At 36.5% G+C, this 144,179-nt stretch overlaps 1 protein-coding gene across 1 annotated transcript; it reads left to right on the forward strand.

Annotated features, from left to right (window-relative positions):
- The first annotated feature begins 7,733 nt into the window (after positions 1-7,733).
- WRN (WRN RecQ like helicase) lies at positions 7,734-91,959 on the forward strand. Its single transcript, XM_069485238.1, has 34 exons — positions 7,734-7,829; positions 8,445-8,560; positions 12,219-12,364; positions 12,838-12,986; positions 13,749-13,898; positions 15,855-15,924; positions 22,139-22,253; positions 26,468-26,897; positions 28,113-28,181; positions 30,416-30,548; positions 30,585-30,593; positions 31,556-31,631; positions 33,041-33,108; positions 33,385-33,493; positions 34,380-34,448; positions 38,807-38,889; positions 42,657-42,763; positions 51,296-51,483; positions 53,771-53,945; positions 57,981-58,162; positions 62,597-62,698; positions 62,974-63,066; positions 65,126-65,258; positions 71,037-71,207; positions 71,285-71,388; positions 71,953-72,025; positions 72,766-72,842; positions 76,766-76,841; positions 77,064-77,176; positions 79,049-79,163; positions 82,902-83,012; positions 85,299-85,461; positions 88,238-88,452; positions 91,531-91,959. Exons 1-34 carry the CDS (start codon positions 7,734-7,736, stop codon positions 91,648-91,650), a joined length of 4,206 nt encoding a protein of 1,401 aa, XP_069341339.1. The 3' UTR covers positions 91,651-91,959.
- Positions 91,960-144,179: the final 52,220 nt, after the last annotated feature.

The following is a 144,179-nucleotide window of genomic DNA, read 5'->3' on the forward strand; positions in this document are numbered from 1 at the left end:
AATCGCCGCCTTGTGTCTCACTGGCTTGAATTAAGTCATATATTTTATTCTTAAGCCAAACCCAGAGGAATGCTTTGAGCTTAGGCCTGAGTTTCTGAATCATCACTGTGGCAAGAGGAATGGGATTACCTTTAGACCAGCGGGTCTACTCGGGGAGCTGAAAGTGGGGCAGATTCCTTAAAGTACATTGGCTTTGTGGGTAACTGACCATTATCTGAATGAAATTTACTGGTACTATAAAAAGGGTCTAGGGTGGAGTGGATGCCAGCTAGGCAACCGTCAATGTCCACTTAATAGTGAATCCTATAAAATTTCATCTCAGGCCATAAGAAGTAACAGTAATAAATATAAAAGGAAAAATGGACAGCCTAAGCAAGTTTTAAATTGACTTACTTGGAAACTTTCTCTGCAGTTTCCCAGCTTATAATGGTTGATTTCAGCTGACTGGCTATAGCCACTTACAGAACAGTGGAAATTCATTAAAAATAATGAATTATTTAGCTTGATAGTGAAATCCAGTTCTAAAGCACTTCGCTGTGCCATGGATTCAGTTCAGGTCAAGTCATGTTCCTGGTTGATGGGCAGTGCGGCTTCTCACTATGACACAGCACAGAGAGGCTTTTATCCTTTTCCCCTGTGGCTAGCTAAAATTAATGGCATTTTATTGTGTTTATTTGATTGGTTCCATTTACATTTTATTTCACTTGACTTTATTAATACAACATTGTACTTTATGTAATATTTGACAGGAAAGTTTGTTAGATACCTATAAAGAAATAGGTCTCTCAAAAATATCCCACAGCTTTTAAAAATTACATTGACTTACTGTAGTCAAACCAAATGTTAATAGGTAGTTGTATTTAGCTTTACTTGTTTGCTTGCTTGGGCTATTGGAGGGAAATTAAGATTAGTAGAAATCTAGTAATAGATTAATGAAGTCTTGAGAGCTTCTTTAATTAGTTAATGAAGGCTTTGTCACGGATTCTTTGGTTCCTCTGTTTTCTTCTGCCCCTTCTTATTCTTGTTGATTCATAGAATAGAAAGGACATCTCAAAAACCTTATAGGAGAATACCTTGTAAATTATATCTTCTACAATAAATTATAGATTGTATATATGTGTGTATATATTACTTTAATATTTATATAAAGTAGTTACTAGTATATTGGTACATGTAATTAACTCAGTGTGCAAGATCGCATTTTCAGAAAATATTTAATATAATAAATTAAAAGAAATCAAGGCCAGAACTTTTAAAGTTTATTTACTGAGCTGCTTCTCAGTAAAAATAACATTAAAAAATTTTTAAAAATTAGCCAGGTGGGGTGGTGCATTCCTGTATTCCCTGCTACTCAGGAGGCTGAGGCAGGAGGGTCACTGGAGCCCAGGAGTTGGAGGTTACAGTGAGCTATATGATCATGCCATTGCACTGCATCCTGGGCAACACAGAGTGAGGAATTGAAATTATAGTTTAAGTATTGTGACTATTCTTTTATGACATTATTAGCAAATTTTAGAATAATTATAAACATTCTTGCATTTTTATTAAATAATCAGTATTTATAACAGTGTATTTCATCAGATTAGCTTTTACATATCTTGAACAAAATAGAACTAAACCATTTTACATAGTAAGTAGAAATGTATCCACATTAAACAATATAACTGGCTAATAGAGTTAAGCATTGAATTTCTTACTAATACTTTTTTCCTGAACTTCAGATTAAGTTATTTATATGTGCCATTTAACTTAACAATTTTTAAAAATACTTTCCAAAAAGATTGAGATGCTTTGTTCAGTTTAGCCCTCAAGCAGTTAGGCAAGTCGGTTACCATTACAGTAGGAATTAATTAATTAATTAATTTCCTTACCTTAGAGGTTTTAGGAACAAAGAAATCACTGAGCTCATCCACTGAAACCCCACTTTCTCTTGAGATTGGCCTCATGAGACTGGTGTTAAGTCTGTCCATTCTCTAGAAAACGGCACTGTTTTAAGTGGAAACTGTGCTCTTGAAATGAATTTCTGTTCCATCAAAGTATGGTTTAAAAGTTAAAAAACTGGCCGGGCGCGGTGGCTCACGCCTGTAATCCTAGCACTCTGGGAGGCCGAGGCGGGTGGATCGTTCGAGGTCAGGAGTTCGAGACCAGCCTGAGCAAGAGCGAGACCCCGTCTCTACTAAAAATAGAAAGAAATTATATGGACAACTAAAATATATATATATATACAAAAAATTAGCCGGGCATGGTGGCGCATGCCTGTAGTCCCAGCTACTCGGGAGGCTGAGACAGTAGGATCGCTTAAGCCCAGGAGTTTGAGGTTGCTGTGAGCTAGGCTGATGCCACGGCACTCACTCTAGCCCGGGCAACAGAGTGAGACTCTATCTCAGAAAAAAAAAAAAAAGTTAAAAAACTATCCCATCTTAGCTAATTTGGGATGTAATTGCTCTTGATTTTTCTAAATTTGTTCTAATCTTACTGGTGTGATTTCTCTTGACGTGAACTAGAAGTGACTTCAGTAGACTTGTGCTAATATTTGATTGCTGTCAAATAGAATCACTTAAGATCAATTTCTTTGTAAACATAATTCATAATTTTGACAAATCTCTTAACATGTAATTGGGTAATGTTACCAACTCTATACAGTAAGTCTACTCATTTAGCTATCATGAAGACCATTTTGCAACTAATTTATCAAAAAGGCTTTATCAAGAAGTTGCATTCATTCATATTGGATATTTGATGAATGCATTATGGAGATAAGTAGGAGTTGGCAAACTGACCAGTATGCCATATTTGACTTGCTGCTTGTTTTTGTTCTATGAACTAAATGGTTTTTACATTTTTAATTGTTTGAAAAATCAAAAGAATAATATTTTATGAAATTTGTATAAATTCAGGGTTCAGTGTCTATAGATAAAGTTTTAGTGTAACATTGCCATGCTTATTTAAGTATTGTTTATGACTTTTGTGCTGTCATGGCAAACTTTAGTAGTTTTGACAGAGACCATCTAGCTCATGAAGCCTAGAAAAGTTACTGTCTGACCCTTATTCTATAGCATGAAAAAGTGTAGCCTTGATTATTCACTTAAAAAAACCATTTCCCCCTTTTATTGACATACTTTTGCCCCCTGATCATTAAAAGAAACACTTTTTATAGAAAAGTTGGAATGTAGAGAAAAGCATGAAGTATAATATTAAAGACCATCTGCAGTTATGAGATAACCAGTAATATTTTGGTATACATTGCCCTAGACCTTCATACACAACACATGCATATATACATACTTACACAAATACATGTGCATGTTTATTTGAAATTTTCTAACTTGATAAATTATAATAACATTGTTTTTAATGACTGCATAGTGTTCTATTTTATGGATGTACCATAATTTATTATTATGAGATGGATAAAAGTAGTTATCACATTGAGCTCAAGAAGTGTTGCACAGTTAATCCAGAAGACTCCCTGGATTGCCAAGGCTGCTTTTTTTCCTGCCTGTAATGGAACACTGTATTTGGGACCAGTGAGGCAAAGGAAATTGAAAAGTTGCCATTTTCAATTATTCTATTACAAGATACAGTGAAGATTTGTCAAATGAGTAGAGATAACACTAATCTGGAGGTTACTTAATCAAAAGGTGTTCATTTCAGATATGACTTCATGAACATTGGTAATGGTCCTCAGTGAGAAGACTATAGAATCCTTGAAGAAAAACACCTGGAAGATGTTATTTACTTGACAAAGAAGTTCCAGAACCAACTGAGGATGAAATATTCAAAGTGATAAATGAATGCTTTGAAACATATAAGATATTACGGAAACAGTAGAAGTTTGCTACTGGTAAAGACAGGAAGGTATAAAGGCTTTATATATATTTTTTATTTTGGAATATTATGGGGGAACAAACATTTTGGTTATATGTAATGCCTTTGCCTCCACCAAGCCAGGGCTAGAAGCGGGCCCTTTCCTGATACAGTGCGCTCTGTCTCCATTAGTTGTGAGCTTTATATTAAGGTCAGTGTAAAAATACATTCCAAGTAATATGTTATCTTATTCACAGAGAAGTGCTTGTATGTTCTGAATGCCTGTGGTTTTGAATGCCATATTAAATGATTAAATTAAATTAAAAATAAAAATGGTAAGCCTAATTAAATTCAAGCTCATACAGTACCTTCTTTTCAGCTTTAGGTGCAAAAATTTGATTAGTTATTTCATTACTGAAGTATGTTGAGACTCCAAAGAAAGATTTATAAGCTGAAAGGAAACTTGAATTATTCCATGTGAATGATTCTTTGCAGATTTTTGGAAGTATAGGTATCGGCTTCAAAAATGGCATCCTTAACTGACATTTTGAGCACTGAATTAACTCAGTCAAAAGTGCAGTGATCATGTGGAAAATATTTTTATATTAATGTGTACTGACATAGTTATGGATAAAAATTAAGCTTTGGAAAAGTGAAGTTGATATGGTTTTAGAAGTGATGTTTAACTGGTGTTATTTGAATCCTAAAGAAGAATTAATAGTAGAGCAAAGTCAGGTGTGAGACAAAGCTTTAGTATTATTTTGAAATACTTGATATAAAAAAATTCAATTGTATTCAAAGCTTACTTATATCATGAGAAGAAATTAAGATATTTCTTAGTTAATGAAAAGGAGAAGCTATGAGCTTTAAAGGGTTTTTGCACACTTGAAGTACAATTTAAAGAAATTGAATAGTTGGAATACTCGATAATGGTGAAAAAGTTTTCAGTCTATTGGAGCAAAAGCTCCTCTTTTGCCATTTGCTACCACTTGTGCTAACAAAGCTTCTTTTTGATGGTTGCTATATAGAATCTGAAGAAAATACTGTTAGAAAGTCTTGAGGAGGAATGGAGTATAGCATAACCTCATTTATACTTCACATTTTTAATGGGAAAAAGGGAATGAATGATAATTTCATCAAGACAAAAGAAATGAAAAAAGAAAAAGAGGAAACTGTGAACACAGTAAGATAAATGTTAATCAGAGTAAGGTGAAAGCCAAGCTTTCATACTGTGTGTGAATGAGATGAATTTCCCTACTGACAGACATGTTCATATTGGGTTATTCAGAATAAAAAAACAGAAAAATAAGCAACAACCAAACAACAACTACAGAAATCCCAGACAGTCTTTGAAATAGTGATAGAAGGTTGAAAAATTGTATATAGTGGTAGATAGATAGGCAAGAAGATTTCAGGGAAGTTGGAACCAAAGCATATCAAAGTAACATTATTTCAGAGGGGGATTTAAGATTCTTTAATCTTAAGTACAATATGAAGCATTATGAAATGATGAAAGACTTGATTTTAGAAAAAGAGTGACAAAGTTGTTCATAGTTAACAACATAGTAACTAAACATGTAAATAAAAAATTCTTTTATGCTGTCTGACTTTTATCCCTCCAAAAATAACCTTTATCTGATCAAGAATTAAAATTCTCATGTATGTTAAAGGATTTCTCTATTGTAAATCATTCCACAACTTTAATTTTCTGTGTGCTTTTCATCTGTCTGAAGATCTAAGTAAATTTGACAAAGATGTTAGGTTTGTAAACAAATTTACTTTCAAATTCTTTTCCTGGAAGCATCTGGATAGAATTTCGTGTGCAGAAGAAAGTACTTACATCTAAAAATTGCAAATGTTAGATATTTCAAATTAAAATGATGTTAGTGTTATAGGTAGCAGGGAAGAGTTATTGAAGTTTATTTCTGTTTTGGCAGTGTAAATGAATTACTTACAAAATTCCAAGATTCTATAGGTGTTTTTATAGAGTTTGTGTTATTTGTAGAAACTTCAGTTTTCTGGCATTTTGCCAATGATCTACCCTGGATATAGCTGAAACTTGTTTTCCAGCTTTACAAAAATATATTTTAAGATTAAGGACTGATTATATATAAACAATTTTGGAATAACTTTTGACTTCTTCTGTCAAGGGTTTTGAATTTGTAGCAAATATAAATTTATTCATAACCACTAACATTTATACAATGCTTTATAGTTAATAAAGCATATATATTTTATCTTACTACATATAATACATGTGGCAACCCCAAGAGTTGAGATGTCAGTTCTGATTCAGTGAATCATAGATCTTATCCAATGGGAAACTTTGATAATGATTCAAAGAATACAAGCAAGCACCAACTGCAGATGGAACATTCTTTTTTTGTAAGAGTCCCAAACTGTGCGAAACAGATTCCAAAAATGTACCTTTCTTCTGCATTAGGACATGTCATGGCTTTGGATTAACAGACTCATTTTAAGCAATGTGGGCAAAAACATTGCACAAGCGAAGTTGTTTTGGTTTTGCAACTCCTGTTTTATATTTTCTTAATTAGATGGCTTGACTAGCCCCGATTTTCTAGCCATAAATTAATAAATCTATAATCCAAGGCTTATTTATGATAAACAATCTAAATAGTTATATCTTGCTGACATACTAGGTATGGATTCCTTGGTATTTTTCTACTTGGAAATACCTTTAATAAGTTTTCAAGGCTACCATCTGGTTTGAAGTCTTCACCATGTTGCCTGGGAACCCAGTTGAAGTTCTTGTCCCTTCTCTAAGAGTGAAAGAGTGAGTTACAAGCCTGTTGTGAACTCTTTCTTTCCCAGTGCATAAGAGTGATGGAACTTGTTCTATATGGAAAATTTAAGTTTGACAAAGTAATCTTTTAAGTGTTTTGTTCCATAAATTATTAGTATTTTCAGTTTTTGGTTCATGCTTGGGAAAATGAACAGCTAAAATGGACACTTGCCAGATATTGTTTGATTTCTTCAAAATTTATTTGCTATATATGAAATATAATAGGCTATCCCTAAATCATAAGTACTAGTTGCTGTGATTATTTAACATTAACATCGTGTTTCATCATGAGAATCTTCCGGGACATATTCAGAACTGCTACTCCCTTATTACGAATTTGAAATAATAGAAACTAAGGTTGAGGCTTGAGGAATTTACTAAGAACTTAAAGCTGCTTCAACTTAATATGAGTCATATCAAAGTGTGGATCCCTTTTACCATTAAGAAAAAGAATATATTCTGTTTCTCTTATTCACTGTGTTTTCTTTAATCATACTTGAAGTTCGTTTACATTGAGGAGAGCACTCCAAGGTCATACACAGATTTAAAAAAAATCATCTAAGAAATTCATTCTTAGGGAAACTTGTTCACACGGGCCCAAAACATAATAAAAAGTCCTTAATACAGAACACCTGTTAACTGTCTTCAAAATTAAATCTTCAAGTAGATTTGTGAATAAGTCTTACAGTTTTGTTGAGTTTACTTAGGTCTTAGGACAGATGATATGAGAAAGATGTCAGAAAATGTGTCATAATTCATATACCCAAGGATTTTCATTGCTAATGAAATAAAGATTATTTTTCATAAGGATCAGTCATAGAATAATAGAATTTTGAAACTGCAAAAACCTTAAAACTCAATTGAAATGGCTGATTTGTTTTAAAGGGAAGAAATACTAAATGCATATTTACTGCATCTGTTACATTGTATCTGTTTCTTTTTCTTTCGTCCTTTGGGCTCTTATAACCTATACTTAGACTTAGATGTCATAACTTACTTTAAATATGTACATTTGGTTTTCAGTCATCTTGACAGGGCTACCTCAGAGTTTTCTTTCAAAGATTGTGTTGTATTTACTCATAAAGTCGTTGGGTTTGGATTTTGCATCTAGGGCATTTTAAAGATGCATGAAGAAACATTAGAATCAGCTCTACCGAGGCAGAAACTTCCTGAATGGATGTGTATGAAGGATGAAAGTTGTGCTGTAAAAGAAAGAAAGGTATGTTGTCCACTGATGATTCTTTCAGGTGGGAAATTTAATTTAAACTTGACTGTACAATTTTCACTTGTAAACTTCAGGATATTGTTTAGGTCAGAATTGCTGGTGGTGAATGAACCAGGATCTAGTCATTCAATGGGTAAATGGGAATAAATTTTAATTGAATTTATGAAATGAAAATTCTTACTATATATTTTTCCTTTTTGTATTCAATTTGTATGGTTGACCTTACTCATTTGTTCTAATTCAGATAATAATTTGGACAACATTAACTTTGTTGACTTTTTTGATTAAGCCAGATTTAAGATCTGCCCGCCAGTCTTCAGCATTTTAAGGCAACATTATTACATCTAGAATACTAATATAATTATTTGTTAGGAAAAAAACTCAGTAAAATAAATGCTTTATGAAAATAGGATTAGAAGTTTGAAAATGATCTAGGAAAAGTACTTTGACAATAGGATGGTTTTCTATTTGTTAAATTGTCTTTATGATTTTATTAGTCAATAAAGCATGAATTGACAAAACTTAAAACCATAAGTTGAATGCTTCAGTGAACGTTTATTATTTAATGTGAACTTATTTGCAACTATTTTGAATTTTATTTAACTCAAGGCATCTTCTGTTCAGAAGAGTGTTTTTGAAGATGACCTTCCCTTCTTAGAATTCACTGGATCCATTGTGTATAGTTACGAAGCCAGTGATTGCTCTTTCCTATCAGAAGACATTAGGTAAGAGATCTGAACTTCCTAATTTCATTTGAATTTGGACACTTGGAAGATAACTCTTATGGTGATATTTGTGGGTATACTGAGTTTTACAGTTGAGGTATGTTCAACAGATAATTATTTCTACATATAGAATTTCACTAAGTTCTTTTCTATTTTTTAAATAAAAAATAAAATCACTGAATTAAATTTATAATCTACCTCTTTATTCGTTCATAAGCTTTTCTTTTTAGATAATTTTTTGATTTTTAATACTTAAGATATTAAATATAGAACTACTGAACACATGTTTATTTTACCTATTTAGGAAAAAAAAAATGCAAGAATTATTTAACCCCTAAATGCACCTTTAGATTTCATTAAAATACTAACACAGTAATATTGAATAGTGGCTAAGATTAAGCCTGTTGTATTTAGTTAGCAACAATTGTAGCAAATGATCCTTAAAGAGAACGTTTGAAATGGCTGTTAGTACTTTTAAAGTTTGCCTTGTTAAATTAAAACCCTACAGTAATACAATCTAAGGCTCTTGAAGCATTTTACAAACAGAAGTAAGGAATTCATTCAGAGCTTCTTGAAGTTGTTACACCTGTCCTTTTTTTTTTTTCTTTTTAAACTGTTATAAATTGGGTTAAAAAAAACAGAGGTGGTAAGTTAAGCTATTTATTAATGGTCTTCTGGCAGTAGCTATAATCTAGAAATAGCATTTCGGTGTCCTCACTTCCGCTATAGTTATCTGGCCACTTTTGGGTACCATTATATTAAATTGGTCTCACAGAGAAGGTAAAATCTATTATTTATGATTATATATTACCTTTACCATCTTACCTTTGGCATTGCTATAAGTATGTCATATCTGAAGGCAATATGCATAAGTTATTTGAAGAATTGTAGTTTTGATGAATTGTATGTATTTTATAAAAGGCAGGCAGGGGTTTTTTTGTTGTTGTCGTTTTCCCCTTCCTCTGGCTGCTTTTAAGATTTTTGCTATTACAGATTTTTGACAGTTTGATTATGATGTGCCTTTGTGTTGTGTGGTTTATGTTTATCCCACTTAGGGATAAACCAGTGAACCCACTTAGGGTTCATTGAGTTTTTTGGATCTGTGGGATTATAGTTTTCATCAAATTTGAAAAATTTCTTAATATATTTGTTACTCCTTTTTCTTTGTGGGACTCTCAATCTATGTAAGTTACCTAACTGAGGTTCTTTCCTTTCAGTATGTTTTTCCTTTTGTCCTTTTTTCTCTCTGTGCTTTAGTTTGAATAGTTTCTTTTGCCACGTCTTCAAGTTCACTTTTATTTTTTCCTTCTGTAGTGTCTGATCTGCTGTTTATCTCATCCTGTGAATTTTTAATTTTAGATATTACATTTTTCATCTCTGTAAGTTCCATTTGGTTCTTTTTAAAAGAAGTATATTTTCCATTTGGGTTTCATCATATTCATGTTTTAGGTCCTTGAACATATTTAGTGTACTTATAATAGCTGTTTTAATATACTTGTCTGTTAATTCCATTATTCTAGGTTTTTTTTTCCCTATTGGATGCTTTTTCTTCTGGTATGGGTCACATTTTCCTGTTTCTTTTCATGGCTGTTAATTTTTTTGGATTAGGCATTGTGATTTTACCTTGTTGAATGTTAGATTTTGTTGTCTTCCTTCAAAGAAAGGAGATTTGTTTGTCAGACAGCTCAGTTACTTGAAGATCAACTTTACATTTTGGGGCTTGTTTTTAAGGTTTCTTAGGGCAAGTCTATAGTTGCCTTTACTCTAAGTTTAGCCGTATAATGAGGTGTGACCCTTCTGGAGTCCTTGCTGACTGTCCCGGGTGATCAACAAGGATCTATCTCTACCCTCACTTTTCAGAACTTTAATTCCTCTTGCCTCTGGGTAAGCCCTAAGAATTGTTCAGTTTATAGCTGTTTGCCCAGTCTCATAGTTTCAGTCTATGCATGTATACCTTGGTATTCTACAAAGACTGAAGGACAGCCCTGTGCAGATTTCTGGAGCCCTTTCCCTGCCCTAGTTCTCTCCTCTCCAGATCTCTGCCCCACAAGTTCCAGCTCTTCAGCTTCTGCAGGTACAAATTCCCTGCTGTCTGCAGTGTGTTGCAGGCAGAAAGCTGGGGCAACTGTAAGACTCACTTTTTCTTTCCCTTCCCTTGGAGATCATGGTCTTGTGCTGCCTGTTGTCTAGTGTCTGAAAACAGTTGTTTCACATATTGCGTCCAGTTTGCTACTTCTTTATGGTGGAAGGGTAAGTCTAGTCCCTGTTACTCCATCTTGTGAAGCAGAAGCTGAGTTTCTTTTATTTTTTAAATATGATTTCAGTTTTTTAAAAATTGGGAAATGGGCAAATATAAATAATAGCAGATAATATAACAAACACATATTCCTCCCACTTTGCTTTATTAAATCTTAATATTCATTTTCCTTGAATCTTTATTAAGGAATGAAATAATAAAATACAGCTGAAACCCCATGAATGTCCTTTCTGATTCTTCCCCTGTGCCCCTCTGAGATAACCTCTATCATGAATTTAGTGCTTAGCATTCCCTCACATGTTGTTTATAATATTACTTCATAATTGCATATCCTAAAATGTTATATTATTTTGCCCATTTAAAAATTAAAAAATGCTATCAAATGTATGTGTACTCTGCATATTATGTTTTTCAGAGTTTTTCTTGTTGATCTTGTTCCATTTTAACTTTTTTTTTTTTTGAGACAGGGTCTCACCTTCTCACCCAGGCTAGAGTACAATGACATGATCAGATTCCTAGACTCAAGCGATCCTCCTGGCTCAGCCTCCCGAGTAGCTAGCACTACAGGCGTGTGGCACCACGCCCAGCTAATTTTCTTTTCTTTTTATGTTTTGGAGAGACAGGGTCTTGCTATATTGCCCAGGCTGGTCTCAAACTCCCGGCCTCAAGTGATCCTCCCACCTTGGCCCTCTCAAAGTGCTAGGATTACAGGCATGATCTACTGTGCCTGGTCCATTTTAAATTTTACATGATAATCCACTGTTTCATTTTGCCGTGATTGGTCCATTCTCTTGTTGATGGAAATTTCATTTGTTTACAATTTTTTGCCGGTAGGAACAGTATTGCCATGAATATTCTTAAGCACTTCTGTCTCTTTGTACACATAGGACCATTTCATATACTTAAGAGAAAAAATTGGCAGGTCATAGTGTTTATGCATTTTCAACTAGATATTACCTTTGTTAAAGTTTTTTCCAAGAGGATTTTATCAATTTATATGTTCACCAGTAATGAGCATATCTATCCCACTGATAGAAATCCTTCTCAGAACTCGATACTGTGAAACTTTAATTTTTGCCAATGAGATAGATGGGGAATTGTGTAGATTTAATTTGCATTTCTCCGATTTCTGGTGAGAATTAAGTGTTTTCACATATTTATTTGGATTTATTGGCCATTTGGATTTCCTTTGGGAATTACCTGTTCCTGGTTTCCTTCATTTTTCTTTGGGATTATTTGTCTTTTCTTCTTTTTTAAGGAATTTAAAATATATTCATTATCAGTTGTATGTATCACAGATATCTTCTACCAGTCTGTGGTAGAAGATTTTTGAATGATGTCTTTTCATGCAGAAGTTCAAAATTTTAATGTATTTAATTTATACTGTGTTTCCTCTCTTAGCACAAGTCTATCTGATGGAGATGTGGTAGGATTTGACATGGAATGGCCACCAGTATACAATAAAGGCAAACATAGCAGAGTTGCACTAATTCAGTTGTGTGTGTCTGAGAGCAAATGTTACTTGTTTCACATTTCTGCTATGTCAGGTTGGTATCTCTTTGTTGCATTTTTATATGGCTGATACTTGTGTATGTCAACTGTATCCCTATAAAATTAAGCTCTTTCATTAGCTGGCACTCTTTATCTTATATTTATTTAAGTATTTAAGTTCTACCTGATTCACTCACTTGGTTTTACTTAATTTTCACAACATTCCTATGAGTATTGATATTTTTCTTGTTTTAGAGGAGAGAGAACTGAAGTTTAGGAGGGTTAAATGACCAGGAATATGCTGCTCATACTAGCAGAGGTGGCTTTCAAACTAGTTGTTTTTTTCTTATCATTTATCAATCAGGATTTTTCGTTCTAGGTAAGAAAGGAAATACTCAAGGTGAATGTGTTTCTGAATTTAAGCTTAACATAAAAACAAATTTAAACATAAACATGATATTTCTGACAAGTAGAAAGTAAATGCATCGTACTTTACAGAACTTATGGAAATAACAATAAAATGTTACAGTTTTCCCCCAGGGATTAAAAAATTTGCTTGAAAATGAAGCAATTAAAAAAGCAGGTGTCGGAATTGAGGGAGATCAGTGGAAACTTCTACGTGACTTTGACATCAAATTGAAGAGTTTTGTGGAGTTGACAGATGTTGCCAATAAAAAGGTAGGCATAATATATACATTATTTTCATAAAGAAGATGATTTTGTGTGTCACACAATGTGCCTTCTATCCGAATGTTAGATTTTTTTGAAAAAATAATTTTAGCTTTATGTTTTTGTAGCAATAACGAAGTTCCAAGTGAATGTTCTATAATGAAAGCGTCAGTTCTAATCCATTGTTTTGGCATACGGTTTCTTTAAGCAAGCGTTCTCCCTCCCTCCCCCCCAATTCTTGGTACTATTTCACTGCTTTCCAGTATTTGCAAATTTAAGTATTTTGTTTTAAATTTATCTTTTTAATCCATTTATACCAGTAAGTTTCTTCTCTTTTTTTTTTTTTTTTTTTTTTAAGGAGAGCGTGATGCAGCTCCTATGGTATAATGCTCTTAGTGAAACTTTGACCATTAATTCCATTCCCCAATTTCACAAATTTTATTAATGAAGTCATTAAATTAAATTCTTATATTTAGTCAAGTATTCATTTGGCTGGGAAGTAGAAAGCCTACTAACCTATTCAACATTTTTCCATGAATAATACTTTTAAAGTTCAACAATTTTAATACCTAAATTAGGGAAATTCCAGAATTAAATTCATATAATGTGGACGGCAGATGGCACCGGAAGTTTATTTAGACCTATCTCTAGGTCGTATTTTGACATAACATTTTCTAATTTTATTTGTGACATGGTCATTTGGTGGTATTTAGGAGTATCTGTAAGTAGGAAATAATAATTATTGCTGTGTTGATTTTTCTTTACTTCTAGCTGAAATGTAGAGAGACCTGGAGCCTCAATGGTCTGGTTAAACACCTCTTGGGTAAACAGCTTTTGAAAGATAAGTCTATCCGTTGTAGTGATTGGAGTAATTTTCACCTCACTGAAGACCAGAAACTGTATGCAGCCACTGATGCTTATGTATGTACTTAAAGCTCTTTAGATTGGGATGTATTTTTTAAAACTTACCATAAATTACTTTAGAAAAATTCTACTGTTGTAGTGGCACAAACTCAACTAAAATATTTTGTATCAGTTTGGCATTGAAAAATGCTTAGGAAGACATTTAGTGAAACTGCTAATTCTTGACATTAATTAGCAAGTACCAATCAACAGATTTTTCAGTGCTAGTTATTTTCATTGTCATGAAGCCAAAATAATGTCCAATTTGTATGTAAAAAAAAAATTGCTGAAAACATGAAAGGCTAATAAGCCCAGGCTGAGCAAGCACAAATAGTATTGATGATATATTTGATATATAAGCCATTTCAGGTACAAAATAGTTTCTATATTGAAACTGGCCTTATTTTTTATATTAATATTTATATTTAAAATGTGGAGAAAATTAAGAAAAATTGCCCCCAAATTTGGCTTACTGCTGCCATTGCATATATTTTCACATTTACATATTTGTACGTAGAGAAATCTGGATTTATTTTTATGTATAGCACTATTGTGTTTTTTAAAAAAGAAATACATTTTATTCCACAGTGCATTTCCTTTCCCTTAATGAATACTTTTGTTTGTTGATGACTGTCTGGTTTTCCTTTTCGCATCTATTTTTAGGAATGGAAACTCCTTTGATTTGCAATGAGGAAAAAACTCACTTTTGCTAGGGAAAGAAGATGATAATTTTCCTTTAAAAAAAAAAATCATAAAACTTGTTGAGAACTAGCATAAGTTCTTGTTGGGAAATGGGTTAGGAGACGTGAAAAGATTTTAGGAGTTTTGTAGGGTTTTGTCTTAAAGAAATTGGGGGACATGTTTATAGAATAGAAGTTATTTTTAATAAGGGGGGTATTAGAGGACATTATAAAATAATTCTTTTTTGTTGTTGATTATTGTCTTAAATTTTTTTGTAAGGTAGAAGTTTGGTTTGGGTCTTTGGTGGAGAAGTTGATTAAAATATTTTTCTAATAAATAATATATAATTGGAATTATTTTCGACTTTAAGGTTATTTTTACTTTACTCCTGACTACATGTGTCTATATTTAAAAAAAAAATATATAGACTCAATATTTTTATTTTATATATTTTATTTTTAATTTATATGTTCAGTTAGGTCTCTTTTTAACTTAAAACTCAACATATTTATCTTAAAAAAATTGTCTAACCATCTATTCTTGTAGACAAAATTAAGTAAGGTTCCCCTAAAAACCTCAAAAAATAAACTGTACACATAATTCTCTAACAAAAGACAACTATTTACTGTAACAATAAATACTAATACGAGACTTCACTCCTGGCCTCACAGTTCATTAAAATACTAAAAAAACCCCTAACTCCCCCATCACTTAAACTACCCTTTGTCTCCGTCTCAATCATTTCTCCGTCTATATTATTTCTTTCTTTATTTCCTATTATTTCCAAATCCTTTACAACAATCCTTGAGACCTGTTTTACTAGAAGAGTAACTAACTGCCGACAAGTTCTGTAGCATTTTTCCTCATGAAAATCAATGTGACTTGATTGTTTCTGTTGAAAGTGCTCAGAAGGAGGGCTGTTCATATAATGACTAACATTCTCAGCTGATTTAATGAAATAGAGGACAGTAGATATCGTAGTCAAAACAGATTGTATTCTGTTAGATTCCATTTACAAGGTATTTGATTTGGATACCTGCTTATAACATTGGGTGTTAAAAACAGTGAAAACTTAAACTTTTCTTTTAAGGCTTAAATGGTTTACTTTCCCCATTCTCACAGTTGGTGTGGTGAATAAATGAAGACATAGAGATCTTTGTGTAACGTAATAGGTTAAATTCAGTGTTTTGGATGCTTTGGGAACCATTCTCTCTGATTTTTTTATAGATGAGACATATAGTTTTATTTTGATTATCTTTAGTATGTTCTTTTTATGTTTCTGTTTGTTTATAGGCTGGTCTCATCATTTATCGAAAATTAGAAAAATTGGGTGATGCTGTGCAAATGTTTGCTATAAGTAAAGGTATGTTATGATCTAAAAATAAAAGAGAAAATGTGAATATGTTCTTTTATGAGGTTTATCTCCAAAAAGAAAATATTCACATATTTGCAAAGTGTTTAGTATTACAGCTTCTTGAATATCTGAGCAGTGTAGACATCAGGGTGAGATCCATCAGGGCCAAAGATTAGGGTTTCAGGCATGTTACTGTGGCAAAGCAGAACTTACTACTTTTACTTTGTAGCATTGCTGTTCATTAGACTTGTAGAGTTGAGGCTTTGTGGCTTTGATAGCATCAATGATGCAGTGAGCTTTCTCTCAGTCTGGAGATTATACATCTTTGCTATAAATATTTAAAATGCTTTATATATAGTGCTGTAAAATAAATAAGATGCTTTACAGTGTACTGGCTTAAATTTCTAAATTTTCTATGCAATTCTCTAAAACAGATAGTCACTTTATTCAACTTCAGTGTGTTTTTTAGATGTCTTGATAGGTCAGTGATAACCAGACAGAGCCACTTACTGGATTGGACGAGCACAAGCTTTTGTGTTACATAGACCAGTGGTGGAATCCCAGCTATGTGACCTGGTATATACCTGTTTCACCATGTTTCGGATGTGGATAATAGCATAATATCTGTTTCATAAAATAGTTTTGAGCACTAAAAGGGATAAAATATTCAAAGCACCTATATTCATATGTATAAAGTTGTTATTACTATTCAGTTACCTTTTGGAGATTTTAAATAACAGTATTTGTTAAGATTTTCATTAAATTAGATGATTTTGCTAAATACACTTTAAAATATAGCATGATGCCCTCATATAAAATTATGTAATACACTTTTAATTGTTGTTGAGAAGGGATTCACGCCATCTGTGGTAGACCCTCCTTTGTTACATGTTAGAGTAGAAGATTCCTCATATCCCTTTTCTCTCCCTGGAGAGCCGCTTCCACACCTGATCTTAGCCAAAAGGCTGAGACATGATGGAGAGCCGCTTTTTGATGAGTGGCTGCTGATTCTTTGTAGCCAAAGGTACTGTAGCTAGAAATTAGAGTCAGCTCTTCGAATCTGTGGGTTCTGCATCTGTGGATTCAATCAACCCTGGATCAAAAATATTCTGAAAAAAGAAATTCCACGGAGTTCCAAAAAGCAGAACTTGAATTTTGTGTCCTGTGTATTACATTGAATTCATGTGAATGAAGTGGTGTGTAGGCATTTTATTAGGTGTTATAAGTAATCCAGAGATGATTTAAAGTATACAGGAGGATGTGCACAGATTATGTGCAAAACACTATGCCATTTTATATAAGGTACTTGAGTATCTATGGATTTGGTATCTATAGGGGGTCTTGGGGTCATTCCCTCAAGGAGACAGAGCAGTGACTATATCTTAATTAACTGAGGTGGGTGATATGTTTTTTAAGCTTATTTGGAGAACAATATACGTGAACTTATTTAACTTCTTGTAGAACTAAAATTCAAAAGAAGGATTTCTGATTTTCTGATTTTATAGTTTGCAGAATTGCTTGTAGGTTACACTTACAATTTTTTCTGTGATGAAAATGCTTCCAAGGAATGTTTAAGATATTTTTCACTGAAGTAACATACATTAATCAGTCAGTATTGGAAGTTCTGATATCTGTGTGCCTGTTGTTGTAATCTTCATTCTTTGACCCTCACTTTTTTCCCTTTATCATATGTGAGTATGTTGTGACTTCTGAAGTGAGGTAAGTTGACTCAGATCCCAATGAAATGTAACTAAGATTACCATCTTTTTTTCCTTCCTCCCTCCTTTTCTGTTATTCAGCCACAGATATCAGCCTCATGGTTCTCTAATGTCCCTGGTGTATATGTGGATGTTTTTTTTCAAATGACCACAGTCCTCTTTTGGTTTGTATTATAAGGCTGTATTTTTAAATTTTTTATTAAAGGATAAAAAGTAGATTAGAACATAAGAAAATAAAAAGATATTTGCACATTGTTTCTCACTATTAAAATATTGATTTATTCCTAAATGGTAGCTAATAAACACTAAATGATGTAGTAGTTAAATATGCATTTATTCATTTATTAAATATTGTTGAGCACTTTATGATATGGAGATACTGTAGTGAACAAGACAGGCATGATCTGTTTTATGGACAGTTTTATGGAGGATATAGGTGAATAAAAAAAGCAATTTCAGAATACAGAGATGAATCTTATGTCATGAGAAAACAAGGTAGTTAGCACATAGGAGAGACATTCAATGCATATCATAGGTATGCGAGAGTATTTTCTGGAGAAAGTGCTGTTTAAGGTGAGATCTGGAATACTCGCAGGAGTTGGCTATCTGAAGAGTAGGGGAAAGTGTCACAGGCATAGGAAGCAGTAGGTGCGAAGTTTCAGAGGTAAGAGGTCATGGTATCTATAGGCAATTGGAAGGGAGTTTAGTCTAGTGAACCATTGACTATGACAGGGTGAGTGATGGAGAAGCAGAAAAAGGAAAGCAGATAAGCAGTGCTAAGGAGTTTACATTTTCTCCTAAGAGCACTTGAAGCTATTGAGGGTTTTAAACAGAGGAGTGAAGTGAATTATATTAAAAAAAAATACTAACTCAGATTATAGAGTAGAAAATGGATTGTAGGAGGGCAAGAGTCACAGTGGGAATACCTTTTGGGAGGCCATAACAATCCAAGGGAGAGGTAATGACAACCTGAGTTGGTTATTTGTAGTGAGGATGGAGAGAAGTGGATAGATTCAAAATGCATTTTATAGAGCAGTAGAATCAACAGAATTTGTGGTAGTGATGAGACATGTGTGTCAAGGATCCTTCCCGTGTAGTTGGCATGAGCAACGGGGACGAAAAACATTGACCAGTAAGAGCAAGATTTGGTGATGACTAAGTCGTACAGTTGATTTTAGGCATATTGAATGAGGGAAACCTGTAAGATAGCAAAGTGGGGTGGTCAGTAGACACCTAGATTATATAGGCTGTAACTCAGAGGACAGTCTGAGTTAAAGAATAGAGAGTTGGGACTTAGAGTCCTGAGTAACTCTTAATGTTTAATGTTTGTGTGGAGGAGGGGCCACCCAAAGAGTTGCCACAGGCACAGAAGGAAATTAGGAGGTGTGGTGTGCAGAAAGCCAAGTGAAGAACTTGTTTTAAGTAGGATGTTATCAACTGTTTTAAATTCTGCTGAGAGTTTGAGAAACTGAGGCCAGAATTAATCATTAGATTTGGCAGTGTGGGAATCATTTGTAACCTTTTACACAGTAGCTTTGGTGTTCTGGGTGACAAGAGTGTTTTGAGGAGTGAACATCATTTGGGGCATGTGCTGTTAAAACAGAAAGGGGTCCACAGGCATTGGTAACATGAAGGTACTATTACCATAGGAAGAGAATGATGCAGTTGGAAATCATACCAACGTGAATAGAGGAGTAAGTTAGATCTAAGATATGTGAAAACAGCCCTTTTTTTTTTTTTCCCCAAGAGATGGGGTCTCACTGTGTTGCCCAGGCTGGCATTAAACCCTTGACCTCAAGTAATCCTCCCAGGTAGCTGGGATTACAGGCGTGTGCTACTGCGCCTGGCTTGAAAACAACTTTTCCTTAGAAGCTTATTTCTATTGTTTTAGAAACAACTAAAGCATGTATAAACTTATTTTTTAGAAGCTTTGTTTGGAATGGGAGTATTTATTGATTCATACAACACATATTTGTTGAGTGCTTATTATGTGTCAGGCACTGGTACAGTTGTTGGGGAAATTCACGGAGCAAAACAGATCAAGCCCCTTTGTTGCATTTGACTGAAGTCAGGGAGGAAGCCATGTGGATATCTGAAGGAAGAGCACAGCAGGCTTAGAGGAAAGAAGGTGTAAAGCCTCTGAGGGCGATTGCTTGCCTTGTTTGCAGGACAGTGAGCATAACTGAAGCGAAACGAGTAAGGGTAAGAGTGGTAGGAAATGAGGCTAGAAAAAGTAGCTTGGGCCAGATCATTTAGGGCTTTGTAGGCTGTGACTCTGACTTCATGTCTTATTAATGAAAATAAATATGATGATGGGAAACCCTTAGAGGGTGTGGAGCAGAAGGAGGACATGATTAAAATTTTATTTTAAAAGGATTTTTCTGGCTGCTGTAGGAGTGCAAGTGTTTAGGCAGGGAGTTAGAAGGCTATTGTAATAGTCCAGGCAAGAAATGGTAATTGTTTGTGTTGTGGGGGAAGCTCGTACTGCAGGCTGAGACTTTGACTCAAAGATTAGGATAGGTTTGAAGCAAAAAGTTTGTTTTACTTTCCAAGAGAGAAAAGGGCACACCATGAAAGAAAGAAGTGTGGGTACTGAGGATAAGTGGCTTCGGCTTTTGTTGTTGTAGAATGATAACAGGAGGTGGTTGGTTTTTTTTTTTTCCCTTCTCTGTTAGACTGGCTTTAGTTTGGATTAGACTAGTAACAACAGAGGTGTTGGGAAGTGGTTGATTCTGTAGACATTTTGAAGGTACCTATTGTGAAGGATTGCTGATGTATTCTCTGTAAGGGGTGAGATAGAGACTGATGAAACAATTAGATATTTTGGTCGGATCAACTGATGAATGGAAGGGTCAGTCATAGTGGAAAGATTATGGGAAGAACAGGTTTGGATTTAAGTGTTGGACATACTAAGTTATAGATGATTATTGATATCCAAGAAGCTATCTTAGTTAGAAATGTGATTCTGGAGTTCAGGCGAAAGGTTGAGGTTGGAGATGTAACTTTGGGAATCACAAGCACACGGAGGGTAGTTAGGGTGGTGAAACTTGATGAGATAAAACAGGCAGTGAATGAAATAAAGAACAGAAGATGTTGACATCAGGCACACACCAGCGTTTAGAGATCAGGAAGATGAGAGGGCATCAAAGAGGACAGAGAAGGGGCACTAATGAGGGGGGAAGTATAGGAGGTATGGTGTTCAGAAACCATGGGAAGAAAAAGTTTGAGATGTGTCATGAATTTAAAATGAAATGAGTAATCATAGTTGTGTTTTATTTTCAACAACATTCAACTGTGTGTAGGGATCAAATAGGTAAAAAAGCTGGGTTTAGTTAGAGTAGGGGTTTTGCCAGGTAGGTACCACGAGGCAAGGAAGAGCAAAGGACTTGAGAATCTTTATATACCAAGGGATGATTACAGTGATGCGGGCAAGAAATGAATGTGAGGCATGGTGGGGTGTGGGAGTGGGGAGCAGAATGGGGAAGGAAAAGGTTGTAGAGTCAATGGATTTGGTTCCGAAAGTGTCAAAGAATTGTTGGGGAAAGCATGCTGAGAAGAAAGATAGGCATTCTGGGGTCCAGAGGGTGGAAGGCTTACAATTGAAGTTTGGAAGATGTGATTTTATTGACAGTTACAAGGTCAAATGTGTGACTATGGAATTGGGTGGCTAAGGTCAGTTGAGGTAAAGATTGTTGGAAATGGAGGGGTCAAGGAACTGTAAAGTCCACAGTTTTGGATGCAACATCTCTGTGGATGTTGAATTCACTAGGGATGATCACAGGAGTAGCAGTGGGGAGAAAGACAGTTAATGAACTGGACACTAAGATCTTCAGTGAACGAAAGGATGTGATTTTTGAGATCACAAGATTAACTGTAGTAATCAGGAATAGCAAGTTATATGTTCCTGTATCTTACGCTTCAGAGGAGCTGGACTTTTTGACAGATAAGAGAATGGTGATGACGAAATTCTAAGCGAGGGAAGCGTTTGGGAAATTAGGGCAGGTTTTGTGCTATTGATGGAGAATGATGTACCAGACAGAAAGAAGTTGAGAACTTAGAAGGTGATCACTGATTAGAAAAGCTGGCGTTTTGTTTTGGTGATGACTGCTAACGAGGGCAGTATGGAATGACTGTTGGATGAGGTTATGTTTACCAAACTGTATTACTAAGTGGCACCCCACGTGTGTTACATTGATTTCTGACCGTGAAACAGTGCAGATGGGTTCACATTCTCATTTCTACCTTCTGCCTAGATCAATAACCACTGGATTATAATATCTGTGAATGCCGATCATTTGGAATTTATTTTTAAGTTTAAATGGCAAATATTTGAAAGGGATGTAAAGTGACTGAGGTGATTTGGGGATTGTATAAGGAAGTGTTTTTGTTGCAATTCGTTTAAGGAAAGAAAATGAAAATCTGAGCCCTAATACTATTTAATGAAGTGGTTAAATGAATATCTCTGTTTTGTGGTTTGAAAATTAAAATTGATTTTTCTCCCCCAGTGGAGGAAATCCTACCTAGTGACATGAAGAAACAATTGAATTCAATCTCTGAGGAAGCGATGGATCTGGCTACACATCTTCCTGACACTTTCATGAAATTGGAACATCCACAGAGGTTAGATATTATCTGTTTTTATCAATTGCTTGTTCTTATTGCATTTTCCTATATATGAAGAATTACTATTCATTAAGGTAGACTCTTACAGATTTGCTTGAATACATGCACACAGACTGATGTCTGCATTTGAGAAATATCTTTCCAGTTGTTAAGTAGTGACTCCAAAAGTGTAAGGGGTTTAAGGCTCTTCAGTCTGCTTTGTAGGATGTTTTATTAAACAAAGAACTATAAATTGTGTTTATATTACACTTTTTGAAATCATATCTATATTTTTTGTCAAAGCAAAATAAAATAAGTACCCTTTACAGAAAATATTTTTCAGAGTTGTCATTTTCTGTTCCTGAGCATCTTGCATTTGATTATATTTATAGTTTGGTCACTTGAAATCTATAAATAAAAGCAACTTTTATACTTAGTAGCATCACTTTTTGGGTTATTATTTGAGAATTCTACCTAATTAGTAGACTATTAGAACAAAAGGCATTCAGATTTTAAAGATTACTTTATAGCTAAAGCATTAGGTAACTTAAGATATTTGGATCAAATATTCTATACAGATTAGTAGACCTTTGACCACAGGTGCTATGTAGCTAACTCTCTTGGGAACCAGACCTTGCTCTGGCCTTAATTGCTGAATGACTTCCTTGTTAAATCTCTAAAAGCAGGAATGCTCTTGAACAGTGAACAATTGCAATGTGGTAATATAATTTTGAGCCAAAAAATACTTTGTAGAAATGTGAAGCCCTTAGTTGGAATAGAAATAATTCTGACTCTGAAAAAGTGCAATGTTAATGTTTTTTTTTTTTTTTTCTGGATGAGATTTGTGATAGATTTTGAGGGAGAAATTTAAAAATGTGACATAGAAATTCAGCTCTTTCAGTGTCATTTTTCCCCCTAGAAATTTGTTTTAGTAGTTTTTATGTAACTTTGGGAATTTCAAAAGAAAGATATAACTTTCAAATGGGGAAGGATTCCAGTAAAGCCATTTCTTACTCATTTTTACATTTTTCTCTTCATGAAATTAGAAAAATCACCTTTTATGTGATTTTTTACGTGCATTTCAGATTTTTGCACTAGCAATTAAAGTATCTACCCGATGTAAGTTTTATATGCTTAATGGTTTGCTTCATAGTATTTGTCAAGGTCAAGTAAAATATAGAAATAACTTTCTAAATTTAAAACGTTTTATTTGGGAAGAAAGAATTGCAGTTTGGGGCATACACACAGAATAGGTGATCTTTGATATGTCCAAAGAATAAAGAGAAGGTGGGAGGTTTTATAAAAAGGAAAAATGTTATGTTTTGTTCTGAAAGAAAGGTTGCTGGCGCTGGTAAAGTTTTGGGGACTTGGCAAGCTCTGATTGGTGAGTGACTGCAGTGGGTAAGACTAGTCTTAAGAGTTGCAGCAGGTTGTTGCAGTAGCTATTAGATAAAACTGGTTTTGGGTTACTGCAGGCAGTTTCAGCAGCCAGGCTGGCAGAGAATGACATTCTTAGAGCACTGTTATGTGTGCTTTGTGCTTTTTCCCCCTGGCTCCTCGAGTCTGATTTAGTTGGATATGACAAGAATGACCCAACTCAATTTTCACATATCAAAGCTAAATAGGTTTTCTTAAAACTTGACAATGGGAAATACTGGGATCTTATAACATTTTAGTGTCAAAATGAGAGCTAGTTAAATCTCTTATGTTATTTGTAACAAGTCTACCGTAGTACCTAACTTATCTAGATTGTACCTCAGAATGAGGAGGGAACAAAAAAAGGCCTCTAAAGTGTCAACATATATTCTATAAGCATGTATTCAAGCTCACTTTCTGCATTTCCAGAATGAAATGAGGTGACATTCAGAGCATTTTTGCTTTTTGTTTATAGATATAGTTTGACAAGTGTGGATATCTAGGTAAAATGAAAAATGAGCCATGGGGGCTCACGCCTGTAATCCCAGTGCTTTGGGAGGCTGAGGCAGGAGGACTGCTTGAGTCTAGGAATTGGAGACCAGCCTGACCAACATAATAAGACCCTGTCTCTAAAAAAAATTATCTGGGTGTGGTGGGGTGCACCTTTAATCGGGAGGCTGAGGTGGGAGGATTGATTGAGCCCAGGAGTTTGAGGTTGCAGTGAACTGTAATCATGCCACTGTACTCCAGCCTGGGCAACAGAGCAAGACTTTGTGTCAAAAAAAAAAAAAAAAAGAAAAAAAAGAAAAAATGATGTGAACAAGGACTAGTATGTACATGATCCCAGCTGGCAATCTGTGAAAGAATGGACAAAACTATAAAAATTAGAACTAAGAACTCCTGAAGTAGGGCAGTTTAAGATTTGTTCCAGAAGGGAACAGCTTTATGCTTCAGTGGACTCTGAGGGTATTGGTATTGTGTAGTACTGCTTAGTCATTGATTTAAATTGAATATATGTCTTGTTGTATTGCTGTTATGTACTTGACATTCTGCTGGGTGCTGACTCTGTTTGCAGGCTACTAATATGCGTGATAAAAATCCTGAAAAAGCAGGAAAAGTACACTATGCCTTACTGAAGAAGGCAGGACAGCCTTTGGTATTTATTAGAGTAAATGTTAGTTGTCTTACATGAAACATGTCATCTTTGATGCTAGTGCTGGATAAATGAGCCCATACAGTCTTGTCACTTGGTCTGTGCCACTGCTGTTATGTTTGTATGTTACGGCATTCCGTGTGCATTTAACAGTTAAAATGGGTCATATGTCTGTTCCTACTATTTACATGTAGTTCTTACATTTGAATAGATGTATATAATGCTAAATGTTCTTTGTAAGATTTAAAGAATTTTAGAATGTTGAAATTAGTTTTTAGTTTTTGAATTTAATTTTGTTCTTGATTTTGTTTGTGTTATTGTAGACTTTGTCAACTAAAGCTTGAGCCCAACTTTTGAGTGCTGTTAATGATGCTGCTTTCATTGTGGAAATAACTCATGAAACAACTCAGTACTTTTGATAGTTTATTCCCATGAAAGATCAAATTTTTACTTGAGTCATTGATATAAAAATTTAAAAGGCATGTCAAATTTTATTAGGCATTGATTTTAATACGGAAATATTAGAATACCTGAACAAAAGCACTAATTAAATAGTAAAACATGGCTCTCTGCTTATCATACTCCCTTCACTCCTTTTAATCTGCTTTTGTGAAATACTTAAACATTGCTTTAATAAGCTCTACAACAAAAAGACAAGACAGTATCCCTCATTTTACCCCCTAGTAGTGGTCTTTCATTTCAAAGAACTGGGTTTCATTACAGCCATTTAAAGTTACTTAGTTAAAATGTTATATATTAGCAACTGCAATTAAGGGATTCAGTTCATATTTATTCATGTGCATCTTATCCATATTTTCTCACTTGTTGTATTTACCTACTGATGTCTTTTTTTTTCCATTCCAAAAAATATCTGTTCATTTTTGAGATTTTTAAAGATGTAAAACAGCATCATTTTCAACTTACAGCACGAACAATATTTACGTGTTGCAGTTGGGACTAGTAATTGATCATTGAATTGAAAAAGGTAAAATGGGTTCATAAAAATTTTCTTTTACCTTAAAATATTGACGTACGTTTGTTCCCAAACTTTTGATATATGTGAAGGCTTTTTCATTACATATAGGCCTGCTGTTTATAGTTCTGCAGAGTGTTTCTTGTTTAAACCACACTCATAATGTATCATCTACAATTTCTAATTTTAGTTTCTTTAAAATGGAGTGAAAAATTAAGATACTTTAAGCAATCTGAGTGCAGAGTCTGAATTTTTATGATTTTTCTTCTCAGCTTTTATAGTTCTTTTGACCATGATTTATCAAACAAGTTTTTAAAAAAAGTTTTCTAAGTCTTTCCATGTATTCAAATTAGAATTTAATAAAATAGTTTTTTTGTTCTCGTGGTCTTGTATCATCGATTTACTTTACATTCAGTGAATCACCAAAAAAAGTGTAGCTGGCATAAACAAGTTTAGGGCCAAACACTATTGGCTCTTAATAGGCACACAAATCAACTGTTGGATGCAGAGTGCCCAGCTATGCTAGAGTAGCCTCCCAGCTGTAATTATATATGGGCCTTTGGAAGTGAAGAGCAACTTTCATGCAATGGTCAGTTTAGAGAGCTTTTACTTATTAAAAAGTTTTAAAACTTATCCTTATAGTTAATGCAATTAAAGTTGAATTAACCTTGATTTTTTTTTTTTTTTTAGGGTTTCTAACCTATTAAAGGATATTTCAGAAAATCTGTATTCACTGAGGAAGATGATATTTGATTCTACTAACACTGAGGCTGAACTGAAGCCCAGCGATAATTTTAACTTATTATCATTGGAGGATTCAACTGCTGGTGGAGTACAACAGAAACAAACGAGAGAACATAAAATTTTTACTGACGTAAAAGATGAGACATTGGACACAACACTCAATAATTTAGTTCAACATGATGGACAAAATGTACTTGGAAATGAAGTGAAACAAAAAGAAGATGGATTTGAAGATGGCATAGAAGGCAATGAATTGAAAGATAATAAGGAAAGAATTTGTATAATGTCGTTAGATGTTACAGAATATGAACTTCAAATGTGGGAACAGCAGGCTCAGGAAGAGTCTGATCGTGGCGTTGCTTCCAAATCAGCTGAGGTACTAAATAAAGAGGAAACACTTTTTTGAGTTATTAGTAGGTTGGCTATCTTTTTTTCGGTAAAGGGGCAGATAGTAAGTATTTTAGGCTCTGGGGATATATGGTCTCTGTTGGAACTACCCAGTTCTGCCATTGTAGTGTGAATGCAGCCACAGACAAATGTAAACCAGTGTGCCTATCTGTATTTCAGTAAAACTTTATCTGCACAGAAGTGGGCCTTATTTGGCTTGCAAGCCATAGTTTGCAGCTCCTGACTTAGTACAGTATGCAGCACTGTATAGTGGAAAGACGTTATAGTGTCAGTAGGCATTTGTTATACTTTGCTATTTTATCATTTTTTATGCTTTTTTCATAATGGATATCTCTGTCTTTGTGGATTCCTTTCATATCTACGAGTGGTTACCCTTCCAAACATGATTTTTTTGGGGGTGGTTTTATTTCCTTATACAGAGTTACTTTACATGCTAGTGTGAGAGAGTTTCTAATAAACTGATGTTTTTGCTTGATACTAGTCTTTACTGTCATCTGGAGGGTCAGATTATTTTTTTCATAATTTTTTCTTTTCTTTTTCTTTTTTTTTTTTTTTTATTGAGACAGGGTCTTGCTCTGTTGCCCAGGCTGGAGTGCAGTGGTGTAGTCATAGTTCACTGTAGCCTCAAACTCCTGGGCTCAAGTGATCCTCCTGCCTCAGCCTCCTGACTAGCTAGGACTGAGGTGCGCACCACCACTCCTGGCTAATTTTTCCTTTTTTTTTTTTTAAATGTAGGGATGGGGTCTTGCTACGTTATCCAGGCTGGTCTCAAACTAAAATCAATCATAGTAGTTTTTTGTAATGTTTTTTTAAACCATTGGATATAAAAGAACTACTGTTCTTGGCTTTGTACAGAATTTTCCAGCAGTTTGACATTGTTTAACCAGAGTTGAACTTGTCACTTTCTACTGTCGTTTAGAGAGGGGATTTTATTTTAAGTCTGTTTATCTAACTTGTCTACCTTTCTAGCTATATTTCTGTCTTTCTCTTTGGTTGTTTCTTTGTTCATCCCTCCCTCCCTTTTTGCTATCTGCCTATCACATAAACATGTATTATATATTTATCTGTTAGAGAAGAGGAAGTTGTGTAAAGATACCTAGTGTATAGGAGCTTTATTTTGCAGAAAAGAAGATACAGACTCTAGCACTAGAAATTAATCTTTGAAATATATATTTTTTTAAAGCCTTTAGCTCCCAAGGATACATCTTATGTAATTGAAAGTGATGAAGATTTAGAAGTGGAGATGCTTAAGGTATGTTTAAAATCATAGAAAAGTTACTTCTGGTTCTTTCCAGAGGACATTTATTTAAGTAAAATATTACTTAATTCTAAACCAGGTCCCACAGTGGAATTGCAACTAGTTATGTAACATTAGATTTTATGTTAGATTTCATGTTTTCCAATTTGTATTTCTTTGCATCTTTATATAGTCTCTGAATAATGTTTCAGAAATAGTGTATTAATTTTTCAATGTATTTGTTTCTTCCTCTTTTTTTTTTTTTTTTTGACACTTGCTCTGTCTGTTGCCCTGGCTAGAGTTAGAGTACAGTGGCATCATCATAGCTCACGGCAACCTCAAACTCCTGGGTTCAAGCCATCCTCCTGCCTCAGTCCCCCGGGTAGCTGGGCCTATAGGCGTGCACCACCACACCCGGCTAAGTTTTCTATTTTTTTTTTGTGGAGACAGGGTCTTGCTCTTGCTCAGGCTGGTCTCGAACTCCTGATCTCAAGCGATCCTCCAGCCTCGCCCACTCAGAGTGCCAGAATTAAAGGTGTGAGTCACCGCACCTGGCCTTTCTTATAGAATCTTATGTCACTTTCTTTTAATCTTTTCCTGGTATATGGGTAGTGATTAAGCTCTCCAGTATTGAAGTTGGTTTTCTTTTCTTCCCATCTATGTATATCTTCTTTTATTTGGAAGTTCTGTTTTTAATTCAGTAATCTTCTTTACTTTCTTTAGCATTATTTACTATGGATATTTTATATCATATATAATTTTCTAATGGTTTAAATGGTTCAGGTTTACTCCAGTTTATTATCAAAGTTGAAAATAGCACTTTATATATTTTGTAATTCTTCACTCAACCTCTAGTTTCTTTGTCAGGTGTCGTGAATCAAAGATGTATAAGAAAGAAAAGCTAATTTAGCCAAACTAAATGAAAAACAAAGGAAAACACAGAAGTTTACCATCATGTATACTTTTTATTCCTCCTCTGTAGGTTGATGAGATTTTTTTCTTTTTATTAGATGAGATTAATTTTCTTATTCCTAATTTTGAGGCTGAGTAGTGGGTAGTGATTAAGAATGTAGATTCTGAATTCAGATATGGATTTGAATTCCACCATCTCTAGTTAATATTAATAGCTGTGTGACTTTTGGCAAGTTTCTTAGCATTTTTGATACTCAGTTAACAGTTATAATAATTTTTTAAGGTGTTGGTTGTGAAGAGCTTAGTGCAGAGCCTGGCATTTAGTAAGTGTTTATTAAATATTGCCTAACAATAATAGAACAAAAATACTAAATCGTATTTCTTTAATGACTAACCATTTCTCTGAGGAGTAATGTTCAGGTAATGCATTTATAGGATACTTATGGACTTCTACAAACATTATATTCATATTGAATCTCTTAGAGGCAACTTGGATGTCCATGTTAGAGAACCCTATTTTAAAAATGCTTTGTAAATGTGTTTGTGGACTTGAGTAAAAGATCAGAAACAGTCTCTATTTTTTGTCTTCCAGGCTTAAAATGAATACACTTTTTGAAAAAAACCTTTAAAGTCAAAATATTAAATGAAAGACTTATTAAAAAGAGAAAATAAAAACTGGTTTAATAAAGTCTTTTTGTCACTCCTTAGTAAAAAATTTTATAGATGAAACAATTTTGAAATAGCCTAACATTGTTGAAATAGACAATCTTTAGTTAGGGGAGAAGATCAAAATCTGTCAAACCAAAATTAGAACAAATAACTCTTCAAATTTGTAATATTCCTTTTCTAAAATTATTTGAATTTTTAGGTTTGTTTTGACAATTCCAGCACATTTACTGTTTGCTTATAGTTTAAGCCTTATCTTTACTAAAATAGACTGTGACTGACACATGAGGTAGAGAAACTGATTACAAAAATAACACTAAAATCCAAATTTACTACTTGGGGATTGAAAACATTGAAGTACAATAAAGAAAAACTCTTTTAAATTATCCCAAATCAAAATTTATCATAGCTTTCCCCAGGGGCAGTTCATTATTTGCTATTAATGAACCTTGTTTCTTCTGGAATTAGTCCATCTATGGCCCTGTGCCTTAGAAACCATTCATGAACACATATTCAAACTGGAGCACACACGTTCTTTTGTGGTATTGCTTACACATCTGCCAGCTTTGAACAAAATTGTAGGCTCTGTTAATAATACTCCTTTTGTGTTTGGTGAAAAAGATATGACACTGTCAGTGGTTTTGCTTTTAAAATTTCTTTTAAACTTTCAGTTTTCAGAGAACCTAAATAATGGCACAGTAGAGCCAACTCATTCTCAGTGCTTAGCAATGGAAAGAAATCTGGGTCTTCCAACTGAAGAAGAAGATAAAGATGAAAATGAAGCTATTGAAGAGGAAGAAGAAGGTGAAAATGAAAATGAAGCTATTGAAGAGGAAGAAGATGAGAAGGGTAAGTACCTTTTTGAAATGACCCACCTCTGATATCTACCACGTTTTGAATGTTTTTGGAGGTCAGGGACTTTGTGACATAATTAATTATTGGATCCTATAAACTTGCCATTAAATTCCTTTAGTGCTTTTGTTTCCACCAAACACGTTCTTTGTATTTATAAAAATAGAGTAAAAGTAGTGTTGTGTTGATACGTTTTTCACTTTGTTTTCTTGTATTAAATAGAGACATGATTTCTCCAAATCAGTTGCGTTTTCTACTTAAAATTATTAATGCTGAGAAGTATAATAATGAGCTTTTATTTGTTTAGTGATAAATTATCTTGATTCTTTGTTTTGCCCTTTCTTGGCCACTCATGTATCATTCAGCCTAAGAGTGGACAGTGAAAGTCAGTTGGGTAGAGCTAATGTAACTCCATTGTGCTGTGCAGTTAGGATTTTGATCAAAGATTTAGGTAACTAAAATTATCCAATTAAGTTAGATTTAGATAACTAAAGTAGATTTAGGTAACTAAATTTAGGTATAACTAGATTTAGTTTTAGGTAACTAAAATGAAGATTTTATTTTATCTGGGGACTTTTTTTGTGACACTAATATAATTTCTGATGATCATTAATCAAAAGTTGGTTATATTATAAAATTTGGACTTGGTATATTGCTTGCCATAGTTTGTTCTAAATGTTAAATTTTGGAAATATAGCTGATTCTAAAACATCAGTTTTTTACAGTGCTGCCAAAGTGTAAATCACAATAAAATTCTAATACTTAGTGTTAGCCAAAGTGTTTACCTGAAGTCATGACTGGTACCCAGAAACCCAAATTGGATTGGAATTAAAAGACAGAAAACAGTAACCTATGGTAGCTGTCACTATATTCTTTAAAAGAAGCCAATGAAATAAACCTTTTTCTTCCTTTAGTGTGTTTTTATTTGAACATAAATGCCCATTTTATTTTATTTTAAGACTGTTTGTTGCCAGAACCCAGTGCAGTGCAAGTTGCTTGCCTCAAGACCTACTTTGGCCATTCCAGTTTTAAACCGTAAGTATAATCTGAGTTAATTAAATCACACATTTAATATTTTCTTCACAAAGGAAAAAAAGCAAATAACCCATCCACTTAGCACAACAGTTATGTAGTTACACTTGCCACACTGTATTTTCTATAAGTGACTATAAAATTATTTTGAAGTAGTATTTATATAAAATTCATTTCTGTAAGTTTTTATAAGTGAGGAAAAATGGTTTTTCTTTAATTGAGTGGTTCTGTGGTTTAAAGACACTTAGAAATAAATTTTACTTTAATGCTGACTTGCTTTTCATTAAGTAAGTGTTTCTATACCTATTTTGTGCATCATATTGTCCAAAGCATGCCGATAGAACAGAACTTCATTGTATGACAATGTAACAACAATAATCTTATGTTATTTTAACATATTCAAGATATACTTACATTTAAGGGGCACATTTATAAGGATAAAAATGAGATGAATAAAAATGAGACGAGGAACAAATCAATTTTGAGTAAAATTAGTAAGCATGTAAAAGACTAGATTGTTTCTATTCTGAGAATTTAAAATATAATCCACTGAAGTATTTCCTTTCTTTTTTCTTTTAATCTTAAAATTCTAAAATTTATGTCCCACATACAGAAAAGTGCACAGAAGAATAGGTCCTTATCAGCACACCAGAAGATCACCTTTCCAGTTGTTTTTTCCCTTGACATTTTAAAGTTTTCTAAGATATAGTAAAGTTGAAAGAATTTTTTTTTTCTGTGAATGCCTGTATACCCACCACCTTGATTCACCTATTAACATTTTACTATACTTGCTTTATCACATATCCATCTCTCTATCTATCCATTAATCCATTGAAGTTTAAAAATGCATCTCGGGGTCAGTTGAGGACATTGTTACACTTCCCCCTAAGGACTTTAGCATTAAATTATTAACTAGACTTAAATCTTATTTATAGTTTTTTCTTTGATATAAAATTTGTGTAAAAGGAAAATAAAATCCTAAGTATATGTGCATGTACCTGTGTAACTACATTCTTATCAAGATGTAGAGCATTATTATCATCAGCTCCCAAAGTTCACTCATTTCCCTTTTCAGTCAATCCTTGTCTCTGGAGCATTTCTCTTAATTTATTTTAAAGCATTGATTTTTTTTGATATCTAGTACAAAGCTTGGAATTTATTTTATACTTTAGATATATGTAAGGAGATTTAATACATATACCAGATGGAAACTCCTAGTTGTTGGCATGAATGGAAGGTTGACCAATGGGATTCTTTGCTTTAAAGTTTCAGGGTTTGTACTTGTTTATATGTGAAGTTCAGAAATGTAAAGGAAATTCTATTAGTGGAAGTGAAAAAGTTAAATGGATTCTAACTTGTACCTGGGTTTCTTATTAATAAAACAAAGTAGCTTTTTGCTTTTTACTTTGAAGGGTTCAGTGGAAAGTGATTCATTCAGTATTGGAGGAAAGAAGAGATAATGTTGTTGTCATGGCAACAGGTAAGTTGTACTTAAGCAAATAACCTAATCCTTTAAAAAAATAAAACTTAAACTGTTTCAAATGCTTAATCTTTCGTTAAACTCTTAAAATACAAATACAAATCGTGTAAAATATAGAAGAGTGTAAACAGAGCCTATCAAATTTATGCATGAATTAGCTTTTAGGAAGATAGCATATTAGTAATGCCAATTCCACCATACAAATACATTGTAAGAAGAAAGTAAAGTATCAAGGGTTTATTTTTATTTCTCTGAGTTTATTATTTTTATTGCAAGGGTATGGGAAGAGTTTGTGCTTCCAGTATCCGCCTGTTTATGTTGGCAAGATTGGCCTTGTCATCTCTCCCCTTATTTCTTTGATGGAAGACCAAGTGCTCCAGCTTAGGTAAGTCATGTTACCATTGCCCTCTTTTTTTCTTCTGTGAATGAAACATGAGATCTATCATGTATGTTAAAATCTAGTTCACAATAACATTTCTGCAAGTGTTGCTTTGTCTCTATTAGTAATAAATGATACTTTAGTGGGAGACCCTATCTTCTTTCTTGAGTTCTCTGAAATTCAACACTACCAGGTGGGCCTGATAAAATTTTTTAAAAAAGCATTATTACTTTATGCTAGCTTACATTGAATATCTCAAAATTCTTTTCTCTTTCTATTACCCTTGCTCTTTAGCTTGGTATGAAGTATATACATGGAAGTATATTTTTTATCTATGAAAAACTTTTCAACTTCTTCAACCTGAACTTGCTATCTTTTTTTTGTTGTTAATACATAATATTCATACATATTTATTGGGTACATGTGGTATTTTGATTCATGCGTACAATGTGTAATAACCAAATCAGGGTTTGGGATATCCAACACCTCGAACATTTGTCATTTCTTTGTGTTGGGAGCATTTCAAATCTTCTCTTCTAGTTATTTTGAAATATATAATATATTGTGGTTAACTATAGTTATCCTACTGTGTTATCAAACGTTAGATTTTATTTATTCTATGTAACTGTGTGTTCGTACCCATTAACCAATCTCTCATCATTCCCCCAAATCCCCACTGCCCTGAGCTTGCAATCTTTTTGAAAAACACATCTTAAAAATCTGCCTCTGATAGGGTCCTTGAAGGAATTTATCAACTTATTTACAAAAAATGAGAAAATTGCAAAGAAGAGGAATACACATTATTATATTTCTTTATTGCTTCTTACTTAAGAATGAAGTTGATATTTGTAGTGTGTACATGGCTTCAGGGTATTTGTTTTTCTTGTCGCAGAATGTCCAACATTCCAGCTTGCTTCCTTGGATCAGCGCAGTCAGAAAACGTCCTAAAAGATATTAAATTGTGAGTAATTTATGATTTCTGATCATGTGCTCAGGTGTCTACAGTATGTAAGAGAATTTTGTGCACACAAAATTTTATTTAACGCATGAACAAAATGTCCATGATTTAAAAATGTACTTTCTTTTTATATTCTTTTACATTTGCAGAACTGTTAAATCTTTCAAACTTAAATCTATTATTCTCAGTTCTCAGGCTATATGATTAGCATTGTAGTCATGGAATTAAAAAAATTTTAGTTTTGGAAGAGCACTTTGAGAATATCTAGATTTGTCTCATTTTATAGATGAGAAAACTGAGGCCAAGAGATAAGTAATTTGCCCAAAGTCACTCAATGAATTTGTGGCTGAGCAGGGACTGGATTCTAGATCTGTTACCCTACCAATTCTGTCACGATGTCATTCCTAAGAAGAATATCATCTTGGATACACAAAAAATGTGTGTGTATATATTAATATATATGTACGTATATATACATGTTCTAATTCCAGAACATTTTCATCACTCCCAAAACAACTCCCATATCCATTAAACAATCACCCCTGTGTGTATTAATATATACAAGACATACATTTGTTTACTTAGTTTTGATAAATGCATATAAATATATAAACAAAATCTCTAATAAGGTGTAGAATATTACTGTCACTCTAGAAAGTTCCTTCATGTCCCTTCCCACTCTGTACTTCCATCCTCCATCCCGAGGCAAACCATTGTTCTGATTTTTTCCCAGGATTTCATATAAATGGAATCACACAATATGGGCTCTTTTGTGTAAGACTTCTTTTATTCAATATAATGTTTTTGAGCTTCCTCCATGTTGTAATATGTATCAGTAGTTTTAAAAAAATATCTGAGTTGTATTTTACTATTTGAATATAGCACAGTTTTTATATTCCCTTACTGACCAATACCTAGGCTATTTCCAGTTTTGGGCTATTATTAATAAAGCTGTGGTAAACATTCCTATAAAAGTCTTTTTGTAAACATATATTTTCTTTTTTTCCTAAACATTTTAATCACCTTTATTGAGGTGTAATTGACGTATAGTAAATTTTACATACTGGAAATGTGTAATTAGTAAGTTTTGACATATTTGTACCACCACGAAATTATCACCACAATCCTGATAATGAACGTATTCCTCATCCCCAAAGTTTACCCTTTTTTTTTTTTTTTTTTTAACCCCAGGTACAAGGTAACTGCTATTCTGCTTTCTATCACTAGATTAACTGGTGTTTTCTAAAATTATATGTAAAAAGAATCAGTCATATATTATGTGCTCTTTTTTTAAAATCTGGTTTAAGTAATGCAGCATAATTATTTTGAGATGCATCCATGTTGTTACACTTATTAATAGTTCATTCCTTTTACTGTTGAGTAGATTACATTATACGGATATGCTGCAAGTTGTTTATCCATTCACCTAATAGACATCTGGATTGTTTCCAGTTTGAGTTATTACAAATGAAGCTGCTACGAACATTTGTATGTAAGACTTTGTATGGACGTATGTTTTCTTATCATTGATGTGTACCTAGGTGTGGAAAGACTGGATCATGTGGTGGATATGTGTTTAGCTTTTTTCTAATTGAGGCAAAAAATCACAGAACATAACATTCACCATTTTAACCATTTCGAAAGTCTGGTGGCTTTTAGTATATTAGTAATGTTATATACCCATCATCACTATACTAACTCCAGAACATTATCATCACTCCTAAGAGAACTCCCTTACCCAGTAAACAGTCACTCCTTATTTTCGTCTTTTCTACCCCTTTCCAACCATTAATCTACTTTCTGTCTCTATGCTTTGCCTATTCTGGATATTTCTGTAAATGAACTTATACAGTAAGTGGCCTTCTGTGTCTGGCTTCTTTCACTTAGCATAATGTTATCAGCAGTTAATTTCTTTTTATCACTGAATAATATTCCATTGTATGGGCATACCACATTTTGTTTATCCATTCATCAGCAATGAGTATTTGGGTAGTTTCCACTTCTTGGCTGTTATGAATAATGGTGCCATGAACATTCGTGTACAAGTTTTGTTATAGACATGTTTTCTGTGCTCCTGTGTATATGCCTAGAAGTGGCATTGCTGAGTCATAGCATAATACGTATGTTTAACTTTTTAAGAAATTATCGAACATTTTGAGAATGGTTGTACCATTTTACATTTCCACCAGCAATGTATGGGAGATCCAGTTATTCCACATCCCTTTTATCACTTACGGCCAATCTTTAATTTGGCAATTTTAGGAGAATCTCATTGTGTTTTTAATTTGCTTTTCTCTAATGACTACTTATGTTGAGCTCCTTTTCATATGGTTTTTGGCCATCTGTATACCTTGTTTGAGGAAGTGTCTATTCAAATCTTTTGCCTGTTCTTTTTTTTCCTTAGTGAGTTTTTATAGACATTTCTGTATTCTGAATACAAATCCTTTATTTGATATATGCTTTGCAAACATTTCTCCTAGTTTATGACTGTTCATTCTCTTCATAGTTCTTTTGAAGAGCAGCTGTTTTCCATTTTGATAAAGTCCATTTTGTCAATTTGTTCTTTTATGGATTTTGCTTTTGATATTTAATCTAAGAAATCTTTGCATCACAAAGATTTTCTTTTGTGTTTTCTCCTAAAAGTTTCATAGTTTTAAGTTTTACATTTAGTTTTATTATCCATTTTTAGTAAATGTTATATATTGTATGAGGTATCATTTACAGTTTATATTTTTCACGTATGAATATCTGATTGTTCTAGCTTCATTTGGTGAAGACTATCCTTTTACATTAAATTGCCTTTGTACCTTTGTCAAAAATAAATTGACTGCATACATGTGGATCTGTTGCTACATTCTCAATTCTCTGTTCTGTGGATCTATTTATCTGTCTTGATTGGTGTCCTGATTAGTATAGCTTTATAATAAGCCTTCAGATCAGATAGTGCGATTGCTCTGGTTTTGTTCTTTCAAAATTGTTTTGGCTATTCTAGGTCCTTTGTGTTTTCATAAGTATTTCAGTAACACCATTTCAACTAAAATGCCCACTGGGATTTTGATTGGGTTTACCTTGAATCTAAATATCTGAAGAATTAGCTGTTTTGATAGTTATTGTCACTTGTTTTATGCCTAAGAAAATGGGGCACACTAAAGTTAAGTAACTTGCCTAAGATCATTTACCTTGTAAGAAGTAGAACTAAGTTTCAAACCTGGGCAGTTTAATATCAGAGTTTATTATTTATACTGTTTCCTATGTTAATTAAAATACTATATTAATTTCATGAGGGTAAAGACATATCTGTTTTGCTGCTGATTGACTCTTAGTGAAAGCACAATGCCTAACACAATACAAACTCAAATATTTGTTGGATGAATAGACTATTATAAAGTTTTTTTATATAGAAAATTAAATTTCATTTTATTTGACTTGATCTGGATCTTCGTTTGGTAGAACGGACAACAGACTCTAAATATTTTGCCCTAGATCTAGCCTTTCTTACAAGTATTGTCTTAATTAGGATTCTGTCTGCCCAGAATAGAAGTTAACACAAGCTGGCTTAAGTGAATTTGAATTTTTTATTAGGAGTAAAGTCATGGAACCCACTGAAAAGTTAGCCAGCCCTTAAGGAAGAGACTGGAAATGGGCGTGGAAAATACAATAGGGTTTTCCCTTTATCTGTAGTCTCCTTGTGTATTCCTCTTTTTTTTCTCTGAAGAGATAAGTGTTCTCTGTTTTTCTAGTGGCAAATTAGAAGATGGCTGGTCTGCAACTCCTTTTTTTTCTTTTTTACATTGTTACAGGTCCTGCTGCTTGTAGTGGCTGACCGATTATTTCTTGATCAGACCTCCAGATTCTAGAACAGAGATTAGGTGCCATGACTTTGACAGTGTCTATCCCTGGTCCAGTAAGTGTTAGGCAAGTGAGCAGAATATGTAGAATAAACATGAATGTTAAGGGTTTCATCGTGGGGGAGTGAGGATAGTGGGTTATAGTTCTCAGAGAAAGAGGCTGATAATACCATGAAAGGTTTATTCATAGGCTTGATCGTTTAACTCAAGCACTTGAGTTTGAAGGGGAATAGACTGCTGGCCTCTGATGTCACTTTAGTGCTAAATACTCCCTGACAAGCACTGTCACTTTCTATTTTGATGTATTAAAGAGAAATCAGATAACTAATATATGTGAATACTACATGGACACATATATATAGCATTCATTTAGTTTTTCATAAGTGACATAATGTATTATTTAAACATCAAGTATTTTGATTTTAAGTTGTAGTTCATTGAGATGACTGCTTTCTTTATTGTTGGTTTGTTTTCTTTCCTGTCTTTTTCTTTTTCTTTTGTTTGTTTTTACAGAGGCAAGTATCGGATTGTATATATGACTCCAGAATTCTGTTCAGGTAACTTGGGCCTACTCCAGCAACTTGAGGCTACTATCGGTAAGTGGTAAAGAGGGATCTTTTTAAATACTTATTGAACTGAGTTATTTTTTAAAGTTAAACCTATGGATGGAGACTGGATTTCACTGCTGTTAACATTTATTTGAAATATCTCCTTCAGGAAATGTCTGAGTCTCTAATTGCTGTTTCTCTTCTCTTTTCCCATAGTACCCTATAATTCCTTTTGCCATAGAAATTAGGCTCCTGTATTATAATTAGCTGTTTATATATCTGTTTCCTTCTGCTAGACTAGAAACTTTTCAAGGGAAAAATACCATTGTTATTTATTTATATTTTACTAATGTAGTGCTGGGCATATAATGAGGCACTTTAGATGTATTGCTGAATTAATGTTGAATCTAAGATTCTATGAGATTTGAATTTACCTTTTTCCCATATTCTAAATAAAATCAATGTGTAGTGGTTCTTTACCCTTGTTGTTTATGAGAATCACCTTTCAAACTTTAGAAAAATGTAAGTCTCCAGCCTTGAAAATTCTGGTTTAACAGGCCTGGGGTGGTGTCTGGCATTGATAGCCCATCCATATTTCAAACCTTCAGTTGAACTAACCAAACTTAGTTTCCTAAGATTGTATGATCTCTTTGTATAATTATGAATTAAAATAATTCCAGATAGGTTAAGGTTTCAAATTGTTACATCTCATTTAATGGTTATTTACTCATAACTCTAGGAAAGTATTTAATGATTTTTCTAACAATATAATGCATATAAGCTTGTGTCTTCTAGTATGTGGTAAATCTAACAAAAGAATGAGGGCAGAAATTAACATTTGAGTAAATACATTATCAAAGGGTGCATTTATCAGCTGTTTAATTCCCTTATTAGCATATTATATTTTTACCTTTAATGGACAATGAATTTGATATATTTCCTATTAGGTTGTATGAAGTTCTTATGAATATTTCCCTTTGGATTAAGCACAACTGCCCTATATATAAATTTCATGGTTTTATTCAAAAGCTAGGGTCTATGTCCATAGTAGTCTGGGTATGTTTTGTTTTATTTTAGTATTTTCTTTGTTTTTGTGATGGTGTTAAATGAATAATTAGTATAATAATTAGTAACAAAATACTTAATACTTTTGACAAGTAGTGACAACTTTCTATTTTTATTTTTGTAATGGATTAATTATGAACACTGCAATCATTATAGCAGATTACTTTGCTTATGATGGATGAAAATGTTCTCTTTGGTTGACTCTCAGTGTTGAATAAAAATGGATAAATTAAATAGAAATTATTTTTGAAATGTTTTCCTTTGGCTTTTGTTGCAGGAAATTGTATAAAATGCTTGCAAAAATGAATATACTGAGGATGTTATTTGTATAGTAGTCTGACATTTAGTTAATCAGATTTGTCATTTTTAGGTAAATGTTAAATTGTTTAAGTAGTCTGGATTTTTAACAGAAGCAGCAAACATAATTTTATATGGAAACTTTGCCAACCAAACTTGTAATTGTCTTTTAACTTTGGAAGTAAACTTGAATGACAAATATGCCAAAATGAAAAATGTATAGATGCTGAGAAGACACTTGGACTTGCACGTTTAAAGTGAATGTTGGCAAAAGCTTGCCTCAACTGATTCGAAGGGACAAAGTTCAGCTCCATTAAAAGCTAGTTTGTCAAACCTGTAACTAAGGGTTTTAAAATAAGGAAAAGTTTCAAAATAAAAGATTGTCATCTTTGTTTTAACCTATTTAATTTAAAATCTGGGTGATTTAGTTTTTAAAGCCAAAGTAAGTATAGTGGTAATATTGAACTTTTCCCAGCCATTTAGTAGTAGCCGGAGAATTTTGATGCCAAGCAACCTACTTTGCTCATATTTAGTAAGTTTCTTTTTTTGCTTTCTTTTCTCCTCTATGCTCTCTTAGGGCCATTATAGTTTGTAATCTCAATGAGTTGTAATTGTTTATTTGCATGTCTGTTTCTTCTTCTAGAATTATAAACTCCTCAAGGCCATGGATTATATTTTATTAATCTTTCTATTCCTAGAAAAGTGTTTGCATCATAATGGTCATTTAATAACCATAATAATAATGGTAGTATTTTTTTTATTGAGCTCTTTTTTTGTGCCAGGCCCTATGTTAGCATTTTATGTGGATGATCTAGTTTAATCTTTAGAATAACTAAAAATGTTAGGTACCATTATTTTCATATTATCCACGTTTTACTTGTGAGGAAACCGAGACTTGCAAAGCTTAAGTAACTTACTTAATGTAATACACATGGTAAGTGGTAGAGCTAGGTCCTGCATCCAGGCATTCTGACTGCAGAGCACAGGCTTTTAACCACCCTACTACTGTCAGAACATGATTAATACTCAGAGAAGTATCAAATAATCATCATGCCTACTAAAGGGAAAAATTATTCTTGTCTTAATTATTAATTTAGTAATTGAGGGCAAAAGTACTACTGTTATACTACCTTACAATATCTGAAGACATTTTAATGAGTGGTTATACTATAAAATCCTTTTCTGAAATGCATTAACTACACACTATTGATTCTGTTTCAATGTATGTGTATGGTGTGGGGGCAGAGTAGAGATGCTACTAGGGGAAGAAAGGACAAATTATATTTCTTCTTACCTACTTTGTCCATCATGAGACAGTTCTTCCCATACCGTTTTACATTAGAAAATGTGGATGTCATCCTGTCTTCTAATACTGGTATTTCAGAGGGACTCTCTGCAATATGATACGTATCAATCATGGATAGTAATGCACTTAATCTTAGTAGAAATGTGCTCTGTTTTATCTTTTTAAATAGCTAATCCATGAGATAAAATTGAAGGTATTACCAAAGAGAAATAGAACAGTTCTTGAAAGGATGGTCTTGCTAATAAACGATCTAACAGAGAAAAATAAACTAACTCACCGTCTTTAAGACTAATCACATGGGTCTTAACTCACTGTCTTTGAAAATTAAGCACCTGTGGAGTTGGTTTTACAGCGTTTGAAAAGAGCTCAGCAGACAGAAAGGAAGTATATTATATTCACCAGACCAGTTTGGCCAGACTACATTGATAAGCCAGTCTCCAGGAGAAGAAAAAAGGGAAAAACAAACACTCTGACATCTCACAGCTGTTGCCTGCTAATCACTCTACAGCAATAAATTTTTCTTCTTTTCGCCTTTTTAGGCATAAAAATCCTGAGCTCCTCCTGCTTGGGGCCAGCATTTCTCCTTTTTTCTTCTGGGTGCTGTGCCTTTTCCCTTTTCTCTTTCTCTCTTTTTCTTTCCCTTTTCTCTCTTTCTCAGAGAAAGTAAAATAAACTTTTACTTTTTTCTATCCTAACTTTATGTTGAGAATTCTTTTTCCACGCTCACCCTAAGCTCCCCATCCTAACAGTTCTTTTTTTAAAAGGCATTATTGTTGCAGGTGGTTCATGAGTGATAGTTTTGGGGAGAAAGTCATAGTAAGCAATTCATCTCTCCGAGGAATAATGACGAAAGCTGAAATCCAATAAATATGTTGTTTGGATTAATATATAAATACTTCCTTTTTAAAATTTTTGTGCCTTTTATTCATGTATCTCCCCTCTCCCTATTTCCAGTAATGATTTTGGTATTATCTGATATTATTTATGCTTTTATTTTTATATGAACCAAATGCATTGATTTGGATTATTTATTCTTCTTTTGGTAATATTGTATTCTAAATGAAGAAATTAATATTCTTTTAGGTGAGTTTATTCTTTCTTTTTGAACTTCATTTTTCCCATTTGTATGTTTTTTTCTCTTTTATAGGTATCACACTTATTGCTGTGGATGAGGCTCACTGTATTTCTGAATGGGGGCATGAATTTAGAACGTCATTCAGGAAATTGGGCTCCCTAAAGACAGTACTCCCACTGGTAAGCTTTGCCAAGTCTAATGTCTTTTTTTTTTTTTTTTTTTGAGACAGAGTCTCACTTTGTTGCCCAGGCTAGAGTGAGTGCCGTGGCGTCTGCCTAGCTCACAGCAACCTCAAACTCCTGCGCTCAAGGGATCCTCCTGTCTCAGCCTCCCGAGTAGCTGGGACTACAGGCATGCACCACCATGCCCGGCTAATTTTTTCTATATATATATTTCTAGCTGTCCATATAATTTCTTTCTATTTTTAGTAGAGATGGGGTCTCACTCTTGCTCAGGCTGGTCTCGAACTCCTGAGCTCAAACGATCCGCCCACCTCGGCCTCCCAGAGTGCTAGGATTACAGGCGTGAGCCACTGCGCCCTGCCAAGTCTAATGTCTTGAAATGACATTCTTACTAAGTGGATCGTTCAGGATTGGGGAGTGGCTAAAGAACTGAAGACTTCTCTGTGAAAGGGCAAATGGATGATATAAGCAGGGAAAAGATTTTTTTTTTTTTTTAAATTCTAAGGTTGGCATGTAATTTATTGAGGAATGCTACAGAACGAGGCTTGGCAAACCTTTTCCGAAAGGACCCAGTAATAAATATTTAAGGCTTCATAGGCCACATGTAGTCTCTTGTCACATATTTCTTTCTCTCTCTTTTTTTAACAATGCTTTAAAAATGTAAAGGGTTACATTCTTTGCTTTTGGGCCATAACAAAGTAGGCTTTGGGCCATATTGTCCTGTGGGCCATGGTTTCCAGATTGCTGCTTTAGAACCATGGTTAGATTCCCATGTCTTCTTGGTGATCTTTTATCCATATGACCTTTCACTCTAGGAAGCTGTGAAAGCATGGTCACCCCTTCTTGCATCATAATTAAAAACCTAAAAATTGGACCATTTTAAAGAGGGATTTATTAAGGCTTTTAGTATTAGAATTCTACTTTCTTCCTTAATTATAAAGAAGAGCAAATTTTTACGTGAATGTTCTACATAAATGGTGTATTTTACATGAATGTCTTGAAAACTTACAATATTAGCACTGTTTTATTTTTTATTTTGAAAATTACAGATTCATAGGAAGTTCTAAAAAAATGTACAGAGTGATCCTGTGTACCTTTCACCCAGTTTCCCAAATGGTAACATCTTGCATGACTATAGTACAGTAGCAAAGCCTAGATCCAGTTGCTTGTGGCACAAAGATCCAACTGTTGAGACAATGAGAATTGCCGAGGAAGAAAGGAATTTTTTAATACAACAAGGCAGAAGTCTTGTCCGTTGGGGGCAGGTTGTGGGAGATGATGAATCTTGTCAGGAAGTCTGTCCAGCTCCTTTGTCTTGTAGAAAATCCACCATTTCTGGGAAACAACTCAAAAGGTCAAAGAATAGTTCAGGGAAAGGATTATAAAAAAGCATATAGGGGTCATTGAAATTGGTTCATAGAGCCATTTATGGTATAAAAGATAAAAAAAAGGTACACCTGTATAAGATAGTTACCATGAATGGAGCTTGCAGGACTGGAAGTTGCTTTGGGTGAGTCAGTGAGTGGACGTGATGGTCAAGGACATTACTGTGTACTACTGTGGACTTAAACACTCTACACTTAGGTTACCCTAAATTTATAAGAAACATTTCATGTTCTTCAGTAAGAAATGGAAGATTAGTTAGCTTATTGTAACCTTTTTACTTTATAAATTTTTTAAAAAACTTGACTCTTGTAATAACACTTAGCTGAAAACACATTGTACGAAATATTTTCTTTCTTTATATCCTTATTCTGTAAGCCTTTTTCTAATATTTTTTACTTTTTAACCTTTTTTGTTATTAACAAAAACTAAGACAAAAAACACACATTAGGCCGGGTGCGGTGGCTCACGCCTGTAATCCTAGCACTCTGGGAGGCCGAGGTGGGCGGATCGTTTGAGCTCAGGAGTTCGAGACCAGCCTGAGCAAGAGCGAGACCCCATCTCTACTAAAAATAGAAAGAAATTATATGGACAGCTAAAAAAATATATATATATAGAAAAAATTAGCCGGGCATGGTGGTGCATGCCTGTAGTCCCAGCTACTCGGGAGGCTGAGACAGGAGGATCGCTTGAGCCTAGGAGTTTGAGGTTGCTGTGAGCTAGGCTGATGCCACGGCACTCACTCTAGCCTGGGCAACAGAGTGAGACTCTGTCTCAAAAAAAAAAAAAAAAACCACACATTACCCTAGGCCAACACAGGGTCAGGATCATCAATCACTGTCTTCCACCTCCACATCTTGTCCCTCTGGAAGGTCTTCCGGGGCAGTAACAGGCATGGAGCTGTCATGTCCTGTGATAGCAGTGCTTTCTTCTGGAATACCTCCTAAAGAACCTGCCTGAGGCTGTTTTATAGTTAACTGTTTTTTTTTGGTTTTTTTTTTTTTTTTTTTTTTTTGAGACAAGGTCTGGCTTTGTTGCCCAGGCAGCAGTGCAGTGGCATCATCATAGCTCACTGCAACCTCAAACTGCTGGCTCAAGCAGTCCTCCTGCTTCAGCCTCCCAAGTAGCTGGGACTACAGGTGTACCACCATACCCAGATAACTTTTTAATTTTTTTATAGAGACAAGGTCTCACTATTGCCCAGGCTGGACTTGAACCCCTGGCCTCAAGCGATCCTCCTGCCTCATCCTCCCAAAGTACTAGGGTTTACAGGTGTGAGCAGCCATGCCTAGCTAATTTTTTTTTTTTTTTAGAAGTAGAAGAAGTATGCTGTAAAATAATGATAAAAAGTATAGTGTAGTAAATACATTAGTAACATAGTCATTTATTGTCATTGTCAGTTATTATGTACTGTCTATCATTATATATGCTGTGCTTTTATATGGCTGGCAGCTGGCAGCACAGTAGGTTTGTTTACAGCAGTATTGCCACAAATCTGTGAGTAATGCATTGTGCTATGATGTTATGAAGGCTATGACATCACTAGGCGATAGGCATTTTTCAGCCCTATTAGAATCTTACGGGACCACTGTGTATATGCGGTCTGTTGTTGACTGAAATGTTAAGTGATGTATGTTGGTATTTCAAAAGTTTTCTCCTTTTTTATTGCCGCTCGGTATTCCATGGTATAGAGGTACCACAGTTTGTTTAATCATTCACCAGTTGAACTTTTGGGTTGTTTTCCAGTTTTTGGCTATTATGAATAAAGAAAGATGCTCTGAACATTTGAGTACTATAATTTGAAGATCCTTCAATAGGTGAATGGTTAAACAACCTGTAAATGTAAGTTTTCATTTCTCTGGGATAAATGCCCAGGATTGTAGTTGCTGGGCCCTATGGTAGTGCGTGGTTAGTTTTGTAAGGAACTGCCAAGTTGTTTTCCAGAGTGGCTATAGCGTTTTACGTTCCCACCAGCAATGTGTGAGTGATCTAGTTTCTTCTCGTCCTTGCCACCATTTGTTGTCGCCACTATTATTTTATACATTTTGATAGGTGTGAAGTGATATCTCATGTTTATAATTTGCATTTCTCTAATGGCCCAGGATGTTGAACGGCTTTTCGTGTGTTAATTTGCCTTCTTGATGAAATGCCTGATTTAAATGGAGTATGTGTTTTTTTTTTTTTTTTCTGTCTAGTTTTTAAGAGTTTTAAAAAACTATATTATAGATATGAGATCTTGGTCAGATATGTGGTTTGCAAATATTTCCTTCCAGTTTGTAGCTTGTCTTTTCATCTTTTCCACAGTGTCTTTCACAGAGTAAATATTTTAAATTTCGATGAAATTCACTTTATCAGTTTTTTCTTTTATGGATTGTGTTCTTTGCTTAGCTCTAGAATCTGATTGTTTTCCCTGGTGGTTTTTTCCCTAAAGTTTTTATAATTTTGTGTTTTGCATTTAGGTCTGTGATCCATTTTTGAGTTAAATTTTATATAAGGTGTGAGGTTTAGGTCACGGTTCATTGGTTTCTTTGCAGGTGTTTGGTTGCTCCAGACTATTTGTTGAAAAGGCTGTCCTTCCTCTATTAAATTGGTTTTGCCCCTTTGTTGAAAATTGTTTGAGTATATTCATGTGGGTCTGTTTCTGGGTTCTCTAGCATGATGAGTTAATTTTGAATGAATCAACAAAGTCGGCTTATGTTTAAGTTTTCCTGGTAGTAACGAGGCGATGTATACTCAGAAAAAGTATTAGAATTGTTATTTTTTTGGTAGATTGTCTACTTCAATTTCCTTGTTCATTAATCTTGTTATAGATAGCAAACTGAGAGGGATCTTAAAAATATTTTCTTTTTGTTAGCTTTTCTCATAAAGATTTGGTTGGATCAGGTATTAAAATAAAACATACCAACAAGATACTTGAATATGCCAGTTAGCAAATAATATAGAAAAATTAATAGTGTTAGTACATGTAATAGGGATTTCTATGGTGAAAGTCACTCGGTACAGTACCCCTGGAGGACTGATTTCCATTAATTTAGAATGGTTTAAAGTAAGCTTTTGGAAACTAGGAAGATTGCTTTCTGTAATCCTTTCCTAGGCCTTTGATTCTATTAATAGAAGGATTTTGTAAAGGAATTTGAAGTGTTTTATACCGTTCTTAAACTTTTTAGTTTGAATAAAATCTTTTAATATGTCTGACCATGGAGTCATGAATCATTTTCAGTTCTTGGTATGATTAATAAAGCATATTCCTTCTGTTGAGCCTCCAGGGCAGGATGTTTGTCAAGCAAGGCTGAGAAAACCTTTTTCCCTTGGTATTTTCAAGAATCTTCTTTATTAGCTAAGTGGTGACAAATGCCACCTGGTGGTTGCAGGACTGTCATTATTCTCACTGTTCTTGGTGCTTTTTTCCTCCTCCTAATTCCAGTTACACTATGACGACTGGTGTCAACCTGGAATGTTTCACACCATGTTATTTCAGTAACTTCAAAAATAGCAAAGAGATCACTAAACCGTTTAGAATAAAGATTCCTGTTTGGAGGGAATCAGACAAAGTGAGTCTTGAGAAAGAACGGCCAGGCAGAAAACTCTATATCATTCTTAAAATTCTATAAAATTCAAATTAGAGGAACTATGAAGTCCGTAAGACATGCTGGTTATTTCCATTACTTTTTCCCCAGTACTATTACAAAGATCCGGTCATAGTAGGCATTCTGTGACCGTTTGGGATGAGTGAATGAATGAAGTATGTGATGTTATGGAGTACAGAGTTAGAATTAGCAACATGACCTAAATTTAAAAGCAGATGGAATCGTTAGAATTCTCTCAATCTGTGGGTGCTATACCCTTCAAGTATATGACTAAGATCTTCCTAAATTTATACTCATAAGATTAAGTTACATTTGGTGGTTTATTTTAATAAAACTTGGTTACCTGTTACCGAAGAAATCAAGACTTGTCAACTTAAATAGATTTTGTGAGTTAAGAACTTGATATAACTAGGTAGCAGTATAATTTATCATCCAAACCAGTTTGCTTCTGAAAATGAAAGGATTTAAGCTGTTAATAATTATACCATGACTATAAGTGTAATCTGGAAGTGTCCCAGCAAAGGAGGATGTGTGGTTACTCTTCTCGTAATCTGCCTGTGTGTTATTTTTAAGCTTCACCCTAGTTTATAAATTTTAAATGTCATAAAGTACCACATACTTCTAAGAGAAAAGGTTCTGTTCATTGCTTAAGTGAAAATTTATTGTTCCTTTAATTTTAATATATTCTGTTACTTTATTCTGTTTTCTAGGTGTAGAAGCAACATTTTTAACTGTCACTTTCTAGAATGTTGAGGGAAAAGAGTGATTTTATTTATTTATTTATTTATTTTTGAGACAGTGTCTTGCTTTGTTGCCCCAGCTAGAGTGCAGCGGAGTCATCATAGCTCAGTGCAGCCTCAAACTCCTGGGCTCAAGCGATCCTCTCGAGTAGCTGGACTACAGGCATGTGCCACCATGCTTGGCTAATTTTTTCTTATTTTGGTAGAGATGGGGTCTCATTCTTGCTCAGGCTGGTTTCGAACTACAAAGCTCAAGTGATCCTCCCGGTTCCGCCTGCCAGAATGCTAGAATTACAGGCATGAGCCCCTCCCTGAGCCAGGCCAAGAGTGATTTTATAGAGGTTTTTGCTATTAGCAGGTTATAGGATAGGCAGTAGCTAGTAGCAAAATGGGAGTTTTTAAGCTGGAATGGTCTCCTTAACAGATCACGTAGCCCTCTCCATCTCATTTTTTGAGGGAAAAAACTGAGCTCTTGCCAAAGTCAGTGGCAAACCTGGGAGTAGTACCCATGTCTCTGGAGTTCTTGTGTAGAATTCTTTTCAGCTGTTGCAATAACAATACTCGTAATCGTTGAGAGTTTTTGAGTATTTACTATATGCCATACATTACGTTCAGCACTTTACGTGTTTTATCTTATTTCATTTTAACAACTTTATGAGATTGGTTTTGTTATTGTAGTCATTTTATAGATGAGGAAACCAAAGCTTAGAGAGTTGAAGAGCTCAGAATCTCACATCTAGTAAGTGGCAAAGGCAGGATTCGAGCTCAGGCAATCTGATTCCAAGCCAGATTTGTTTTACCACTGTGGTGCTCTTTTGCCTGATTTTTCTATTAACTTCTTGAAGATGTATCATGTTTCTTGCTGATTTCCTTATTTTCATAAATGTATTGCCTGTCCACTCATAATTATATTGCTTAAAACAAACCCAACCCTCTTTTCTTGTGGCCTGAAATCCAGAAAACTTCTGTTTTTATCTCCATATGCACTTAAATAAGAATTTTATTATTAATAGTGCATTTATAAAGTGTTTGATTAAAACACTTAGATTGGTGAAAATGCTTTTTTGTGAGGGTGAGAATGTACATGTCCTATGAACATTTGATTTTTCAACTTCACTTATTCTCAGCCTTATATTTGTTAATCCTTGTATATTAACACATATATCTATGTTAGAGCTTCATTAGAGAAACTAATCTTATAAATTGGCTTGTCTAAGTCATTAGGCAGGTACTCTAAATTCAGAGAACTGTCTGTAAGCCAAAAATCAATGAAATTTACCTTTTAAAATGATGTCACAAAATTTAAGGATGAAGAATGCAAAAATGAGGCCAATTATCTGGTCAATTTGGTTTTAAATTTTTTATTTGAAAAAATTACTGTCGAAGTTGATTGGTTTTACACAAGTTTTGAGATAATTTTTAATTCAGTAAAGCTGTATTGATTATAAGAGTAGATAACAAGTTTTGATAAATTGTATCTTGTTTTGAGTCAAACTCAATAATTGCTTCTTTCAAATTGGCAAATTGCACATAAATTTTTATTTACATATAAGGTAATTGCTTAAGCTGTTTTGTGAGGTAGATGGATATCAGAAGAACTGTTTTATGAAGATACTGTTTCCAGTATCTATAACAGACCAAAACAGTATTATTATTATTATTTTTTTTTTTGAGACAAATTCTCACTCTGTTGTCTGGTTTAGAGTACAGTGGAATCATCATAGCTCACTGCCACCTCAAACTCCTGGGCTCAAGCAATCCTCTTGCCTCAATCTCCTGAGCAGCTGGAAATATAGGCATGCAATACCATGACTAGCTAATTTTTCCATTTTTTTGTATTTGGGTCTTGCGCTTGCTCAGCCTGGTCTCAAACTCCTGGGCTCAAGCAATCCTCCTACCTCAGCCTCCCAAAGTGCTAGGATTACAGATGTGAGCCACTATGTCCTTCCCAAAAAGAGTATTTTTACGAAAGTTTTATTCTTGGTGATAGAACAGCTAATGATTTAGGAACAACTTTAAGACAGTCTGTTTTTTCTGATTATGAAATAATAGCATAATTGAGTTTAACTTCCTATTATAATAGGAACAAAGATATTATGAACGGTATGTTGTTATCCTACCTTACAATTTGGAAAGATGACATATTTATGTTTTTCCTGATACCTGCTGTGGCTCCTGCTTTGTCTGTTAATCCAGTCAAGATGTCTTTATTAGACTGAAAATAGTATATGACTTGGTTGCTTAAGAAATCAATAACACATGTTTAACTTAATAAAACTGGAGAGAGGTTATCTAGGTCATTGGGAACTTTGCTTCTAGATTTGCAAAGCCATAAACCAGTATATTTAATATAGGGGACAAAAAAAGACTCATTGCTTTATATAGTTAGATTTTCAGTGACTTGAAGGGTTTATAATATATGAATTATAGATTAATCAAAAATAAGGCGTAATATGTTACCTGCTTATATCAGCACTATTACAGATGTAATAAATGTTAAAAATAAGAAATGGAGTAGATAGCTAATAAGTAGGCTTAATTTAATAAGACAAGGTAAATTGCATTTGGGAACCCAGTGGATTCAGTATTTTATTTAAGTGATTTCTGATTTTTAGAAAGTAAATATTTGTATTCAGAAGGTGGAGAAATTTATAAGTAGGAGGTTTTTTTTTTTTCTTTTCTAAAAAAGAATAATTTTAAAGTTGCATTTTTGACACTGTACCTCTTGTATTGTCTTGACAGTCTCTTTGTAAGAAAGCAGTAGAAATGTTGGGAATTAATGAGCTTTCTTTTTAAAAAATCCATTTTACTTCATTCAGGTTCCAGTTGTTGCACTCACTGCGACTGCAAGTTCTCCAATCCAGAAAGACATTGCACGTTGCTTACATCTGAGGGATGCTCAGTTTACCTGTACTGGTTTTGATCGACCAAACCTGTATTTAGAAGTTGCAAAAAAAACGGGGAATATCCTTCAGGATCTGAAACAATTTCTTGTCAAAAAGACGAGGTAAGGATTTAATGGTGATGCATTTTGGTAATTTCCTTCTTTTTTTAAAATTTTATTTCCTATTCTAATGCATGTTTAACATGTTTCAAATTCTACCTAGCTTTGGTTCAAGTCAAATCTAGTGTTGTTATGATTAATTCAGTGACTGAGGACAAAGTCTATTTTTGAAAGCAGAAACTGTTCTAATATTTTAATATTCCAAAACAACTTCTGCAGGTGGTATTTTATGCCTTATTTTTAATTTATAATTCACAAATTATAACTCTTGTTGCTTGAACAGGACATATACTCTTAATAATTGACAAATAAACATAATATAAGAAAGCTCTTGTTTTTTATTTAATTCGTTTGAGACTGGGTCTTGCTCTGTTGCCTGGGCTAGAGTGCAGTGGCATCATCATAGCTCACTGCAACCTCAAACTCCTGGGCTCAAGCAATCCTCCTGCCTCAGCCTCCCAAGTAGTGCCACCATGCCTCGCTAATTTTTTTTATTTTTTGTATAGATGGGACTCTTGCTACGTTGCTCAGGCTGGTCTCAAACTCCTGGCCTCAAGTGAATCCCACCTTAGCCTCCTGAAGTGCTAGGATACACGTGTGAGCCAACACGCGTGGCCTAACTCTTGCTTTTTAGTAAACATGTAGAAACTTAACTTTATGATAAGACAGAATAAGACCAGTGTAACAAATTTTTTGCATACTCCTATGTAAATAATCACTTACCTTTCTTACACAAATTAAGACTAATTGTTAATCTAGTTTATTGCCTTCCCAAAAGTATTTGTATCAGTAATTTATAAATTTTTATCGAAGCTTCAACTGATGCATGCAACAATACCGATGCATATAAATTGGAAAGTAATTCAGTCTTTGAGTCCCATTTCTCAGTTAAAATCACTGTTGATATTTTGGCAGTTAGCTGTATAGACTTCTTTTCTCTGACTCTACTACTGTGTAGACGCACACTCCCAGTTTTTTGTTGTTGTTAAGTTTATGCAGAAATAGCTTCATAGTATATTCATTTCTTCTGCCATTTTCTTTTTTCATTTAAGATAGCTTGGCTATCTTTCCATATATTGTACCTTCTTAAATTAGGACCCTATTTGTATAAGATATCCAGGTTTTGGTGAGCAGTTTTTTTTTCTTTGAAAACATGTTTTTAAAATAAGATTTGTGTATAGTAGAAAACAATATATATATTTTTTTCCTCACTCCATTAAGTTGTTTACTGTAAATTTTTGATATTGAAACCCATTTGGTTATAATTAGAAGTTGCTTTCAGTATGTTATTCAGTAAGACTCTTGGAGTGAAATTATTGCCTTTTTTCCCCTGCTTAGGTTTTCAGTGGCTTTTGCTATAATCCTTCTTAAAGATTTTATAAACTTTTTTTAATATTTAATTTGTTACATGTTTGCTTAATATTTCATAGTATGAGTACACATAATGATGAACATTTAGATTTTTTTTTTTTACTATTATAGTTTTGCTGTGTACATGTATCTTTTGGCAGATATTCAAGTATCTTTGTAAATTAGAATCCTAACATGAATTACAGGGCATATGCATTTAAAATAAAAAAAAAACTTTTCATAAATCTAAACTAGTACAGTCTTTTTACATTGATTGTCAGCATAAATGAATGCATTTATGTAAATCTGGAACATTTTGAGCCACTAAATAAATGTTCTATGGAAATAGAACATGGAAATTGTTACACTTTTAATAAGTTTCTACAACAGACATTCTAATAGATATTTTCTGTAACATTCAATCTCAAGATTACTAGTAAATATTTCTTTGTTCTATAAAAGCAATTTTTCAATATTACATGAAAGCTCTTTTAATAAACATACAGAAACTCAGCTTTATGATAAGAGAATAAAAACAATGTAACATGTTATGCATATTCCTGTGTAAGTATTTATTTACCTCTCATGTAAATTAATACTAGTTAATTTAGAGCATTGCATTCCTTAAAGTGTTTTTATCACTAGTTTATAAGTTTTTATCAAGGTTTCAGCTAAAACAAATAAACTTGTTTATGGTTTTAACTTTAATTTGAACCAAAACCGAGTCAAAACTAAGTTTCTGGGGCTTACCACAATTCATTTCTACATTTGATTCTCCATACTGTTTTAAATTTTCATGCATTTAAATATATCATTGTTTTTGATATGCTTTCTCCTTTTAGCCTTTTATTTAGAAAGTAGAAAGGAAAAATTACATACGATAAAACCCAAACTGGTCTGAAATACATATGTTTATTCTTTTGTTCTTTTTTTTCTTTAGTTCTAAATGGGAATTTGAAGGTCCAACTATCATCTATTGTACTTCCAGAAAAATGACAGAAAAAGTTACAGCTGAACTTAGCAAACTGAATTTATCCTGTGGAACATACCATGCAGGCATGAGTGTCGTCCAAAGGAAAGGGACTCATCATAAGTTCATGAGAGATGAAATTCAGGTGTGAGGATCAATCATCCTTATTTTCTATTCCTCATAGTGGAAATGGATATTTCTCAAATGATAATTTATCTGGTTTTTATTGAATACTTTCTTTGCACTGAGCATAAAACAGTCGCTCTGATAAAGAGAATCAACGTGTAGTGTGGGACATAGGTATATGGATAAACTATCTCAGACTATTATAAATAGCAGCTGTACCTAGTGCTTAGGTGCACAGAGGCAGCACTAGCTCTGTCAAGGTAGGTTGTGTAAGTGGGGAGGCGGGGGAGGGTGGTCCATCCAGGAAGATGTAATTAGAATAGAGTTTGAATATGTGAACAGAAGTTTGTCAAGTGTGCCAGACCAGTAGGCAATGAGGGAAAAGGAATTGGTTATAGAATTCCAGAAAGAAGGACTAGAATGTGCAAAGACACTTTGATATGAGACGGCATACTGGGTCTAAGAAATTGTGACTGGTTTGGACTGGCTGGAGCGAAAGAGTTGTAGGAATGGCACAAAGCAATGATCTAGAGAGAGGGAGGAACTAGTAGAGACTTATAGGAGAAATGTTGAATGGGTTGGTTGGCCAGGTTATGGATGGCTTTGAAACTTGCAAAGAGGCAGCCTGAGCTTAATGTATGTCACATACCTCTAGTTTTTCCAGACTACTTTAACCATAGAATTTTAAATTTAGTTGAAATTTTATCTAATAGGTAAAACAGATTAAAGTAGAATAATTTTGGTTGAAGCTGATGGGTGAGAAAAGAGGGTCCAAAAGCCTCCAAATCTCTAGGACAGCCCTTACGGGTGTCTTACAATCCTTAGAGTGCCAGAGAATAGAGTTTGGAAATTATCATGATGTACTACTCTAATTTTTTGAAAAGATAATAGTATTACAGAAACATTAGACTGGCAGCACTAAGTAGGATTGATTAGAAGGAGAGAAACTGCAGAAGGTAAGAGTATGGATGAAGTCATTGTGAACTGCTACAGCTGAGATTCCCGTAATAATTGGGCTGGTTCAGTGGGTGTCATGGAGAATATTTGGGAGAATTTAAATTTAAGACACTTGAGTAGGTTTAAATCAACAACTTTACACTATCAGTATCGTATCTATACTCTGTTGCTATAAGCCTATGGAATAGCCCTCCTCTCGAGATGAACTTAACTTCAGTTCTGGCATTTTCTGTCCATCTGTTTCCTCTCTGTCCAGCCCTCCCTATCATATGTAGTTGTTACCCACCACGGGCCAACATTGTTTAAACCACTTAAGTCTGGTTCATATATACTGTCTATGAAGTTCACTGTACATAGTCATGCTGTACTGCATATCTGCCCGAAAGCATCTCGTCTTTATTTCTCCTCTTTGCAAAGTTAGAAACAGCTATCACTACTGTTCAGAAATTTTATCCAAATTCTTGAATGTTTACATTTTATTCTCTTATCTCAGTGGCTTGAAAATTGGCAGGTAAAATTTATTTACTGCTACTACAGAACCTTGACAATTAATCTTCAAGCTATGAACTTACCAATGGTTTCTTCTGTCTTGATGTATTAGTAATTATTCATTTAGACTAAAACATCTCCCAAAGACATGAGAAAGTACAAACTTTATCCGTGTTATGTTGTCATGGGAGACTTTGTTGGGTGCATCTGGGTTTCCTGCTAATAAAAAGCTTCATGAAAACATTAATGTTTTGAAATAATGGCTTAAAAAAAAACCTCACAGTGATTATTAGTTACACCTAATTTTTAGAGAAGTACATATATTATATGTATGTGCTACTGTATTTTCCTTTTCTATGGCAGAATGTTCCAAACTTTTGTCCACATTATGAAAATTAGTAAATTAATATTGATTGTTTGACCCTAGGCTGATATCAGCTGTTGTTTTATCTGACACCTGGCCCAACATACTCCTTTGTCTTGTAAATAATTCAAAAGCTTCACATTTGCATTGATAGTTCTCAAACACTTTCTCAAGATGAGGAAAATAGGTTTTATCTTCTATATATAGTCTGGTGCTCTTGGAATTGATTACTTGCCATTGAGTATTTATTGAGTTCCTACTGAATGAATAAACGTACAGAATTCTAGGTATTCACTTTGCTGTCTTTTTATGTTGATTCATACCTTAGTGTGGGCCTAAAAGTAGAGGTAACCTCCCTAGCTCTTTATATCTTGGATTCAGTGAAACTTAGACTCTTAGTATTTTCTTTTATAATTTCAGAAAAAAATATGCTTTCTTATTTTTATAACCAAATGTAATCACATTTGGATATAGATTTGCATTTTTAGTCTGTGACTATTCAGTCTTTCTTGTAATCTTAACTTTTAGTTTTGTATCCTGTTGTATTTCACTTGCCCTTTGAGATTGCCATGAATTCCTTTCCTTTCAAGAATGAGGTGTGAGTAAATTATTTGATAAACTATTTTTATACCTACTAGTTTATAAGGATACTTTGAAAATAATGTCTGTAACATAGGTTAATCTCATCTAAAACTAATACCATATGATGACAAAATTATTTTTGTGTTGCTTATTCACTCTTAAATATGGCAAAATTGCCTAGTCTTACTCACCCAAAGCTTTTGCTTAGTATTATATGTATTCCTATGTTAATTTTTTTCTCACCTTTCTCATATTTCCTTTTACTTGTTCAGCATTTTCCTTCTTCCTGTACTCTCTTCCGTCTTTCATTTTCTTTCCTTTGGTACTCTTGGTCTATCTTAGCACTTACCTTTTTTTTTTTAATGGCACTTTAATTCTTATCAGTTATACTTGCAAATAGTTCTGTGCTTACAGTGAAAAGCGTCAGCTCCTCATGCCTTCCCACTTCTATTTCCCACACCCAGCTCTTTTAGCTGATTCTTTTGGTGTTTATCATTATATCTTGCCATAATTTGCTTATAACTGCTACTACTTATTTATTTTTTTGTAGTAGGCATTATCTGTTGACTTCCCATTATAAAAGATGAAGTTGAGCTTCTTTTTACATCCTTTACTGCCCCTTTTCTCACCCTGTCCATACTTTTCTTTTTTTTTTTTAAATAGAGACAAGATCTTTGTGGCCTACACTGGAGTGCAGTGGCATGATAATAGCTCATTGTAACCTCAAATTCCTGGGCTCAAGCAGTCCTCCTGCCTCAGCCTCCCAGGTAGCTGGGACTACAGGCGTGTACCAAGATGTCTGGCTAAATTTTTTTTTTTTTTTTTTTTTTTTTAGAAACAGGGTCTTGCTATGTTGTCCAGGCTAGTCTTCAACTCCTGGCCTCAAGCAATCCTCCTGCCTTGGCCTTCCAAAGTGCTGACATGAGCTACCATGCCCGGCCTGTCCAGGCATTTCTAATTACCTTTACTGCCAGTAGGTTTACTACCATAATTTTCATTAGGTCAGTGTATAGGATTTATACAATTATTACTCTGTAAATACTTCTCATCTCTAAGCCATGTTGTATATTATGGTTGTTTTTCTTGCCTTTTTAATTTTTATTCATATTTTTTGTTTAGTTTTCTGTGTATTTATCACTAATTCTTCTCTAAAATGTCCCATAGGCATGTAAATCTTATCTCGGTATATTCGTACATGTTAGGCATTCTGTCAGCTTTATCCTTTTAAAGATGCAGGGATAATGTGTCATGTTTCGTTCTACCATCTTTAACGAGAATCTTCTGTTTTAGAATAATGTTAGAAAATATTAAGATACTCTGCAATGAGGTAAGGACATTGGAAACTTCATAATACTACAAAATTTTTATTTATATAGTAAATATCTTAAAAGCCTCTTTTATGTCCTGTAATCACAGGTGTTCAGAAAAACCACTTCATTTACAACTTTTTATGGAGAGTGAACAGAAGTCCCATTTTACCAATCCTTAATGTGTAAATTGAGCAGATAATCTTTTAATCTATAAATGATTGGTTGAAATTATATTAAATTCAGTTTTATGCCAGAGACTTTTGTTAATAAACAAATTATTTAACCGAAAGATATAAATGTAAGGTTTTAGTTCTGTTAAATATGTTTGTCAAACTGTGTTATTTATTCTCAGTGTGTCATAGCTACCATAGCTTTCGGCATGGGCATTAATAAAGCTGACATTCGCAAAGTCATTCACTATGGTGCTCCTAAGGAAATGGAAACATATTACCAGGAGATTGGTAGAGCTGGTCGTGATGGACTTCAAAGTTCTTGTCATGTTCTCTGGGCTTCAGTAGACATGAATTTACATAGGTAAGAACATTTATTGCTTTTACCCTCGCAGATTTGTTTCTTCCTTTCCACATAATCTTTCAGAGTATTTGAGGCAACGTCCAAGATTTCAAGTAATTTGTGAGTACATTTAAAGCCAAAATGATCCCCCCCAAACCAGAGGACATTTAAGAAGAATAATTGCAGTAGGTGTTGCCACATGGAGGAGATGACCTGATTGGAGCCATACCTTGTGTAATGTGAGGAATTAACTACATTGGGATTATACTTGGGCATGTGACATAGATCCTGTGGAATCCCCTCCTGCTATTGTGTGTCAGTGAACAGTGTTTTCCCCCTTCTCGGATCTTCTCAAGTTGTGATATGTCATTAGCCATAGTTATTTCAGATACCATTTATTTTGTTATTGGTTCTTTCTTCCATGGTACAATAGTGATTATTCCAAAAGACTTCTACCAATCCCTATTTGACTGTCTTTACTATTTCTTTCCTTGGTTAGTTCCATGAGAGCAAGCCCACTCTCCTCAGTTGTGTGTGAATAATCATGTTGCGCTGTACTGATAAAACTGCCCTGAAAAAATATTAAGATTTCAGTATTTAAATATAGGAAAACCATTCTGTTTAATTCCTAAATCAGTATTTTGTTGGCACTTAAGTTCTGTGAGATTGGTATTGGAAAAGAAATCTTCATCTTGCAAAAATTTTAAGGGGCAGCGTTCACCAACTTACGCTGTTATCCATAGGGGGGAAAAAAAAAAAAGTCAGGAGAAAAACCTATACATGGTAACCAATGGGGCCGCCAAGATGAAGTATTTTCAAACTACACCTCCACCTAGCTGAATAAACTGAGATCTTAAATGGACATATTAGCCCATTTTTTTAAAATGATGAGAGTACTTACCCAGTACAGTTTTTGTTTTTATTCCTCATTCAACAATGTTTTTTTTTTTTTTTTTTGAGTGCCCACTGTGTTCTAAGAATTATGGTATGTGTTGGAGATACAATGGTAAATAAAGTAGACATGGTACCTGCTTTCATAGAACTCACAGTATAATGAGAATAGTAGATCTTAATCAGAGAATCATACAACTGTGGATACTTAGGGTTATTTTACTATTCTCTTTTTGTGTTTGAAAATGTCAGTCAAAACATTTTTAAGAAAAGGATCATGCAATAAATTTAACACATTAACTGCCACGTGAGTTGTATTTAACTCTTTTGGGACTACAAAAATAAAGTACAATATTCCACAGAATAAAAACAGTACCATTAATGGAAATCAGTTGGAGCCAGTGAAAGATTTATTGAATTGAGATGATTTTACAAATTATTCTCTTAATAAAAAGATGACAGTAACTACTGAGTTTGACTGTTTAAGATAATTTGCAAATGCTTCACCTTGGGAGCTGTGAGAACTATTTTTCAATTTGCATATAATTCACGCACAGAAAACAATAAAAAATAACAAATTTTTCCCCAAATTAGAAAAGATGGCTTTGTTTTCAAAGTTTTTATTCTATTTTTACAAGAAAACACTGTGGCCCCAAGGAACATTTTTTTTTCCTAGTATGGCATTCAAATGTGTTAAAATTACAACTGTGTTAAGTGTTATGAAGGAAAGTTGGGTTGAGCGGTAAAAATATATAATGGTGTGTGGTGTTTACAAAGTTGCAAAGCTCAGGTAAGGCTTCCTTGAGGAAGTGATAGGTAAACTGACATGTGAAGGAACAGGGATTAATTAGGTAGAAATGTTTGCTGTAAATGTTAAGCTCTTTCTTCTAAAAGTAGTCAATAGCTTTTGCTTTTTAACATAGAAGACGACAAAACCATCCTCTTTTAATACAAAACATTTCTTGTTTTCTTTTTGATACTAATGTCTGCTAAGGTTTTTGTGAAGTAGTTTAAAATAATCGGGATAGAACACAGCTGTGCATGCTACTATTAAATTTGGAATATATCAAATAAGTTGATTTCTACCATTTCTGATTTCGTGTATACGTTAAAGGTGCTGAAGACATTAACAGTCTGAGTTTTATATTGTAGCCTTGGAAGTTCATCAGTAATATAGTTCCTGTTTACCTGGTTCTTAAAAGATATTTTCAATGGCCATCTCATTAAAATTTAATAGGAAATAATAGTGATTAGTTATCAAATAGTGGTACTAGAAAACCCATACTTGAATCTTCAGTACAGACAGGTTACTCTTTGAATCAATCCTGTGGAAAATAAGACTATAGGGTTAATCAGGATAAAAAAGAATTGACCAAGAATTGAGGATAGATCTGTCTTCTAGGAAAAAAAAGTCTAAGAATAAATGAAGTTGCTGGTTCTCAACTGAAAAGGTCAATGTTATTCACAAAAATTTTAGAGTCTATCGGTATACCAGAATTCTATGATAGAAAGAAGAAACTTGTCCAGTCATCCTGTAATTTTATATTTCTTATTGCAAAGGCTATGCCACAGGCAAAGTCCCAATGTCCGTATTTGCAAATTATCTTAAGCAGTCAAACTCAGTAGTTACTGTCACCTTTTTATTAAGAGAGTAATTTGTAAAATCATCTCAATTCAATAAATCTTTCACTGGCTCCAACTGATTTCCATTAATGGTATTGTTTTTATTCTGTGGAATATTGCACTTTATTTTTGTAGTCCCAAAAGAAGGCTAAATATTTATTTGATTTGCTGTTACAGACTTGTAGTTTTATTTTGTCAAATTTATTACTGACAGTGTTGAGATTAGTTAAATGTAGGTCTCATCTGAACCAAAGGTAAGGGAGTATCTAGTTCTGAGAATGTAAGCTTTTGTTTTCTTTGTTCTTTCTGAGGAGGAGGTGAGCTAAACAAACAAACAAAATAAAGCCAAAAAGGAACTAATGTTATCCCTTAAGGTAGGAAGAATGAGATTACAGTGGTTCTCCCTTATCTACGGTTTCAGTTACCTACGGTCAACAGCGGTCCAAAAATATTACGTGGAAAATACTAGAAATAAACAATTTGTAAGTTTCAAGTTGCCAGTGGTTCTGAGTAGCACGATGAAATCTCACGCTGTCCTGTCTGTCAGCCCTGGGATGTGAATCATCCCTTTATCCCGGGCATCCACACTGCATGGGCCTGTTTGTCAGTCGCTTAATAGCCATCTTGGTTATCAGATCGACTATTGCAGATTGCGATGTTCAAGTAGCCCTTATTTTACTTAATAATGGCCTCAAAGCACAGTACTGTAGCTAATTTATAAATTAAAATTTATCATAGGCATGTACATATGGGGAAAACGTATTATATATGTGTGTATATATATAGGGTTGGTACTATCTATGGTTTCAGGCATCCACTGGGGATCTTGGAATGTGTCCCTTGTGGATAAGGGGAGACCACTGTATATGGTTAACCTGGGAACTAGAGGCAACAGTTGGAAGAGGCTTTGGGGAAAATTACATGGAAGGGCATGGTGGTTGGTGGTGTCAAATGAGAAGAATGTTTTTGAATAACAGATCTTTTGTATGTTCAGACTTTCCAGAAGTCATTGAGAATTATACAGAGGTATTTTAATTTTAATCAGTCAGAAGGTTGAATAGTCAAAATATTAATGAGTGAAGTCCATCTTGATGTGAATTAGTATTATCACTTAGGTCTTACAGGTAAATCATTGCTTTGTTTTAAAATATCTGAAACCTATTTAACCTAGACTTTTATTTATTCTTGGAAAGATTTGGAAAGCTATTTGGGAGATTGCCATCATCTGATATTTGATATTCATAGAGTTTCTTTATAGAAGACTGAAATTAATAGAGTCAGGATGAGTCATAGCAGCACTGACTTTAAAAAAAGAAACATCTCTTTAATGTTACTTAACAATTTTAAATAAATTCAGTATTATGGCAAAAACAATCAGTTAAAATAGAAAAAAGAACCTAATCTTGATACGTGTTCCATAATACCATACTCCATAATACCAAGAGACAGTTTTAGAGGGCTGAGAAGTCCTGAAAACCTAATATTTGGATCATATTTGGGTCATGAGCCTCTTTCAGTATTTCTTACGTTAATGCTTTTAGTTTCTTATAGAAAATAAAGAATAACCTTTTTACTGGGAAAGTGTAAAAATTGACATATTGTAGAAGGCTTGGTACAAGCCAAAAAGTTTTTGACATATAAATCAAAATGAAAACTTTAGGGTTTATAATAATTTTTCAAAGGCAGCTGAAGAATTGGTACTTGTACATAGGTAGAATTTTTTTCAAAAGCAATTTTCATTCAAAAAATCAGAAAAATGCTGGCCTCGTGTGTGTGGGGCATTAGCTGGGAAGGAATACGAGAGAACTTTCTGGGGTGAAAAAAACTATATAGAGGTGTGAGTTTTCTAGTTTATGAAAACTAAACAGTAATTAAGTAAATAAAAAGTAACAAAATTGCTAATATAGTTTAACATATTTCTGTTACATTTTTAATTGACAGGCACCGCCTTACTGAGCTACGTGATGAAAAGTTTCGATTATACAAATTAAGGATGATGGAAAAGATGGAGAAATATCTTCTTTCCAGTAGTTGTAGGCGACAGTATGTATCATTTATTTTATATCATTTAATAACATTTATGGATGCTTCTCTTTTAAGAAAAATGTTTTGCTAAATAATTTGAGGTATTTTGAAATATTTTGTTGATGTGTGCTGAATTTTTTAAGGCAACCTTTTTTGTGCCTGAGTAAACTGAAGTGAAATAATGAGGTCCCAAGTGAATCAATTAATGATGATTTTACCTCATTATTTTCAGGAATGAATTTAACATATATGTTTTTGTTCTTTTATTTAATTTAAAATTTTCTCTTGGGTAGAATCATCTTGTCTCATTTTGAGGACAAACAACTACGAAAAGCCTCCTTGGAAATTATAGGAACTGAAAAGTGCTGTGATAATTGCAGGTCCAGGTAAAGATTTCTTCTTATAGATGAACATTCCAAAAGTCTTTGCTTCTCTCTCCCTTTTCAAATCATGTTTAGTTGAATTTTTGTTGAATGATACATATTTTAATTTTTTAAACCAAAAATTTATGTATTTAAATAAAAATGAATTTATTTGTCAGCCTACTTAAAGAATTCTCATTTGTCTTAATGATAATTTCTAATCTGCTGGAAGGATGACTTAGGAATTTAACTTCCAAATGTATTTAAATGGGCTAGGAGCAGTTGTTCATGCCAGTAATCCCAGCACTTTGGGAGGCCAAGGCAGGAGGATCACTTGGGGCTAGGAGTTGAATAGCCTAGGCAACATAGTGAGACCCCATCTATAAAAAAATTTCTTTTAAAAATTAGCCAAGCCTGGTGGTGTGCGCCTGTAGCCCTACATACTCAGGAGACTGAGGCAGGAGAATTGCTTGAGCCCAGGGTATTGGAGGCTTCAGTGAACTTTGATCACACCCCTGCACTCCAGCTTGGGTGACAGAGCAAGGCCCTGTCTCAAAAAAAAAAAAAAAAAGTACATAAATGAAAGGTTTATAATCTTTGTGTCATATTTTACAGCCATTAGAGTTTAACAATTTATTGCGTGGGAGATTTGGGTTTTGTTTTTTCATTTTCAACAAGATGTTTATTTAAACAAGATGCCTAGCTTAAAGGGAAACCTATCTAGGAGTTATTTAGAGTAATTTATACCTACTTAAAGACAGATTGTGCTATATGTAACAGTTACATACAAAAAATGTTATAAAATTATTCTTGGTTCAATAATAATAAATGAAAAATATTAAAATTCTCCAATTGAGTAAGGGATACAAGGATTTTTATGTTCTTTTTTGGTAGAACGGTGATTGCGAAATAACTCTCTGGAATATAAAGAGCTGAATGAGCATGCCACTAGGGAAAAGAGGGAGTCTTCTCACGGAACCAGTACTTTTTGTACTTTTCCCCATCCCAGCTCCATTTCTTTTTTTTTTTTTTTTTTTTTTGAGATGGAGTCTTCGCTCTGCCCAGGCTAGAGTGAGTGCCCCCAGCTCCATTTCATGTCAATGAAAACATAACTGTAGGCCATTTAGTTAAAAAAAAAAAATAATATGCTTCTGCTCATACACTGGTTACTTTATGTACAATAAAGGAACAGGAAGGAGAAAATGAAAGAATGGAGAAAACCATACTCTGTAGTTGACATATGGTGGAACCAAGTTGGTGTTTTTCTAATTGAGAATGTATTCTTGGTCTGTAAGCAGAGAGTTCTGGAGTAAAGCAGCAGGTCCCCTTGTTAGCAGACACCTCCTGTCTGCTGCTGCAACACATCAATTGTATCTTCATCCTCCACTTGCAAATGTGCAAGTGTGTCTGTTTCATTCATTGGCTGCCCATCAAGTCGGAATCTGATCAGCCTTATTGACAAGCCCTGTCCTTCAGCGTAGGCTTTCATTGGTTTAAGTAGTGGTGCATGCGTGCCTTTTAATCTTAAACGACACCCCAGAACCATCGTGGCCTAGCACCTTCAAAGTAATGTCATTCTCAGTCTTGACGCCTTCCACGGGCTTTTCCTTGGCCACGGTTAGCTCAGGAGTGTCTTCAGCTGCTGCTTCACAAGAGAAGCCAGATCTGCCCTGAATGAGCACACAAGCAGCACCAGGAGCAGCAGCAGAAGGAGGTAGCAACCAGGATTCGTTTGTTTTTTTAAGTTAAAAACCTTTTCTTTGCAACAACCCTTGTTTTCCAACAAAAGCTAACATAGAAGTTCAATATTTTACATAATCAATCAAATGGAACTGTTCTGCTTGTAAATACTGCAACACTGCTTGCTTGAACTCCTTCTCTACAGTTATAGCTGTTATAGTTTATTTTTCATGTTTTCAATACACCCGCACTCTTTGGCTGCAATGAACTTTATTTGTAACTTTTGAAGCAGTTGGCACATGTGAGATATTTTTTTCTTGGCTAATTGTTACATGAAATCTTTTTATTTTTAAAGGTATATGCCTTGGCTAAGATTTCCTAATTTATTATTATTTTTATTTAGACTTGGTCATTGCTATTCTTCAGAAGATACATTCCAAGACTTCGGTCCGCAAGCATTTCAGCTGCTATCTGCTGTGGCCATCTTGGGAGGAAAGTTTGGAATTGGAGTTCCAATTTTATTTCTCCGAGGATCTGTAAGTATATCAGTGAATTCCCTTTGTAGTTCTTCTTTTACGCCTATTAAACTTTTCTTCAGAAATTTTCTGTATTACAATTGTAGCTTTGACTTTAGATGAGTTTATTAGAAATTCAGAGAGTCATATTAAGTTTCAGTTAAACACTACATTCATTACTGGATAAAACCTGTGTGTATCACATCTTCAGATGTTTTCATGTTCAGCTCTGCATGGCAGTCTAGCACTGTATTAGTTTATCACATTGCAGTTGGTGAATCTCTAGGCTGGTCTTTCCTAGGATAATTAAGTAAAGTTAATTTTCGTAGTGTCAAGAGACAGGCAGAATAAAATTCTATCTTTTGGTGCCCAGAAAACTGCTAAAGTCTTTGAGCGAAACTTTAGTTTCAGGGATTGTTTTGTAAGTATCTAATTTCAATAATGGTATTTGGCACAAAGGTTTGTGGTTTTTTTGGATTTTTTTTTTTTTTTTTTTTAAATCTTTCCTTCTGTTCCTATCAGAAGTATTTAAAATTCTAAGAAAGTATTTTGGTTTTTTTTTTGTTTTTGCTTTTTGGTGTGTATTTTTGCTTTCCCAATGAATACATAGTCAATTCAATTCAACTACTGGTTTTTTTTTTTGTTTGTTTGTTTGGTTTTTTTTGGTGCGATTAGTATGCCAGCATTCTGCTACACTGCAGGTACAAATATGAGTAAGACATGACGCTTACAGTCCAAGAACTTGTTCTGTAGTCCTTTTGTTTACGTGATTTTATTCCTGATTTAGAAGTCTGTGAAACAAAAGTATTATAGATTGATACTGGTTGAATAAATCAAGAATGAGAGATAGCATACTTTGCAAATACACGTACTGATTAAAAATATACTTTAAAATAGAGATTAAAATTGTAGAATTTAAAAAAATCATTTAGGTAAGCATTTATTTGTTAAATACTTGGAATGCTTCACATGAATATTTATATTGTGAGTTTTTATTTTGTTTAGAAAGGAACATATTAAATTAGTTGTGAAATATTTTCAATGAAATATGTTGAAATCCTCTGTTGACTTTTCATGTACTGATGTTTTAGATTCTAAATGGAGTTTAAATTTTGTTTGTAAATCACAAGTTTGATCAGTTATAGTAGAAGTGTTGCCTAAGGAACTACTTTAGCTGCTAGGAGTAATACTGTATTTTTTATAAAAAGGAATTTCAGTTGCAAGGGACAGCTTAAATATAATTGAGATCTGTGGAAACTTCTTCTATCTCTGTCACCTTCAAAACCTGTGTTTCCCAGTTGAATGTATAATTTATCAAAATTATCCTTGTTTTAATTTGGAATAATCCAGCCGTATCCAGTATCAACAAATAAGTATAAGTGGGTTCCTAGACAAACTCGAACTGGTCACAAGAGGGATCAGATTTCACCTATTAAAAAACCAAGTCAGACCACTTACACCAGCAGTCTCTTCTGGGAGTCCTCAAATTAAGAAGTTTATCATTTGTGAAATTTTATACCACCCTTGCTAGGTAAAAGTGTAAAACTTTTTAAAAAGTACCACTTAACGAAGATTTGTAGACACTAACTGCAGCAAAAACAAGGCAAGTTTTTTTCTCCCTCAATTCAGTGATCTTGGTACCTACTGGGATATCGTTTTTAAAGTTATCATTGTAATTCCTTTGAGAATTTAGTAATTGTTCCCCTTAACGAATTTAGGAAAAACTAATTCTTTGTATGTAATTTTGATCTGTAAAGTAAGTGTCTTAAACTGGGAACTATTGGAATTTGTTTAAAAAGATAATATATGTAAATATATAACAGATATAATTTCAGCAGCACATGATTCTCTTACACAAGATTTTTCTAAATAGTATGAACAATTATGCAGCCTATCCACGAGTTTGTGAATGGAGCTTAAAATTTTATTTTTACAGCACAAGTTTGATTAGAAATGAAATAGTGAAAGTATTGCCTAAGGAACTTTCTTTTAGCTGTTTGAACAGCTCTCCATATAAAAATCTTTAAATACCGTGTGTGAATATGTGATAAAATGTGCAGTGACCACAATTTTATAGATTAGAAAAGAGAAACACAGTCATTAATTTGTGTAACCAGGAGATTAAGTGAGACCTGTTTCCTGATCACATTATCAAAGTGGTGAACTTTATCATGGCTCTAGAATTAGGTAACACTTTTGATAAAATATGATTTGACAATAGGCAGCCATTGGACTATTGGTAGTTTTAATCATGCTTTATAATTTTGAAATTAACAGGAGACAGTTATCCGTTTAGTTTTCTGGACAGGCTATTTTATCTGATTGAAATATATTCCCCGTGATAATTCTTGTTACTTTATCATTGGTTTTATTTTACACATAGAATTATGGATCACAATGTCTTTCTGAAGTGGCAGTTGTGAGCTTCTTTGGTCTGTAGGAACTGGGATAGAGGCCAAAAAAAAGAAAAAAAAAAAGTTAAAATATTTAACAAAAGCTATGGGCTTGTTTTGTACTTTTAGCACTCAGGAATTTAAAACTCCTTGGGTTGGAGTTTATAACTGTTAATATTTTTGTTCCACTAGTTAAACATGTATTTTTGTGGAAGGTACTATATTGTATTTTGTGGGGGATTCAGAGCTAAATTAGATGAAACTTATCATCCAGTGTGCAAGGTGTGAGCTGGGAAGAGATAAGGGACATATGAATAGATATGAAGTATTACTGAAGTTCTGAAGAGACAGTGCTTAGGGAAATTAGAGAAGTCTCTGTGAAGGTACCACCAGAGCTTCCTACTTTATGAGGGGATATGGTAAATTTTGGTGAGATGTTGTGTATTTGGATTTTTATTCAGAGGTAGAATGAGGGAAGATGGATGGAGAAGACTGTGGCATTCGCAACAGAAAGAATTACCACAAAAAGCAATTGTGATTTTTAAAGGAGTTAATTCGGAGAAGCAGCAAGGTGTTTTTTTTTTTCTTTCCCCTCTATCACTGTGGTCCCCATCCCTGGACCAGTACTGGTGGCCTGTTAGGAATGGGGCGGTACAGCAGGATGTGAGCAGCAGGTGAGCAAGCGAAGCTTCATCTATATTTACAGCCGCTCCCCATTGCTGGCATCACTGCCTGAGGTCTGCGTCCTCTCAGATCAGCAGTAGCATTAGTTGTAGGAAACAAGCTTAGGGCTCCTACTGATTCTGAGTAAGGGTGAGTTGTGTAATTATTTCCTTATATATTACAATGTAATAATAATAGAAGTAAAGTACATAATACATGTAACATGGTCAAATCATTCCTAAACCATCCTCCTCCCACTCCCTGACCCTGGTCCGAGGAAAAATTATCTTCCATGAAACCAGTCCCTGGTGCCAAAAAGATTGGGTACCACTGCTCTATTGGATACTGGGGCAAAGATTTTGCTTTTATCAGAAACTCTTACCTTGCATTGTGTACTGTGACCAGTCAAGTTCTCTTTATTCCAACACTTGTCCATCGATTAGTAGATTTCCACATTCCATGATATGTCAGTTTTGGTGACCCTTATATTTCCCACCTGATTTTTAAAGGAAAAGAACAGTGTGAAATTGTAGAACTATAGCCTCTTAGAGCTAAAACTGGCTAAGACTATTTAACTCTAACACCTTATTTTACTGTAGTGGAAACTGAGTTAAAATGGAAGTTAAATGACCTGCTCGAGGTCCTCATGGTTACTTTGTGCCGGAATCGGATGAGCAAAAGGTTTTCCTGCCTACTAGTCTAGTGCCTTTTCTTTGTATTGTGCTGTTACACTTTTAAATTCATATTTTTAAATTGAATTATCTAGAGATACTAGAATGAAGATTTGCCATTGGTAAGGGATGTGTGTATAAAACTGTGCCCTCCTTAAAAATCAATGCCCATTTGGAGTCTGGTCACTCTAAAAAAAAAAAAAAAAAAAAAAAAAAATCAATGCCCGAATCCCTACACTGTGTTCTCTGTACGTGTTATATACATATCATCACGTTTCCGAAGTGCTGAACTTTGTCATGGCTTTTTCATCCTAGTTTTACTCTGTCAGTGGATAACCTGGACAATTACATTAACTAGAACACTTAAGCAATTAATGAAGGATGCCTTGCCAAGAGTGAGAAATCATTTAACATTTCTTGTTGAAAATTTTTACTGTATCCTGTTTCAATTCTGGGTTTTGAAAACATGTTACTTGGTTCAGTTTGGATTTCTAGTTGAAAAGGGAATAAGATACCTTTAAAACAAAGATACTTTGTATCAAAGAGCAAAGATACTTCATTCTCTGTCTTGTTTCCATGGCAATCACCATGCATTGTGAATTTATTCACACAATACACAGTACTCACAATGGTTATTGCTCATGAGGGGTAGGGACAGGTACTCCCTACTGATGAGAAGAAATCTCATTGTTGCACACTAATAAATATGCTCATTCACTTCAGGTTTTTTCTGCTTAGGAAAGGAAAAGCTGGAAGAGTAATTTTTAGTGTCTGGTTAGTAAGTCCCTCTTCTGCAATCAAAAAGCTATCTGTCAACTTGGGCAGCTGCCTCTACAGCACCTGACCCCAAACAGCACTGTGTTGGAAGTTGCAACCATCAGGAAGATTTTACTTCTGCTTGCTCTGAGAACCAACCTCTACCTGCTATAACCTGTATCAAAAACACGGATGCCTTTCCATACTTAGTAGTTGTGTGCTGGGTTCTTTGCTGACGCTATCTTGTGAAAATTAAACACCTTAACGATCGTGTATGCCTGCAACAATAGCAGGAATAGCAGCCTTTGCCTCACTTTCTGCTTATACATGTCATGTAAATAGAGCTCTGATTAGCAGAACTTAAATCACGTCCAGAACCCTAGCTGAAGGGGAGTTTGAAAAAGTGTTTATAACTTCCTAGATTTTGCAGTAGAAGAAATCACAGTGGATGGAGGTTAGAATGACCCTTGAATTACAATCTGCCATTTTTACCATGAATACATTAGACAGGCGTGACTTTCTATACAGTCCTATGCTCATGTACTACTATACATATTTAAATGTGTAGGATGAATGAAAGAGGCAGTAAGAGGACGAAGTGAATGGAAAAATATGTTATAGAGAGTGAAGGCAGGGAGAGTCCCCTCCATTAGAGGACAAGAGAACTGCAGCTTCCCTAACATTTCTAGAACTTGATGGCTACGAATAGTCTCCCATTGGAATTCTCTCTTTACTTAGGAGAAAATGCCTCAAAACCATCAACTGTTTAGCGTGCACCTGCTTTTCCTGGTATGTCTCAGTGAAGCAGCTAAATCAAAAATGATGAAGTAAACTTCTCAGTGCTTCTCATGAACAAAAGCACAATAAAAACAACCATGCAGTGGAAGCCGTGAGTTGTTGCAGTGTACTCGTGGATTAGTAGCTTTTGGGTGACATTGCTGTTGGTCACACTGGTTCTAGTCTTGAGCTGGGGATTAGGATCAGTGTTTTCAAAGAATAATGTGTGTATGCTAAACAGAGGTCTAAAAAGTAAAGGTTAAGTATTCTAAACACATATCCAAACCTATACATTGAAAAAATGCATCTGAATTATATGTGAAATTTCTTGGTATTATTTAAAACACAAAAGGAACACTGTTTGGGATATATGTTTGTTTATGAGTTGAGTGTTCACAACATGCACGATAGGTATAAAAACTCTGTAGGTTTTTAAAGTTGAAATTTAGTGTTAAGTCCAAAGGGTCCATACATGGGTTTGTGTTTTACTTAACCTGTTTTTAAACGTTTTAAGATACTGATTTTATTTCTAATTTCAGAATTCTCAGCGTCTTCCAGATCAATATCGCACTCACAGTTTCTTTGGCATTGGCAAGGATAAGATGGAGAGTTGGTGGAAGGCTCTTTCCTGTCAGCTTATAACTGAGGGATTCTTGCAAAAAATTCCTGGGCATAACAAATATGTGGAGATTTGCACCGTTACTGGAAAGGTAAACAATCTAGAAGCCTGCCTGTTTGACTTAATTTTTCTCACTGTGCATTAAAAGATTCTTCTTGCTTTTGACAGGGTGAAAATTGGCTTGCTAAAGCCAGGACAGAATCTCCTCCCAGACTTATCCTTCAAGCTAATGGATATGAAGAATGGTGTCCAACGAAGTCTCTTCTGCCGAGGTTCATTTTTCAATTTTTCTCTTTTATGTTCTGGGTTTTTTGTTGCTGTTTAAATGATTCACATTATACCAACTTATAGGCACTACAGAGGTAAAATGAGTTACTTGTTTGTTTTTCCGTGCTTATTTTAGTCAGTTTGGAGGCAGGGGTCTGTGTGAGAAAGATAAATCATAGAACACTCCCCTGGTTGTTGGGAAGCACTGACCGTAGTATTTAGAAAGCTTCATTCCCATAGATTAAAGCAGCAGCATTGAGATGAATGCTGAGGAATCCATATAGTCTATTTCCTTCTTATGTGTAGAAGGTGGGAAGGGAATATGTAATTGTTGCCTACTTTTTAGTACCTTTACATGCTCTCTATCTTTTTTGAGTTTTCTCTTTCAAACTTCTTAAATCTCCTAGAGCATTTTCTGGGAAAAATAAAATATCGGTTTTAAAAATCACCAGTTCTGAAAGTGTAATAATATAATCTTACGTACCTTTCTGGGAGTGGGAGTGTGATGATTCGTGAATTAGATAATTGCATTCTAACATTTGAGATAATTTAATTTTACTGTTTTTCAGCTCTAAAGCTGTGTATTCAGGCCGTGCACCGCATTCCTCTAATCAAGGACCAATTGAATTAACTGCAGAAAAGGTGGTTTGTTTTAAAGAGATGGTTCTTATTTATTTCATTCTTTATTGATGCAACTCCTGTTTTAAAATTTTATATTTTAATTTTCCATTTAAAGTGAAAATGGCATATATAACAAAACAAAAATTTGGAAAGAGAAGTGGAATGAGCAGACTAAAATACGTGGTATATGATTTTGGGGGCTAATAGAAGTATTAGAAGTATTTGAGAAAGTAACTCATTTTGATTCTTTTAAGCCTTGTAATCATTTGGCTTAGAGTTTGTTTACGTATTATAATACTTACAGTTGATAGAAAAATAACGCTGATTCTGAGTTCTCATTAAAGCTGTATGCACACACTTTCTTGCTTTGTTTTGGAGCTTAGATAACTAACCCACAGGCAGACTTCAGCTAATTAGAACACTGGGATAATGGACAAATGTGATGAATTAAGTTTTCTGGTGAACTCTTTCTGCTTTAGTAAAGTATGCAGGATGTATTAAATAATTGAATTGTTTTTGTAACTTTGGCTCTTACATTCTTTTGATCATTTATTTTCTATAATTTTAGAGGAATGGGACATTAAGTTTTATTTCTACGTGCCTTTAGAACTCTAGAAGTTGATAATTCATGAGCTTATTTTCGGGTGATTTATTTGATGACCTGATTAGTCAAAGGAAAAATTGTCACTGTGAGATTTTGCATCTTTATTTTCCTCACATTTAAAACTTCTTTTTCTAATGGACCTTTATGTGTTTAAAAGCAGTCTAACATGGAGAAGATGTATTCTTATGAAGCATTCCAGAAGATTTCTTCTGGAAGTACCATTCCTAAAAAAAGGTACAGAGTTCTGTATTTCTATGTTCTATATGTTATGAGCACTTTTTTCTTTTTTTCCTACAGAGAAAGGACTGTCAGATGTTGGGATATTTCATTAGCATAAGGAAGTTAAAGCATAAGCCTTCAGTATAATTATTAAAGCAACCTATTATTAATGTTAATTTAATAGCTAATGATTCTTGGATATTACTGTTGCCAGGCACTGTGTTAAATGCTAAGAACTTTATATGTAATAGCTTATTTAATTCTTACAATGTATGCGTTAGCTGTTAATATTTACCCCCCTTTTATAGTTGAAGGTACCAAGGGATAAGAAGTTAACTAACTTATTCAACAGCATACAGCTAGTGGCAGAGCTGGCTTTCAAATCTGTGTTTGTCTACTTCTAGCATCTACAGACTATTTAATTGTATTTGTATAAAATATATACAGGCATACTTTGTTTTATTGTGCTTTGCTTTATTATACCTTGCATATATTGCATTTTTTACTAATTGAAGGTTTGTGGCAACCCTGCATCAAGCAAGTTTGTTGGCACCATTTTTCTAGCAGTGTGTGTTGTGTCACGTCTTGGTTTTCACAGTATTTCAGACTTTTTCATTGCTATTATATCTGTTATGGTGATCTGTGATTGGTGAACTTTGATGTTACTGTCGTCATTGTTTTCGAGCTTCATGAACCGTGCCCACATAAGACGGCAAATACAATCGATGTCGTGTGTGTTCCGACTGCCCCACCAACCGGCCTTTCCCCCGTCTCTCTCCCTCTCCTTGGGCCTCCCTGTTTGCTGAGACACAGGAATGTTGAAATTAGGCCAATTAATAACATTGGCCTCTAAGTGTTCAAGTGAAAGGAAGAGTCACATGTCTCTCACTTAAATCAAAAGCTAGAAAAATTATGCTTAGTGAGTGAGGCATGTCAAAAGCTGAGACAGGCCGAGAGCTAGGCGTCTTGCACGAAAGAGTTAGCCATGTTGCGAATGCAAAGGAAAAATTCTTGAAGCAATGAAAAGTACTACTTCAGTGAACACATGAATGATGAGAGCAAAAAAGCCTTAGTGCTAACATGGAGAGAGTTTTAGTAGTCTAGACAGAAGATCAAAGCAGCCACAATATTCCCTTAAGCCAAAGACTAATTTAGAGTAAGGCCCTAACTCTTTTCAATTCTATGAAGGCTGAGAGAGGTGAGGAAGCTGCAAAAGGAAAGTTTGAAGCTAGCAGAGGTTCATGAGCTTTAAAGAAAAAAGCTGCTCTGTAACATAAAAGTGCAAGGTGAAGCAGCAAGTGCTGATGGAGAAGCTGCAACAAGTTATTGAGAAGATTTAGCTAAGATAATTGATGAAGGTGGCTACACTAAACAACAGATTTCAATGTAGATGGAACAGCCTTCTATTGGAAGAATATGTCATTTAGGAGTTTCATAGCTGGAGAAGAAAAGTCAATGCCTGGCTTCAAAGCTTCAGAGATGGCCTGACTCTCTTATTATGGGCTAATGCAGCTGGTGATGTTAAGTTGAAGCCAATGCTCATTTAACATTCCAGAAATCCTAGAGCCGTTAAGAAGTCGATGCCTGTGCACTATCAGTGGAACAACGGAGCTTGGATGACGGCACATCTGCTAATAACATGGTTTACTGAGTATTTTAAGCCCACTATTGATAGCTACTGCTTAGAAAAGGATTCCTTTCAAAATTCTATTGCTCATTGACAATGCACCTGGTCACCAAGAGCTGTAATGGAGACATACAAGGAGACGAATGTTGCTTTCAGGCCTGCTAACACAACATCTGTTGTGTAGCTCATAGATCAAGGAGTTATTTTGACTTTCAGGTCTTATTTAAAAAATACATTTTATAAGGCTGTAGCTGCCACAGATAGTGATTCCTCTGATAAATCTTGACAAAGTCAATTGAAAAACTTCTGGGAAGGATTTACCATTCTAGATACCATTAAGAATATTCATGATTCGTGGGAGGAGGTCAGAATATCAACAGGAGTTTGGACGAAGTTGATTCTGGTTAAAATCAAGAGTTTAGTGATAGACATACTGAGTTTGGGATACCTGTGGAGTGGTCCAGAAAGTAATTTAAATATATAGGCTTAGTGTACAGAAGTGAACAGTCTGCTTCTGTATCAGTATTATATAAAAATTCACTTTAATTTTCATTAAAATAATACCTGTACTTGGTTTAAGACATCAGTTGGTACCGAAAGGCTTATGACAAAGCATACCAGTCCACATGCTTCCCAAACTCACTTTTGTTCTTTCCTATAGCAGCAGTCACGTCAAATGTTCCAGCTGATTTCTCTGGCATTTGCCTCCATATTTCTAAGTGACCTGCTTAGACTACTGTTTGTTGACTTATTAGTATTAGAAATTTTCTGTCAACTTCCTGTCATGGTAGATTTCTCCTCACTCATTCCTCTACTGATGTAATTATGTTAAAAGTTTGGTCATTCTAATAATTTTTTACATTATATAATTGTTTTACACTGTTATAACTACACGAATATTATATACATACTACTAAGCAAAATTCTGTTACGGCCACTCCTACCTTTTTTTCTTTTTTTTTTTTGGTATTCATAATTGTCTTTGCTTGGTTTTTAGTATTCCTTTTACTAATTTTTCTTTTCTCCCATTTCAGTCTCTCAGTTTAATCTCTTGGAGAGTTCCTTAACTTTTTATCCCCTCCTGTCTAGTGAAATTTTAATTTTAGTTACGAATTTTTCATTTCTAACTCTTGTTCTCTTCTTATTTCTTTAATAATGTATAACAGTCTTGTTTTGTGGATACAGTATCTTCATTTATATCTCTGATAATGCTCATTATAGATATTTTAAACTTTTGTGCACTTGTAATATTCATAGACAACACATTTTTTATTAAATGTTTTCTGCATATATTTCTGCCTCAGGGATATGTTACCCAAACTTTTTCCAGTATATATGATAAAATTTCTTTGTCAAATAATTTAAAATACCATTTTTCTAGTAATACACTAGTATAAAGAATTCTGTAAATACTAAGATAAAGGCTAACATATAATTTAAAGCAAGTTTATGATTTTCTGATATTCTTTGAGCAGGAGTTCTCTTTCCTGAGTTTCACGTCTACTTATTTTAGTGATAGGATTTGACGATTATGGAAATGAAATTTTACTTTACACTGTAGTTTCTAAATTCTTCCTACAGAGAAATTTATAAACATGTGTTGAATACCAAACATGTTTTCCCTTCTACCTTCAAGAAACAGGAAATCACTTAAATTTGACATCTTTTATAGAGGGTATTTTATACAAGGTCATTTTTATAAATTTTCCTATTTATAATTAATCAACAAGAAATGCCTTCTGTAGAAATTGGTTTTCTATCTAGTTTGGTGCCCAGTACCTTTTGTACCATGTTGTTCGCTAATGGGTGTTTTCTCTCCTTGTTACAAATCAAAACCAAAATGACGTTGTTATTTTTGTTTGATTTTGAAGAAAATTCTGAATAACTTGATTAATCCTTTGCCAGTGTTCTCCATTAACTGAAAATCAGTTACGTTACAAGAATAAAAGATTGTATCCCAGTAGGTTAAAAAATCTATTAAAACCAGTAGGTTAAAAAAATGTTATTGTTGGAATGGATAAGGAGTACTTTCTTGCAAAGCATTTGGTTGAGGAAGAGAGTGGGACAAATGCTGTTTTTAAACACACCAATTTTGTGAACTCAAATTGCAATTTTTACTTTACCATTATAATGAATGTATTTGGTCCAAAATGTTTAAAATCTACGCTGTCGTCATTAAATAAATTACCTTACCGATACTGTGAAGAATAAACATTAGTACTGACTTGGAAAGAGATTCTGCGAAACGAAATAGAAAGTAAACTGGGAGAAAGAAATGCTCTTATTATTTATTTTCTTTTAAATATTTTAGCATCATGGTGCAGTCACCAGAAAAATCTTACACTTCTTCAGCGCCTGTTATTTCAGCTCAAGAGCAGGAGACTCAGGTAAGGCTGCAGTAAAAAGGCAATTATTTTATGAGCAGTGAGTGACGATTCTGTGCATGCTTAAAACTCTGTGGCCAGTATTTTAAAAATTGTGCTTTTGCTAAGAGTCTGAGGTAGAGTTCAATTTATATTCATCTTAAGGGAAAATGTGATATGTGAAGCTCTAAAAATAAAGGTTTGGATCTAAGTACGTTTTGAGTTGTTTCTTTGTTTTTTGTTCAGACTGTGTTATATGGCAAATTGGTAGACACTAGGCAGAAACAAGGCGATAAAATGGATGTTCCTCCAGCTATTCTGGCAACAAACAAGATGCTGGTGGATATGGCCAAAATGAGGTAAGCTGTCTTTTGTGTATGTTCCAATTTATTTTCTTCTAGCATAGGACCATGGCTTTAACTGTCATGTCTGTGAGGTGACTTCCAAATCTCTCATGCTGCTGTGCTTATCTGTTTGCTGAGTGTTAGCCCCGTGTCTCTACATGTATGAAAACGCGCTATATTTTCAGCAATCAGATTCAGTGTGTGTGTGTGTGTGTGGGTATGTGTGTGTATCTAACCATTATCTACCTACCCTCCATACATGTGGTTCATCCAAGTGCCTAAACTCCTCTTTTTGAATTCTCTATTTCTGTTGGTTGTCTCATCACGTTCCTAATCAGAGGTTCCTAATGTTAAAAGCTTCTCATTATTTTCACTTCTCTGACATACGTTCCCTTTTTCCTCTCATTTAAATAGTTTTCAGATCTTTTGGTTTAAATGTTGTTTGTGTATCTGTCTTATGCCTTCCCCCTCCTTTTTACTGATACCGTGTTAGTTCAGACCATCTTCCCTTGGCCTGTTGCAAAAGCCTTTTAACTGCTCACTCATTCTCTCTCTCTCTTTCTTCTGCTATATGAGGATCAAATTAGTCTTCCTATGTCATATACTTCTGCTTAAATTGTTTCTCACAGTCTTAACTTCTTTAGCTTAGAATCCAAGGCCCTCCATTTATGGACTTAAACCCACTTTTCCATGTGTGTCACAGAATTTGGAATAGTTTTGTTTACCATTGTTGAAGGCCATTTTCACCTTCCAGGTAATTTTGTATTTTGCTTCTTGTTTCCGTGATTCCTCAAAACCCCTCTTAAGAAATCCTTCAAGATCTAGCTTTATTACTGTTTCCTCCATGAAGTCTTCTGTGGTCTTAAATTCCTTTCTCTTGAATTTACAAAGGACTTTTAGATGATTTCTAAAGGACGCTTCTATGGCGCTTATCACACAGTGCTGTATTTTATTTTTTTGTAATTAGTGGTAAACATGTATATCCTAGATTTTAAACTCTCAGAATAAAGGTATTAGTGCCTCATCACTTTGTGTTTCCCACAGCACCTAGCACAATTCCTAATGAACACTAGGTGGTCATTCAATATTTAGAAGAAATTATTTCCACAGAATAGTAGTTTGGTAATTGTATTCTTTCCTGTAAAAAATTTTTTCTGGTAGTTCTATGCTTCTTTTTAAAAAATTGTTTCTGTCACTAAATTTTACCCAATGTTATTTTAGTGCCGACTATTCCAGTGATATTACAGAGTGTTTACATCATACAGGTTATTTTGTTAAAAATATTCTGTGGTTATACTTTAATATTCAGAGAACATATTTAAGCAAAAAGTAATCATTAGATTGGCAGACTTTTAGAAAGAAGACATCATACAGCCTCTTGGATATTGGACACAATCAGAAATAACAGTAAGAAATATTGAGCTAAAAGACTGAAGTATAGTTAGAAGGTTTACTGTTTTAGGTAACTACTTTGTAGGAGAAAATAATGAGAGTTTCTTCTGAGAGTTTCGTAGCCTCTTAGTTGTCCCTCATTACAGCCTCATAGTTTTCATTTCTATAAAAATAATAAAATCAGTAATAGAGTGGAACAATTGATGTTAGCTTGTTTCTTTATAATAATGGCCTGTTTACCAGTTAATACTGTGTCTTTCTGGTGAAGGAGGCAGTAGTGTTTTTATTAATAAATTGTTAAAACAGCAAGTCTTTAAATGGTGGAAAGCAAAGAACGAAATTATAAAACTTGATTACTTATATATTGGTTTTGGTTGTTGGAAAAAATAAACATTTACTGAGATTGAGTTTCAGTATGAAGCTGAACATCAGCTCTGTTGCTGGAGTGATACTGTTTCAGTGGTTTCTTGACCTTTTTTGTTTTTTTAAACACAGGCCAACTACGGTTGAAAATCTAAAAAAGATCGATGGTGTTTCTGAAGGTAAAGCTACTATGTTGACCCCTCTGTTGGAAGTCATCAAACATTTCTGCCAAGCAAATCGTGTTCAGGTAAAATACTGTGATTTGCAGGAACTCTTAGATAAGAGTTAGCATTTTTCTACCATTTCAAAAGCACCTTTCAAAAGCAACATTTTCTCCCTTTATTTGCATTTCCATATTGGACATTTAGAAAATGAATTAAGATGGTTTCTGCAGTAAATCTGTTGTGAAAACATGTCAGTGACCTACTTTTAAAGATGATATGAAAGGAGTTGTCCCAGCTGCTCATGTCTTTCTATGTCATTGGGAAGTTTTGTTTTTAAATTCGAATGAGGGCCAGGTGTGGTGTCTCACGCCTATAATCCTAGCACTTTGGGAGACCAAGATGGCAGGATTGCTTGAGGCCAGGAGTTTGAGACCAGCCTGGGCAACATAGTGAGATTCCTTCTTTAAAAAAATTTTTTTTTTTAAAATTAGCCAGGCATGGAGGTGTGCACCTGTAGTCCCAGCTACTCAGGAAGCTGAGGCAGGAGGATCGCTTGAGCCCAGGAGTTGGAGGCTACAGTGAGCTATGATTGTGCCACTACACTCTAGCCAAGGCAACAGAGTGAGATTCTGTCCCCCCCCCCCCCCAAAAAAAAAAATTGCATATTGTATTTTAGGTTGATAAATTCCAACTTTTACTTTGAAATGTGGTAGTTAGAAATTAAAGCTGCAACGTTATCCTTGCTATCAGTTGGTAAGGAGCTCAGCTACTTTGTTTCTAATTTTTTGGCGTATTCTCTAATTAGCTTCCCCTTCTAGTAATGCTGTCTTTTGATATTAAATAGATTTCATGTTATTCTCTTCATTCTTAATGGCGTTTCCTAATGGCATTTCCTTCATATCCTTTTATTACTTCTTGCCCCACCATAAATGACCATTTGCATAAGGATTGTTTGGGTTTTTCTTTAAACTCTACGTGCAGACTATGCTGTATACTCCAGCACAGAGGGCGAGGCAGGGTGTGGTAGTGGGAAGACTACTGGACTCAGAGTCAGGGAATCAGGATCTTAGCTCTTCTCTATATAGTTTGCCTGAACATCTTTAACTTCTTTGGGTCTCCATTTCTTTACCTACACAATGGAATTGATACTTCTTCGTCTGCATCAAGGAAATAAGGATGACATTAGAAAGATAAAAGACGTGAGACACCTATAAAAAGCTGGAAGAATTAAATGCATTCTAGACAGTATTATGGGATTGCTTTTTACTTCTAAGAATCTCCTGGTAAGGTTTGGGCAGGCACAGTTGGATTCTGCTTTAGAAAAATCCTTCTTTAAGTAGAAAACCCTTCTGCTTTTTGTATAACATATAGCATTTCTCTCTTTTGCTATAGCATATCTTTGGCAACTTAAAATTTTCTTTTTCATACTCTTACACAAGACATTGTGTGAAAATTCCTTATATTCCATATGGATATTTGAAAATGAAATTATAATGTCTGAATGATTTGATAAATAATACCATACCTACCATCAGTAATTGAGTAAGTTTCCTCTCTTTATATACTTGATGGTAGTGTCTTCTTTCGTAAATTAGTGGTATTATTTAACAGTGAATGAATTATCCCTCCCAACTTCCCTTCAGGAGAGGAAACTGAAGGGGAGGACAAAAGATAAGTGCTCCAAAGGGTAGGGATGAAACCTTTGGGAACATTCCTGGTAGAGAATATAACTGATTTCTCTGATGAAGAATTATTCCTGTGTTATTCTGTAAATTGAAACCATTTATGAAAGAAATTAACAAACAGTAATTTATTAAGCCCCAGGTTTACTATTTATCAGTTTCATTAGCTTTTAACATATTTTTTAAAATTTTGAAGTAAAATTTAAATACCATCATAAATATTGGGAAATCCATACAGATTTTAGGATTTTTGGGACAAAAAGATGATGTCATCTATAGATGTCCAACTAAAGGGATTAGGAATATCCAAACTACTCAACAGAGTAATTCAAAGTAATCTGAAGATGACAGGGCCAGAATGTGAGGGTAGTGAGCAAAAATCTAACCAAATTATATTCTATGTGATGAAAGACTACCTGTACCCCATAAATATGTATAGATATTAACGTATCAAAAAAATTTAGGGATAGGCATGGGGGAGTTGGTGAATGTGTGAAGGTATTGATGAAACAAGACTGGCTGTGAAAGACAATTGTTGAAACCAGGTGGTACATGCGTGGCAGCTCATGTTACCATTCTCTTGACTTTTGAATATGTTTGATATTTCCCACAATAAAACTTTAAAAAATAAAAACAAAAAAAGACTTGAACAGAGAATAGTTAGTTATGGAAACATATGAATAAGAAAGGCATAAGGACAAAAGTAGGCAAAGCTTACTTAAGCACCATTCAGATGAGAAGACGTTTTGGCTACTTAGATTTAAATATTGTACTTTAATTGCCAAGGAGAATGCCTCAACCTACTTTTATAATTAAGAGATGAGTTAAGACACTATCAGAAGTTCCCTCGTTATATTCCAAGCTTGGTAGGACAGAACGCACTGCTTGGGCCAAGTGAAACTTTCCAGTTGTAACTGTATGCCTCAGTATAAATTACTGTATTTGCTTTCCAATATATATACTTATATTTATACAACACACACACATATACACGAGGGCTGTCCGGCCACTGTTCATGTAGCGAGAATGATTACTTGGCTGATACTTTCTGGACAGTCTTCTATATGGTTATGATTTGTTTCCTTATGATATGTTAGCAGAATTTGTGGTTATAGTACCTAAATTTGAGTATAGATTCAATTTATTCATTCATTCAATATTCACTTCTAGGGGATTAGGATACTAATTTAGAGTGGTTCTTATTATATTATAGTTCCTTTTTTTTTTTTTTCCCCCCTGAGAGACAGAGTTTGTCTCTGTCTGTCATTCAGGCTAGTGGCCCAATTAGAGCTCATCGTAACCTCAAATTCCTAGGCTCAAGTGATCTTCCAGCTTTGGCCTCCCAAGTAGCTGGGATGACAGCTGTAAGCCACAATGCCTGGCTAATTAAAGAAAATTATTTTTAGATACTGGGTCTTGCTATGTTGCCCAGGCTGGCCTCAAACTCCTGGCCATTGCTCCTGCTGTGGCCTCTCAAAGTGCTAGGGTTATAGGTATTCAAGCTATCGTGCCCAGCCTGTAGTTCCTTTTTTATTTCTTCTAATTAGCTAAAAAGAAGACTAGAAAATGTTTATTACAAATATTTTAATAAAAGTTTATGTTCTCTAGCATTATTCTTTTTAAATTAATATATTAAGAAATCCGGCTGGGCGTGGTGTCTCACACCTGTAATCCTAGCACTCTCGGAAGCCGAGGTGGGTGGATCGTTCGAGGTCAGGAGTTTGAGACCAGCCTGAGCAAGAGTGAGACCCCGTCTCTACTAAAAATAGAAAGAAATGATCTGGCCAACTAAAAATATATATAGAAAAAATTAGCTGGGCATAGTGGTGCATGCCTGTAGTCCCAGCTACCCGGGAGGCTGAGGCAGGAGGATCGCTTAAGCCCAGGAGTTTGAGGTTGCTGTGAGCAAGGCTGATGCCACGGCACTCACTGTAGTCCGGGCAACAGAGCGAGACTCTGTCTCAAAAAAAAAAAAAAAAAAAATTAAAATCCAACTTCTTTTTGAGCTCCTATAAAAAGGGAATTCTTTGTTACTGAGATTTTATGTATATTATCTTTTTCCCTAGTGGCTAAGGATCATATTTATACGCTATTATATTGATATTGTTGATCATTTGTGCTATATTTAAAATTCTATAGACAGATCTCTTTTCAAGTACCAAACCTCAAGAAGAACAGAAGAAAAAATATTCATTTGCACATTCTCTGAGGATCACTTATTCTTTATTCCAAGAAAAGAAGATGTCTGTGGTAAGTGTTACTTTCAAGTTACAGAGAATTTTTTTTTTTAGTTTATTTCTGCTTGTGTTTTACCAGCTTTTTAATATTAAAGCTGTAACTTGGGATCAATTTCTTCTAACCCTACAGTACATCTCATTTTATCTTTAAAACAGAATGTTGTTTCTTTTTTCTGTTAAGCCTACGTCTGTCAATTAAGTAATAGCAGTAAATATAGTTTGACCATGCTTATCTTATAGAGGCTGTGGCAGGGATACTATAAACACATTTATAGCTCAGGGATATTGCAGCAGCCATATTTTAAAACTTGATTTTTAAAAAACAGGACTAATAGTTAAAGAATTTAGTATGTTTCTTAACAGCACATAATCTTGAAGATACATTAAGTTGAAAAAAGATGCAAAACAGTCTTGAAAAACAAACACAAATATATATGTATGTGTGTATGCATGCTTATATATTCTCATCTTTATGCATATGTATAAAAAATATATACGGTTATCCTAAACACTGGGAGTAAGTTTTTAAGTAACTTGCTTTTCATCCTGTATCCTGTAGTACTATTTTTTTAACTGTGCCTGATACTCTGAATTACTATAAAAAAATGACCATATTTACGGCCGTTGAGGTTTTTCTGTATACAAAATAAAGAGTATATCTTAGTGGAATAGGGGCAGAATGAGCCATCCAGCTAAAGTTAACTAATTTGAATTCCCGTCCTCTGCGTTATTAAATTGATTTGTAACAGGTTTATGATCCCATACCGGCTTTTTCTGTTCTCCGTGCCTCCATCTACTATGCTACATTATACATTCTTTATTCAGATGAAGTTCAAAATAAATAAGAATAGAAAGGCCATAGCTTATCTTATTCACTGAATGTTCTAATTAGGTCATCAGATTTCTTAAAGTTCCTTTACAAAGGCCATTACCCAAGAAATCAGATAATTCCATAATACTATTTTTGAAAGGAAACATGATAAATAGCAATTTTAAGTTCAATTTCATATGTAAACAGTAACTTACATGTACATGTTAAATATGCCTGTATGTACATAATTTTACCATGCACATATGATCATTGAATACAGTTACTAAGAAAATTTGGTATTGGCTCCAAATTTTCTGAATAAAGTACATGCTAATACTCTAATGCTGTAATATGAGGTTTCATATGTTATATTGCATATTCATGCTTGAAGATGTGAAAAATGGTATATCTTCATTTGTGTCTTTTGGTATTATTTGGTTGTATTTTACTGTTAATATGATGGTGTAATTATCTGTACCTCCTGGGAGTCTGAGAGGATCTTGCCAGTTAACCATAAAATTAAACATGCCTAAGGACTAATTAATCAGGAGCAATAATCCAGTTAGTTAGAGGTAATTTGATGCCTGGTATCAAATAACCCTGACATTATGCACACATGGTGCACACTTTCTAGTAGAAAAGAGTAGACAGTTAATGAAAGTAATTTAAAACCTATCCTTGAAGGATGAAAATAAGGCCTTAAATACTATTCTGTGAAAGACTCAACATTCACACAAATACGGTCTAAATTCAGACTTTCAAAATGTAGTGGGAGAGAGAGTATCATGCAATAAGTTAAAACTGAGTTAAAAGAATGTTTTACCTAATACGTAAAATATATTTGGAGCCACATTTGTTTAAAAAGCTGTATAAATATGTAGCACTATCCTAAATTTAAACAATTCGTGTTAAGTTCAGTAGTGGGAAAATGGTGACAGCTCTTGTGAAATTGCAGTTATGAGCAGAGCCCATCTAAAAAACCTATTAAAATCTTGAAGAACCTTGTATAGAATGCTTCTGGAGTCTCCTGTTATCACTAAGCATTTTAGGATTTCCCTTCTTGGAAATTCATCTAAGCAAAGCACATGTCTTGTTCCAAATATATAGAATATTGGACTACAGTTTACTAGGTTTTCAAAAAGTTGTGACAGCTATTAGACTTGTATAGAATGACTTTTCTCTGCCACTAATTACTTTTTAATGTGAATAATTAGAGAAGGGTGAGGATTGAATTCTTAGCTAAAGCTGGGTGACTTTGTTTTATTCAGTGCAGTACGAGTAAGTATAAAAAGTAGATCCTTTGGAAGTTTATAATGTGTGGGTAAGTTTTAAAGAAATCATTAAAATGAAAAAAAATAAGTGAAGGTTTAGTTCATTGTTTATTTCTCAGTGAACATTGATGACCTACACATTTTGGATACGTGTTTCCTATGAAGTACAGTGGAAACTTTTAAAAACTGATTGGTTCTTTTGCTGTTCTTTCTCTAGAAAGACATAGCTGAGTTCAGGATTCTGCCTCTCGAAACAGTTGGCATGCATTTATCCCAAGCGGTGAAAGCTGGCTACCCCCTAGATTTGGAGAGAGCAGGACTGACTCCAGAGGTTCAGAAGATTATTGCTGATGTTATCCGAAACCCTCCCATCAACTCAGGTGATAAGCGCGGCCCTCCTCTGCAGCTTTAATGACTAGAGTCTTTGAACCCAGATAAAGTAAACAAGCATACGTTAATATTTTTCACTTCAAATTAATATTTTTCACTTCAACAGCGTTGACCCTTTATGCTATTATGCAAACTTTACTTTGGTAATGCTTTCTTATTGTTTGAGAAAAAAACAATCTTTCTTCCCATTAGCATTCAGAGGAAGCGATACCGAGAAGTTCTTTTTTTCCTTTACAACTTCCCCACCCATTCCAAAACACTGCACTTTAATTCTTTTCTAATTTTTACCCCATCGCTTGCCAAAAAAAAAAAAAAAAAAAAAAAAAAAAATCACGTTTTTTCCTCCACATTTATTCCCAGTGGCTTGCTGACTCTGGGTTTTCCCCTAAACCTTTCTGAGTCCTTGTCATTGGTTTCCCTTGAATAGCCTCTCTAATCAGCACAGTCAGTGGTATCAGTCACTATGACATGGAAGAGACAAAGCATGTGCTATAGGGTCCTTGCGGAAGGATTTTCTCTTGTCACTTTGCTGCAGAACCTCCTCAGCTGTGCTCATGCACATCAAGCCCCTTCGCTTGCCTTGCATAATTTAAGTTATGACCAGTTTTTTACAGAAGTAAAGATGAAGTACATTAGAGGATTTTCCCCCCAAATGTATAAATGCTAACTTGGTATCTTATAACTCAGTAAGTCTGATATATTTCTGTAGGCTGTTAGGATAGGGCAGGGGCCATTCAAAAAGCCTTATGTCCAAAGCTGCCGTGCAAATAATTATTTTTTGTTACCTCAAATTTTTTCCCACTTCGGAACTACTATATAATTTCCCCCAAGAATTGGGAAATAAGGGAATTAAGATCACTTTCTGAAAGCATAATCAATATTGTACGTAATTGATCAGAGCAAAAATAATCAAGTCACCTTAGAAGGCAGCATTGTTTCTAGGTTTCAGCAAGACTTGTCTGTAGGTCCAAAGGGTGAATGCCGCTGCTACTTCCGGTGATCTGCAGTGGAAGCCCAGGGCAGAGAGACACGGAGGCAGGTTTGGGTAGGGCTCATCTAAGTTCCAGGGAGGAGTGGTGGCCAGTGAGACTTCACGTATGTTAAGGGCCTGTTCATACGTTGTGTCAAGATCATTCTTATTAGAGAAGGACTCCCAACAACTAATTCTGCTTCTGTATCACTTCCTAGCTCTCTGGATATAATTTGGTTTCAATGTAGATCTGTATGTAGGGAAAGCATGCAGCAGTCATGCTAATCTGTGTCTTTATCTATGGGATACTTGGGAATTCGTAATTGTAAGTTAATAAACTGGCATTTTGTGAACTTGGTTACTGTGGATCTGCTAAGGTTAAATGAGGTTTCTAAATTTGAAAACCCGAGGGCCAAATCTTGGACTGTGGGATAAAACATCCAAGGTAATATAGTGAGTCATCTTGTTAGAAAACTAGCCAGCTCTCCTGGTCACATTCCAGTCTTCCTATTAATAACTCCAGAACTTAAGCCAGAGGGAGGAAAATAGTAATTACTTGGTAGGATTCAAATTAGGATTATATAAACTTCTGTTTCTCTAATGCAAAATTAGTGTTTCAGGGAAGCCAAAGACTCACATGCTTTCTTGATATTAATACTCGAATTCTTTTTTCCTTCATAAATGTATTATGTCTCAGAACTTAAATTTATGTCTTTATGGGATATTGAATAGGAGGCAACATTCTCTGAAAGTTTGTGCAGGTTTTTTTTTTTTCTGTTGATCATTATTTTTGCTGTCATTTGAGTGCCTTTTTTAATAGGTGCAGGTGATGGTAGCCTAGTCAGTAAGAGCAAAGGCTCTGGCAACAGAAAGATCCGTGTTCAGGTCTTGGTTCTACCATTGCTTTGCTCTGTGATCTTCGGCAATACCCAATTTCCCTAAGCCTCATCTCCAAAATCGGGAGAGAGAATATTGCCTCTCTTCTAGAATTCTGAGAAATACAGTTATGCATTCATCAAAACGATGGGGATACCTTCTGAGAAATGTGGTATTAGGCAGTTTCATCATTGTGTGAACGTCAAGCATTGCAGCTGAACGTGCGGTTGGAAGGAAGTGCTGAAACGTAAATAATGGTCTATCTGTAGGAGATTGCTATGTAATTTGTAGAAGATGTGAAGAGATAGAGTGACACAGTCTGAATTGGTTCTGTGGAGTTACAAAAAATTCAAATTTTTTCATTCTGAAAATAAGACATTTTTCCCAGAAACTTCATCTAGTTAATATGCATTATAAATAGTTGATGTCTTTTATTATGTAATAATAACTGAAAGGGTTCTTTTTATTAGTATCTTATTTAGCAAGTATGATTAGCTTCTATTTTAAGAGTAAGTTATTTTTACACTTGGTCTTAGCTGAAAGGCTGAGAAGCAATAAAAATAAATTATTTAAGAAAAAATTAATTTGTAGTTGATATTTGGAATTTAAAGCATGGTTTCCTTTAGAAACAATTCTGTGAATGGTTGTTTTGATTCTCAAGGCAGCCCACAAAAGACAGTTTGAAATATCCTAATACTATCCTGACTTTGGGTGTTGGAGGCCAGGGCTTCAGATAACAGGGGAGTGGAATTTTAACTCCATTTCCATTCTGTAGGGCTACGGGCATTTAAAAGGGAAAATTTTTCTTTGACAGTCTTCTTCCTTGCTTTCTGTGAAATATTTCACTATTATCCAGCTTATACATTTTCTAAAATTTTCTCCATAATTTATTTTAAAATCAAGTTTTTCATCTTTTACAGATATGAATAAAATAGAAATAATTAGAACATTAGTTCCTGAAAACATTGACACGTACCTTATCCACATGGCAATTGAGATCCTTAAAAATGATCGTGACAGCAGACTGTTATGCCAACCTTCGTGTGACTCCAACAAAAAGAGATGCTTCCCCAACTCTGAAGAGAGCTGTTCAAGGTCTAAGAGAAGCAAGGAAGAAGTAGGCATCAATACAAAGGTGTTAATTATGTGTGGAATTTTCATACAGTGTCATTTTGTTCAATTTGCATATCCTCATAGAATGCTATTTTTTTTTTTTAACTGTTACTAAGCTATTACTTTAACTACACATTAGCATTTTTGCTTTTTCCTTACTGAAATAACATCAGATGCCAACAAAAGAATTTGGTGTGGAATAGTAAGAATTTTCTTAAGCCCTGTTTTGTTTTGGGTTTTTTTTTGTTTTTTGTTTCTTTTTTGGCGTAGAGCTTGTTTGTTTTTTATTTATGACTAAGAAAATAGTGCATGATATAACTATTATCCATTCCATAAAAATTTTAAAGGTTCATGGAAAACATCTTGAAAATTTTTCATGGAAAGACGAAAGTCACAGCAATTCTGTAAGACTGACTTCCCGGAATGAGCCATTGCACCATCCAGAGGTGGAAGATTTACTTACAGATTCTCATTTACAGGTAACATTGATTTAAGGAAATAGTTTTCATGACAAATATATCAGAATTGATAACTAAATGTTTAGATTTATCTTGGTTATAGATGAAATTAAGTGTGAATGTAACATATATTTCTCTATTTGCTTATATATATGTGCATGTATAATCAAATGAGTTCGTGTTTTCTATTTGCAACTTAATGATCATAGCTTGATGATAGAATTTGGAGTATCAGAAAGATATGAAGAGCCCCTTAAAGTTTTGTTATGATTATTGGGAATTTTAATCTTCTACTGGTAAAGGAAATAGATTCTAAAAGGCATTGTTTCTATCAAGTGACTTAGACCTCATAATTAAGGTCTCCTTAGATACTTACTGTTTAGACTCAAAAGACACTCTCAAGGCTGGGCACGGTGGCTCACGCCTGTAATCCTAGCACTTTGGGAGGCTGAGGCGGGAGGATCGCTTGAGGTCAGCGCTTTGAGACCAGCCTGAGCAAGAGCGAGAGACCTAGTTTCTACAACAAATAGAAAAAATAGTTGGATATGGTGGCACACTCCTATAATCCCACCTGCTTGGGAGGCTGAGGCAGGAAGATTGGTTAAGCCCAGGAGTTTGAGGCTATGGTGAGCTACGGTGATACCACTGCACTCTACCCAGGGTGATAGAGGAAGACTCTGTCTCAAAAAAAAAAAAAAAAAAAAAAAGACACTCAAGGTTTAAGTAAGCATTTTCCCCCTTTTTTCAATAAAATAATTATCATTATGGGATAATGTTGATTATATTTTATAGAATTATAGATAAAAGACTTTAAATGATATTAGCTACCAATTAATGAGTATCAAGAATAAGTCAGGTTGTGTTATGATATTTTGCATATATCCTTATTTGAATTCCAGATAATTCAGTCATGTTATATACCATTAATCCCGTTTTCTGTGTGAAGACATTGAAGCTTACATAACATGCATAAGGTCATACATTTAGCGAGTGGCTCAATTAGAATTCAAACCTAGTTCTGCCTGGTTTCAAAGTCTGTGCTCACTCCATGCTATGAGGCTACAAAGAGACTTAGGGTTTTCCTTACTGCTTTATTATTACTGCTCAGATCTCTTACTCTGTCTTACCCTTTGGCCTTGTTACAAACCTAACTTGGTTCTTCGCTCTACATGTACTCGGGGGTTCAGACTCCATTTGCAAGGAACTATAGTTGTCAAAGGCCCCAGGGGATTTTGATAGTAAGATCTTTGGGGAGGAATAAATATTTCTGGGCCTGTTTTATCACTACCAAAATGCCTTTTCTCTATGCTACCTTGTACCCCTAAGATTTATTATTTCTAAGTCAAACATTATGGTATCTCACAGTGCACATAAATCTCATTCGTTCTCCGGGTTTACTCTTTCCTGCTTAGAAATGGGTATCCAAAAACAAAGTTGGTATCTTAGCCAATTTTTTCTTCAGTTTTTGCTGACATGTGAACAGCCCTTTTTTGTACACTGGATTTCTTTACTTAAGCTGGAATGACTAACAGTTTTTACCTTTTTTAAATATAAATTTTCACAGTCTTCTGTGAAAGACCTTTTGCATTTTTCCTACCCTTTACTGCTTCAAGGCTTTTAAACATAGCCAACATAATAAAACATAGCAAACAGCTGATGAACAATATATTAATATAGTCTTCATTCCTGAAGTAGAATAAATTATAGTTTTGGCTTTCAGGCTAACAGACACATTGTGACTTAGATGAGGCCGTCTTCTCATACAGTCTTTCAAATACTTCTGATATCCAAATCAACTGCCGGATTCCCAGGTGTACTCATGGTTTCTCTGTCATGCTATTAGGAGGATTTGGTATTCAAACTGAGATAACACAGATGTGTGCCATTTTAGGCTTATGGAACACTTAACTGCTTAAAATTGTTCTGTTTTTTTCATGTTCAGATGGTATAGTACACTAACTACTGCCTTTGTGTTAATTTTTTTTTTCCCCCAGGGACTTTTAACCTGTGATTTACAGGCCTTTTGGTACATGAGCTGTTAAAATTGTGTGCAGAGTGTTGTGCCTATGTATGTTTGTCTTTTTTCTGGGAAGTGAACCTGTAGTGAACAGATTCTCAAATGAGTCTATAAAAACTTTTTATTTTTTTGTTTTTTTTCGTTTATTCAGTTTTTGAGTGTCTGCTGTCTCAGCCACTCTACAGGGTGATGATGATTGGACCTCTCTTCTTGCCTACCATTGTAGATGTTATAAGTTATATTCTTTTTCACATGCCCGGTATAACTCTGTGTATACACACCGAGGCAGATACTTTGCTCAGAACAATAAATTTACCATTTTGGTCAACCCAAAGCGAACACATCATATGGATGTAGATGTGAAATAATGTCAAATTTTTTTACTTACTGTGAATGAGTGTCTAAGAATAAATGATAGGATGGCAAGTAATTGCCTGAAGAAATGATATAGTGATTTTGTTTCTCTTACATTTATTTGCTTTTTGACCCAGAAATAAAATTGTCACTGTTTTGTTTGGTGGGGGAGGAAAGGCTGGGTGTGTATTTAGGAACCTGTGTTTCTGCTTTGCAACTGATACATATTCTCAATAGTGCAAATATTTCTTTTTCTTTCTGTTTCCTATAGAATTCATCTGAAACCTTAAAGAGAAAATTACCTGAGTGGTTTTCCAAAGGAAATGAGACCTTAGCTGATACCAGCAAGAAAACAAAGGACAAAACAAAAAGGAAAGGTCTTTTTAGTTAACTTGGCAATTACGAAACCAATTCTGTGTGTCTTGCTGTATTATAAGAGGAGAACTGTATTTCTTTTCTGACCAGTGAGGAGTAATATTTCAGCTTAAAAATTGTTCTAATCACAACGTAAACCTCACCTATGCACTGGCATCTTAAGTCAGCCTTCTGCAGTTCATGTTAAGTATTTCTGTCTTGAGGGAGCCTGAGTGAGTGTATCATAGAACAGAGTAATAGATTTGCCTTAAGATTCCTTTAAGAAACTGTTACTGTCCTGTTTTCTACTCTACTGTATTACAATAGTATATTTGAAAAATGTAATGTGCTGGAATTTGATATAGGTAACAGGAGTATTATGTGGTAATTGTGTGATATAAAAATATTTATATATTGCCAAAATTTTATCTTGCAGATGTAAGAAGGCATAGTTCTTTTACAAATTACCTTTACTAGTTTTGGAAGTTCTTACGTGCATTGTTAAATGGTATAAGTTGACCAGACCCGTGAAAATGAAACATTTTGTGTTCCCTGGAAGTAGGGAAAAAGAGTATAAAAAGGATATGAGTTGTACTAGGCAGCTAATGCACTTTGTATTTTATACATGATTTCTATTATTTTTCAAATAATAAAACAATGTCATTCATACTGAACATTATAAAGATATATTTTAAACTTTCATTGACTGAATTAATTGCCTGACTGCCTTTACTTTTTGAGGACATCAGAATTGGATTCCAATCTTTCATCGGGCACATATGACTTAAAGCCCATACTCTGACAAAGAGTTGGGTAGACTGTTGTTTATATAACTTTAAGCAGTTCACCTACATTCCGAAGCTTTTGATTCACTTTTTTGTAAATAAAAAAACTTGTTAATAAAGAAGAAATATTTGTTGTGGAAGAACTAGAAAATCTAGAGAAGTGAAAAAAGGAAAGTAAAAATCACTCATAGTTCCACTGGTGGAACAGTCAACCCTTTCTGTGTATCCTACCAGACCTTTTTATATCCACTTGTTTTTTTGGTTTATTACATGAATAATACATAAATTAGTTTTCACTGTAAAACATTCCAACTATAAATAGAAAACTCTCCCATATTCTCATTTTTCTGCATCCCATTACCAGAAGGCAGCTCCTGTGAAATGTGATATATAGTCTAGTTTTTTCTGCATTTACATGCCTTTGCATATGTATCTACGGTACCATGTAAGTATTCTGTGTGATGAAGTCCCAAGTATGCAGAAAGCACTTTTTGCTCCATGCCAAAGTATGATGGTTGTCTCCAGGAAAAGCACTTGTTTGATTGTTAGACTTGGGAATTGAATTAGTTGTTTTTTTTTTTTTTTTCGCCAAATACCATTTTTACTAAAAAGAATGACTGACAGAAAACTATGGTTGGTTATTTGGTCTTGAGTGTTTGACAGACATTTTCTCAAAATTGATTAAAGTCAACCACTTGCTTCAAGGAAAACTGATGGTATTTGTTGCCAGTGATAAAATTTGAGATTTCTGGCAAAATTTTTAGTTTTGGAAAACTTGTGTCCCTCACTGGAAGCTTGACGGCTTCCCTTAACAAAGACTTTTGTTTGTTTGTTTTTTGAGACAGAGTCTTGTTCTGTTGCCTAAGCTAGAGTACAGTGGCATCATCACAGCTCACAGCAACCTCAAACTCCTGGGCTCAAGGGATTGTCCTGCCTCAGCCTCCCAAGTAGCTGGGACTACAGGCGTGTGCCACTGGGCCTGGCTTTTTTTCCCCCCCCTCTATTTTTAATAGATAGAGAGTCTTGCTCTTGTTCAGGGTGATCTTGAACTCCTGACCTGCAGTGATCCTCCTGCCTGGGCCTCCCAGAGTGCTAGGATTACAAGCATGAGCCACCTCGGCCAGCTGCTTAACAAAGACCTTTTCTGATGAGATGGATGGTAATTAACAAATATGATTTTTTGATTTTATAGAAAGATTTTTGTCTGCATTCAGGAGATCTGCATGACTAACACATGCTGCTACAAAATCATGAATGGGTAAAAGATCTGTTCAATGTGCAAGATGGACCAATGGATTTTAATGTAGTGGAACATGAGGACGTTCAATGATGGTTTCAGATTACACACTGCAACTAATCTTTAAGAAACTACCACTTGTCCAGTTTCGGTATCATTTCAAAGAAGAATGTTCACCATTATCTGAAAAGGCTGTTAAAATGCTCCTCCTTTTTCCAGCTACATGCCTGTATGAAGTCAGATTTTTTTCATATACTTTAGCCAGAACAGCATATCAAACCAGATGGTATGTAGGACCAAATCTGAGAATCCAGCCACTTCTGTTAAGCCAGACAATGAGGAGATCTGCAAAATGTAAAACAATGCCACTTTCCTCACTGTTTTTTTAAAAAAAGAAATAAAGTATATTTTTAAAGATAGTTATTTTTATGGTTATGAAAATAATGAATCTACTATTGCTGTTTTTAAACAACTTAATAAATATTTTAAAACATTTCTTCAATTTAAATTTCTTCCCCCCTCCCCCCTCCCCCCTCCCCCCTTTTTTTTCATTTAAGAGACAAGATCTTGCCTGGCACAGTCATAGCTCACTGCAGCCTCAGAGTTCTAGGCTCAGGTGATCCTCCTGCTTCAGCCTCCCGAGTAGCTGGGACTACAGTTTTGCGCCACTATTTTTTTTTTTTTTTTTAAAGAGATGGGGTCTTTCTGTGTTGTCCAGGGTGGTCTTGATCTCCTGCCCTTTAGCAATCCTCCTGCCTCACCTTCCCAAAGTGCTGGAATTACAGGTGTCAGCCACTGTGCCTGCCCTCAGTTTTAATTGCTAAAATGGGAAATAGTGATAGTTATACCCCACATTAGCAAAAGTTCTTTGGGGTCCTTAGTGATTCTTAGGAGTACATAAGGGTCCCGAGACCTAAGAGAGGTTGAGAACTGCTGATGTACTATTTTATTGTCTAGAGGTACCATGAATTATTTATCTGACATAGTGTTGGACTTTAAAGTTGCTTCCAGTTTTTCTGCTATTTTACACAGCACTGCTTTCAACTTTTTTTTTTTTAAGAGACAAGGTCTTGCTATGTTGCCCAGGTTGGAGTGCAGTGGCTGTTGACAGGCACAGTTATAGCACACTACAGCCTCAAACTCCTGGGCTTAAGTGATCCTCCTGCCTCAGCCTTTCAAGTAGCTGGAACTACAAGTGCATGCCCCGTGCCTGGCTGTTTTAAACATTGTTGAATGAAATATGGCGTAGTCTCATGCCAAATACATAGCGAGAGAAGGAGAGAGAGAATTACTTTCATTGCTGTTTATCTTATCTGTAGTCTTATCATCTGTAGTGGACTTTATGCCTTCCCAACATAAATTCTTTCTTTCTGCATTTCCTGTGGCTCTTGATTTTTGTTGGGGTTGGTGGCAGGGAGAGTAATTCCAACCTGGATAAAGGATTTGCACCTATGACCTCATCTAAGCTAGTCCCTGGCAACAGTGTTTGGATCTGGGATAGGCTTGTGACATGCTGAGCTGCTAGGTACTGCCTTTCCTGCAATCTGCCCTACCTCGGAATATTTCAGATACATGGGGCATTAACTTGCCTTTACTTATGTTAAACTTGGGTGAATGAGGATTTTTTTTGTTTGTTTTTAGCTTCCATTTTGTGTTTCGTGTCACAACAGTACAGTGATGTGATCAGTAGAAAGACCCTCAGCAGACACAGAAGACGTGAAGCTCTTTTGGTTACACGAAGTACTAACTAAAGCAGCATGCTCCCTCAGTCTGCAGTTCTGCCAGGAGTTCTTGTATCTTCAATTTTACCCCCTCATTCCCTTCTACCCGAGAGTGTTTTGGAGGCTCTATGTACCTACCTGACCACCAGGTGCAAGTAGCTGATAAAAAACAACCTTGGCACATTGCAGAGTGTTTACTACAAGGTACTGTTTTTATGCTGTCGTCTCCAAAAAGTATTAATTACTTTCTCTTCTGTGTTACTTGTTTTTAACCATAGAACTGTGACCACAGAGTCAAATAAAGCCCTGACACTTACTTAGAATTCAAAAAAGCTGTAGCCCTACCAGATAGTTACGATAAGAAAAGAATATAGGATTCTTCTATTTGAATAGGTTGCACAGAATTAACTAAGAGCATGAAGGGATCCCATGGAATGAACTTCACCGTAGTTTTAGAGCAAAGTAGATGTTTCACTGTCTTAGGGAAGAGATGCAAAACCACAAGAACAGGAAGGTTAGCTACAGTCTTAATGGGGCTGCAGACTTCAGCAACCTCGGCTGTCAGAGAAGGTATCCACAAGACTTCGCTTGTGAAGGCAATCCAGAAATCATTTGGAGTAACAGGCTTGTTTCCTTACTGGGTAAATGTGTTTAAATCTTGGGAAACTGTAGAAAACGTAGAGTACAGAACAAATTAAACCTTTGGTAGTAATATTTTAGGATTAAGAAGCACATTTGACATTTAAGCATTTGTAATGCTTGAGATAATTTATCTTATTCAAGTAACAGGTTACTCTTGTGACTCCAGTATAAAATGTATCATTAAACAGTAGTATATGCTTATGATTTTTAAGTGGATATCCTATAACCTTTGAAACATTATTGTAATATTTAAATATGAATCATCTTTAACTTTGTTATTGCTTAGAAGTATTATCAAGAAATTTCACTTGGAAGAGAAAGAAAAGATCTAATATTAAGGTTATTAATACTGTTTACTAATTATTACTATTAACTGTTACTATTAACTAATAGTAATGTATTAAACCCAGAGCTTTAATTCTCAGAGACATTAGTAAAATGTCAGTCTCACATCTCGCTTCATTTTCTAAGTCAATTTTAAAAAATTGAGATGTACTTATTTATGATAAACATTTGTGTTTATAGTATGCAAGACAGCATACTGGTTGCATAAAAGATGGAATATATAGAAAAAAATGCAACATGGATCTATGCTTAAGAGGGAAAGATTCACTCTGAAGAATCAATTAAATTTCACAAGAATATTTTCCTACAGGAAACAAAACATTTAGTTCACGTAATTAGTAAGATAGAAGAAAACATTGACAGGCAAAAAAGATCCTATGAAGGAACCATAATATCCCCTATCATGACTAATAATTTATTAAAAATTTGCTATGTGTTAGCTAACCTTCTACCCTGAAGACATAGAATACAATAGTCTCTTCCTTATCCCTGGGGGATACATTCCTGGACTCCCATTGGATGCGTGAAACTCAGGGTAGCATCAAACCCTGTATATATGTTTTTTTCTACACATACATACCTGTGATACAGTTTAATTTATAAATGACTCTGCTGAACAAAGGGATGAGTCACATCCCGGGCAGAATGGAGAGGGATGGCCTGAGATTTCATCACGATACTTGGAACAGCACACAATTTATAACTTAGGAATTATTTCTGGAATTTTCTATTTAATATTTTCAGCCTGGCAGGTAACTGAAACCATGGAAAATGAAACCATGGATAAAGGGAGTTGGAGGAATAGTGTAATGCATGTGTCTGTGTGTGTAAACAGAATATAAAAATGAGAAGAGAGACCTCAATATGTGGATATGTAAGCAGGTGAGATGAGGGGTCACGTGGTACTTTCCGTATTTTCTTGAATTTTGATTAAACTTAAAATTGATAGCCAAAGGTACTAGATGTCTCAAATTCTAAAGTGAGAATGTTTCTGTCTATTCGTACAATAGTGCCTTTTTAGCAGAGCTGCCTCTCCCACCTCGCCCACATCCTCCACCTGTGAGAGAGAGAGCGGTGTGGGTGTGAGAGAGAATTAGAGGACAACGAACCTTTCATCCTCTCTTTGCCATGAGAGAGGAGCCTTTACGTGCTGCCTCCCATCCTTATTCCTAGAGACTGAAGGTGTTGGAACCGTTCACTGGGTTGATGAGTGGGATTGTCTCTGAAAGCTTCTGACCTGTGGCAGGGCCCCTGATGTCTTGGGCTGAGAGGGTGGGTGCCAAGGGGACAGCCTGCCATCCACCACGTGTCCCAGCAAGGATGCCTGGCCTCCCTAGGGGTTGACGGTACCTCTTGGAAGGAGCTGGGTTTAAAGGTCATCCTTATGGAACTCTTGGGAGGGGCTTCCTGATGGGCGAGGGCACCTCAGTAACAATACCGTACTTGGCGGGAGGTTGGGAGGGTAGTTACCCCTCGGACCCTCTCAGGAACCATTAATGCATCCCCAAAGAGAGCTGGCATTTGGCAGACACCCAATTAGAGAAGCATTGGCAACCAGGAGAAGGACTGGCAGCCCAGCATGGTCAGCTGTGCCATCTTGTTTTTTCTCTCTTCCTATCCCGACTCCAAAGGGCAAAGGCATGGAAGAGGGAGGAGGTGTAAAACTGCAACCCTCGGTCCAGCATGACCTGGGTTGGGAGGGACGGGAGTGAGAGGGACAAATTCAGATACAAGACTGAAACTCAAATGGGACTGTTCTAACATCCTGAAGTGATGGAAAATTCTGGAATTGGACTGAGATGTAAAGGGAGCCACTACCCAAGGAGAAAGGGGGAGTTGACACTTAGTAGCTGTTACAAAAAGTTACAGTTTCTGTGAGTGCTTCAGCACACCACCTGTTACTGTTCCTATGTTTGTAGGAGCATAAAGAAGTTGTACCCTGAGACCCTCCTAACTACTGACATTTGCCATTTCAGGGGAGTGAAGTTGGATGGGTGGAAGGACCAGATATTTAAATTTTATAATGTCTGAATCTTTTAAATCAAATCAGTATATATTGCTTTTAAAAAATACAGTAGGCAGGGCATCTGGCATGAGGGCAGAGGTTCAGCCTCCCTCCACCTCTCTCGAGCCGACTCCTGCCAACTGGACTGGCAGGCGGGCAGTGCCTCGGAGCACTGGCTGGAGGGCTCCTACCTGGGGCCAAGCTGGCACCGCGCCGCCCTCCCCGGGGCAAGTATATGAACGTGGAGGATTCTAAGGAGAGTCCTGGACCTCAAGGCAAAGGTTGGTCTAGGTTTGATCTAGGTTGATCTTCCTGGCCCCCCAAAGAAAGGAGAGAAACTAGATAGGTAGACCGAATTCTTTCCAACCCCAGGGAGGGGGTGGGGGGGGGGCGGGGAGAGCTCTGTGACACCAGGGGGCCACATACTGGAACTGACATGGATCTAACTACCCACCTTCTGCTAGACCCCCTGAGATTTCTCTTTCCTCCTAACCATTTTTCAAAAATAACAGTCGAATGCTACATTTCTGTGGTTGGTACCATTTCACAAGCCACAAATTGGACAATTCAGAAGTGTTGCTTTTACTTTCCATAGCTCAGAAATGTGGGTTTTAAACTTCGGTCCCTCCTGATAGCACGGGGATTTGAGGGTAGGCTTGGTCACTTCAAGGTTCCCCTGTGTCCTTTTCCTGTGAGTAAAACCTGAAGCTCTTACAGATGCCTAAACAGCCCTGTGGGGCCTGCCCTTGTACCTCTGACTTTTCCACTGTCTGGCTCCATCTCTCTGTCCCTCTCTCTGCTCCAGCCATACTGGACCCTGTACTGTTCCCGGCAGGTGTCGGGCACGCTCTGGCTTTAGGATGTTTGTCCTGCTTGTTTTTTCACCTGCGATGCTTTTCCTCAGATAACCATGGGCAGACTCCTTCATCTGCTCCAGTCTGTTCAATGAACTATACGCTGAGTAACTTATTTACGCTCTCAGTACCCTGTCCCATTCTCTGTTCCAATTCTCTCCAGTACATCCTACCTTCCAACATACCACAACATTTACTTATGTATTTATGTGTATGTATGATCTCCCTCTGCTAGTAAACAGACTCCGTGACAGCAGGAATTTTTGTCAGTTTCGTTCACTCCTATATCCCTAGCACCTAGGAGAAAAGTCTGGCACACAGCAGGAAGTCAGTAAATAGTTGCTGAGTAAATAAACACATGAATGAATGAATGGGGCCATCTAAGGGCTACAAGATTCTGATCAAAGCTTTCATACCTGAGGAAGAATATGGAGTCTAGTCATTGCTCCCTTCCCTGCAGGTATCCAACGAGATCTACAATCCCATCTGGCCCTTGAGCCTGGTCACTCTTTCATGGTGGCCTCTGTGAAGATGCCTGGGTTCCATCTGGTCTCCAGCCATGTGGACCACATAGCTTCCCTTTATCACTACCTCGGGACCTGAGCAGTCAGCCACACATTCAATAAAGTCCATAGCTGTGCCATTTACTGTCTGGGTGACTTTGGACAAATCACTTAGGCAGTCTGAGTCTCACTTAAACAATTTGTAACATGTAGAGGTGTTGCTGGGATTAGACACCATGCATGCAGACCATTTAACAATGATTGGCACACATAACTGGGATTCACTGAGTTGTAGCTATAGACATATTTATAGCAGAAAAGGCAGAGAGTCAATGGCTGCGGTGTCCAAAGAGAAACAGCCTTACCTGCCTAGACATCACACCGGAGGCCCAACTTCCTGAAATCACAGCATTCTAGGGTGTGCGCCTTTATAGTACTTCGTTAGGGATCTGGGGTGTCAGCAACCTGAACTGGACCCTTCTTTCTGGGACAGATTCAGGCTCTCGATATCCAAATTGACAGACTCAAGTAAATAGCCAAATATTTATTGAGCACCTACTATGTGCCAGGCACTGTTCCAGGTGCTGGGATACCACAACCAAGAAGATAAAAGCAAACAAGTGAAATGTTATTCCTCAGATGGTGGTAAGTGGTAGGAGGTTGAAGCAGAGTGTGGAGTGTTTCAGATTGGCTCAGGGCAGGCCTTGCTAAGAAGTACCAGTTGAGCTCTGGAATTAGCCTGGGTTTGACAACTTGTAGCTGCAACCTTAAGCAAGTCAATCCACTATAAGCCTCTTTTATGAATACCATTTTATAGAAGAGGAAACAGAGGCTTAGCTAAAGTAGTTGGAGGATTGAATGGAAGACAGCATTTCGCAGTCCTTAGCACGCCGCAGGAATAGCAAACACGAGCTGTTCGCATCCTTTGCCTGGAGAACGCTGCAAGGAAAGCTTCACTGTGATCAGAAGGTTGTCTAATGGCTCCGGCCAAGAAAGGGAAGTTAGATAACTGATATTTAAAGGGGCACCGGGCTACATTTATTGATGTACCAAAGTAATGCTTCCTTTTCATTTAATGAAGGATACAAAGATAATCCAGAGCTTTTAAGAAAATAATTGGAATAATCAAATATTTAGAAGTTAATGAATATTCTGAGTCATGAGTCAGGTATCTGTTAAATCAGTCTCAAAATTACAGAATACAAATCAGTGTGAATTTCCTCAAAGGCTTTCTGTAGCCCATTAAGGTGGGGATGTTTAAGACGGGGAGAAAGGGAAAGGCTGGTACTCTAAGCCTTAGAGAACACGTGGGACATGACCAACAGCCCAGGCTTTGTTTTGGGTCCTAATAAGGACAGTTCAGTAGTTTTATTGACTCACTTGAATTTTATACTGTTTTAAGCATCCACCAAGAACCTGTCAGCCTTTTTCTTTCTTTTGCCTCTTTGGCTTAGCATTTTCCCACGGGAACCATTCATACATAAACATTTTACTCATTGGTTCAAGAGCACCATCTACTGGTCAGATTTGGTAATCGCAAGTTCTATGTTGCACAGCACAATCAAAAAACATTGTTTTGGTTTTGTTTGATTTTGGTCAATCCTGTTATCAGTGCCTTTCTTTTTTTTTTAGTACAAAATACTGTGAAAATTAGAGATAAAGTGGGGCACGGAATGTCTCTTTGTGTCAGAGATGATAGGGAACTCAAGAGTTTACACTTTTATAATGCCACCAGCTGGATAGTTCAGACATTTATTGACAAAGAAAGTGGGTCGGCTTCGGCAGTGTGCCGGGCACGCGAGTTACATAGATGGGAAGACAGGATCCTCTCTGACAAATAGGCAACTTCCCATTCCAAACCTCCATAGAATGGGCTAGTGTTAATAAATGGTGGGATATGGGTGGGGTTAAGGATTTTGTTTTTGCGAACAGGAGGAAATTTAAAGCAGTGTGCAATTAAGGAGGATTTTGTGTGTGTGTGTGTGTGTGTGTGTGTGTGTGTGTGTTTTAAATGCCGACTTTGCATTATGTAGAAGGGAACAGTCTCCTTTCAGGGTGAGAGAGGCGTCTCTAGGACCCTGAGCTTTGGAAGGCTCTGGGCTTCAGGTGTGTGGCTGCTGTGTCACGAGCTGCAAGGGCAGGGAGGTCTGTCCACTCTGCGCCAGCTTCTGTCAGCCACAGAGAAGCCGGAATCGGTTCATCCGTCTACAGAGCAGCAGAAACTGAAATCTAAGTCTGTCCGTCAGTTCCTATGTACAGGGCACGGTTGAATTTACCTCTCTGCTCTCAGTTGAAAATCTTCCTTTGACGGATATTGATAACATTCTTTGGCTCCCCATGGTCTAGAAAGGGGCTTCTTGAATTTTTCTCCCTGGCCCCCACCCCCCACCAACATAGAGAACTCAGCCCACGTCCTCACAGGCAGAGTAAGAGCAACGCTTAATCCTCATTCAGTGAGACTCACGGTTATGTCTAGTCTTCAAAGCTGGATTCTAGGTGCCTGGACTATGGAATAGCACTTCTATAGAGAGAACCTCTGAATCTTTGGTCAAGTACCGTACTGCTTACCACCCTAGATGGGATGCTAACTTCGGGCCATTTATTCCCAGGTGTGATAACTGCAGTCCCAGGATCACCCAGAGTTAGGGGCTGAATTGTGTCTCCCCCAAATTCAGAGGTTGAAGTCCTAACCCTCCAGTGCTTCAGAATGTAACTGCAGTGTCTTTAAAGAGGTAATTAAGTTAAATTGACAGCGTTAGAGTGGACCCTACTCCAGTGTGACTAGCGCCCTCATAAGAAGAGATTAGGATACAGAGGGACACAGAGAAAAGGCCAGGTGAGGACACAAGGAGTAGACAGCTGTTTGCAAGCGAAGCAGAAAGGCATCAGAAGCAAGCAACCCTGCCCACACCTTGATCTTAGACCTTCTGCCTCTTGAAATGTGAGAAAATCAATTTCTGTTGTGTGAGCCCCCCACTCTGGGGTATTTTGTTATGGCAGCCCCGGAAAAATAATGAGCCCCGAGTGTCTGATCCTGTAAAACTGACTAACTAGGCTTGGTCTGGGCAGTGTTTTTCATGCACACACGCCTTCTGTGGGGTCCTGAGATTCTCCGGTGTAGGAATTCCAGCCTAGGCCCATTTCGTCCCTGTTTAGACCTCACTCGGCAGCTGCCGAGCTCATACTTAGCCACGGAAAGGGGAACGGAGGAAACTGAAGCCAGGAAGAAAAACCTCTTTGATGTTTTTAAACGTCCTGCCTGCATTTTAAAAGGCTCTAAGAACTTCTTGGCTTGGAACGCACGACCTTTTGCAATTTAGCACCAATTTTCCTTCTATTAAACGTCAAAGCAAAGTGGCAAATGCAATATAAAAAATAAAAAATTCCAGTAGAAAAAATAAATTCCTGTAATCTGCCTACTCAGAATTAACAATTGTTTCCATTAGGTGTTTGCTTTCTTGTTTCAAAGCAACTTTGATATATGTTTTGACATCTCGTGTCCACAGCATCATTTTTAACGGTTACACAGCATTCTATTGTGTGATATACCATGGTTTGTAAATATGATCAATTATGCACATTGGTTTTCCTACTATTCCACAACTCTTGTTTCCCTGGTAGTGGTGAATTATTTATTTAAATTGGAGCCAGATTCAATATATTCACATTTTGTGTTATTTTTTTTTTTTTTTTTTTTTTTTGAGACAGAGTCTCACTCTGTTGCCCGGGCTAGAGTGAGTGCCGTGGCGTCAGCCTAGCTCACAGCAACCTCAAACTCCTGGGCTCAAGCGATCCTCCTGCCTCAGCCTCCCGAGTAGCTGGGACTACAGGCATGAGCCACCATGCCCGGCTAATTTTTTTGTATATATATATTTTAGTTGTCCATATAATTTCTTTCTATTTTTTAGTAGAGACGGGGTCTCACTCTTGCTCAGGCTGGTCTCGAACTCCTGACCTCGAGCGATCCACCCGCCTCGGCCTCCCAGAGTGCTAGGATTACAGGCGTGAGCCACCGCGCCCGGCCTTGTGTTATTTTTCTTAAGAAACATTGTCTTATTTCCTTTGTTAGTACCTTCCTTCTTTAACAGGTTTCAGTAGGTGGCTGTCCTAGTTCTATTACCAAATTGAGGTTTTTTTTTTTTTTTTTTCTTTTTCCTTCTGTTTCCTACCTTTTCTTATTGTTTTCAAAAAGTTTAATTTCCTTTGGAGTCAGTTGTAATAATTTACATCTGTATACAAATTATTTGATCAAAGTCATCCCATTTATTGTTAAAAATTACACAATGGTGTTATAATTGAATTTTTTCGTCTAGATCTGTGATTATATTTCATTTCTCATTCCTGATGTTTTCATTTTATTCTGGTCCTTCTTGGTTAGACTTGCTTATGGTTTGTGTGTTTTATTGTTCCTTTCAAAGAACAGTCTTGGTATTTAAATATTAATTCTATTTCTTTTTAATTTCCCAATTAATTGATTTCTGCTCTTACCATAACTAATTCCCACCTCTTGCTCTCATGTATTAATTTTGTGCTCTTCTTGTAGTTTCTTCACTTAATTTATTTTTTAAAAATTTAGTAACACTTAGAGCTCAAAATCTTATTCTGAGTACTTTGAGATTATTCTGTGTGCTTTGGTATATAGTCTTATTATTGTAATTGGTATAGAAAGGATTGCAGTTCTTACCTCCTTTTATATCTGGGGATGATTAAGGAGACTGATTTTAAATTTGCAAGTGGTTTGACTTTTTGATTTCTAGTTTTTATGTGTAGCAAATGCTACTAATCCAATGTCCATGTCTTCCATTTTTCTCTAGTAACTACACTCCCATTTTGTTGAGGGTAGCAAACTAACCAGCAAACATTGTTCAATGTTTATCCAGCTAAAACTGCTCAAGCCTACTTTGCAGCTAGTTATGGCACGTGGCATGATTCTGACAGGAGAGATGTAGGTAGCCCTATCTTTGTCCTTTCTCATTCCTCCTCACCAAATTTTCTCATGGAAATGCAAATGTCTGGAGCTACAGGAAAAGACAAGCCTAAAGGTAAAATCTAATGCGCTGAGAATAACAGAGCAGAAAGACAGAAAGGAATTATGTTCCTTCCTCATGGTAGGAACTTCTCAGGACTTCTGCTTTTGTAAGTCAAATGAATACGTAATGTGCTGATGATAGTTGTGCTTTTTGTTATTTGCAGCTGAATGCATTGCTGATGTACACATTACCCTGTAGCCAGAGAATTTGGCTTGCCAAACGTCTGCTTTTGTGTATATATTATGATATGCTAACTGCTATAGCATCTATATTGCACAATGTATAACAAATCACAGTGGTCCCATTCTTTGTTTAGGGCTGAGCATGGAGCTTAATTCTAACCAATGAGACAAGGAAGGAAGTCAATTGGGTTGGGAGTGCTTCTGGGCAAGGTTTCTTTGCTTGAGAAAGAGGGTTGAAGCCGCATGTGGTGGCTCCCACCTGTAATCTCCACTACTTGGGAGGCTGAGGCCGATCACTTGAGCCCAGGAGTTCAAAACCAGTGTGGACATCATAGACCTTGTGTCAACTAACAAACCAAAAAATAAACAAAAAATGAGGATTGCAAGGAAATTTCTTATCTTGGTGTGCTTTGGTGTGTGGAGATATAAAGCCTGGAGCTATTGAATCCATCTGACAAACTTGAGAGGAATATAATTATTATTAATTTTTAGAGACAGTCTCACAGTTCCGGAGGCTGGGAAGTGCAAGGTTAAGGTTCTGGCTGATTCAGTTTCTGATGAGGGTTCTCTTCCTGGCTTGCAGACGGCTGCCTTCTTCCTATGTCCTCATGTGGCCTTTCTTCTGCGCATGGGTGCAGAGACAGAGATGGCAAGAGTGAGCTCTCTGGTGTCCCTTCTTAGAAGGGCACTAATCCTATCAGATCAGGGCCTTATGTGTGTGACCTTTTTTAACCTTAATTCCTTCCTTCTCCCATCATGAAATGTAGCTACACTAGGGGCTAGGGCTTCAACGTCTGAATTTGGGGGGTTGGGGGGAGATACAGGTATTCAGTCCATAACAAGCCATATATAAATGTTTTCTAGGTTAGAAATATTTTCTCATTAGAATTTTGAAGCCAATTTTTCATTATGTTATAGCATCCAGTATTGTTGAGGAGTCCAACACCAACCTCATTACTGATCCTGTGTATTGAACTATTTGGTCTTTTTGGAAGCTTCTGGAACATATTCTCTTGATCCTCAGGCTTTTGAAATTTCATGATCATGTGCTTTATTGTGTTTTTTCATTCATTGTGTAGATAAAAAATTATGCATATTTTTAAATGAGAAATTCATATTCTTTAGTCTGGAACTGTAAAAATGTTTTTAGATAATTTCTTTGTATTTTTTTTAAGAGCTCCTATTTTTCTGGTCTAGATCTTCTGATGTGATATTTTCCCTTTCTTACTAAATCTTGTGTCTCATGTTTCATTTCCTTGTTTTTTTATTCCCAGCCTGTCTACTGAATTTTGATATCTACATCTATGTAGTCTTGAGGCAAGATGGTGAAGATACACTGTTCTTTCTACTACGTGAAGGCAATTACCTCTGATTACATTTACTAATAAGAATGAAAAAAATTGCTAAGTGCTCACTAATCGCCAGGGGCTATGTTAATTTGCTCTAGTGAAGACACCACATCTGAATCGCAGCAGGGATTGGCCTTACCATCTGCTACTGTTTGTGATAATCTATAGTCATCTTTGTGCCTTATCTGGCTTTTGCATTGGGAAAACACATACATTTAATGGTGTTGTGGTAAGAATTACCATCCTTGATGTCTAAAATGGTCAACTTCATAGAAACAGAAAGTAGAACGGTGGTTTCCAGGGGCTGGGGGACGGGGGAAATAGGGAGTTGTTTAATGGGTCTACAGTTTCAGTTTTGCCATATGGAAATGTTCTGGAGCTCTGTTGCACAACGTGAATGTATGTGACACTACCGAACTGTGCACTTAAAATTAGGCAAGATGGTTAATCACTATGTTATGTGTTTATCATAATTTTAAAAAAGCAAAAGAAAAAAAACCCACTAAAAAACAACAGAAGATTTATCATCACTGCATTTCTCAAATATTTGATGGGGGCAATAATTGCTGCAATTACTCCAGGGATGTAGGATTGTTTTCATTACTATCTTGGAAAGGGCTGAGGAAGTTCCAGAGCCTTCTACTCTGCCCTTCCTTCCCAAATAGCTCTCACTTCACAAACCAGGGAGCCAAAATGGGGTTCTACCAGTTAGTGAATATATCTACCCTACTCTCCATTCTGGGATTGGGGGGACAGGATAGGATTGGTCTCTGGGCCCACTGAGATCCATTTGGGCCAAGACTCCATTTCTCCCCTGATCACCTTAAGCCTCCGCTCTGTCTGGTGGACCACAGTGGTATTTTGCATCCCGGAGAATTGGGGTCATTTCAGAGCCAGTGTCTCCTAGCTGCAGAAGGTTTGGTATTTTACCTTCCCCAATGTTCAGGTGTCCTCTTAAATGGCTGTAGGCCCCTCCGGCGGGAGGGGTGAACACCTGCATCGCAGGATCCTTCCACAAAGTCCTTGCCCAGCCCAAGGGGTTTGAGTCCGGGAACTAATGTTAAGTGTGGGAGCTAGTTAAGAGGCTGTGAATTCCTCACTAAGGCAATGTGAGTGAGGTGTCTGCCCTGCAGACCTAGAAGTTTCCCATCTGTGAATGCCAAGCAACATCCTTGGTAGACTGTCCACCCCTTTCATTTACCAGGGAAAGGGCTGGGGAACCTACGGCCTTCTGATTTCAAGATTGTTCCTTTTGAAGCACCAAAGGAGGCAAGAAAAGCTTCATCTTTCTCTGCTGCACCCGTTTTGATAGAAAAGGATTTGTTCTGTACAATTTGGGTTTGGTCCAAAGCCCACACTTAAGGACCCAGATGGCACAAGTGGCCTTAAGGCTCCAAGTTCCCCACCCCTTGCACTGTGCCCACCTTGCCTGTGATGGTGGAGGCTGCCACCTGTCCTCTGCTAACTGGGGGTCCCAGATTTCCCACTAAGGCCAGGGAGCACGGTTCCATTGCGGCATCTGCCTCCATCATCATTGGCTTATTGAGGACAGCTACCGCAGAGTTTTAAAGGATGCTGGCTACTCCCTTTCCCACCAATAAACGTCCTCTCCTCTCATGAGTGAATTATTTAATTTCTTAATGTCTTGGTGAAGGGAGCATCCTAAGGTTCCCCTGGAGGGTAAGGTTAGGGGTGGCTGTGTAAGTCGCTCATAATAGACCTGTTTCAACATCTCCATCTCACTGAGCTTTTGGATTCCTGCTTCTACAGTAAACCAGAGAAATTCTGGCATTGGCCGCTTCTCGCTATTGAGTCCAGGCTTCAATTAACCAATCCAGTAGACCGTTCAACACCACTGCCTGGCGCTGAAGCTAGTTCATTAAATTCCAATTCCTGGTTGAGTGTACCCATATCGATACACGCCATCCAGTCAAGCTTTACGTATTTCAGTTTCCCTGTTCAAATCACGCCCACGCATGCACTTTAGAATCCTGCGGTAGACGTTGCACTTCTTTGTCTCGGCTTTGTTAGTATCAGACTCTGACCATGAACTTGAAGGCAAGGAAAGGTTGAGGGGCTGGGGTCAGAGGAGAATCAAGATCCATTTTTGAAGCAACTACCGCGAAGACAGTCAATGAAATTTTTTTCTCCCCCAGGAAATGGCCACATCCCTCAGATGGAGGGTGGGGAGGGATTGGCTCCACTTTTAAGGAAGGTTCAGAAAGATTTGGGGGTACAAAGTGCTCAGTCTCATTTCTGATTGCTCAGATGACCCCCTCCCAATCCCAGGCTCCCCCATCCTTCCCTACAGCCAGTACTCATATCTTGGTAAAGATATATTGGCACTGAGCGCTCAGAAGGCTTTTCAACTCTCCATTTCCTAAAACGAGGCTTGCTCTCGGTCTTCACGTGTATCTTCTGTTGCTGCCCGAGATAAAGCACTCGGACTCATTAAGCCCTGCCATTGATTCTTTCTGGTTTCCCATTTGTATTTTGAGTTGGGTCATTATAATCTCCAATTTCTTCTTTTCCCTGGGTATGCTCTCTAGGGTAATCAGAAAAAGCCAGCTGGCCCTACAATCTTTATCATCAACCCTACTGATCTTATCAGTCCTATTGTTGCCATAGCACTGAAATGTCCCAGACATTTTAAGTCAGCAAATTTCCTGCTCGCTGCTGTTCCTCTCTCTTGAACATCCCACCTGTGATCATCTGAGGAACCGTGGTGCCAGTACATGCCCCGGATTGCTAGGGCCCCACTTTCTCGAAGCGAGGAGGTTGTCTGTGAGCTTCTCAAAGACACATAACAACCCAAACCCAGAATCCCATTTTGAAAGTCTTTTTCCTGGGCTCACTCCAGGCAACAATTACTGTATCAGCAAGGGTCCTGCCAAGACACAAATGACATACGCAGACTAGTGATTTTGAGGAGGGTTTAATAGGGGACTATTTGTAAAGCTGTGGGTAAGTTTTAAGGAAACCAACAGAGGCTAACGTAGTACTGTGGGTTAGGAACTGGGAGGGGCGGGGGGTGGGGGGAGGCTGATGCCACCCTGGCCTGGAGAGACAAGGGGAGGAATTTACCAGGGGAGGAAGCTCTGTGCAGAAAGAGGTAGCAAACTCAAAACAACTCCCAACAGAGGGAAAGGGAAAATAAATCCCTTGACTTCATTTCTCTCTTGCTATTTCTTCCCAGTGCCTTCCATTGGCCAAATTGTAGAAGCTGGAAAGCAAAGGATACCATTGCTGTAGTCTCTTTGGGTCAAACTCCTGGGCTCGAATTGGGATGAAGAAAGATTGAGAGTAAATATAGGGCAAGCAGAAGATACCCAGCATAGGATCTAACTGCAACGTAGTCTGAAATACCGGCCTGCCTGGCAGAAATTAGTGTGAAATTTCTCCCCAATTTATGATACAGAGTGGACCCTTGAACAACATGGGTTTCAACTATAGCAGTTCATGTTGATTTTCTTCCACCTCTGCCACCCAGAAACAGCAAGACCAACCCCTCCTCCTCCTCCTCTGCAGCCTATACAACATGGAGATGAGGAGGATGAAGGCCTTTATGACGATCCACCTCCATAGATGAATAAGAAATTCATTTTCTCTTCGCTATGATTTTTCTAGTAACATTTTCTTTTCTCTGAGTTAATTGTAAGAATACAGTATATTCTATATATAATATATAGAATATGTGTCATTCAACTTTTTATGTTATTGGTAAGGCTTCCTGTCCACAGTAGGCTATTATTAATAGTTAAGTTTTGCGGGGAGTCAAAAGTTGTACGTGAGCCATGCATAGTGGCTCAGGCCTGGAATCCCAGCACTTCGGGAGGCCGGGGTGTGAGGATTGCTTAGGGGCAGGAGTTTGAGGCTGCAGTGAGCTATGATGGCACCACTGCACTGCAGCCTGGGTGACAGACTGAGACCTTTTCTCCATTTTTTTTTTTTTAAAGGTTATATGGGAATTTTCTACTGTATGGGGGGGAGGGGGTCAGTGGTCCTAACTCCTGAGTTGTTCTAGGGTCAACTGTATGTGCTGTTCTGCACTAATTTAGTGAATGTATATAAACTTTACAAGGCGTTTTTGTTTAGGTTGATACATGTACCTTGAAGAAAGTCCAATTAGAAAGTCATGATTCTATTTCTTAATAGTTCCATATAAAGCCTCATTTATTCTACTTTCAAGGTAGAATTAACTTCCAGTGTAAAAATTATTTCATCTTTCATTCCTCCAAATAGGCAAAAATGTGAATCGCAACTAAAAGGAATTACCTGAATTTTGTAACCTGGGGTAGCTTCTTAGGAATGAGACGATGAGGTAGAGAAAATAGATAGATTTTAGAGATATTTAAATGCTGTAATTGTTAGCTTTGAGGACTAGATTGAGGGGAGGAAATTGGGATGGAGCCCAGCTTTTCGCTTGTGTTGAGTGTTGGATGGTGGTGTTTTAACTGAGGCAGGGAGTATGGGAGATGTGGTAGGATTGGGTTGGGAAGACTCATTTGGATCTAGGCTGAGGTTAGAGGTACTCTAAGATATCCAGATAGCAATGTAGGAGAGCCTGCCTTTGGGAAGCAGGAGGGACACTTTGGGACTTCAGGAGACAGTTTTAAGCTAGAGAAGTAGATTTGGGCTCCTAGGCTTGGAGCTGTCTTGTGAAGTGCATAGACGTGGTAATTATGCTCATTTTCTTTAGAAATGTCCCAGCCATAGACAGAAAAATCCCCAGGGGATCTACTGTTCCCCTTCTGCTCAGGAGCCAAAAGAAGAGGGTAAGGGCATTTTGGGAAAACACAAGGGGCCACCCTGGTTCCCAGTTTGGTCTTACGCTAGTCCAAATGGCTTTGGAAAGGCTGGCCTGGATGGTGGCTTTTGAAAGTGAGCTGAGCTGCCTCCCCAGGTGGCCACAGCTGGGGCTTCAGAGTATGACTCACACTCATGTGACAAGTCCAGTGTACCTCCCTCCAGGGCTGTAATTAGCTGAGGTTCTTCTGCCTTTTGTCACGTTAAATAGTGCCTGCCAAGGCTTAATCTACGAGAGGAACGAGAGAGAGAGAGAGAGAGAGAGAGAGGGAGACTGACTCACTCCTGTTTTGCTAGGTAGCTCTTAAGGAACTCAAGCTTTCTTAAGTGGACTCCTGGGGACCCCCGTCAAGCTCAATATGAAACTCTTCTTTATTTCTGAATTGCTCATTCTTTTGCAAAATAAGTTCCCACATGCTGGGAAGAAGCAGCTTTTGCCTTTTTAATGCTTCCTTCTTGGGGGTGTTGTGTGGATTCTCTATTTGCCAGGGCTCTTACCTAGCGTAGTCTAACGTTCCCTCAGACCTTGTAAGTAGCCAACCTCTCTATCTTTCAATCCCACCGAAAGTCCAATAGCCTTTTTTTTTTTCCCCATCAACCCAACCTTCAAACGCTCTGCTTTCCAGGCGATGGCCCTGAGTAAGGATCCATCCGCAGAACAAACATCCATTTCAGCCCCCGCTCAGGGTCACCAGAACCTTCACTTCCCAAGAGCTTTGTGACTTATCCTTCCTGGGACGGGGTACCCTTCGGACTCTGAATTGATAGACTAGAACAGCCTTCGCCAGATGTGATGTGCCCACCCCCTCTGCTCTAAGGTGTAAAGTGCTCCAGGCCCTTAGAAACCCGGGATCGGTGACAACACACGGTTTGAGGTCACCTTCAGCTACCCCTGTATGCTGTTTCATGGCAGCAGCAGCTGAGAGAACAATAGCTTTGTTCCTTACAGCGGGGATCTAAAATAGCTTTAAGTGACATTTACTATTAAAAAACGCTTAAATTGGACAACCTTCCTACAGAGTTTCTTTTTAAGAAGCCACAGAAAGAAGTCAGGTGTGGGGGATCTAGAACTTTCTTTTTTTTCTCCAGCCTTTTGTAGCGACAAGGTGGTGATCTCCCCTTTGGGCCTTTTACGGCTTCCCTGTGGCTCAGAATGGCAGGCATTTCTGCTAGTGGAGTGTTACCACGATGGAGCTTGGCACGGAGAGTTCCTGTTGTATCTTTAGCTGTAAGAAGTGGAGTGTCCTGTATTTTCTTACCCCTAATATCCATCAACATTTTCTCTGCCACAACTGCCAGCACTGGAGGATGATAGAGGTGGATTTTCTTTTGTTGTTGGAGACGCCAGTTTAAGATTAGTCATTTTTTAGGTGATACCATTAGGTTTTACGTTCATAAAATATCTTAGCAAATAAACATGGAAATTTAGTGAATGTGTTAATATGAATTTGAGGGGCATGACTGTATCACAAATTATAAGACTTTGCTTTATAAAAAAATGTTTCTCAGGTGGGCATGGTGCCTCACGCCTGTAATCCCAGCACTTTGGGAGGCAGAAGTCGGAGGATTGCTTGAGGCCAAGAGTTCAAGACCAGCCTGGGTAACATAGCGAGTCCCTATCTGTACAAAAGATAGAAATATTAGCTGGTCCTGGTGGCACGTGCCTGTAGTCCCAGCTACTTGGGAGGCTGGGGCAGGACGGTCACTTGAGCCCAGGAGTTTGAGGTTGGCATGATCTATGATGACACCACTGCACTCCAGCCTGGGGGACAGAGCAAGACCCTGTCTCAAAACCAAACAACCCCCACCCCCCAAAAAACCACTGAAAAACAAATTTCAAATAATTAAACCATCTTGAGGAGGTCCTGGAAGAGAAACTTTTTCTTAATAATCATACTTAAATACCCTTAATGATACTGAGTTACAGGTTTTTGGGCTACCATGGGTTTGTCAGCTCAGAATGCAAGAGGTATTCAAATTTTGTGATTTAAAAATTAAAAAATAAATTTAATTACACATTTGAAGTCCTGCCACCCTGGGGATTTATTTGCTTATGAAAAGTCAAACAATGAATTATAGTATTACAGGATAATTTCTACTTTATCAGATTAGTTTTGCCTTTTATTGTACAAGTGAGTTGTAGAAGTTTGCAGTACCTAAAACACTTTGATATACATTACAAAAAGCTACTTAAATATAGATATGATACATATTTGTCTTCTTTTGATGTTGCTATTAAATAAAAGATACAATTTTTTTGAAAACTAAGCCCTCATTTCCCCCTAAATAGCAATGTAAACAAAATCTTCCTTTACATCTGTTATTCTGTTCAAATGTATGTTACAAAAAAGGTCTATTCTGTGTATAAAGTAACAAAAAAAGGGAATTGTAAATAGAAAAATAAAACATGTAGAGGAGACAATTATTTGAAATGTGTTTTATATGCCTGCAAATATAAACATACAGAGCAAGAGTTAATTCTGCTATTCATCGGGCAAAAAGATGAAGTATGTACTTTTAACCAAAAGAGAAAAAGTGGTCAAACCACTTGTGATTATAAAAACATCAGTATTCAAATATTAACTTCATTGTTTTATGCCCAATCCTCTCAGAGCCAAACCACAAGTTTGATGTTAACTAGTTAACAAGTTGCAAAGGATATTCCTTTTCCTAGGTTCCTCCGACAGCAAGATGGTTCAAACCATGGTGTTATTTGCATAAGCAGCCTTCAAGATTCTACCTCCAGCATATGATTGACTTACTAAGGATGTGAGTGAAGGAAAGTCCTTGATGTGTTTGCAACTGATCTGCCTGCAATGGTTCAAGGCCATGGGTATCTGTGTCCATTCGTGGAAAATGTGGAAAGAACCCAACCGCGTGAAGGTACCAGGCAGATTAAAGATCACGATCGCCTCTTCATCTCAGCTGACAGTGACATCTTTGCAACTGTACGGGAAATAAAGAAGGTGTTAAGTTTGTGGAGGGACGTGCTCTTTGGTAGGAGTTGGAGAAGGATTATTACCGCGTCTGGGCTACTTGCACATGGTTGTGGGATTTTGACGTAAGAGGGTTTGTGGCTTTGGGGGGCTCTTAGGGTGTTGTGTTTCATGTTTTCACTTCCTCTGCTCGCAGGGCGAGCCTGCAGATGAAGACCCTCATCTCACAGGTGTCCCTTAGAAATGACACCTTCTCCCACATGGAGGGAAACTTTTTATGCTGTTTTAGTGTTCCCATTTGAGTTCTAGGAAAACTCTCAAAGAAGTCTGAAGCTAATGGAAATCTCTTCTGGTGGTAAGTTTTTGGTTATGATAAGAAGTAATCTAGACCACCGAGTGGAAGAGAGATTGGTTACATTGAAAAATATGGTCCGATTCATTGATGAAGAAGAAAGACCATGACTGTGTATTCAAGGAGTGTAAAAAAACAGTGCACTCAATGTTGCAAGAAGAAATAGAATAAAAAACATTTGAGAAAACAGGATCGTGCATTCATCAGAAGCTAAAACGTTGATTGGTATGATATAACTATAGAAATGAAATTAGTGGGATTTAACTATTTTGCAGTGGTGTGAATGTACATGTGTACATGTCCACGTCTGTGTGTTGTGCATTTTGAGTGGGTAGCATTTGAGCCTACAGATAAAAAAAAAAAAAAAAAATAGAGCCACTGGATTTTCTCCCTGGGAAACTTTGTGGATGCGATTGAAGAATTGATTTATTTTTCACTTCTAAGTGGTGATACACAACTTTTTCTTTAAGCGTGATCCAGTTTCTGTTTGCTCTTCTTATAGAGTATTAAGGTTTAATTCCTGATCTTAGCTGTTGGATAACTGTGCCATCAACCCTGCTGTTCTATAGTGTCAGGCCTCACCAGCAGTCCCTAATAGGCTTTTTCCCCTAACAGCCCCTTTGATGTCCTGAACCGCCTGTGTGCTGTGTGTGTCCACCCCTTGTGGTTTGAAATGCAGCGACACTTCATCCCTTATTGGAGGGGATGGATCTTCACCACGGTGGGGGTGTTTGCCAGTCCAAGGGAGCAGGGTGTGGTCTGAGGACCCCTACCGATGTGAGCATGTCCATTTGTGCAACTATTGGAACCCAGCTGGGCACAGGTGCTCCCTGCAGGCACCGAAGATGACAAAGTGCAGGAACCAAGACAGGAAAACAGAGTTACAAAGGAATTCTTGACCTACCTAAAGAGAAAAGGAAAAGAATCACGTGTGTTGCTCTGTGTCTGAGAGATCATTCCTCTGGGATATTACTCTCAGAAAATAGAGGAAGCTTGGGTTTCAGTGACCCAAGTAAGAAAAGTGATAATTTCATCTCATCCCTCTTATTAACTGGAATATAAAAGGGAGGCCGGGTGCGGTGGCTCACGCCTGTAATCCTAGCACTCTGGGAGGCCGAGGCGGGAGGATCATTTGAGCTCAGGAGTTCGAGACCAGCCTGAGCGAGAGTGAGACCCCGTCTCTACTAAAAATTGAAAGAGATTATATGGACATCTAAAAACACATATAGAAAAATTAGCCGGGCATGGTGGTGCATGCCTGTAGTCCCAGCTAGTCAGGAGGCTGAGAGGCAGGAGGATCGCTCGAGCCCAGGAGTCTGAGGTTGCTGTGAGCTAGGCTGATGCCACGGCACTCTAACCTGGGTAACAAAGTGAGACTCTGTCTGGGGGAAAAAAAAAAAAAAAAAAAAAGTATATATATAAAAGGGAGTCAGGTAACTTCACTCTTGGGTGAGAAGGAGCAGTTCTCATGCTTGGGGCTTGGGTGGTGGACAGACCTCTCTGTTCCTTCCTGACCTGAGTGGAAGGAGGTCTCCACCATTCAGACATTTCAATGAAAACAAAGAGCCCCTGTCAGTAGAGGTCTCAGAAAGCAGCAACTGATTATTGCTTAATAAATTGAGTTGGTATTAATCATTTGAGTAGAATTTGATTGATGTCTGTCTTTTATAATTCTGAATTATTTTTTCGTACTGTCGAATACCTATGTTTGTTTAAAATATGCCTAAGAAAAGAGCATACCCCCTGATGTTTGGCCAAGAAAGCCCCCAAACACTTTCATTACATTATTTTTCTTTACTAAATTTGCAAATTGGTCAAGTTTATTACCGTTCTTTTGGCTTCTGTATTTGTATCACGTTAAGAAAAGTCTCTTCCACTCTGATATGTGTGTCTATGTTTATACATGTATTGCACATACACGTATGTGCATTTATACTATACATACATCTATCGTCTACCTTTTCATTTAGATCTGTGATCTTGCATTTATTGTAAAGAATATTCCATTTCCCATCTCCATCAATTATGCTTAGCAGCAATGTCTAATATAGCTCAGAAAAAAAAAGTGTATAAGGAGTATACGATCTGCTGAAGTTCATTAGATAATGACATGGACGAAACACTGGAGGGGTGCAGACGGGATAAGAAGGGGGACAGGAAAATCAGTTAGGGCTGTAGTAATAGTGGCAGCAGAGAACACAGGGACTGCAAACAGTCGACGGGTCCCCTGCGCCGGACTCATGCCTGGGATGTGAGCGCTGTGGGACAGAGGGATCAGGTGTGTGGATCAGGGGATGACCAGATGGTGGCGCCATTTTCCAAGAGAGCAAACACTAGACTAGCAAAGGAGTAAATTTTGGGGGAAAGATCATCAGTTTCAGGGATTTGAGTAATGTGTGCTTAAAAGGAACTTGGAAACGGGTTGAGCAAGGAAAAGATCCTTTGGGCAGGCTCTGCAGTAGCAATGGTGGGTGGAGGCTGACAGCAGGTGAAGGATTTGCACGGGCAGGTGTCCACTGAGACCCTGGGTGCATGGAGAGGTCAGAAGCTACGCAGGGAAGCTAAGGCTGAGCTCTGACTCTCGCCCAGCCTACAGTTCTACCATCACTCCCCACTATCCATCTGCTTTTGATCTTCCTCTCAACTAAAATGTCAAAGGTAAAAACACTTTAGGATTAACGTAACTGTTTTCCAGAAATTGCTTCTTGTCTTGCAGCTCGTAATTGTAAATAATCAGCAGACGCGAGGCCCTAAGTACTGCACCGTGCACCAGCGCGCCTGCAGTTCCCAGATTCGCCACCGGGTGGCAGGCGCCGCTCATGGAAACACGCGGATGACCGTGCCCATGTCAGTCTCTTGCTGACATTGTTCTCAGGAGGAGGAACTATACCAAGGAAATAGAATACAAAAAGATATTCTATAGAAAGATCTAAAAAGCTATATGTAAGATAGAATATAAAAAGAAGGAAATAGAAGCCAAGATTAGCTTCTATGCAGAAATAAGATAGAAACTTAAAATTACCTTTTATTGAAGAATCACTTTGAGCATTTACTGTTTGATGTGTGTCTTACCCAAGCTTTGTGCCTTTTTATTGCCTACTCCTCCAAGGCACTTGATTGGAGATAGCAATGAATAAAGATTGATTTAGCCAACCAGGTACCAGATAACCATAGTCATCAAAATTTGTTCCCTAACTGGACAAGTTGCTTTCTTTGCCCAGGCCCCCGTTCCTAACATCCCCCTTTGTCTGGAGCGAGACGAGGAGCAGGTGGAAGAGGGGGCAGGTTCTAGACTCAGGAGTCAGACTGTCAATCTTAGGCCGGGAGCAGCAGTGATCTGGGAAGCTGATACACGTGCCCCGAGTCTCAGTCGGCTGCTTCATTATAAAATGAGGTCATTAGTGATTACTTAGGTTGCTTCGGTGTTTGAGGAGTCAAGGTTGAACGCTTGATTCCCGCTAAGTGCAAGTCATGATGAAGGTGATGATGATGGCGACTCTGAAGTAGAAGAGGAAGCAGAAGAAACAGGGGACCCCAAGCCAACATTCTGGAAGGCCAGTCTTTTTGGCTGTTGCTGGGAACACCAAGTGTTTTTCTCTGCCTAGAAAAAAAATTCTAGAAGTTGTACCAGCATAGAAAACAGCATGGGCCAAACTTGTGATGTTGTGACCCAGGGCAGAACAACAGGCTTTTGGTTTTGGTTAACATTTCAGCATTATTTCAATGACAAGTACTGGGGAATTGAAGAAGTCCTATGACGGAAGACTAGAATAATATTTTTCCCCTTATGCCCAACTGTTCTGAAAATGAGAAACAAAACTTGTCATATGCATTAAAGATTTCTGTTTAGGAAATTATTAGATATCTAAACTGCAGAGAGTCAGAGAAATGTGAGTTGACAGTCTATGGATTGTATTAATACAAGACAAGATCTTATTCTTCCAAATTGCCTTGACTGTTTTTGGCCCTTTTATTTCCATGTTGGTTTTAGAATCAGCTTGTCAATTTCCACAACAGATCAGCCTCAATTTTGATCGAGGGAATGCTAAATCTTTACACAAATGTGTTAGAAAGACCATATTTTCAGTTAAGTATCATGAGTTAAATTCTGTCTCCTCTAAAGATGTGTGGAAGTTCTAACCCCCATAGCTATAAACATGACCCTATTTGAAATAGTAACTTTGCAGATTTCCTTATGTTAAAATCATGTCATACTGCATCAGGGTGGGCCCTAAGTCCAATAACTGGTGTTCTGGTACAGATAATTGGTTTTCAGCCTTCTTTCTTTTCAGATATATTCATTTAAGACTATAAATTCTCTTCTAAGTATAGATTTAGCTGCTTGGCACAATTTTCATTGGGTTGACACCTTTGCTTTCATTTAGCTGAAAGTATTTTCTAGTTTTGTCATTTCTTCTTTGACCCATGGGCAATTTTGAAATGTATTATTTTATTTGAAAAATGTGGGTGATTTCTAGTTGTAGTTCTGTTATTCAGTCCTGGTTTAATTTCACTATGACCACGTTCTGACTGATTTTGATCCTTTGAAATTTTGCAAGACTTGCTCTAACACCCAGCATAGGGTTAAATTTTGGTAAATATTGCACGTGTCTTCTGCAATTGCTAAGGTCAGTGGTTTGTGTAAGTAGACCAATTTAATTATTTGTGTCCAAACTTTTCCTGTCTTTCGTTGTTTTTTGTCTGCTTGTACTAGCGACTATTCAGAAAGGTATGTTAAACTGTCTCAGTACAATTGTGAATTTGCCTATTTCTCCTTTTAGTTCTGCCAACCTTTATTGATTTAGGTTACATTGTTATTTAAAATTGTTGTATCTTCCTGCTAAACTGGTCTTTTTGTCATTATGAAATACCCTCTCCACCTGTAATAATGCTTATTGCCAAACAGTCTACTTTGCGTGATATTAGTATAGGTAAAATTGTTCAGTGAAAAGCTAATGTAAGTACTCTTTAGAGAAATTTTCCGAGATGCAGTTAAGGTCCAGACTCGGGTGATTTTAAAATGAAGAGATTATGTGGGTGAGCCTCACCTCATCACACAAGCCCTTTAAATCTGGATCTAAAGGTCAGAGACAGAGGAAGACAAAGATTTGGAACGTGAAGAGGATTCGGTATGTGGGAATTTCTCTGATGCTGGCTTGAAAATTGAAGAGACCACGTGGCAAGGAACGCAGGTAGCATCTAGGAGCTGAATGATCTGTGTGCTCTGTGATTAGCAGACTTCCTTCTCTTAACTTAAGCGTTCCTTTTTACTGACTCGAAGCTTTTAGACAAAGCTTTATTCCTTTAACCAATTACAAATTAAAGAACCTTTGAATCTACCTGTAACCTGTAAGCCTCCCACCCCTTTGAGATGTCCCACCTTTTCAGAACATACTGATGTGTTGAGTTATAATTTTACCTGTAATTCTTGTCTCTTTAAAATGTATAACACCAAACTGTAAACAGACTGCCTTGGGCACAGTTTCTCAGGACATTTTTGAGACTGTTTTCCCATGCTATAGTCACTCCTATTTGATATGATTTCCCAGAGTGTAGTCACTCATATTTGATATATTTTAAAAAATAAATATCTTTAAATTCTTTTACCGAGTTTGTTTTTCTCCACTAACAGTAAGAATTTTGGGGGTATACAATTCAGTCCATAAGAGAAGATGACCCTGAACTCTAAATTAGAATTGCAGCCCTGTCCAACAGCTTGATTTCAGCCCAGTGAAACTGACCAGAGAATCTAGCCTCGCCAAGCCTGGACTTATGGCCCTCGGAAATCATGAGATAATCAATTTGTGTTGTTCAGAGCTGCTAAGTTAGGCAATGGAAAATTAAGACAGGGGCACTTTGAACTTCTAGGCTAATCCCATTTTATTCATGAAAAAAATCATGCCCAAAAGCAGCACCAATAGTAAAGCCATTTGTTGAAGTTTACTCTTTCAGAGTTGAAGAGAGACAAGTACTCTAGCAACATTATTTTCACTATAGACCTCTTTCCATTTTATGTTAATTCTTCTTGGCCTCCTGCTGATATAGCCAATTAGATTTTATTTTTTAAAAAAGAGCCTCTTGGCCTCCAAATTCCAGGAATTCCTCTGCTTTCCAAACTACACACAGGTCACTAGCAAACCAGGATTAGTCTTCTACTTCTAAAAGTGTTTGAGATGCAGTAATTTCTACCATTTCACTCTACAGATTTAGCTCCCAACTTCTAGAAAGTTCTTCGTTCTAGTTCACTTATATACCAGGTTTATGTAAGTATGGTCGACAGGCCTCCATTTGAGTTGCCTGTGGTCCTTGCTGAACAATGCTAATTCTTGGGCCCCACCCTGAGAGATCGCCGCAGTAGGTAACACTGACACACACTCAAGTTGCAGAAACACTATTACATACTTCATGCTGCAGTGTGTGCCCTTTCCTACTTGTTGGCTCCTCAGAGGAGATGGAAAACATCTGTTCATCATTCTCTGCATAATAGGCCATAGCATAATTTTGATTACCTCATTCCCACAAGACTCCAGTGAGATGGGTTTATCTTATTGCTGGAAAGTGTCCAATGTTAGGAGCCTTCTGTTCTTACTTCAGCACTTTGCCTCATTTTCTGAGGGTGTCATTTTATCTTTCTCTTTGTTCTGCTTGCTCCAGCCAAACCCGTTGTTACCGAAGAAGCAAGGTTATTTGCAAACACCTACATAACCCCAGTAATGAACACTCTACTATTGACCATTTAGGGTTTATATATAAAGATTCTGATGGTTTTTTCTGGGGGGGTGCTGTTGATTTCAAGAGATTTGTGTTTCAGACCATGGTCAAGATTTTGGACTCTGGCCCTTTCTTTGATGATGGGGGAAATTCGTGTACATGTTGTTGAAAATGAAAGTTGCCATAATTTTCCCTTGTCAACATTAAGGAGGCTGCTTCTCGGTTCCTGGCTCGAATGATGAGAGTCTCTGCTCACCTTTCCTTATTTGTTTTTCTGTTATCTAGGTGTGATCGCTCTTAACATTTACATATCCTGTTGTCAAGGTGCGTGCTGTGTGGTCAGTCTGAGTTCATTGGTCAGTTGTACGTACTATGCAAAAAAGTTATGATTCTTGGGATCTGAATGCCATAGTGTGCTTGGGTTTAGCGGCGACCTTCCTTTGAGCAGGTGGATTACTTTACTATGGGCTATTGTTTTCATAAGGATGTATACATGTACAATGGAAAAGCCCTCACAGAACAGCTGTGAATACTAAACGTTAGGATGGCAGACACTCTGGGGGAAATTTTTTTTTTTTTTTTTTTTTTTTTTTTTTTTTTTACAGTTTTTTGTTCCAGAGTTTCTTTTCTTTTTTTTTTTTTTTTTTTTATTTCATCTTATTGTTATGGGGGATACAGAATTGCAGGTTACATACGTTGCCCATGTACCGCCTTTCCCCCCCAGGTCAGAGCTCCAGGCGTGTCTAGGCTGGAAGCCAGCATTATGGGGCATAGCACAGTTACTTCCTTTCTGTTTATCGATACATTTCAAGGTGGATATTCTGGACTGGCCCAAAATACCATCAGTTCTCCTTTTAACCCTTGGCACCGTTGTCCCAGCCTCTGTGTACATGGCTGGGCTTTAGAGATTAGAGGGTTTAAAGAATTAGGTGGATTCAAGTGTTTGCCAATTCTCTTAGTGAGGCTTTGCCACCTCAGGAAAGAAAAGGTATATTCCAGGCTCTCCACTGCACAGTGCTCTGAACTCACTGCAGCCTGAAGCTCTGCCGACTCATGCTTGTGATGCTCCAGGCAGTCCCAAGAGCTTTCACCACAAGGACTGGCCAGTTTGGCTGGGGTCCCGGCCACTGAGTGTAACAATGGGGAGACTCAAATCACAACTTGGTAAGAGGGAAAAAAAACAAAACAAGAACAATGGGGACAGGGCAGCCTACTCCTGAAAATATACACTTGTTGGACCAGTGTTCCTTGATCTACCATTTTTCAGGAGTCAAACAATCAGATTTTATTGTGAGAGCTGTTCATTTTAACTATTTGCAACTAACTCAATTTTTAGAATTATGTGCCCATCAAAATACATCTGTGGGTATTACACTTTGAGGCCACCCATGTGGAATCCAGATACCCTGGTTCTTCACAAAGCTAACAATGTATCAGTGGTTTTTCCTGCTTTCATGCTTAACACAACACAGAACCAGATGTGTGGGTTTTTCTCCCACACCAACCACTTCTCCGGTATCAACTGGGCATCTTACAATTTCATTGCAGTCTGACACCCTCTACTGGGAGTTACAGCCAGATCCCACAGGTTAAGGACTCAGTTTGAGAAGGCTGCCCCCAAGGTTAGATGCGTTTTAGGATAGGGAAGTCAGGCAACAATGCTGTCAACTTTCAGCTGTATCTATACTTTTATAGAAATCAGACTTGATCACTTCCTGTCTTACGACCTTACATTACTTTCATATAGGTGGTTTCATTGGTAACACTTGCTTTCAAAGTTTTCTGGTTTGAAATCCTTGTGGCTAGTCTCTATGGCAATAATCAGTTAGCAGTTACAATGAAGAAAGGATTTTATTCATTACAGCAACGAAAAAGAGACAATGCCTATGAATAACACTAGAGTGAATCTCTGTGGAGAAAACTACCAAATTCAACTCAGAGATATGAAAGAATTTGAATAATGTAGATACCTAAAATGTTCCTGAAGAGAAGCATGATTCATGTGAAAATGTCAATTCTTCCTATATTAACACTTATGATTTTAATGTAATTACAATAAAAATTCCAATGAATTTTTTTTCTTTTGGAAATTGCCAACATCTTTTTTAGTATTACTTAGAAGGATGACAGGCATAAATACAACAAAGAAAATGCTGAAAAAAATATGATGAGGCAAAAACAACCTTACTGGATTCCACTTATTTATTATTTACTATAAAGCTATAGCAATGAAATCTGTACAGTACTGGTAGATAAGTGGATAAATAGATAATTCAGAGGAATAATTTGACATAAATAAGATTTGATATCCGATAAAGGAGGCAACACAAATTAATAAAGGATATTTAATGATTATTTCTAAAATAATTAGGAAATAGCCAAGTTTAGAGTGCTTTCTCTTATTAAATGACCACCTATTTTCTTAAGGATTAAAAGACTGTTAAAACCAAAATGATGTAAATGTATATGAACATTTACTTGATCCAGAGATAGGAAAGGATTTTTTAGCCTAAAGGCAATGAAAGAAGACTGATAGAGTTGACTAACCTAAAAATAATTTGAAAACTTCTCCACTTAAAAATTTAAAACAAAATACCAAGTTAAAAAAAAACATGTAGCAGTGGGAAAGTATTTTTTAAACAGATACCTAAAGTCATATTATGTTTACTATGTAAATACATCGTATCAATTGATAAAGAATATGTTGCAACCCAAATTTAGTAAAAGAGGTTGCAGTGAGCTGTGATGATGCCATTGCACTCTAGCCTGGGTGGGAGGTTGAGACCCTGTCTCAAAAAAAAAAAAAAAAAAAAAAAAAAAAAATTTTTAGTAAAACAAGAGAAGTGAGCAATTCAGAGAATTTGCTAAGAAACATTAAAAAATTTTACCTTCAGAAATAATCAGATGAATATGAAACAATGAGATTGTTTTAAGTATGCAGTTATCAAACAGCAAATGTCTAATGCTCGAGAACACTTGCTTAAAGTTTAATTTGTAATTACATGCTTGTATTACATTTTAATTATATATATTGAGAGCCCCCCCAACTGTTAATATCGTCTCATTGAGAGCCCCCCCCCCCAACTGTTAATATCGTCTCTTTTGGCACTTCCAGTTGTCAGAATCTATCCTAAGAAAATGATCTAAAAATGCACATTTGCACAAAATATATTAGTTTTGGCATCATTTGTAACCATGAAAAATCAAGACAATGTAAATTTCCACTGAATGGGAAATCATGGAGGTAAATTGCGTTAGTTCCATACAGTGAGCAGCCATCTAAAATGATGCTTATATAAAGAATTTTTATTGGTTGTGCTACAGGGCCAAGTGAAATTAAAATTAACATTGAAATATTCTGTATGTTTAGAATTAATATAAACATTTAAATATATTCTGTTTATCTCCAAGGTGCTCGGGGACAGCAGACCCCAGGTGACACCACCTGAGGAACTTGCTACTGTTCTCCTCCCACTGGTCACTCCTTCCCTTAGATCTGGCCACCTCCTTCTGCATCCACACCCCACATCAATTCTTCCAGCCCATGTCTCAGAAAACCTGCTTTTGTTATTGCTGGTGTTTGTGTTTTTAAACCAAAGTCCCTTAAATCCACCTTGGGGTCATAAAAACCCTGACTTCCAGAACAGAAAGCCCTAGGTGTATCTCCATGAGACAGATAACCTGATGAATATACAGCTAAGAAAACAAAATGCAGTCAATTTCTCCATCAGGTGCTCATAGCATATACAGATAAAAGAATTTTTAAAAATCGTATTATAATCCAATAATGAAAAGATTACAAGGGCTCAAGTTTGGTGCATTGGGGTCTAGGTTTTGATTAAGAGACACTAATTAGACAATGAAGTAGAGATGTGGAAGAGACAGTTGTACATACACATCTTGCAGCTAGGACTTCAGAAATAAATGTGTGAGCCACCAGCACAGAGATGATATTAAAAGCCATAAAGTGACAGAGCCCCTGGGGACTGGGTGTAATGGAGAAGGTACATATACACATGCAGGTATTAGGCAGAGCATGTGTCCCCAGAACCTTTTAGAAATTCAAGCTTGATATAATGATAGGATTACTGTAATGAATGGCCCAAAGCAGGAAAAAATTGCAGCAAGAATTACAGAAAAGTTCACAGGCTTCAATACTCTCCCCTTCATGGCTACTGTAGAAAAAGAAGTGAGAATTTAGGGGATTAGTTACCATGGAGACTTCAACATTCTAGGAATGATCATGAATTACAGGTCATCTGTATGATCTCATTGTGACCTGGAAACCCGTGTAAGGAAGGGATGAGCCGGTAACCAAGGCTGACTTTTCCCCCAGGACTTTGAGTAGAGCACCTTTCTCTCCTCAAGGGAAGGAGCCAGATGACTTCTTAGAGAACCATCGAATTCAACATAATTTTCAATTTTCCTTTGTTTATCATTGTCTGAATCTGACGTCCAGGACATTTTCCGAAGAAAAACGTTAATAGGCGATCAAGATTGGCAGGATGAGGGGAGAGTAGGAGTAGAGGAGTTGACTGCATGGAATGGAAGAGGAACACACAGGTACGTGGACGGCTGGGAAAAGAACTGTCTAGAAGAAAAGGTAACTTTGGGAGAAAGGGATGATTCAAAAGGTAAGGAGAGGAGTGCTGTTAAATAATGGATTGAAGACATTCATTTATCGTTTTGCCCTTCCCAATTCCCACTAAATTGATAGTAAAATAAGGAAAATCATAAGATTTTATTTATTTATATATTTTTCCCAGCCTCCAGGTCTGTGAGAAAGGTTTTAGAGAATGGGAGAAAAGGCAACCATGGATCACAATCAACTTATTTTTGGAAGATTGAAAGCAGAACAGAGGAAGATGGAAACCAAGTGCTGCTGATGAGAATTTAGACCTGTTCAGAATTTGGCAACAGTTTCCATGGAGAAGAAGATTAAGTCATGGGACTAAAGATAAGGGTGTTACCTGGAAGTTTCTTTGTTATACTTTCTGGCTCCATCCTCCCCTATCTGAGAAGCCAGACTGCCACCATTGGCCCCCTCAGGGGTCACGGGGCCCTTCTCTAAGCTCCCTAGAGTTTCAAATGGAGAGGGTCTGGATTAAAGGACATAGATTATCTCATGCATTTGGCCATGTGGCAAATAGAGGATTTGCAAGTGTGTGGGAAAACAGAATTTCTGATTAGAAAAGTAACGAGACATTAATAATTTCACAAAATCCCAGAAAACTGTACCAGAAAGAGATGCAATCATAATGCTTTTCTTGGTGCCCTTCTGGTGATGGAAACAGTAAATCATGATTTCAGTTATGGCTGTGCTAGAACTATCCTGGGAGGATGGTGGAAGAAGGGAAGAGGTCAGAGGGGAGGAGCAGAGATGGCCGTTTCCATGATAAGCCTTAGGATTATTTGATTTCTTAAATCCTGTTCCCTGTTATTTTGATAACAATAAAATTAGAAATAACATAAGAACTAGCTAGGGCTTAAAAATGTACAGAGAAGAAAGATTACGTATTAAGTATCTCTGGACCACTCCCACGCCCATCTCAGTTTCCGTAGCATCTATGTACATACTTAGCGTGGTAGCCATTTTTGGAATCTACCACACCAAGTCTTGAGGAACTTCAAGATTTAAGGGTAGATAGAAAAGGATGAGCGTGTCAAGGAAAGAAGTGACCAGAAATGCAAGAGCAAACTAGTAGAGTGTTTGGCATAAAGGAGGAGGAAATTGTCTACAGTCAAATAGGCAGCTTTCTCTAAGTCTTAGCTTTTCCATAAGGATACTTTCCCCAGAGCTTCCCATATATTGCTCAGCCCTTTCCATCCCAATGTCAGGAAGGTGTCACACCATGTGCTGTCATGGGACCTTGCGCCTATGTCTTCTACAGCTCTTACCACACTGTGCCCGAGTCTTTCTTTCCCTGCTGCCCCTGCAATTCTAAGCTTCTTGTGGGAAGGGGCTGTGTATTACATCTATTCATAGCTAAGTTTTACATGGTTGATACCTCTGTGTATTAAATTTTGCATTATGCTTTTTCCTTAACTTTTTTCTGATTAAAAAGTTAATCAGAAAAACCCAGCTTTTATTCTGAAATTGAAATATTATAGAAATATAGGCTATGGAAGGTCAAAGTCCCTTTATCATCCTGTATCTAACTGTTTTAAAAGTTTATTTTTTTCAGTTACTGTTAGACATAATGCGCATGTTACTATTTCTTTGTAAACACTTCTTTTTTTTTTTTTTTTTGTTGAGACAAAGTCTCACTTTGTTGCCCAGGCTAGAGTGAGTGCCGTGGCGTCAGCCTAGCTCACAGCAACCTCAAACTCCTAGGCTTAAGCGATCCTCTTGCCTCAGCCTCCCGAGTAGCTGGGACTACAGGCATGCGCCACTATGCCCGGCTAATTTTTTCTGTATAGATTTTTAGTTGTCCATATAATGTCTTTCTATTTTTAGTAGAGACGGGGTCTCGCTCTTGCTCAGGCTGGTCTCGAACTCCTGACCTCGAGCGATCCACCCGCCTCGGCCTCCCAGAGTGCTAGGATTACAGGCGTGAGCCACCGCGCCCGGCCTGTAAACACTTTTAATGGTTACGTACATATGATTATTTGTAATACCTAAAGTTCATTGTTATTAGAAATTTAGGTTACATATATTTATTACCATGGTAAATGAAGCTGGGTGGGTATTTTATGGTTCAGGGTTTGTTCATATTTCTGATTCTTTACTCTAGGATTGCTAGAAATAAAATTATCTGGTCAAAATGTATCCTTTTACATCTTTTAATTTATAATACTAGATTGCTTGCTGGATAGATGAAACCAATTTTTATACTCATGAGGACCAAAGAGCTTTTGTCTTGAAATATTGAATATTCTAAATAATATATCCAATGAATTTGATAAGTGAAATCCTATCTTGTTATTTGTATTTCTCCATTAGAGAGGCTGTGTGGTGTTATATCTTTATTTTTTATTCTGTTGTATAATTTTTTTCTGCATATCGTTAGCACAATTTCAAACTTTCTTATTAGTACACATACTCTTTGTCACAGTGTGGAAAATTTCCTCCTAAGTTTATCATTTTGCATTATCTTTTTGCATACCATTTTTGACTTTTAATAAATCAACTTCATTTACATATGTTATAAACAATAAAATGGAGGTGTAACTGATTGCAGTAAACTGTAGCTATTTTGTGTCTGATGAATTTTGACAAATGTATCTACCTGTGTAACTTCCCAAACACCCAACATATGGACCATTCCATCTCTCTTAATAAGCTCTCTGGAGTCGCTTTGCTGTCAGTACCCGCCCCCCACCCCCTCCAGCAGCAGTATGGAGCCATTTTGATGGTAGAGTTTGAAGTTTTGTCTCCTTATAGGAGCAGCACTGTAACCACATGCTAATAGAACTGATGTGATTTAGAAGGTGATACTCTCTTCTTTCCTTCTGCTGACCTAGTCCAACGTGTCAATCTCTAGATTTCCAGGTTGCAGTTTCTTAAATGAGATCAAATGGGTAACCTGATCTGGGTCCCTCTACTTCTTCATTTGAAAATACTGTATTACAAAAAGAAACTTCCAAAGAAGTAACTGCATTGAGGTTTTCCATTCATCATGCCGCGTTAAGCAAACTTAAGTCATCAGCAAACTTGTTCTGTAAAGGGCTATATGATATATTAGGTGTTACGTGTCATAAAGTCTGAAACTACTCAACTCTGCTGACGGCCATAAACTATATGTAAACAAATGGGTGTGGCTGAGTTCCAATAACACTTTATTTACAAAAACAGGTGGCAGGCACATTGGTCCACAGGCTGTAGTTTGCCAACTCCTGACTTAAACCCAAGATTACCTATTCTCTTAGGTTGTTCTAGTTTTATCTCTTCCATGCACTCTAGTTCCCCTAAAATGCAACACTATTAAAAAAAGACATCAGTGTTCCATAGTGTAGGGATGTAACAAAATACAAGTCGGAAATTTTAGGCCTCTTGGGAAGTTTTTCTCCTGTTACCAAGTCTAAATTTTAACTTTTACATTATTAAAAGTGATTTCTAGGGCTCCATTTCTAGTCGCTGAATGTGACTTCTGGAACTGGAGACAAGACATTCTCCAGGGAGAACAAATGCTCCCAAATTGTCCTCACCATCTGGTCAAACCGAGTGGGAGTCAATTGTCTTTGAGAGCAAAGCGTGAACACCTGTGTTTCCTTGCAGATGGAGGATTTACCGTTGCAGGTATAAGGAGGTGTATTTGCCCACAGATATGGAAGTTAAGCCTATTTTTAGAGCTTGAGCAAACACATCCTCAAGTTGGGCTCTGGTTGGTTGATTTATGACTCAAGAATGCTGAATTCCCACATTGGAATCTGACCAACGGTTATATTGTTCAGTACACTGCCTGCTGCTTCCTACACAGATAATTACCAAAGGCTAATTTACAGATGCCAGTGGGAACGGAAATGGAGTCAACGGCTGCCCACAGAGCTAGGAATTGCATTTTATCAGGAGTCATGGAGAAGCACGGTTGTTCTTAGGAAAAAAAGAAGTCCAGGCAAATGACTAGTTAGGAAATATGACAGCAAAATGAGTTATCCAAAGGACGATACAGTATTTAAAACATTGCTTTCGAGTTAGACACCCCTGGGTTAAAATTCTTATTGTCTCACTTAATAGGTGGAAATTTGCATTAGTTATTTAACCTAAGTCTGCACCTGCAACATGAACGTAATAGTAGAAACCTATCTCAAAATTATAATAAAAAAATTAAAAAAAATGTAGGGCATTTATCTCTGTCTGGAACATAGTAAGCTATCAATAAAAGTTGGCTATTATATTCTAATTCATGCCTCCAATCTGGTGTTCATAGATTGTTTTATTGTCAACAATTATGAATAAACACTTTACCTTCCTCATTTGCTCAAGGCATTCGAAACTTTTCATAGTATTCGATTATCTTAGAGAAAACCGAAGTCCATGAATTTAAGTGAATCACCCAGAGTTAGAGATTGATGGGACCAGAAACTCTTATTAGAGTTTCCCAAATTGGAGCTTCTCCAGGAAGCTTCCCTAATCCTCTTTGGTTTGATTTAGTCCGCATGTTATTTCACCAATCTTAGCACAAAAAGTTGATGCTATAAATAGAGGAAACTTTGGCCAGTTATATCCTCCAGATTTCAATTTTTTTTTTAACTTATAAAAGAGTGGGTTAGTATATATAGAGATAATCCTTATGATTTCTTCCAATGCTGGAATTCTAAACCTAAAGGCTTTGTAGAGAAACTCATCCCCCTTTGGTTAACAACCAGAATCATGGAGGTAGGTTGGCCATGGTTGACCAATGCCACCATTTTCACGAGGACCTTAGTAGTCAGAACTAAAGATGGACTCAGGATTGCAACTATTACCAGGACTGGGCTTCCGACACTTGCAAAATGTCCCTGCTATTTGTATTTGATGGCCAGCGTGGACTACTGGAATTTGCATTATGCCGTCACAAAAGGAGGACCAGGAATTTTAGAATTTGAGGAAAACAAAGTATGTAATGAATCAACTATGCAAATAGCAAAGTATGTAAATAAGTGCCTTTGTTCCCCATTGAACTTGGGAAAATTTATTATCTTAGAAATTATTGATTATATAAGTTCTTAAATTAATAAAAATGATATTTAGAATTTAATTAAACACAAACAAAATTTACTTATTTTGATAGTTACATTTCTCAGTGTTCAAGACATGTACATTGAACTACTCCATGCTTTAGGACAAATTTATTAGTAGTAATGGCGCTGAAGAGGGCTACTTAGTTCCCTAAATTCAGGTATGATACTCCAAACCCTAAATTAAGATAATTTTAAAGAATAGCATGAAGAAAACAATACACATATCTAGCAAGACTCTTAGTACAGAGCTATTTAGAGTTGTTAATTCGAGCTAAATATTAAGTTTAAACCATAACTGAATAATTTTATGTATGAGTAGTTTATACTCAGAACATCCTTAATACACATATAGTTCAAAAATCAGATTTGCACAGATTTATATCTTTCTCTTTAAAAAAGATGGGTAATTCTCTTTAATGTGAAATGCATTAGTCTACAAAACCAGGTATATGAGTAGCCTGATTTAGGCAGTCAGTACCCAAATTGTAATGTTCTGTGTTAGAGCCCGTCAGATTTAGACGATATAGTGTTGTGGTTAAGAAAGCAAGCTCTGGAGTGAGACAGAGTCGCATTTAATTTTGTTTTTTGCTCCTTGCTCTGTGACTTTCAGTGAAGTACGTGATCTGTCTGAGCCGCAGTGTCCGTCCTCATTGTGAAATGTCGACAGTGACTGACTATTAGTATTTCATAGGTTGTGTTGAAAGAATTGGGATAGTTGTATGTAACTTACTAAGCACAGTGTAGCAAGCATTTTGTGCCCTTCTTACTGGCTGTTCAACTTCCGGAGAAACATCGACAGCTCTCCTTATAGCAGCCTTCCTGGTGAGAGGGGCCGAGGGGCTTTGGCACATTTCTGTCCACCCTCTTGTCTTTGACCGTCAGGAGCCAAGTGAGCGGGTGATTGTTTTAAGTGCATGTGTGGAAAATTCTTTAAATGCACTGATCTGAGCTTTTTGAGGTTTTATCTTGAGATGAGATGCTTTTTATCTGGGAGTAGAATTTACTTCTTGACTTCGGTAGATATTTCAAACCATCTGCTTTTGCCTACCTGTTTTCAATTTCTCTGAATCTCCGACTCATCTCAGTAGAGAGATGTTAGAAAATTATATCCGATGAAAAAATTCTTGGAATTTTAGCTATAGAGGTCCTTGTAGAGTTTTAATTTTTGGGAGTCAAAACTATTACTAATGTGAACCACTAGTTACAAGTAATATATATTTTTATCTGTTACATTTAAAGAAGGATCCATTCCTTAACTTTTTTGCATCAGAAATTTGAGTTCAGTAATTTTTTAGGTCAATTAACTAACATACACATTGTGATGGAGATAAGTTACTCTTTATTTTTATAGATAAGACTTGAAATAAGTTTGGAATTCTTTGGAGGTCTTGTAAGCATATGCCATTTCATTGTACTGGGATTGAGTTCTTTCTCCCCGCCCCGCCCCCACCCCGCCCTTTTTTTTTTGGTCAGTCAACCAATTTGACAGTTTATTCACAGATACCGAGGACTTCTTGATTTGCTATTTTTAATAGTAATCATGTAATGCAATGAATTCAGAAAAGATCCAGTAGGTAAAGAATGTGCACGAGGTTACTGAGGGCGTGACTTTGGATCAAAGTGTCATTTCTCTTGTAAATAAAATTGTCCATTCTTAGGAACGTAAGCACCATTTACCATTCTGTTATTTTTATACACTGCTTTGTGAAATTATTTTTTCCAGCTTTATTGAGGTGTAATTGGTATACAAAAACTGCATATAGTTAGCTATATGATTTGGTGAGTTGGACATATGTGTATACTTGTGTTGCCATCCCCACAATCCAGGTAATAAACGTATCTATCAAATTCCAAAGTTTCCTAGTCTCCCCCCCATTTTTGTGATAAGAGCACCTAACACGAGAGCTATCCTCTTAACAAATTTTTAAGCACATAAAACCGTATTGTTGACTATAGGCTGTGTATCATACAGCGGATCTCTGGACCTTAACTCACGTGGTATAGCTGCAACTTTATAGCCATTGAATAAAGCTCCCATTTCCCCCTCCGCCAGCCAATGGTAACCACCATACTACTGTCTGTATTTCTCCATCTTTGACTACATCGTATGCCTTGTAAGAGAAAACATGTATTTGTCCTTCTGTGACTTTTTTACTTAGAATAATGTCTTCCAGTTCCATCCATGTTGCCCCAAACGGGATTTCTTTTAAAATCTGAGTAATATTCCATTGTATGCATATACCATGTTGTCTTTATCCATTCATCCCTCAGTGGGCATTTGAGTTGCTTTTGTATCTTGGCTATTGTGAATAATGTTGCAATCAACACGGGAGGGCCCATCTCTTTGAGATCCTGATTTCAGTTGTTTTGGATATACTGTATACTCAGAAATTGCTGGATGGGATGGTAGTTCTGTTTTTTATTTTTTGAGCAATTTTCATACTGTTTTCCATAGTGGGTGTACCACTTTACATTCCCCTCAATAGTGTGTGAAGGTTCTAATTTCTCTACAACCTCACCCACACTTATTATCTTTTTTGATAATAGCCATCCTAACAGGTGTGAGGTGACATCTCATCTCATGGGCATTCTAACTTGGATTTCCCTGGTTATTAGTGATGTTCAGCATCTTTCATACACCTGTTCGTCATTTGTATGTCCTCTGAGGAGGAATGTCTATTCAAGTCCTTTGCCCATTTTTAAATCAGTTTTCTTTTGCTATTGAGTTGTAGAAGTTCCTCATATATTTTGCAAATTAACGCCTTATCAGATATATGGTTTCCAAATATTTCCTCCCATTTCATTCTACTGATTGTCTCCTTTACTGTGTGGAACTCCCTTTTCATATAGGTGAAAACATCTCTCATTCATCTGCAGATATGGCAAATGTAGACACAACAGAATATAGAATGATAAAAAGTTATTCCAATTAAAATATGAAAACTATTCAGTTAATACATATAACACAAATGAGTTATTATGTGTATAAAACTTTGAATAGTGTGTGACAAATAATTTGTGCTTAATATACACCAGTTGATATTATTATGTCATAGCTGGATGCAACTGCAAATAAAGTAAGTGGGTTTTCCAATTTATTGACTAATGTGACTTTCAACTTGGTAACACTTAGCAACTGATGTTATTGAAATAAATCAAGGATCCTAATTTATTTAAGATGCAAGAACTGAAATATGGTTTGGTATTTTTCAATTCATTAAGGAAATGAGTATGTCCCCTTTATTTTTTCCAGAGAATTAACAACATACGGGGACCCCAGAAGGACAGCAAGTATATTCTCTTTACCAACAGGATAGATTATTTTGTTCAATTATTAAATGTAATTGAAATTGATAATTTATTCAGTCCTTACACCAGAAATTTTTTCCATGTTTAACAATTTTTATTACCAGGTTTAGGGATTTGACTTTCTATCCAGTCCAATGTCAATGAACAATAGTCTCTTTCTCTAGCACATTTTAATTACTATTTGGTATTTAAGAAAGCAACAAGATTTGTAGTAGTGATCTTTAACCTTTGGATAGAGCTTTAGAGTCCACACAGTGCCACGGTATCCGTGACCCCATTTCCATGCGAGATGAGCAATATGATTATCATTTTAGCTGTGATTCAGCAAAGTCGCCCAGTCCACATCCCTGTAGTGACAAATCCCGGAGGTCACTGCTCTTCCTACCACTTCACAACTCCTTGAAAGCCACCATCCTTGTATTTAGATGCATCATGGCTAGACCCAAAGTAAGTAACAACTTCTAACAGCCTCATGTCATTCAGTGACTTCAGCTAAATGTATTTTTTCTGTGCTTACTTCGCACCTAAGCGCACAGGTCAGGTATTTTGACTCCTCTTCCCTCTAAATAGCATTATCTGAGGATGGAAGGATGAAGGCATAGAAACAGACCACCACCCTCGCCGCCCCCCCCCCCAACAGCTTTTTAAAAAATAGAACTTGATTGCTCTCCTGGAGTTATATATATTGGCATTCAAGTAGATTATGGGAAAACTACGGAGCCGGTATGCTGTGACAACAGTAGGTCCCAGGAAGCTGGCACTAGTAAGGAAGACCTTTCCTTTTAATACCATCATTCTTTTTTAACATAAGAATTAAGTCTTATGTTTCCTGATTGTGGTGTTTCTCTGCATTAGGCGAGTGTCTTAGTCCACTTGGACTGCTATACCAGAATACCACGGACTGGGTGGCTCATGAACCACAGGAATTTATTTCTTGTATTTCTGGAGGTTGCGAAGTTCAAGATCAAAGTGCCAGCAGATTCAGTGTCTGGCGAGGGCCCGTTTTCTTGGTTTAAAAATGGCCATCTTTTCTGTGTCCCCTCATGGCAGAATGGGCACGGGAGCTTTCCGGGGTGTCTTAGAAGGGCACTGTTTTGTGAAAGGGCTGTGTATGTAAAGGGACCCCCAAATGCAGAAGGAGAAACCAAAGGAAGAGGCAGACAAAGGCAGTTTGATTTATTGGTGAACTTATCGGACAGAAGCGTGGTCTTGAGCAGCCACAAGGCAGGTAGATCCTGGCCCTACACACCACAGTGAAAGGGTACAGTGTTCCAAACAGAATGTGCAGGACAAGTGAAGTAGACCCTTCAGGAAAAGCCAAGAATGCTATGTGTGTTATAGCCTACTATTTGCCAAAGGGCGGGATATATGCTAAGTACGTGTTTATGGTAACCTCCAGGGTGTGTTGGCTTTATGCAAGGAACAGTAAATAAAATGGAAATCTAGAAGGCGCTCTGGGAACTGGGGTTAATCAGAAGTCAACACGGTGGATTAGCATCCGGGATGGTGTGACTTTAGCCTCCACAGCCACTGATCCCCTTCCTGAAGGCCCTCCTGGTAAGACCATCACACTGGGCATCAAGATATCAATATATGCATTTTGGGGACACACACAGGCTGGCTGTAGCAGGGAGCAACAGACCTTTGCTGGGACACCTTTTTCTTTTCAAGTTCTTTGCAGCCCCTGGTTTGTTTTCTAAACTTCTCAGTTGCTCACAGTGACCCAGTGAGGCAAGTCAGGACAGTTCTTCTGGAGGCTCTCATTTTCTCTGTCTTTGATGCTGTTTTCTAACTTCTTATATAAAATTTCCTCCCGCCCCCAGATTTCCCATTGACTTGTTGCCGAAACTAAGACCGTTGTCCTGCAGAATTTACCCCATTTTGGTCTTTTCATTTTTAATGTGCTCTGTTATCCCTTATAGATCCCGTAATGGGAGTCAATCTAGAGTCTTGGTTAGATTCAAGTTCAACCTTGTGCGGCAAGGGTACTACACAGATGATTCTGTGCGCCTCCGCTTGCATCGGATCAGTAGGCACAGGTGGTATCTGGCGGTCGTTCTAGAGGTGAACCTTTGAAAACCCAGCACGCATCCGTAAGTAGCTCGCTGAAGATTGCAGTCTCACTAGTGGCTTTCTGATTGTCAGCTAAAGTGACGTGTGAGTCACATTAACCAGAGGTTTCCAGTGACATAAACCTCTGTGCCAAAAGCCCTCTAGTTGCAATATTAAAACAATGCAATGGAGATGGGGAAGAGGGAAGAGGATGATAGGATGTTGCAGTGGAGACTGAAGCTAAGGAACAGCCCATGAAGGCAAAGATACTAGTGTCCTTTGCAAAGAAACACGCCTGTAAGTCTCCAGTTGAGATCCCCCCAGAGGGCCCTCTGCCCCTTTATTTTAAAAGAACAAACATCTATTGACAGCCTATAGATGCAAAGAGTTTGCTAGGCTTCACGGGACATTTACAAAGATCAGTTTCTGTTCCTCAAGTTGCTCACCATTTACTGGGGATGACATAGAGTTGTTTTAGTCTAGGGCTGACGGTGTGAGGTGCTGTGTCAGAGAAGCCCGGTGTCAGCGCTGCTGGAACCCAGGGTAAGGAGTTATTAATTTCTGGCAGGTAGGATAATGCAGCTCTGCAGAGGATTTGACATTAGAGTTGAAGAGCAGGTGTGGGTTTCACTGTGTGGAAGGAAGAGAAACGGGAATTCTAGTCTGCGGAAATAGCTGGAAAGAAAATTCCGAACTATTTTCCAGTGTCTGATGCTTTTAAGGACTGGCAGGAGGTTCGCTCGAAAGCAGCACAGTGTGGCAGGTACATGGAAACGAAGCCTCAGAATGAGCTGGAACCTAACCACAGCTAAAAAAAGAGAGAGAGAGAGAGAGAGAGAGAGAGAGGGCCAAATTGGGAATAATTTTAAAAGCTGTACCGAGGAGTTTAAAATTGTTTTTCTGTGGGTAATTGGAACCTTTTTAAGAAGAAAACAGATATTACAAGATTTATACTCTATGGAAGGTAATTTTGTGGGTAGCGTAGAGAAATCAATGCCATCTGGTAGACAATGGCCCGTTAGGGGCCACTTTAAATGTTTAGGACTCAGAGGGGACATTCGCGTGCGTGCCGTCCCACCAGGGGAGGGCGCCACGGTGCAGTCATCACAATAGCACGACTTGCCACGTTACTGCCAGTGCTCCTTTCAGAGCATGCGCGGAGCTGGTTTCAGCAGCAGTTGACCCTGCGGTAGGATTTCAAATGGAATTCCAGGCACGATTTCGCCTAAACAAAGTAGATATGCTTAGGGCAGGACTCTGTTGAACTTTTTTTCTATTGAGCAACATTCCCAATGAACTGAAAACCATGCCATGTCTCTGCTTAAGATCCTTCAGTGGTTTTCTCTGCCATTTGCATTAATTCTAAATTCTTGACGAGAGCTTAAAAACCTATGCGAGGTCTGAACCCAACATATGCCTCTCTGTCCTCTTACCGCTCTAGACTTTAGCCTTCCTGAACTTCCTTCAGATCCTTGCACGTGTAATGCTCACTCATCCCTGCGCCTCTGCTCCCTGGCACGTGCCGTGTTCTCTGCACCGTCCTCCCGCACCCCCACTCCCAACCTTCCCGGAGCTTTCTCCATCCCCGACTCAACTTGCTTTTTCTACCTTTAGAGTACAGACTTAGTTATCTCGTTTGCAGTACTAAATTTTCAAGTGTTTCTGTGAGGGTCATTGAAATGTCCAAGAATGTACAACCTCCTTTCTCCCAAGTAAGCGGCAACCCCCCCGCCCCAACTATTAGAAGTAGAGTTGTAAGTATTTTATCAGTTGTAGGTGTTGTGCTCCATTAATATTGATTTTTAGCCAAGATACTATTCCTCTGTTGTCCGTCAACTCATCAACCTTCATTTATATTTAACAGTTTGGGTTTTACGTAGAACACTAGGTGCTAGTTTGCACCTAAATAAAGCCCCATAAACTAACTTTAATAGTAAAATAAATGGAGTCATTAAAGAAATAAAAATAAAAGAATGTACCACTAGGAAGGTAGAGCCCAGAGTGGAGTTTAAACTCCTTGAATATTCTATATGATATTCTTGATTATCCTCTAAAACAGCCATAGAATCATTTAGGGGTGATCAGTTTCCATGTGTGGTACTAGATCCTATAGTTAAATAAGTCTATTTATATGTTGTTAGCATCTCCAATTATTTCCATGTCATTTTAAAAATTTTTTAGAAGTGAAACATAGTTTTCATCCTTTAGATAATGCTTTGACCTTCTCTTTACAAGAAAAAAAAAAAAAATGTCAAAATCATCTTAACGCTCAGCGATCGGGAGGCCGTGTTGCAGACTCACCCTGTGGTATCACCAAGTCCATTTTGGCTCAGTTTGAATTCTGGTTTCCAGCAGGGCTGTACCCTTGCTCTGTAAGTTCTCTGAATTTTTAGCTGATACCATTGGAGTAAAATATGATAGTATGTCAAACTGTCAATGAATGCTTTCCTTAAATATAATAGGAACTTTGATGACCAAGTGCCAACACTGAATTTTGATTGAACACCAAGTCTGCATTTATGCATAAGACATTATGCTGTATATATAAATTATGGTGTCTAAATAGGTGCAGAAGCGTTTTAGAGGTTAGCAGTTTAGGAAGTAAAACTTTTATGTGTTAGAGAGGATCATCTTAACTGAGGATTCTCAATACAGGTATTTGAAAAGGTAAAAATCACAGTATCAGAGACAGGGTAACCTAACTGTATGGGGAAGCCAATTTCAACTGGAAATGACTATTGTACCCCAGTCATTAAGGATGCTCAATCATTCTGCCCACCTTTCAGGCACATTCCATGAAGTTAGACACGGGTACGGGATTTGACGTGGTCAACAGAAGGACAGCTGAAGTGAAGAGGGCCTTTTCTGGCAGAAGCCTGTTAGAACCCAAGTGGGATTTTCCAAGTACCTTCTATCCATGTATCACAGACTGGTGATGTTCCAGATGGTGGAGCCTCCATTAGCCTGTGTGCCCCAGTGAGGATGACAGAGGTATGTCAACATGACACTCCCTTCTGGGCCACGTGACTTTTGGAGTTATTTGTTACAACGGCATAAACTGGACTATCCCGACCAATAGAGTTGGCTATTACCTTACCTAGATTTAAAGAATTATTAGAGTATTGGGGTACATCTGATTCTTTAGAATTGTCACCACCTTAGAGGCGGCCATGGGGCAAGTGTATGAGGGAACACGTGTTCAAGTAGCACAGAGGTATGATTGTATGATACCTTGTTCAATTAAGATGAACAAAAGTAGTTTTGTAGTTTGTTCTACTAGTTATTAATGTAATTAGCATAGTTACACATTTGTTTACAGACTGTAAATATATTTCTCCATGTGTTTGAGTCATAAATCTTGAAACTTCCAGGCTGTTTGGTTAAGTATGTCCAAACTCTGAGAATGTGTTACCACCTGAAGGTAGACTATAGGATAACTACAGTGGAAGTCTTCAACAACTAATTAAAACTCACCAAATTCTTTCTAATTTTAATGTATATGTTTGTTTAATGATTTTTCACACTGGGATTTACATCACAGACTTACAATACATACATGTGGATGCTGAACTAGACTGTATGGTTTGTTTTTTTGGGGGTGGGGTGGGGAAAAGACCCATCCCTAGGTATTTAAGAGTATGCAGTCCACTTCTGGTCTGATATGTTTAGGATACTTGGATGTGGAGAATTAAGTGAATCAGCAAGTGACAACAGTCATGCCATGTGAGTGGCGATCCCCAAAACTGCATTAAAATTACAGTGTCAAGGAACAAATGATTTTGCTTTCTGGGAGGTCATTTGGAATAAGCTTTCATTTGATCACAGGAAAAACAATTTGTGTAATGTTTGATTTCTTAAGCACAGAGAAACATAATGGTAGCCAAGAGGGTTGGAGGGATGTCAGAATGGAGCCTACCGGGATAATTGTCTTTTAATTATGGCAGTTGCTTAACTCAAAGAAAAAAGAAATTCTCAGTCTGGACAAGGGCCTTCACATCATTAACATGAACATCAGACAGATGGTGAACCTCAGAGACTTGCCTAGTACTTAGTAGTTTTGCCTTGTGAGATAAGCCAAAGTCAATTCTAAGCTAATATGTTTACTCATGGATAGCATTAATTTGTTTCAGGCTGGAGTTCAACACATTGTTATTTTTTAATTCTTTCCAGCTTTATGCAGGCATAATTGACAAATAGGAGACATATATATTTAAAGTGTACAACTTTTATGTTTGATACATGTGTATGTTTTCAAACGATTAACACAATCAAGTTAATGAACATATCCATCACCTCACATGGTTACCGTTGTCTTTGTGTGTTTGTTAAGAACGCTTAGGATCCACCCTCTTTGCAAATTTCAGTGTATTATGTAGTATTGTTAACTGTAGTCACCATGCTGTTCATTAGGTCTCCAAAACTCATGTGGCGTTACTGAAATTTTGTACCTTTGAGCAACATCTCCCCATTCCCTAGCTCGTGGCAACCACCATCCTACCCTCCTGCTTCTATGAGTTTGACTATTTTAGGTTCTACAGTGTTTGTCTTTCTATGTCTGGCTGATTTCACTTAGCGTAACGTTCTCCAGGTTCATTAATGTTGTCACAAATGGCGAGACCCGTGTTAGATTCCTGACCCACAGAAATTTAAGATAATAAGTGTGTTGCTTTAAGCCACTAAGTTTGGTATCATAACATCTCATGGTAGCAATAGAAAACGTAGTTACATAGACAGTGTTACAGCCAGGATTTTATACCAGGTCTGACTCAAAAAGTACAATCATTTTATTATATACTGATCAGTAAGTAACAAACAAGGAAATGTGCCTTGCACATCTTGTTTTTGGGACTGAACAGCTTCCGTTCCCCCTTTCCCTTCTTATAGCTGCCGACATTATTTTGAATATTTACCCCCTCCCTATTGGATATGGTGGAATTGTCAATTAAGGGACCTGACTTCTGGACAAGGAGCAGGCATACTACACAAACTAGGTCAATTGTAGACTTTCTCCTGGGAATTTGAATTGTGGCTAGCATATCAGTTAAAATGCTCTATAGCAGCAAATGAGGTGTCCAAACAATCTTTTATTGATGTAAATTTATGATGGATAAGTAAAAAAAAATATTACTTGTCTATGCTGTCAGTAAAGTAAAAGATTTAGTCTGAGGCAAGACATTAGGAGAATAACAAGTTGAAATGGCTCAGCCACCACTGGAGCTCGCAATTGCTCTAGGTTATCTGTTCATTCTTAGTGGTCTAGAATGTGTGTTTGATGGTAACGTTTGTGGAAAATAAAATATAGAGCTCAGAACCAGTGTATGAAGTCTGATTGGTCCCCCCCAAACACACAATAATGCTGGATTTCTGGAAGTGACAGTGTTAGTTGATAAAGCTGAAAGACAAAACCCATTTCAGCTAGGAAGGTTAGTGGGTATGTATGTCTGTCTTAGCTTTTGTTCTAGGGAATCCAGAAAAAAGAAATCTCATGGAAGCATGCGACTAGAATTCACACTACCTTATGGTCCCCCCCCAAAGCTCTAAGTTGGGAATCTAGTTTAAAGTGGCCCAGGCTGTTAGTGTTTGTTGGAAATAAAATAAACACAAATTCTCTTTGAAGAAATTTACCACCTAGACCTCAAAAAATTTCCACAGAGGGTGTTCCAAGAAACTTACTTCCATTGTGCAAGAAGCATAATATGGGGAACAATACTATCAACTTGACCAGTTAGAAAAAATATAACTTAGATACATGACAAATGTAATCATTGAAATTCGCAACTCAATGGCTAGAATATATAGATTAAATATAGGTAAAGAAAGAATTAGTCAATTGGAAGATAGAACTGAAGACACTATAGGGCTCCATTTCAGAGAGACAAAGATGGAAATTATGACGTATTAAGAGAAGTGAAATATAGAATGGGAAGGTCCAACCTGGAGCATAATTAGTTCTAAGAAAAAAATAGAGAGGCTAGGGGACTGGTAATATAAAAAGAAATACTGGTCTGCAGTTTTCTAGAATTAAAGGACTTAGATTATATTCAGGAGCCCTAAAAATAGTCACGTACAAAGGACAGCAAATAGACTTAGACAGTAGAATTATAACTTCATAGTATTGAGAGAAAAAATTAACCTAAAATTCTGTACCTATCAAAATTATCTTTTAAGACGGAAGGAGAAATAAAGACTAACAAACTCTTATTTAAAGCGCTTCTAAGGAATACATTTCCGAAAGAAAGTGATTCCAGAAGAAAGCTCCGAGATGTAAGGGATGGTGTGTGTATCCCACAAATTGCCTCAGGTTCTCTTAACTCCACCTGCTTCCCATACCCCTCTCCCCGTCACTCGCTCCAACCTCCACAGCTGCTACATCCGAGGGCCCTCTCTTTGGCTTATGTAGTTCCACTGCTTGGGGACAGCTAATGGCTTAATCCTTCTTGGATGCTATTGTGCGGCCAGACTAACCAGCTGCATCCCTGGCGTCTCTGGCTCTTTCTGCCACTTTCAGACATGGATGAAATTCTGCATGGCAGGGGGGCAGAATCTGCACCGCAAGCTGTTACCCAGAGGGCCCAGGTGAGAAACCTGGAAGTGCAAGAAGAATTCATTTCCAGTATGGTTAACTTTCAAGCAAATGTAAACAAGAGGCATAAGGCAGCCAAGCATGTAAGTTTTCTCTTCTTTTTTCTTTCTTCTATGCACTGCTCCAAAGGATGGTTATTTCTTGCAGCCCTTTGTGAAGTGGGAACCAAACTGATAACACAATTTTGCATTTTTCATTTCCTTTCTTCATTCCCTTTCTGCTTACTCATCCTTGGTTTATCAGATGTTCACTAAGAAATCCACGCTAAGATATGAGCAATGAAGGTAAGTTTATGCAAAGATTGCACAAAATAACTTATCACAACAAATTATTAAATTATTAATAGAATTTATGGGGGTAAAAAATGAAATAGAACTAAAATCCCAGACAACATCGGAGTACAAAAAGTTCTACCATTCTGCTCCTGTTGAATATTGACTAACTTCGGAAATTATCCTACCACTTTTTTTTATTGGTCATGCTAGAAATTTTATTATTTTTTATTTAAAAAATAGAGAAAAAAAATAAGAAACAAACAATATTAAAAAACCCTCATCTATCCAAAAGAAGGCATTGAGGCAAGCATGGCAATTAGTACAAAGTAAGATGAGTCATTTCTAATTACAAGCAATGTAAACGAAATTCTACACTGAAAAATTCTTAGACTTGATGAAAACATTGAAAACTGAGTTATATACTATTTATGGAAAATACAGCTAAAACTTAACAGATCAAAGATGGAAATAGATAATACCATTCAAATGCTTTCTTTCCCCAAAAGCTGGCATGACTACCCTCGTTTCTGACCAAGTAAATTTTTAAGGCATTAAGTATTTATGGAGAAACACAATCACCATTGATAAAAGTTTCTAACAATCTTGAAGGTGGAATATTCTAATCTTGATTGCCCCTAATAATATAGTTTTGAAATATGTAAGAGAAATAAAAAAAAAATCCATAATCAGTTTTTAACAGACCTCTCTTTGTAAATGTTAAGGTAAGTGAGAGTTGATGTTTTGAACACACTTGTTACAAATCTTAAGATTTTAATGGTTTAAAACAATTTCTTTCTTGTTTAGTCTAACACAGGTGTTCCTAATTGGCAGGGAGGTGTGTGGGTGTGGGTGGGGCCTCTGGGTATTGTGGTTGTTCAGGGGCCCAGCATGACATACAGTTTCCAAGATCACACCAAGTATCAAACTCTAGCCAGTGGACAGCAAGAAGGCAGAAAAGATCACATGAGGAATTTACACGATATAGGCTCAAAGTGGCTTATTTTATTTTATCCACATTCACTTGCCAGAGCTTGAACATATGCTATACCTAACGACCAGACAGGTGGAGAAATATAAGCCCATCTAAGTATATGATCAGTATTTTAAAGAGTAAATTGCATTTTTGTGTATAGTATTAGAGGAGTTAGAAAAGTCTGAGAATTATGGTATTGTTTATAACAGCAACAAAAATGTCAAGTACCGTGAACAACTCTAACAGAAGATAC

Source organism: Eulemur rufifrons, chromosome 12 (assembly GCF_041146395.1).
Source record: "Eulemur rufifrons isolate Redbay chromosome 12, OSU_ERuf_1, whole genome shotgun sequence".
Lineage (NCBI taxonomy): Eukaryota > Metazoa > Chordata > Mammalia > Primates > Lemuridae > Eulemur > Eulemur rufifrons.

Coding starts and splice junctions, on each gene's coding strand:
- WRN (XM_069485238.1), top strand. CDS start 7,734: ATGCATGAAGAAACATTAGAATCAGCTCTACCGAGGCAGAAACTTCCT. Junction 7,830..8,444: donor GTGCTGTAAAAGAAAGAAAG/GTATGTTGTCCA, acceptor ATTTAACTCAAG/GCATCTTCTGTTCAGAAGAG. Junction 33,109..33,384: donor TGTTGTTGTCATGGCAACAG/GTAAGTTGTACT, acceptor TTTTATTGCAAG/GGTATGGGAAGAGTTTGTGC.